We start from the raw sequence: 132,133 nt of genomic DNA, 5'->3' as shown, positions 1-132,133 counted from the left end.
CCTTTCAAAAGCTCTAAAATCTTCCTGCAATATTTGCGCTCCAAAAAAGTTGCAAGATATGGAAAATAGACTTGTAAATGTGGACAAGGCTGCTAAACAGAGAAAGCAAAGAATTAAAGATAAATAGACTACTCTTAGCTTAAAATAATGCCTTTCGTGCCCTGGACTTTAATTTCAAGTTATGAAGCATGACCGTGACTATTAGGGATTGGTTAAAGAAAAATTAACATGAATTCTCCTGAAATTCTTCCAAAAACCTGGAGGATGGAATACTTCCAAGCTCTATGAGATCAGCATTATCGTGATATCAAAGGCAGACAAAGACACTGCAAGAAAACTATAGACCAACTGTCCTGATGAATATTGATACAAAAATTTTCAACAAAATACTAATAAACTGGACTCACCAGAACACTGAACAGATTTTACATCATGACCAAATGGATTTATTCCTGGAATAGATGGATTGTTTAACAGGAAAATCCACCAATGTAATACATCACATTAATAGAATGAAAGACAAAAGCCACATGATTATCTCAGCTGATGGAGAAAAAAAACACTTGACAAAATTCAACACCCTTTCATGATAGGAACACTCAAAACAAACTAGGAATGGAAGGAAACTATCTTTACTATAATAAAAAACATTTATGAAAAGCCCACAGCTGACAGCATAATCAATGGTGAAAGACTGAAAGCTTTTCCTCTGAGGCCAAGAACAAGACAAGGATACCTGCTCTCACTAATTCTATTTAACATGGCACCGGAAGTCCTAGCCAAGTCCCGTGGACAAGAAAAAGAGATAAAGTCATTTAAGCTGGGAAAAAAGAAGCAAAATTACCTCTGTTCAGAGATGACATAATCTTGTATGTAGAAAACACTAAAGACTCCACACACATACACAAAACTAGACTAATCAATGACTTTGGCTAAGTTTCAAAATACAAAGTCAATACACAGAAGTCAGCTGCATTTTTAGACACTAACAATAAGCTGGAAAGGAAATGAAGAAATTAATTCAGTTGCATAGCATCAGAAAAGATAAAATACTTAGGAATGAACCCAATTAAGAAAGTGAAAGGCTTGTACACTGAAAACTGCAAAAATTTGCTGAAAGAAATTAAGGAAGATATAAATAAATGAAGAAGCATCCCATGTTCATTGATTGGGAGACTTAATATTGTTAAGATATGCGTACTAGCACTGCCATATGGCCCAACAATTCCACTCCCGGGTATATATCCAAAAAAAAAAAAAGAAAAACACTCATTCAAAAAGATAGATGCACACCAATGTTTATAGCAGCATTAGTTACAAATGCCAAGATATGGAAGCAACCTAAGTGTGTATCAATAGATAAATGAATAAAGAAGATGTGATATATGTACATACATATATGTATATAATATAGAGATAGATAACATACACCCAATGGAACACTACTCAGCCATAAAAAAGAATGACATTTTGCCATTTGCAGCAACATGAATGGACTTGGAAGGTATTATGCTAAATGAAATAAATCAGACAGAGAAAGACAAATACTGTATGATATCACTTGTATGTGGAATCTAAAAAGTAAAACAAACTAGTGAATATAACAAAAAAAGAAACAGACTCACAGATATAGAGAACAACTAGTGGTTACCAATGGGGAGAGGGAAGGGGGGAAGGACAAGATAGAGATAGGGGATTAAGAGGTACAAACTACTGTGTATAAAATAAATAAGCTACAGAGATACATTGTACAGCACAGGGAACATGGTCAATGTTTTATAACAATTATAAATGGAGTATAACCTTTAAAAATTGTGAATCACTATGTTGTATACCTGAAACTTATATAATATTTACATTAACTATCCTCAATTTAAAAAAAGAAATGTGCTAGGAGTGAGGGTACAGCTCAGTGGTAGAGCGTATGCTTAGCATGCACGAGGTCCTGGGTTCAATCCCCAGTATCTCCATTAAGAACAAATAAAAACCTCACTACCCCCACACCTCTCCCACACAAAAAACCTTAAAAAAAGAGGAAAGAAAGAGATGTGCATACTAGCCAAAGTGATCTGCAGATTCATTGCAACTCCTATTAAAATCCCAATGGCTTTTTTTTTTCAGAAATAGAGAAAAATTCTCTAGGGAACCTCAACTAGACAAAACAATTTTGAAAAGAAGAAGAAAGTTGGAGGACTCAACTTCCTGATTTCAAAACATACTGCAAAGTGCAGTAATCAAAACAGTGTAGTGCTGGCATAAAAACAGACAAATAGACCAATGAAATCGAATAGAGAGCCCAGAAATAAACCTCCATGTACATGGCCATGTGATCTTCAATGGCAGCGCCAAGACTCCTTAGTGTGTAATTGACAATCTCTTCAACAAAGGATGTTGGGAAAACTAGATATCTACATGCCAAATAATAAAGCTGGACACTTATCTTACACTATAGACAAAAATTAAGTCAAAATGGCTTACAGACCTAAATGTAAGACCTGTAAGTATAAAACTCTTGGAAGAAAACATATAGGAAGAGCTTCATGACGATGGATTTGGTAATGATTTCTTTGATACAATACCGGAAACACAGGCAACACAAGCAAAAATGGACAAATGGAATAGCACAAGCTTAAAAAATTTTGTGCATAAAAGAACACAATCAACAGAGTGAAAAGGCAAGCTACAAAATGGGAGAAAATATTTGCAAATCATATATCTGATAAGGGGCTAGTATCCAGAATATATAAAGAACTTCCTTCCCTTGAAACATGATTGTTTTCTAATGCCAGAGACTAATTGTAACAGAGAAGAACAAACTTGACTCCATATTGGATCTATTCCTTTAGTTCTAATCCTTGTGCTGAGTCATGCTGTCTCTGCACCTTTGTAAAATAATAAAGTCTGAAAGATACATAATAGACTTTTTTCAAGGCTCTACCTCCCAGGCTTGACCTTTAAAGCCATAACACTTTTCATTTATATAGAGATTAAAAGGTGCAAAACAGAAAATAACATTTGTCTGTTGGAGGTTTACAGGAACGTCATAACCAGACCTTCACTGACAGTTGCAAGAACAAAGAATTGTCATGTTGCCTCTGGGGTCTGGCCAGCACAAAGAAGTCTGCAACAAACAGCCACACCGCCTCCGCTTTTTGTATAAAAGAAGTCTAACGTCCAATTCGGGTAAGATGGTTCTTGAGACACTAGTCTGCCATCTTCTCAGTCTGCTGGCTTTCCAAATAAAGTTATTATTTCTTTCCCCAACACCTCGTCTCTTATTTGTTGGCTTGTTGCACAGTGAGCAGGACAGCCTTGGACTTGGTAACATCTTACATGGATATACACTGAAGGAATAAATGAATGTGTGATGTATTTATCGTGCTTATCCCACGCTTCATCTTAGTGCTGGGGAGAAGATCACACTGCAAAAATGAAAGACTTCTACACCCAGCTGAGCCAACTGATTAATACAAGACTGAATACAAACCCTTCCGAACAGTAAATGCACTTTCTCTAGCTTATTCCACACCGGATTATACCAATATTCAGAACATTTTCAACATGATGATAAAAAGAGATACTGCACAGAGATTTTTGTGTGTGTGTTTAACGTTCAGAAATTTCCCCTGCAAACAAAATTAGGTCAGTTGTCTTTATGCACAGGAAATACTTTCCACAAATATCTCTCTAGAAACATTCAATTATTTGCATGATGTGTCAGCTAGTGGTGGGTGGTCCTATCCAGCATTTGCCTGAAGTTCAGTCACTAAAATGCATATCGATACTGTTAAAACTGGCTTTTATAGCCTAAGACTTGCATCTATTTTTACAGTAGACCAGTTCTCCTACTGTTTTTGTATTATTAAATATAGAGGATGTAGGTGGAAGATAAGGCAGCTGCTAGAAATCAAATTCTCAAAGTCCTTTTACAAAGTGGACATGATTACTCCAATACAGTCATTCAGTCTGTGTTCATAAAACATCTGCTATGTTACACTCCATATTGGGAGGGTTATGTAAGTAAAATTTAAATATGAAATACATATACAGAATGCAAACTTAGCAACAAAAAAAAATGTAAAGTACAATCTAGGTCTTCAGAAAAGTCATAAAAGAGTGGGGAAAATTTCCAGGTAATGTGTGGGTGGCTGCAGTGTTGTGAATAATGGTGAAGATAAGATAATTTATCTAAAGCAAAAAAACCCCAAAACAACAAAAAGTCTTATACTAAGAGGCCAAGAGACTTGGGTTTTGAATGCCAAGAAAAGTAGAAAATTGCATAAAATAATTCTGTGTCCTTAGTCAATAAACATTTAGTAAATATTTAGTAATTTTAGTAAATACATAAAAAACATGCTTCCAAATTATCTGTACTAACCCCAGATTAGATGCTACCTCTGGGTGAGAAGAAAGAGGGAAAGGGCTTTAGTTGTAATTGTAAATTTTATTTGTTCATTTTTAAGCTTGATATGGAGAAAAGTGTTAATATATGTTACATGCATGAGCCACATCATTTTGAATCCCTTTGTTTTGTTTTCATTGTAAGTCTCAAATATGCTCTTGGCCATAATTTTATGTTCAATAGCATTTTGCTTACATGCATTTCATAATCAGCAATTTTTATTTTATACAAATATCAACTTCAACTAATGTGATTTTATCCCATTTTTTGTGTATATATATATATATATATATATATATATTTATTGAAGTATAGTTAGTTTACAATGTTGTGTTAATTTCTGGTGTACAGCACAATGCTTCAGTCATACATGCACATACATACATTCGTTTTCATATTTTTTTCACCATAAATTACTACAAGATATGCAATATAGTTACAGTTTCCTGTGCTGTACAGTATGAAATTGTTGTTTATCTATTTTATATATAGTAGTTAGTATCTGGAAATCTCAAACTCCCAATTTATCCCTTCCCACCCCCTCCCCCCTGGTAACCATAAGGCTGTTTTCTATGTCTGTGAGTTATTTCTGTTTCGTAAATAACAAAAAATTTGTTTGTCTTTAAAAAAAATTTTTTTTTTTTTTTTAGATTCCACATATGAGTGATATCATATGGTATTTTTCTTTCTCTTTCTGGCTTACTTCACTTAGAATGATGATATCCAGGGCCATCCATGTTGCTGCAAATGGTATTATTTTATTATTTTTTATGGCTGAGTAGTATTCTGTTGTATAAATATACCACAGCTTCTTTATCCAGTCATCTGTCATTGGACATTTAGGTTGTTTCCATGTTTTGACTATTGTAAATATTTCTGCTATGAACATTGGAGTGCATTTATTTATTTATTTATTTTGAATTAAGTTTCCTTCTAGATATATGCCCAGGAGTGGGATTACTGGATCATATGGTAAGTCTATTTTTAGTTTTTTTGAGGAATCTCCATACTGGCTGCACCAAACTACATTCTTACCAACAGTGTAGGAGGGTTCCCTTTTCTCTATACTCTCTCTAGCATTTATCGTTTGTGGACTTTTGAATGATCGTTATTTTGACTGGTGTGAGGTGATAACTAATTGTAGTTTTAATTTGCATTTCTCTGATAATTAGTGATATTGAACATTTTTTCATGTGCCTATTGGCCATTTGTATGTCTTCGCTGGAGAATTGCTTGTTTAAGTCTTCTACTCATTTTTTGATGAAGTTTTTTTTTTTTTTCTTATTAAGTTGTATGATCTGTTTATATATTCTGGAGATTAAGCCCTTGTCAGTCTGATCTCTTGCAAATGTTTTCTCCCATTCCATAGGTTGTCTGTTTTGCTTATGGTTTCCTTTGTTATGCAAAGGCTTATAAGTTTAATTAGGTCCAATTTGTTAATTTTTGCTTTTATTTTCATTGCTTGGGTAGATTGCCCTAGGAGAACATTGCTAAGATTTATGTCAAATGATATTTTACCTATGCTTTCTTCTAAGAGGTTTATAGTGTCTTGTCTTATGTTTAAGTCTTTAAGCCATTTTGAGTTTATTTTTGTGTGTGGTGTTAGGAGGCATTCTAACTTCACTGCTTTACATGCAGCTGTACAGTTATCCCAGCATCACTTGCTGAAGAGACTGTCTTCACTCCAATGTATGTTCTTGCCTCCTTTGTCAAAGAGTAATTGACCAAAAGTTTGTGGGTTTATTTCTGGGCTCTCTATTCTTTTCGATTCGTCCATATGTCTGTTTTTGTACCAATACCATGCAGTTTTGATGACTGTAGCTCTGTAGTATTGTCTGAAGTCTGGGAGGGTTATCCCTCCAGCTTCATTCTTTTTCTTCAGTATTGCTTAGACAATTCGGGGTCTTTTCTGATTCCATATAAATTTTAGGATTATTTCCTTTTAATTTTCATTCTATAATTAAGTTTTTAATGATCTATTCTGATACAGAATTGAGATTTTCAGATTATGTCTGTCCATTTACCACCTTACTTAAAGTTTTGTGTAATTTTGCCTTTTTGTTTCAGGTAGAAGAGCTTCTTTCAGCATTTCTTTCTCTCTTTTCTTTCTTTCTCCCTTCCTTCCTTTCTTTCTCAATCTCTCTTTCTTTTTCTTTCTTTCTTTTGTTGATTTATTTCATCTTTTTTTTTAAACTTTTTTTTTTTGGCTAATTTTTTTTTTTTTTTTGATGGAGGTACTGGGGATTGAACCCAGTACATGCTAAGCACGTGCTCTACCACTGAGCTATACCCTCCTCCTAACATTTCTTGTAAGGCAGGTCTAGTGGTGATGAACTCCCTCAGCTTTTGTTTGTCTGAGGAAGCACTTCTTCATATCTGAATGATAACTTTGCTGGATAGGGCATTCTTGTATAATAGGTTTAATCTCTCATTATTTTGAGTATGTCATTTTACTCTCTCCTGGCCCATAGAGTTTCTGCTGAGAAATCTGCTGATAGCCTAATGGGGGTTCTTTTGTAGGCTGCCTTCCTTTTTTCCCTGGCTGCCTTCAAAATTCTTGCTTTGTCATTAACTTTTGACAGCTTTAATATAATGTGTCTTGGAGTTGATCTTTTTGTCGAGGGTTGTTCTCCTAGCTTCATGAACTTGTATATCCAGTTCCTTCCCCAGGTTTGTGAAGTTCTCAGCTATGATTTGTTTAAATACTCTCTCATCTCCCTCTAGGATACCATTGCACTAATGTCACTCTTACTAAAAGAGTCATATCTCGTAGAATTTCTTCTTTTCTATTTTTTTTTTTTTTAGTTTCAGTTCTCTCTTCTTCTACCTGTATCATTTTGAGATTTCCTTCTTGAAGCTCACTAATTCTTTCTTCTGTGTGATCTGCTTTATTTTTCATGCTTTTTAATGCCTTCTTTATCTCATTTATTAAGTTCTTCAGTTTCAGAATTTGTTTAGTTTTTTTTTTTTTTTTTTAGAGTTTCAGTCCCTATAGTAAAGTATTCCTTCTGTTCATTCTTAGTTTTATTCCTGCGCTCATTGAACTGCCTTCCTGAGTTTTCTTGGAGCTTGCCGAGTTTCTTTATGACAGCTATTTTGAAATTATATTGTTTAGATTACAGTATTCCATGACTTTAAGTTTGGTTTCTGGAGAATTGTCATTTTCTTTTTATGGTACCGTGTTCCTGTGCTTTTTCTAGGTGTTTGATGTATTGTCCCGATCCAGCACATTAGAAGTAGCAAAGACTTCTTTAAGTAAATCATCTTTTCTCTTTTTTTCCACTTGATTCTACTAATTCAACAGGTTGGTAATAAAGTATTTCTTTCGTTTTTCGGTAGGTGGTGCAATAGCACAGGTTTTGGTTTTTATTACCTGGGGTGCCTCTGCTTATAGCTGAGATTCAGCACGCACTTTCCACCCTCTACCACCTCTGCCGAATGTGTCACCCAGTGCCCTCACTCTCACTGCTTGTTCCGCTGGGATCTCGGGGTCTCTGGTGAGTTTCTCCTTCTGGCATTGCTGCTGTCATTGGCATCGTCCCCTAGGGCACCAGGATGGCAGGCACCTCTGTCATGCAGGGGACCTCCTGGGCTAAGCAATGTGGGGAAAAGGAGAGGCCTGAGTCATGGGTGCCTCTGCTGTGTTTCCATTTTCATTTTTTCAAGATACTTTCAATTTCCCCTTTGATTTCTCCTTTCACTCATTGGTTGGTTGGGGAGTATTGTTTAATTCCAAATGTTTGTAATTTTTCCAGCTTTCCCGATGTTGTTGATTCCTGTTTTAACACTATTGTGTTTGGAAATGCTACTTGGTACGATTTCAATCTTCTTAAATTTACTAAGACTTCTTTTGTGACCTGTCATATGGTCTATCCTGAATAATGTTCCATGTGCATTTGAGAAGCATGTATATTCTGCTGCTGTTGGATGGAATGCGCTATAACTGTCTGTTAGTCCATTTGGTCTAATGCACACATCAAGTTCAACGTTTTCTTGTTGATTTTCTGCCTGGATGATCTATCTTTTGCTGAAAATGGGGTATTGAAGTCCCCCATGATTACAGTATTGTTGTCTATTTCTCCCTTCAGAGATGGTGTTTCTCTCTACTGCCGTCTCCATTGCATTCATTGAATTCTTCAACTTCAGAATTTCCTGTGTGATTCTTTTTTATGGCTTCCATCTCTTTGTTAGATTTCTCATTTTGTTCATGTGTTGTTTTTCTGATTTCACTGAATTGTCTTTCTGTGTTTTCTTGTAGCTCATTGCATGTCTTCAAAACAGCTATTCTGAAATTTTTTGTCTGGTCAACAACAAATCTATGTGTCTTTGAACTTTGATTTTGGATGACTATTATGACCTTTTGCTGATGTCATGTGCCTTTGATTATTTATGTTCCTTGGAGTCTTGCATCAGTGTTTTCACACTCAAAGTAGCAGTCACCTCCCCCAATCTTCACAAGCTGCCTTCAGGTGAGAGAGACTTTAGGCAGGTCCTGCTTATATTCTGAGGCTTTCTCCAATCTTGTGTAGACACACTGGCTTCACATTTCTTGCTCCCTCTCCTGGCCAAATTCTGAAGCTTGCATATCTTCTCTCGACCTCACAACACGCCAGCCTGAAGGTTGGTAACCTCCTTTTTCTCCCCTAGAAGGTAGTGCTGTAGCTCAAGACTGTAGTTTCTCCCTTGTGCTCAGACCCTGGCTTGTCTTCTGTGCATCCTGTTTATCCAAGCTTGCTCTCACCCCCCCCCGCCAGGAGTGCACGCCAGGAACCAGGTACAGAGTTTGGGGGAAGTGTGAGTTTGGCACATGGGGCATTGGGGGCACCCACAGACAGTTGGGGGATCCTCAAATGAAGTTTTCCCAGAGGTCTTGCATAGGTCTCCTGCTTGAGTGTAGAACAGAGGCAACAGGCAGCCCTTTAATGCCCTCCGATACTCTTATCCGCCTCTTTCCCAGTCCCTTCCTTCCCCCCGAGTCATGGGATTCTTGCTGTAATACTCTGAGTGTGGAGGGAGAACAAGAGATTCCTTTAGAAACACCCCAGGCAGCTGGAGCATCCAGGCACTCCCTCACGGCTGTCCCTTTTCCCCTTGGAAGTGACCCCTAGCCTTTTTCTTCTCTAAGCTGTGTGGCCTTGGGAAGGAGTGATGCTCACAGACTTCATTTTTTGTTGTTGGTTTGAGCTCCTGTGGAATTCTAGAACTTCCCCTTTAGAAGCCTGAACTCCTGTTAAGGCTCTCTTGATCAGAGGTGTCTGCCCAAACCGTCATTTTTCAGAGGCTGGAGCCAGTTCACAGGCTCCTGCGGGTTCCACAGCTGTACTGGGGTATGTCTGCCTGTCACCCAATGCAGGGGTGAGTGAGACCCTTCCTGAGTGCCTTGGGGTACGGTGCTGGGTACCACAGCTCGCGCAGAGGCTCTTCTATTCATGCCTAGATGCCAAACTTTAGAAGTTAAAGACGGGGGAGTATGACGGATGCCGTATGCCACCATAGCATCACCCTGTAAGTGTTATAATTTGAATTAATGTTCTTAATTTTATATTTGTTGGTCAATCGAAAGTCTATTCAATGAATTTCTACCTTTGCCAGAAGAAGAACTTAGCCACATTTATGTTTCTTACATTTGTATCTCTTTTGAGGGTAAGAACAATCACAATTGTGGTTCAGCCTCAGGTGTAGACTTCTTCACATGGAGTGTAAGATTGGTTATGTGCTACTTAGTTTAAACTTCAATATTGGATACAGCCCTGAGCTCTAGTGGAGAATCTATAGTTGAAGTACTTTCTTCATTTCTTTCTGAGATTCTTGTTTTCAACTATCCATTCGTTGCCTGGGTTTCTTTGTTAATTCGTTTACTTTCAGAAAGAGTCTTTGTGGGTTGTATTCAGTAAGTTCCTCGTGTTAAGTTTCGATTTTATATTTGCATGAGAACAGGATGGGTGTAAGAGCTTGGCTCACCCCGTTTCCTCACACAGTGTAGACATTCTCTTATATTCAGCCATTCGTGTGGCTGTGGCAAAGTTTAAGGTGAGCATCGTAAGCAGCAGACATTTTCTTTATGCTGAAAAATAAGAAACATCGTCAGGATGTGCTTTACTTCTTTTTTTTCTTTTCTTTTCTGTAACCGTCACATTAGTTGTCCTCTTATTTGAGTAAAGTTTTTTCCTATTAATGCTTAACTTTTTTGTAGTGTGTTCTAGTCTTCAAAACACTCCTTTTATGCACGTTAGCTCTCCTTACTCCATCTTTCCTAACAATCGCCTTTTCAAATGCTTTAACTTTGGCAGAGTCAATTTTACTACATGATACTTCTACAGTTTTCCTCTCTTGAAGAGTATCCGAGGGCATTCCTTTCTTTCTGATAAGGGTGTCAGGGGTGTTTTTCACCCTCCTTTCCTGTGCTGAGTGATGCCAGCCCATTTTTCCTCAATTCTGTCCTACCCTTCTAATTACACGTGTTCTAAGTGTTCTCTTTACAGTCTAAGTTGTCCACGACTTCTTAAAGTACGAAGAATATTTATATGAAATTATCTTATTTCTTCTGAAATGTTTATTCAAATGCAAATTCTGCATCTGCTTTGGGGTCTGTTTTACCCTAACTATGGTGAAGATGGCAGTAAAACAGTGTGTGGGGAGCATCTATGTACAGGCCCCCGGCAAGTTATTTCTGGAAATTCATTCTGTGTGGGGGTAGCTTTCCAAGCCAGTCATTTGCTCAAAGATAGTTTTGAAAGGGACGGGCGCATATAGTAACATGGATGAGCCAGGAATTTTCACTTTTACACCTGGCATAATATGAAACTGTCAAAGAATTTCAGGGAACAGGTAAACTATATACACACACATTAGGAGCAATGGAAGTGGGGTTTGGGTGGGAGTACAAGAGGAGGACTTGTGTAACTAAACACAATCCCAGTTTTCCAACAATTGATAAGAAGAAGTATCATTTGCTGATCTCTAATCTCTCATGCAGAACCTTTCAATGTCAGCTGAACGCTTTAGTAGCAGCCGATTTTCAGAAAATACTTTTCTGCTGGTATTCAGTCTCCACCTTCAGATCCCCTAGTGAAATTTTAAACATATATTGTATCATTAATGAGAAAAGTGTTTTAAGCAGTAGTAATCACATTATTCTAATGTGGAAATTTTAGCAGTCTAACTCAGTATCATTTGCATTCAATCCTCTTCTAACAACACCCCACATTTTCTCTCTATTTTTTGACGCATGTAGGATGGCTGTATTGGCTTTACTACTCTTTAACAAATTATCTCCAGATGTAGCAGCTTAAAACAAGAATCATCTATTATATTGTGGTGTCTGTGGCTCAGGAATCGGGGTGCAACTCTGCTGGATACTCTGACCTGAGGTTTCTCAGTCAAGGTGCTGTCCAGGACTGCAGTCATTTTGAGGCTCAAATGGGGGAAAATCTGTTTCCAGCCTCACTCACACGGCTGTGAGTTGGCCTCAGGTTCTAGATGGTTACTCCAGATGGATTGACACGGGGACCTCTCCATAGAGTTCCAAGAAATAAAGAGTTAGAGAGTTTACACAAGACAGAATTCACAGTTTTTTGTAACCTAATCTCAAAAGTCACCTATATTCGTTTTACAAAAACTGAAGTGCAGTTGATTTACAGCATTAGTTTCATATGTACAGCAAAGCAATTCAGTTATACATACACATACAAATATAGTTATATATTTTCAGATTCTTTTCCATTATATGTTATTACAAGAAATCAATTACAGTTCCCTGTGCTATACAGAAGGTCCTTGTTGTTTCTTTATTTGTATGTAGAGTCATGTGTATGTGTTGATTCCAAACTCCTGACTCACCCCTCTCCCGCTCTAGCGCCTGGGGCGACCTCAGGGTGTATATTCATGTTGCTGTATTATCGTCATTAGAAGTCAGTTACTAGGTCCAGTCCAGACTCCAGCAGAGGTGACTACACACAGACATAAAAGCATAAGGGTGGAGGGTCACTGGGGGTCCTTAGAGGGGGGTCCCTGACTTGCAATGATGCACATCTTCCCTCCACGCAAAGCACATTCACCCTCTCAAGGTTCCCAAGCATCTAAACCCGCTAAATCATCGGTTCTAAGTGCAGAATCTTATCGAATAAATGAGTTTCGTATGTGGCTGTTTCCTTGGATTTCGTTGTCTGAATACAGGTGCTGCAGGTACGTGGATCTGAGAAACTAAAGGGACAAGTTATTTCTTCCCCACACGCCCAGTGCGCAACGGTGGGCTGTGGATAAGCCTTACAGACGTTCTTGTTCAAAAAGGGACAAAGCAGTAGGCGCAGAGAGGTGACTGGTCCATGACAGCTTTAATATTTGCTTATTTTCTTGCCTTGGACAACATGTATAATCTTTTCAAGCTTGTTTCTAGATCAGTACAATCTGGAGATAGTGGTGCTTTGTGAAGACTGAGGCAATCTGTGTAATGGGTTTGTTAGTGGGTAGCGAGACCCCTAAATTAGGAGACCCAACAAAGTGTGCGTCCTTGCCTGCCGGCTGGAAAGAATTCACAGCCGAGGCAGAGGGACAGAGTGAAAACTGTTCTTATTTTTCAAAGGTGGGAAAGAAAGGAAAGTGCTCGACAGGGAGAAGGACAGAAAGCTCTCAAGTGGGGAAAGGAAGTGCTCGAATGAGGAGCCACGATGGTCGGGCCACGTGGACTTTTATGAGAGGCTTCCACCATCATGCCCTCCTTCCAGGTGTGATGGAGCCAATCGGTCCTTGTTTGAGTTTTGCAGTCCTCGCGTGGGCTTTTCCCATTGCTGTCATGGCGAATCGTCTGCTGTCATGGCGTTGGCGGGTGTGTCCCTTAGCATCTAACGCATTACAGTGAGCGTGTAACGAGGCTGGAGACCTGCTGGAAGTCACATCCTCCGCCACCTTGGCCTCTGTTGGTTCTAACTCATTCTTGTTTTTCCTCACTGCAGCTGCCTCCCGAGACTGAGATAAGCATAACTGGTTCCTATTTGAGGGAGCGGCAGGCGTGTGATCCTGGGGCAACAGCTTTGGTGCCGAAAAGGAAAGCTGCTTTTAACCAGAGTGCTTACAGTTTGGTGGACTCAGAGTCCCCTCCAAAAATCCATCTCCAAAGATTCTGTTCAGCCATGAAAGCTTTGAAGGAACGTGAAGGAATGATCCCAGTTAATCAGTGAGACAGGCGGTCAGAGGCGTTGCCGTCCCCCAGTGCCTGCAGGCTTGTCCTCAACTCCAGGAGGCTGCTCTTTTCTGACTCCTGGAGGCCTGGGAGACGCTGGCTGCTCTAAGAACAAGAGGCGGGGGGTGGGGGTGGGGGTGGGGGCGCTACAGGGCCCTGTTCCCTTTCAGATTTAAGAGGGCTTCTGGCTGGTGGAAGCCTCACTTCAAGGTAGACCCCGTACATGTTGCCTACACTCTCCGTGTTATAGTCACTATAAAAATAAACTATGAATAATGTGTACAATGAATATGTGTCAGTGAACTCAGGTTTGGCTTCTCCCCACTCAAAAGTCTATGATTTGAGAGGCAAGTGTCCGAAGAAAGAAAAGGTGCTTTAATCAGAAGAGGCTGCAACCTGGGGAGATGGAGAGCTCAGTGTCTCCTAAAGACAATCTCTAAAGATTCGGCTCAGCCCTGAAGGTTATAAAGGGAAATGGGGAAGTGAGCTCAGTTAATCACTGAGACGGGGAGTCACAGTCATCCCCACACCCTCTGCCTGCAGCTTGTCAGCTTTTTGTGAACTTTTCTTTGGATGCTATCTTGTTCACATGGTTTGTTTGCAAGATGACTGAAGGGGGAGCTAGGGAATAGAGCTGGTTGTTAACGTCTTATTCTCCATTTATACACTCTTATGATCAAAGGAACAAACCCAACAAGTTAGGCAACTGGGAAGACAAAAGAAGCCTCCCGCAGACAGCGCTTTCCTGCAAAGAGCTCTTTCCTGCCCACGCTGCTGACAGATACAGCATCTTTAGTCGTTCCAAAAGTCATTGAAAAATGTTAGTATTTGTTTTAAGTAATTTCTGAAGTAGGAAGAAAAATATTTATTGTGTACGTCAGACTTTTGACCTGAAAAGGATTCTTATTTTCAGTTTTGCACAGGAAACACTGCACTTTATCACTGATCTGCTCAGGCAGTGTCTGCACTTCGGTCTGTTTGATATGGAAGCAGGCAGCTCAGTGGATTTATTATCCTGGCCACTGAAACTCCTACCTTCTCCTCTGACCTGCTCCCTGGAGACACTGTCTCATTGTCAAAAAAGAAGCTGAGGAATATTAAAAACTTTAAGAGTTTATTTGAGGAAAAATTGATTTGAATTGGGCAGCATGCAATCTAGCAGACAGAAAGGGGCTCTGAGGGGCTGTGCAAAATGGAAAACTTTTAGGCAGAAAAGGAGTAGCATCAACGAAGTTGCACTGGGCAAAGTTACTTTCCTTTAAGGGATGGCGGGGGTCTATTGGGCCGATGATCCAACTAGTGCTTTCCAGGCAATTGAATTCCTGGTTGACTGGTTTAAAATTCCATTTCTGGGGACGCCAAAGCTATAATTAAATGAAGTCTCATTTTGGTGAAGTTGTCACAGATGACTTGGCACAAGCGACCCCACGTGGAGCCTGCTGTCCTGTGTTTCACACCGTGAGCACCGCTCCGTGAGCCCCTGTTCCCTCCCCTGCTGCTGAAGTGCATCGCCCTGTACTCGCGGACCGGAGTCACCAGGGGGGAGGGACCCAGAGCAGAGAAGCATCTCTTTCCAAAACGGATGTCACCTCCTGTGCCCCCTTCAGTCACTTTCTAAGCCACTCAGTGCTCCTTTCCCCTTCCCCAATGCCAGGCTCAGAAGGTGTGGAGTTTTAGGAAGACTGTTCCCTGGGGCTCTGAGGACGTCTGAGAAGAGATTCTTGAATCTGTCCCAGGTGAGTGTTCTCCCTCCCTTCCTGTAACTGAGTTTGCACAGTTAGGGCAGGGGGTGGGGGCATCGGAGAACAACAGCTGCTTGCTTCTGGGTGTAGGTCCCCCTTTTATGCTGTGTGACACCCCAGCCTTCCCGAAGCAAACTGCCCGTGATCACCCTCACCACCTCCTGCTCAGGGAGGAGACGCTCCTAAGGACTTCAGGCACCTGCCCCCTTTGCTGACCCAGCAGTGAGTATTCTGACTGAACAGACGCCAGGGTCGAAAGCTGTCAGCTGTCCCATCACGGCAGCACAGGCCTCACCTGGGAGGTTGTTAGAAATACAGAACCCCAGGTCCTCCCGCAGACCCAGTGAATTCAAATCTGCGTTTTACAAGATCCCCAAGTGGTTCCCAGGCAGGCATGTTAAAGCGTTTAAACCACTGCTGTAAATAACACAGCCAGAATCAGTTATTTTGAAGTTTTAATTCCAAAGTCCCCCTGGAGATGTGGTGTGTGTGGGTGTGGGAGCCCGCCAGCACCGTGGGAGGTGAACGCTGGGGCTGCTCTTCAAGGGTTTGCATTCGATGTTTGTCCGCACATTTGAGGGCATTTGCACGTAGAGAAATGGAACAGTGATTGCCAGGGTGAAACGTTAGCTCCTCAAGAAGACCCAAGTTGTTTTTGGTTTTGTTTTTAATCTGAGTTACTTTACCAATAGTTCCTACTAGGGGGCACTGTAAGCTTTTTTCTATTTTTCTTTTTTCTGTCCTTAAAATTTAGGTATGGGGAAGTCAGAATGTTAAAGTCATCAGTAAATGTTTCATTCTACATTATTTTATTGGGTACATCACTACCTGCATTATCCAGGTACTGCATTTTTGAATTTATGGATGAGTAAACGGCAAGACCGACCATTTGTTTCCTATCTCCAAAACTCAGGCTCCTATGGCACCCTCTCACATCACTTGTTGCTCTTAGAATACTGTAATAACAAGTCATATAGAGAAAGAACTAAAATAAAATTTTCCCCAAAGCTGGCCACAGTCCTGGGAAAGGCAGCTCTGATCCTGTTTAAGTAGTTTGTCTAAGTTCGAGTGGATGAAAGCAATATTTATTGGGTTGCTTTGCTAAGAGTCTCTTAACAGCTTGCAACACAAAACGTGATCCATATTGCAAGCTTAAACCAAATATTCTGTTAGGCCTTCTGCTAGAAACCTGAAGGGTGACGGAATATCAGAGTGCCTCTGAACAAGACGGATGTATGTATGTGATGAACTGCACAGCCCTACGTTCCTTACCTCCTTTGTCTTAGTGCGTTTACTTTGGAAAACTTGCAATTGTAAATTCTCTCTCTCAGCCAGTTTGGTCTGTCAGTCTCAGCCCCTTGCCAGTTTTACAACCTAGAAATGTCTTTCCCAAAGGCCTGGGAGCCATGTCTTTGGAATATAATCATCAAGAAAGACCGTTTCCTTTTCCCCTCAGTCTCAGTGGGAAAGTAGGAGTCTGATCTCCATAAGTACCCATCATTACTGATTCACTTTGTTAAACCACGTCATCTTTTAAGATATATATGTATACATGGGTATATATCTGTTACGTAACTTATATGTATATATGGCTGTTGTACATTGTCTTTGTTTTACCCTGTAAAGTTGTGATTGCTTTATCAGCTGCTATAATCCAGATGGTGAGAATATTATTGTGACCTTTCACTAGGTACCTTCAAGAATAGGTTGTCATGAAGGTTGCTCATAAACATAATCTGTGCATGCTTCTCCTGACCTTCTCCTTTACATTTTCTCTCGTCAGGCACAGCTATGTGGCTCCTCTGTTTGCTGCTGTTTGTTTTGTTTCCCCCACAGGTGATTCTGATGTACAAAGCTGGGAATCACCTCCTTGTTTTTTGTTGTTTTTTTTTTTGAAATCACTACTTCGTAATCTGGGCCCGTGTTGTAAAATAAACATCTTTAAAATTATATTTACTCTTCAGCAAGGAGTGATGGATGCATGAAAAGTCTCTTCCAAATGTTGTTGTGGTCAGATCCAACCAAAAATACAGCTTTCAATCTCCATCAGTTTATTTTTTATGAGTTAGAGCTTTTGTTTTTTTCGTGTTGTCTCCAGTGGTTTCTAAGGTGCCTCTTTCAAACTTGTGTTTGAGGGATTCTGACAACAAATCATCTTTGATGAGGATCCTTACCTCATGTCACACATACAGAGCATCACTAGGGGGCGCTGTGAGTTTAGTGCTCTGTATGTTTAACATCTGTAACTTTCAGTTCTAGGTTAAGGATGAGTGTAGGTTCCTATATCACTGAGTGAAAAGCAATTAACAGACTGACTAAAAGTCATCTGCTTTTGTAAATTAATAGACTTCATTTTAGGTTTGTGGGGAAACTGAGCAAAAAATACAGAGAGTTTCCATATACCTTACTTCCTCCTACACAGCTCTTACTTTTACCTTGCGTTAGTGTTCCATAGGTTACAGCTGATGAACAAATTCTGGCACATTATTATTAACTGAAGCCCTCAGTCTACATTAGGGCTTGCTCTTTGTGTTCTATATGCTGTGAATTTTGAAAAATGTATATGACATATATACATCATTCCAGTATCAGACAGAATAGTTTCACTGCCTTAAAAATCGCCTGGGCTCCACGTTTTCATCCTTTCCAATCACCCCCATCCCAGCCCCTCAACAGATCTTTTCATTGTCTCCATAGCTTTGCCTATTCCTGAATGTTAGATAGTTGGAATTTCATAGTGCATGTAAATTTTCAGATTGCTTCCTTCACTTAGCAACATGCATTAAAGGTTTTTCCTTTTCTTCTTGAGTTGACAGCTTTTTGCTTCAAGTCCCTGAATACTACACCGTTGCTTGGAGGCTCCACAGCTCTGTTTATACGTTTATCTATTGATAGGCATCTGGGTTATTTCTAAAGTTGGGCAGTCATGAGTTTAGCTGGTATAAATACACTTGTGCAGGCTTTGCGTAAAGTTCAGTTTTCAACTCATTTGTATAAATGCAAAGTAAGATTGTTGGATCATTTGATGAGTATATTAACTTCTTCAGACACAGCCAAAGTGTCTTCTAAAGAGTCACTTGCTTTTTATTCTTGCCAGGAGCTGGAACTTTTAAATCATTCCAGGGATTAAAATAGTCCACGAAAAAAAATCATTGAGTAAAGACCATGTGATGGAGACCAGTAATGACACATTTAAAATCATTTAAAAATCAAAATGGAGTAACTATGGTTCAGGCCACCAAAACAGAGCTGGGTGGCCATGGTGGATGTGAATTCAGACACCTTGCATAAGAACTCGAATTTTCTGAAAAGCAACAAACTCAAGGACACCACCAATCATTTTCAAAACAATATCTGCAAGCAGCTGCCCGCTGCAATTCACAGTCTCAAAGCCACCGCCAACAAACCATTACTATGTAACCATCTTGATCCCCAATCAATCCTTGTATAAAGACACAGCACACCCTTACTCCCTGCCAGAGCTAATCGCCAGTCATAGTTCTCAACAACTTCTGTAAGCTTTTAGTTTTCTTTGCTTTTATAAATTTGCCCAATTCTGTAGACCCTGGGAACACAATTCAAGCGCTTCCTAATCTGGGTCTCCTGAGAGCTGCAACCCTAATAAAGCACAGAGCAACACATTTTTTTTGACTGGTTTCTCCCCAAGATGCCAGGGCCTCCAACACCTTCTACATGGGAGTTTGCAGAAGTTCAGGGGGCCAGTGGGAGATTCCTTAGGACCACCCCTGATCTGGGATTAAGGTACAGTAAAGAGTGTGTTGGACTGGGGGAAAAATGCACAACCTAAAAGTTGAGAATTATGTTTGATTCGCTGGATTTTCTGAGGATTTCAAGCTGAGGACACAGCCTCTCAGACAGCTGTGAGGGACAGCTCCTGAGAGGTAGAGGATCCAGGATATACAGGAGTTTTTGCAACCAGGCAATCAGAACATCAAAAGATTGTTCTTAATTAAAGAAAACCAGGGTGGGGAGAAGCAAGATGGCAGAGTAGAAGGACTCTTGTAGCTCACCGTCTCCCACAAATACACCAAAACTCACATCTATGGACCCACTCAGCCAACCAGAGAACCTGCCATACTCCGACAGAACATCACCCTGTTTGAAAGACAAAGACGCCAAAAATCTGGTAGGAAAAAAAGGAAAAAAGAAAGAAGAAAAAGCAAAACAGTGTGGGACCGATCCCACGGGGAGGGAGCCGCAAAGGAGGACTGGCGCTCGCTCGCTGGGTCTCCCCTCCCCAACGGAGAGGCCAGGGGGACGGAGGGGGAGCCTCCTAGGCTCAAACCTGCCCCGAGCAGCCCTTGACCGACAGAACTGAGTTAAACGGGCACAAAGGGTCCCCGCTCCACGCAGCCCGAGACGGGAGCCGGTGGCTGGGGTCGGGACAGGCGGCCCGAGCCGGGCGGAGGGCCGGGGGCAGCTGCACTGAGGTGGCCCCGGGGGACCGCAGGGGGCTGCGCGCCGTGGCTGGGAAGGGATACGGAGCAGAACAACCTCGGCCCCCCATAAATTCTGAAAACAGCAGAGCAACACGGCTGGCGTGCCCTGGGGGAGGGGTGCCGTAGCCTCCGTCTCTTCAGCCCTGCGCCGCCATCACTGGCGCTTCTCGCGAGAAGAGAGGCGGGGCTTGGCCACAGCCGCCGTCCCCTCCTGTGCGAGCGCCCGGGCGGGGGCGGGGGCGGGGGCGGGGCGGGGGCGGGGCAGGGCCCTGAACGCGCCCCCGGGGGATCCCTGCGGCCTCCTAGGCAGGACTGAGACTTGTTTACAGCCGGAGGCAGATAGGATCTTTCTGCCTGGGCACCTCAGAGAACTCACGCCGCCAAGACAAACAAGGAGCTGAGATTTGGCACGGAGCAGGGGCGGGGCCGTTCCGCGGTCTTCCCCGAGCCCGCCTCCGGAGCGCCCATGTGAGGCGAGGCATGCAGCTGAGCAGAGCGACCGGCACGGGGAAAGGGCGGGTGGCAACATGCTTTCCTGGCAGGAACGCAGCCCATGACCACGGCGCTGGGAGGGGGCGCGATCCGCACACCTTCCTCCCCTGAGCGCAGCATCTGACTGTGGCATTAGAGGGGGAGTGACCCGCCCGCCCACCGGATAAGAGCTCAGCACCTGACCCAGTGCTGGGAGGGGGCGCGATCTGCTAGCCGACAGGCACTGGGAGCAGCACAGAAGAGAGTGCCAACAGAGGGCCTCTGGAAACAGCAAGCTGAGTTCGTGAAACAGGGCGAAGATGCAAAGACCTCTTAATAGAACTATTAAGAGCACAGCGTCTCCAGGAGAACTAGATAACTGATACTCCTTAAGCCACAGTGCCAGAGAGATATGAGCAATATGAAGAAGCAGAGGAACCACTCCCAATTAAAATATCAAGAGAAATCCCCTGAAAGCAAGATCAAGGAAATAGAGATTGATGGCCTACTAGATCAAGATTACAAAAAAGGAGTGATCAAACTACTGAAGGAACTATAAGAAATAGTGTTTTGAGACATAAAATATGTCAAAAATGAAATAGAAGCTATAAAGAAGAACCAATTAGAAATAGTAAACTCATTTGCTGAACTGGGAGCTGACCTGAAGTCTGTACAAAGCAGCCTAGATAATGCAGAGGAACGAATAAGTGACCTAGAAGACAGGACAACAGAAAGCACCCAGTCAGAACAGCTGAGAGAAAAACAAATAAAAAAACAATGAAAACAATATAAGGGACCTATGGGATAATATAAAGTGTGCCAATCTATCCATAATAGGGGTTCCAGAAGGAGAAGAAAGAACAAAGGGATTGAAAAGGTATTTGAAGAAATCATGACTGATAACTTCCCAAACCTAAAGGAATCAGATATCCAAGTACAGGAGGCTCAGAGAGTCCCAAACAGGAAGAACCCAAACAGACCCACACCAAGACATGTAATAACAAGTTGGCCAGAATCAAGGATAAAGAAATGATCCTAAAGGCTGCAAGAGAAAAACAAAGAGTGAGTTACAAGGGAACCCCCATAAGGCTCTCAGTTGATTTATCTACACAAGCACTGCAGGCCAGAAGGGAGTGGCAAGATATATTCAAAGTCTGAATGAAAAAAAGATGCAGCCTAGGATACTCTATCCAGAAAGGCTATCCTTTAGAATAGAATGAGAGATAAAGAACTTCACAGACAAGCAAAAACTCAGAGTTTAGCAACACTAAACCCATGCTAAAAGAACTATTGACAGGTCTACTCTAAATAGAAAAGAAGCAGGATGCTACAAAAATGAGAAACTCATAACTGCAAAGGAGAGAACAACCATGAATTACAAAAAGAATAAACACAAAATTGTAAAAGAAGACATCTAAATCATTAAGAGTGGAAGAGTGAAACAAGGAAAGCCACTGTGGAAAACAGTATGGAGATTCCTCAAAAGACTAGGAATAGACTTACCATATGACCCAGGAATCCCACTCCTGGGCATAAATCCAGAAGGAACCCTACTTCAAAATGACACCTGCACCCCAATGTTGCACTATTTACAATAGCCAAGACATGGAAACAGGTTAAATGTCCATCAAGAGATGACTGAGTAAAGATGGGGTATATTTATATGATGGAATACTATTCAGCCATAAAAACTGACATCATAATGCCATTAGCAGCAACATGGATGTTCCTGGAGAATGTCATTCTAAGTGAAGTAAGCCAGGAAGAGAAAGAAAAATACTATATGACATTGCTCATATGAGGAATCTAAAAACAAAACAAAACAAAACAAAAAACATAAATACAAAACAGAAACAGACTAATAGACATAGAATACAAACTTGTGGCTGCCAAGGGGGCAGGGGGTGGGAAGGGACAGACTGGGATTTTAAACTGCAGAATAGATAAAAAAGATTATACTGTATAGCACAGGGAAATATAAACAACATCTTGTGGTACCTCATAGTGGAAAAAAAAGTCACAGTGAATATATATATGTTTATATATAACTGAAAAATTGTGCTCTGCACAAGAATTTGACACAACATTGTAAATTGACTATTACTCAATAAAAAATGTAAAAAAAAAAAAAAGAAAACCAGTTATCTCAAATTAATGAATTTAGTGCTTTTCTATGGATGGGAAGATGCAAAAGTCTGCACTCCTTGAAATTCTTGCTTTGATGTGCACCTTAGCTCTCTAGGGCCAGTGTGCATTCTTCCCATCTTAAGTGTCCTTTGCAGAGGGCACCATGGGGGAGGCAGCAGTGGCTGAGGCTTGATGCTTGCAACACCCTTTGTTTACTGACGCAGCAGGCAGTATTTTTCATTCACAAGATTCATTGGCAACTGGCCTGGGTCCCCCTGGTTTCCAAGAACACAAATGCCTCAAATTTCTTGGAGAGGCTTGTTTTTAAACTGGGTCTGGATATCCTCAAGCTCGCTGTGGCAGAATAAGCTGTCTTCCAGCTGTCATGCAGGTTAGGTGTGCCACTGTTTTTATAACACATTGCTGTTATTACCTGCAATTTCAGAAACATGGACCTGGGGGAGGGTATAGCGCAAGTGGTAGGGCACGTGCTTCGCATGCATGAGGTCATTAGTTCCATCCCCAGGACCTCCTCTAAGAATAAATGAAGAAGTATACCTAATTACCTCCCGCACACTCAAAAAAAAAAAAAAAAAAAAAAAAGCCATCAGAACAAGATTTAAAAAAAAAAAAATGCTAGAGACCAGAGTGAGATAAAGAGGGCTTTTTTGGGACTTTGTTAGGGCTAGAATCTGGAGATTAAGTCAGGAAGCACTTGAATTCAGACTTGCCAGACTACAAAAGGGAGGAAGTTTATAAAAGCAAAAACAGTGAGTTACAAAACTTGTTGATGAAGAATTATAATTGGAGCTGGGAAGAAGGGAAAATGATTGTAAAAAAAGGATTGCATTTGAAATACTTGCATAAGGACAAGGAGGGACCTTGAGATGATTAACACTGCAGCTGGAGGCCTTTGCTATGTCTGCGTTGTCCTCTTTTTCCTTGGGCCTGGTATAAAATAAAGGAAGTTCAAGTTCTTGAATTCTGAAGCTGATATAGGAAAAAATAGGGAACAAGAGGATGGCTGTGTCCCACATCTGGGGTGAGTCACTGGGATGTGCCCTATCAAGTGAGGGTCCTTGGCTTCACACCGGAAATAATTCAAGAGTGAGCGATACTGAGTAGAAATAGATTTATTCAGAGAGATGCACACTGCATGGACATACTGAGTGTAGGCCATCTCAGGAGGCCAGAGAGGCCATGAGGTTGGGGTGCGAGGCGGGGGGTAAAGTAAAAGTAGATACACACTCCATAGACAGGGTGCAGGCTCTCTCAAAAGGTGAGGGAGTGAGAGGCCAGAGGCAGAGTGTGGCTAGTTTCATGAGCTCTGTAGCTTCGTATGCTAACAAGTGGGAGGATTACTCCAACTGCTTTGGGGAAGGGGCTGAGTTTCCCAGGAATTGGTCCACTGCCTGCTTTTTGATCTTTTATGGGCAGCCTTGGAACTGTCATGGCGACCATGGAAGTGCCATTTAGCACGCTAACATCACAGACGTACAGTGGGGTCAAGGTTGACTGGGAGTCAAATCTCCCACCATCTTGGGTCTCAAGGTCTACTGGGAGTTGAATTCTCCACCATTTTGGTGTTAATTCTTGGGTCATTCCTTTAATGGCTGTGCCTTGCCCCTTCCTTCCCGTCTCTAAACCAGACCCTCAGCAGCCTCACAACTGCATCTTTGTAGGCTGCAGTGAGATTAATCTATTATAATTTCAATTTGCCATCATTCTGATCTATGTTCCAGTTTTTGTGATACTATATAATCATAACCTTTTAAAACATCAGTCTCTTGATTCAACCCAGAAACAGACACCCGCTTTGGCTGGCCATTCAGGAAAATCCATCCAGACCTCCCCCCAAGATGTCCCAGGTGTCTGCTCTACCCTCTTCATCAGAATTTGCAGGATTTATTTCTCAGCACCTACCACAAGGGTAAACACTCTGCAAATATTTAGTGATTGGATACGAAATGATTAGGAATACAAAAAACATGTAAAAATGTGGCTGCCACTCGAAGTACATATGTTATATAGCTGCTGCTAGAAGTAAGCCCCCAGTTTCATTGACAGCACAGGATACATTTTCTTCTCACTCATGCAGCTGTGGACGATAGGAGTTCTTGGTCAGGATGCAGCTTTCTTCCACGTGGAAACTCAGAGACCCATATCTCTCTTATCTTGGGGCTGTGCTGTCCCTAAGGTCTCCTTGTCATTGGCACCTAAATGAGAAAGGGGAGAGAAAGCTTTTGTGAACATACGTCCATTTCTGGAAGATCAGTGCCCAGTGACACTGTGACACACCTCACCTTGATCCACACTCAGTTAGATTTATTTCTGTGCCCACATGTAGCTGAAAGGGTGGGTAGAAATGTATATTTATAATATATAAGAAAATCCTTAAAACTTAACAGCAAAAACACAAAGAACATAATTAGAAAATGGACAAAAGGCATAAAGACAGATTTCACTGATGACAATACACAGATTAACAGATAAGCACGTGAAAAGACGCTCAACATCTTTAGCCACTGGGACAGCGCTAATTAAAACCACAACGAGATATCACTACATGACTCTCAGTATAGCTAAAATAAAATAGAAGGACATCAAATGCTGGTGAAGATGTGGGGAGCCTGATTCACTCCTATATTGCTGATGGGAATTCTTGAATGTTACAGCCACTCTGGAAAGCAGTTTGGCAGGTTTTTTGGTTTGTTTTTTGTTTTTTTATGTAAGTGTGCAATTACTATACAACCCAGCAAGCAGAATTCTTGTTACCAAGGCCAAGCTCATACTGCTTGCCACATGATAGGCCAATAAATTGAGAGATGGAGCCTTGGGGCAAGGAATAACAACTGTATTCAGAAAGCCAGCAGACTAAGAAGATGGTGGACTCTTGTCCCAAAGAGCCATCTTGCCTGAGTTAGAGTTCAGGCTTCTTTTACACTAAAGAGGAAGGGGGTGTGACTGGCTGTTGCAGACTTCTTGGTGCTGGCCTGACAGTGTGATGGTGACATGATAATCCTCTGTTCTTGCAGCCGTCCATGTAGGTCTGGCCATGATGTTTCTATAAACCTCCAGCAGGACAAATGTTATTTTCCGTTCTGCAACTCTTTATTTCTATGTGAATGCAAAGTGTTATGGCTTTACAGGTCAAGCCTGGGAGGCACAGCCTCGAGCAAGGGCTATCATGCATATTTCAGGATATAGGTAACATCCTTTGATGAGACAAAGGCACAGGGCCAGCTTGGCTAAGCACGAGCAAGAAAGCACAGAGATTGCAGCTAAAGGACTAGATCCAATGTGGAGTCAGTTTTGTTCTTCTTTGTTACATTCTGAGTATTTATCCCAGAGAAATGAAAACACATTTCACACAAATGCCTATACACAAATGTTTCTAGCTATTTTATGCATGACAGTCCAAGAGTGGGAAAAACCCCAGATGTCCTTCAATAGAGGAACAGTTAAGCAAACTAGGGGCTAACCACACCATGGACTACTACTCAACAATTAAAAAAAACCAAAAAGCAAAAAAACCCAGTGAAATCTAAATACTCACAACAATTTGGTTGAATGGCCAGAGAATTATGCCAAGTAAAAAAAAAAAAAGCTCATCACAATTTTGTATTCTCTCATCTCTCAGAGGTACTTTCTGCTGTTTGTTATTAGAATGATCAGCATTCCAAGAGTAAGCACAACAAGAAAAAATGGACTTGAGAAATTTAAACTTTAGAATTTAGAAAAGGAAATGAGCACATGGGAAATGTTTTACAAACAAAGTATGTTTTCATTATTTTATAGCTCGTTTCTTCCACCTGTAGTTCATTTTACAAGCCACTGCCATCTAGGTCTCCCCAAAGCACCATTCTCATCACTGATGCCTCATTGCAGAACTACCTTCCATGGGTCCCCCGTGGCTATAGCCATGGCCATTTACTGTCTCTGATCTACCTTTTCAACACCAAACACCACTGTTACAATTTTTTTAAAGTAGGGCTTGGTCCTGCACCCAGAGCGCCAGCACTGCGTGGCAGGGGCAGCTGCCCCCGCCTCCTTCACCCCGCCCCCTGCACAGACTCCATGCTTATCAATTTGTAAACTTCTCTTATTGATGCTTTCTATACCAGTGGTTCTCAATATGGGCTCCGTTTTGGACTCATTTGGGTGGGGGAGAACCTCTTAGAAAAGATGAGTGCTCAAATACCATCTCCAGAGATCCTCATATAGTTGAGCTCTTGTGGTGCATTAGAATCATTTTTTAAAAACTCCCCTAGTGTTTCGAATTTGTAAGCACAGTATAGAATCCTGATTCTACCTTATTCCCTAGAGCTGAGATAACAAGTTCAACTTTGTCTAAATCAGCCTTTCCTCTAAGGTTCAGTGCAAGTGTCCTCAACCCCCATGGGGTCTTTTCCCAAGAAAAATACTCCCTGACTCCCATCTTGGGCCACAAGCTGTACAGTTGGTAAGTTAGTTACAGACCAACTTGATGTCACACTATTCTTATTGATTCTTGTAAATCCTCTTCTACTTTATTTATTCTCATTTTAGTCTAATTTCCATCCCCCAACAGGCACCTATTCTTGTGTGCACTTTTTTTAAATAAAAGATATTTTCACACAAATAAATTTAGTACACATTGTTATCTTAGCATAGTGAACAGTCACGTATCGCAAGGTGATACTTGGTTACCACGCAGTGATCACCACCGCCCCAAACATGAAAGTGGAGCCAGCAGCACTCAGAGCCCCCTGTGCTCCTGCCGGTCACTGGTCCCTTCTCGCTGTCAAAAGCATCTTCTTTCTTAAGCTCACACAGTACTTTTTGCTTGTTTCTGAGCTTTATGTAAATTGAACAGTTCAAGATGTATTCTATGGTGTCGGTCTTCTTACATCAAACATTATGTTCTTGAGATTTACTCTGCTACACACCAGAAACTGACACAACATTGTAAATCAAATAGACTTCACATACATACATACATACATGCATGCATGCATGCATTTCCCTGGGCCCTATCAACAGAGACTCAGATTCCATAAATCTGGAGAGGATCAAGGAATGTGTATTTATCAGCAAGCATCCTAAGTGACTTTGGACCATGACCGTGGACCACACTTGCAGAAAATGCTGCTACCTAGTAACACAGAAGGGCCACAGACTTAATATTTTACCTGCCAATGGAAACATTCTATCAGATAGTTTGAAAAATTCCAAAGGCAAAAGATGTATTTGAAAGTCAAAGTGGAATAATAATCATTTTATAATTATATGTTTTTTCTTTTTTTCTTGTGTATTTTTTTTTATTGAAGTATGGTCAGTTTACAATGTTAAGTGTCAATTTCTGGTGTACAGCACAATGCTTCAGTCATACGTGAAGATACATATATGTGTTTTCACCTTCTTTTTCATCATAAGTTACTACAAGATACTGAATATAGTTCCCTGTGCTATAAAGTATGAACTTGTTGTTTACCTGTTCTATATATGTTAGTATCTGCAAATATCTAACTCCCAATCTATCTCCAGCCACCTCTCACCTCCCTTCCCAGTAACCACAAGTTTGTCCTCTGTGTCTGAGAGTCTGTTTCTGTTTTGCAATTAAGTTTGCCTTTTTTCCTCCATATTCCAAATATGACTGATATCATGTGGTCTTTTTCTCTCTCTTTCTGGCTTATTTCACTTAGAATGACAATCTCCAGGTCCATCCATGTTGCTGCAAATGGCAATATTTCATTATCTTTTATGGCTGATTAGCATTCCATTGTATAAATATACCACAGTGTCTTTATCCAGTCATGTGTATAATGACACAGTTCTAAACGCCTGTAACAGACGTAGAAGAGCACCAATAAATGGCAGTGAAGGGGGTGGGGAAGGAGACCCTGTGTCATGACACTGTGGAATCTGGAGACACCTCCTTAGAAGTTTGGAAGTTCACTGTAATGGCGTCCATATAAAGTGGGCGAAATGCCAAGCCACGGTATACGTTAAAAGCAAAATAAGATCAAGTGTCTGCATAGTTGCTAAAGATTCCATGTAGTATCATGATGTCATGTCTGATTATGTGAACAGGCGCTCAGGGGTAGTTGCTAATTTTCTGTTAATGTCTTTTAGAGTTAGTGTTCTTCCTCCTGAAATAAATGTACATGAATAAGAATAAAATGGTAGAACTGATTTTTATTTAAGAAGTAGCATGAAATAATACTATTGTCTATGAGTCACTGCGATGTTTTTAAATATAAACTATTTGAAGTAGGAAAAAATGTTTGTTACAATATAGATTCCGTACAGTGACAACAAAAGGAATTTCATGTTTACAAATCGCCCCTCACTGTTCCTCATCCTCAGGAAGTTATTCCATTCCCATGTGATTAGGGAGGGATTTTCTGTTAACTTTCTGTTATCGAGGCTCACAGCTTAGCCAACAAATTCAAAGTGGACTGTTTTCATTTTCATTGCTGCCTTTGCAACCGGGGAGTGTTCGTGTTGAAGCAGAAACATGAGTGCTGGGGAAGCATCTTTGGAAACGTTACTGACAGACTCTACCTTCAGAAAAGGCTGGGAGAAGGGGAGGCTTGGTAATGTAAAACTGGTAAACTTTGACAAAACAAAACGGGAGTCGGGGAGACAGGTGCTCTTCTCCCATGGATGCATGATGGAAACTGCATTTCAGGGGTGTTAGTACTTCACAGTTCGTCTCTGTGGAGGGTGAGAAGTTTGGAGGGACCGAGGTGGGTGGGAGTTGGGTGGGTGGGGGGAGAGGTGTGTAATTGTTCCATCAGTTATTTTATTACTGTGTGTGTTACTTAAAGATTTTGGAGGTAGGAGAAATCCACGAAAAGTTACAAGAGTTTAAGAGAAAAATGTTCTCTGGATTTCCATTGGCAGCTTTCACCCGGCAAGGCACATTATGATGTTAAATAACAGATTGTTTATATCCCAGAATGATGGCAAATTCAGACACTACTAATTGTGTAATATGTATATGATTAAAACTTGCCCCTAAAAACTGGGATTTTGGGTGTATAGAGCTTTTGAAATTTAATTTACAAATAGATGTCGGTGTTTGGGGGTGGGAGCTGGAGCCTAAACCTACCCACCAGTGAATCCTTTAGCATTTTTAGTTTATAGCAAATTTGATGAGAAAGGGATGTCTATAGTTTGAATTATTTTTTAACTCAGTACAATGCATTTGAAAGTCATCCATATGGCATTGTGCATCAGTAGTGTGGACTTAGATAAGGGGAAAAGTTATTCATGTAAGGGCTACTGCAGGAGTCTGAAAAGGGCTCTCTTTTTTCATGCTTTGAATGTTGATTTTCTTAGGAGGTGCGTCTGCTTTTATACATGTAAGTAAAATAGGCGATAAAAATAAATACCTCAGAAAGGCTCTGAGAAAGGCTCTCACTCTATAAATAGGGCAAGAAGGGGGACGACATCTGAGAAGCAAGAAAGCGTGAGCCCCGGGGAGCAGGTGGCACTGCCGTGCGTGACACCCGTGTTCACATTCTGTTAACCGACAGATCTGCTTAGGGGAGCCACGCGCATCGCTGCATCGTACTGGGTTTTTTTAGTGCTTGTTTACATTTTCAGGCAGGCTAGAGGCTGGCTGGATGTGGAGGGAGGGAGAGCGTGACTAAAATATATCAAGCCAAAGCAAAATAAGAAACGAGCAACTGGGACCATAGGGTCACGTTTTCCCTTTTTCTTAGTACCTAGTGGTAGTTTACCCTTTTACTAGCTGGAGGATACTTGGCTTGTTTGCCAGGTTTTGGTGATAGTGAATGAAGTTGATGTAAATGCTCAGGTAGAGGCTTTTGTGCAAAAGGAAGTTTTCATTTCTCTAGCATGCGTGCCTGGGGATGGGATGGCTAGGCCTATGGTAAGTCTGTGTTTACCATACCTCACTGCCAAGCTGTTTCCAAAGTGGCTGTACTGTTGCATTTGCAACAACAATGCGTGAGAATTCAGTCTGTATCATTCCTGCGCCGTCACTTAGTCTTGTTAGTTTGCTTTGTTGTGTTTGCCACTCTAATGCGCTCACAGGGCAGCACATTGTATTTCAATTCGTGTCTCCCTGATGGCTGGTGATGGTGGTTTCTTGATTCTAGGAAGGCAGCAGGGCAGACGCAGGAGCTGGCGAGGGCCTCCAGGGCCAGCAGTGTCCTGGGTGAAAGGAGGCCTGGGTTCCCAGGAGCCTGGTGACCCGGGAGCCACCTGGGGCACTGGAGCTGGCAGACACTGGGGTGAGGGGGAGCCTGCAGGGAGTCCCACAGGGCTGCAGGGGTCAGCCTGGGGCTGGGGCTGGGGCAGGTGGGTCTGGGGTCGGTAGTGAACTCATGCTACTCTCCATTCCCCGGGGAAAGGGTCTTTCTTTGCGCTGGGCTGCCCAGGCTTGGGAGAAGGGTGTTGGGGGCCTGGGTTCCCAGGAGGCCACCAGGAGCCGGGTGTCCCAGGAGCCACCCGGAGCTGCTGGACTTGCCAGGTGCAGGGGGGAGACAGAGGCCGGGCCCCTAGGAGCCTACAACAAGAGCTGCTTGGAAGTGGCCAGAGGCAGGTTTCTGTGCCAGGACTCGCTGGAGGGGGCGGGGGCCGGTGTGAGGCCCGGGGGTGGGTGGGCCTGGATCCTTGGCTCTTGGGAGGGTATTTTCATGGGTAGATAATTTTCAAATTGATATTTCTACGGGGAGATGAGTAGATGTCACTTCTAGAAACACTTTTTTACCCCTTTTCCAACCTATATTCCTTCCATTTTTTTTCCCCCTTGCCTTATTGTCCATGAAAGAACCTCTTGTAAAATGTTAAGTTGGATCTGTGAGCACAGACATCCTTGCCTGGATCCTGATCTTTGGAGGAAAATACACCCTCTTTCACCCTTAAGTACCATGCTAGCTGTACTTTTCATGAAGATGAAGTTTATAAGGTTAAGGAAAGTCCTTCAATTGCTAATTTACCGGGGTTTGTTATCTTGGATGACTATTACATTTTTCACTTTTTTGTATTTTGTTGAGATGGTCATGTCCTTTCTCTTCTCTTATTCTTTTAATATGATGAATTATATTAACTCATTTTCTAAACCTCCCCCCAGTACTTCTAAACAAATCTGTTATTTATGGAGGTGAATCTGGATTGTTTGTATCCTCCTCCCTCTCGCCTCTCCTCCCCCTCCTCCTCCTCCATCCCCCTCCTTCTCTTTCTCCCTCTTCCTCTAACTCTTCTTCCTCTTCCTCTTCTCCTTCTTCTTTCTTCTTTCTTTCTTCTTTCTTCTTCCTGTTCTTCTGGGATTGAACCCAGGACCTTGTACATGCGAACATGCACTCTACCACTCTACCACTGAGCTATCCCCTCCCCCTGTATGTTTCTTTTTCATCCTCATTTCTACTCTTTTTGTTTCTTGCTCTCTCATTAGCTCTTTTTCCAATAACTGAAAAATTCTCTAAGGGAAAAAATTCAGTTTCTCTTATCTCTGGCTCCCTTTGGGCCACGACAATCATTTATGAACCCTGATCCTTCATGAAAGGGGTTGGCGACAGGGGAGCTGAGGTACAGCTAACTGTGCGGGGTGATTCTGTGACAAATTTAAGTTTTTCTTCCTGATGCCTCCATAAAGTTGAGACTGTGACATTTGTATTCATAGGTAACAAGCTCCAAAGAAAATGCTCAGGAATTTTTTTCTCCCGTAACCCCTGCCAAAGTTTTTTGTTACGTGACCGCACTTACATCCTTACTTGCAAGCGTGCTTGTACCTTCTGTTCTTTGGGCAGGTAAGTTACTTGTCCTCCAAACTTTGCAATGCTCTTTTGCACACGTATATTGCCAGTAAATATTTATCGAGTTCCACTATGTGCCAGGCACTGTATAAAGTGCTTGAAGAATTTCAATGAACAAAACATGCAAAAAAAAAAAAACCAAAAAATAAACCCCTGCTCCCAGGGAACTTCTATTCTAGCAGAGAGACACAGACACTATGATAAATCAAATGGAAGTGGAAGAGATTGAGGTACCCGTGTAGTGGCCAGGGTGAGCCTCCTTGAGAAGATGACCTTTTAGCACACTTTTGAAGGAGATGAAGGAGCCATGTGGCTTTCTGGGGGAAGGCATTCAGGTGGAGGGAACAAGTAGAAAAAAAAGAGAAACCCCCTTGGGGTGTATGAGGAACAGTAAAGAGGCCTCTGTAGCTAAAGCAAGGGGAGAATGTGGAAGAGTAACAGGCTACGGGTCAGGGAAGCCGTAGCCTTAAGAGTCAGTTGTGGACTTTGGCTTTTATTTGGAGTGCGGTGGGGACGATCAGCAAGAGGAAGTCATGAGAGAGGAAATCCATGATGGGACTTTCATTGTAGAAGAATCATTTTGACTGCTGTATTGAGAATAGATTTTTGGAAAAATAGGGCAGAATCAGGAATTAAGATAATCTTGTAGAAATTCAGGCCAGAGATGAGGGTGGTTTGGGCCTGAGGGGAACGGTGGAAGTGGGAAAGGTTGGTAAGATTCTGGATATTTTGAAATTTGAGTCAACAGTAATTTCTATCAGATTGGATAAGGGAGGGAAAGGTAAGCTTATGAACCAAAAATGTGTTTTCTTCCCATAGCGTACACTCTGAAATCTTGCTGTTTTCAGAGCATCTAACGAGGGCCAAAATATTTTTATACCTATTCAACAGAAATACATAGAAAACAGAAAACTACAGGAAACCCTACATTGTATTTTTGGCACTGGAATCAATCTTTGAACTGTGTGATGTCTTGTCCACCAGGAGGCTTTATACCCCCTTAGAAACGTACCATATATAGAAATGTACAGACTACAATTTAGGGAAGGGAAGGAGTTTGCCTTTCTTTTGTCAAGAGGCAGAAGGGGTAATATCAAGGAGGAGGTGGGAAAGGGGAGTCTGTATGATGCCCGGAGAGAGTACTACAGAAGTTAAATGCTATAGAAACTGAGTTCCTTAAAGCCATCGTTGTCTGCGTTCCCCCAGGAAACTCATATGCACAGGTACGTGGCTTGAAGTCCAGTGGACCCGGGTAAGACTGTTACTGATGACTTAGGAAAGCAACCATCGAACGTGCATACTTCAGGACTGAACTCAGGGGTAAAAGATCACCGTATAAAGATAAAGATTTACTCACATACTAGTTTCTGGAGCACATTCTCTTCCAAGGCAAATCCTCAATATAATAAAATGATTTAGGAAAAGTGCACTAGCTTGCACTTGGCAAGTGATCATGGGCTCTCAATGTTGTATTCTCCCGGAAACCAGAAAAGGGACACTGATCTCAGAAGGCCTGCTGTATTGGCAAGGAGTGAAATGCAGCCACGTTTCTCCCTACTGTGTTGCAGTCGGTGTTTTATAAACGGTTGACGCTGGCAGCGTTCCAAGAGGCGTTAGAAACGTTTGTCAGTAGCAGTCCCGCACGCCGCCAAGAGCGGGACAGCGCCCGGAGGATGCATTACAGAGCCAGGCACTTGGGGCTCTACTTCAGGATGCAGAATGAGATGATGGATGATGAAGGAAATTATGTAAAGAAATATGTATAAAAGAAAACTATTTATTGGGAGAAATCCATGCATTTCTAACAATCTGTCTACCTGTAGAAAGTAGCCCCTGTTCAGATTTTATGAAAAACAAATTGGTATTAGCAAAGGCCATAAAATTCCAAGAGTCCAGTTGGTATTTGGGCGTGTTTTTCTTTAAGCACCTCACTTTGGAATTTGGTTGTATATATACACATGCACATACACACATGTATATACATCTGTACACACGTGTAAAAAAATAAGACTGAACTCAGGATGGTAAGTGGGAAAATAGATAAAAGGGATGAGAAAGTGTATTTATTGTCATTCACTGTGTCTGTCCAAGTTTTAGGAAGAAACACAGAGTGCGTTCCGTGTGTTATCTGCCCAGAATGATGGATTGGATTTGGGCGTAAGTGCTTTTATTTTTCTGAAGACTCAAGGAATTGGACATTCAGCCAGATGTTCTGTGCCTCGTTAGAAGCTGGTCTTGCTCAGTTTGAAACCAAGGAGGAGCTGGTAAGAAATATTTTAGGATCACGGTCTTTGGTGAATCCTTAGCCCCCCCGCGAAGGACCGGCTGCGTCAGGTTGCAGCTGGAAGAGGAGGAAGGAGCCCGGTCTGGGCAGACGTGGTGGCGGGGGCTGCATGATGGCGCCTAACATTTGTTGGGGGTGTATTCTCTGCCTGAAACTCTGTGAGACAAGTTGGATACATTCTTACTTGTCATCCTCACAGTTAACCTGTGAGACCAGACATTCTTCCCATTGTACCAAGAAACATGGTAATTGTGTAATTTATCACCCAAATTGGGACATTTGGGGGAGTGACAATATTAATATTAATATTATGTTGGAACCACAGACGTAAACTGGGACTTCCTGAGTCAAGTTGGGATGGATGGTCACTTTAAAGTAATTGAGGCTCAGAGATATTTGGGTGACGTAAGCTGAGAATTGAAGACTGGGCTGTCTCCGAAGGCGAAGCTTCTCAGTTATTACGAGGCTCCCACCCAAAGGGAGAAGGAGGCCAGAGGGAAGAGAGACTCAAGAGAAGTGTGAAAGAGACATGTTTTTACTTTCTGTGTCTTATAACAGAATTTCCTGAGAAGATACAAAGGCGCTCCTGACCACTGGATCGGCCTTAGCAGAGAATCACCACGTCACGTTTGGAAGTGTACAGACAGCAGTGCATATAACGCCCCGTACGTTTTTAGATTTCTTTTCCTTCCATGGAGTTGACGTGTGGTTTTGCATGTGAATTGTGTCCTGTGAAAATAAATTTAACATCATGGGAAGCTATTTCACTATGGGGTAAGAAATATAAATCCCTCACCTACTCTTCCATTTATTAGCTTTGCCTTTGAAAAAACTTGCCTTATTGTGACTTCAGCTGAAATCTTTCATGTGAAGATGACATTTGACATGATTCTGCCACTTTCGCCGGCTGACTTAAACTGCGCTGAGATTTTTATTAAGAATGTGGAGGGAGACGCTGGTGCACGACGGAGGTCCTGCAATCCCAGGAAGCCACTGAACACTCGCCACCCACAGGCTCTGGAGTCCACTCTCCCAGCTGCTGCGTCTCCCCGTTAGAGGAGGTGGTCAGGGAGCCAGTGGGAAACCCTCCTAAGGTTTTCTCACCGGAGGGAACTTGGTAACCGCTCCTTGGATTGTGAACATCTCAGTGGGAGTAATGTGCATGTAACCGTTGCATTGGAGCAGATAAAATGGAGGGGCTCCTTTGCTTCCTTCAATCAAAGCTCAACCCTCTAACGAATTGACTAGTAAGTAAACACTGTTGTTTCCACACGTGCATGAAGCAGGTGAGGAGACCCTGAGAATGAGCTTCACTGAAGGCCCCCGAAGGCCACAGCTCACTTGGCTACAACAGCAAGCACTCGTTAAACACCTGCCCGGTACCAGCTGGGTGTGTTATCGGTGATGCTAATCTCGCGATATTCAAGAGACTATAAAAGGAACGGAATACAGAAATGGTGTATATTTAAGAAGTAATGTGAATGACAGATTTTCACTTTTCTCTCGTTCACATTAAAAATACCTGGAGTAGGTATTTTTACCTAGGATAATAGAACATAGAAGGGGAATAAATGTAGGTGACCCACCTGTGATTTTTTGTTATCATTGTTGTTAATATTTTTGTGTTTGGTTTTAGGTTTGCCATCACAGGGATTGGGGAATATGCCTATCTGAGTGACAACGGAATTAGCAGCGCCAGGACCTACACAGAAAGGAACTGGATTTGTAGCAAGACAATATTAAGTAGTTAGGTAAGTGGGGACACTGGGCAGATTTGTCGGGGATAGAGAGGATGGTCTGGAAGATGGTATCATCCCTCCTCCTGCGTAAAGGGACTTTGCTTCTTGTAAAGAATTCTCAGTATTTATGCTTTAAATTAGTGTGCTAAATAAATGTTGTATCTATGAACAAATACCCATCTTTATTTTACCCTTTATTGGATTTAAAGTCCTGCTTTTATTCCAATTAAATGACAAATAATTAATTATGTGAAGTCTTTAGGCATTCAATACCCAATCTTAGTACTGTTCATATATGATTGAGCTTTAGAAATAAAATGTTTTAAATTTTTATATCCTAGCTACACTGTACTGATGAGTCCCAAAAAGGATGAAATAGCAATTTAGAATATATACTTTCTCTTTAAAGAAGATTACCACATGATATCATTTATATGTGGAATCTAAAAAAAAAAAAAAAAAAAAAAAAAGAAAAAAAAACTTATTTACAAAGCAGAAACAGACTCACAGACATAGAAAACAAACTTATGGCTACCAGGGGCCAAGGAGGTGAGAAGGGATAAATTGAGAGTTTGAGATTTGCAAATATTAACTACTATATATAAAATAAAATAAGAAATAGATATACAAGTTTCTTCTGTATAGCACCAGAAACTATATTCAATATCATGTCGTAACTTTTAACGACAAAGACTATGAGAACAAATATATGTATGCGTACGTATGACTGAAACATTATGCTGTGCACCAGAAACTGACACATTGTAAACTGACTGTATTTCAAAAAAAAAGATAAAGTCGGGGGGAATACATCGTTTTTCTTTATGTACTTACATTTCTCCCATTTCACTGGTGTATTTGTCAATTTCCTCTTATAATTCTGCACAATTTTGTATATATTTATATATATTTTATATTTATGTTATATATATTAGAGACTATGTATTTGATACTTTTTGCCTTACACTGCATTTTATCTCACGGAGAATATGTCTAGTTCACTTCTGTGTCCTCAGAGATGAGCACAGTGTCTCAAATATATATGCCTTCATGACTACAAGATTCTATCTCATTTCTTAGTTTCTGCTGTCTTTCTCATAGAGGAAGCTAAATTTCCACAGAAATCTGGAAAGTAAAAAAAAGTTCATATTGATAAACTGAGTGTGACTAGCTCACAGATGATATCTGAGTCAGACTCCAACCCTTACTGACCTAATATTCTCTTATAAACTGGTTTCCAATCCATAAATCTAAAGCTTGGATTCCACTTCTTACCAGCTGTGACCTTGATAATTTACAAAGCCCCTCAAAGCGGAGTTTCTTCATGTGAAAGATTAATATAGTGGCTAATTTTAAGATTCAAATGAGCTAAGAGATCAAAGTCTCTTCCCACTGTATCTGCCTCATAGTAAATATTTAAATAGTTGTTGTTCTTCCATTATTGCTCAACGGAAATAAAAGTAAAAATGGCCCCAATACTTATGCCACCCCTGTGGGAATGTCTAAGTGATGTTAAGTTGTTATTTTCCTTTGCCCCCAGCAGGAAGTCTGTCCATTGTATAAATCAGTTTCTAATGTTTCAGTGGAAATCATTACTGGTTGAATTAATCATTGAAAATTCATGTGGGAAACATTTCTTCATAGGAACAAGCCTCCAAAATACATGGCTTGCAACAGAAAGAGAAATCTGCATAATTTGGGACTTACTCATTCTTCCACTTTAAATTTGTTCTGACTCTTTCTTTACATTGTAATCAAAATGTTTGTTCTAATGCAAAATATGAATGGGTCACTCCTTTGAAAAATCTTTTAATGACTTCTCCTTTACTTTCAGTATACAACCCAAACTCCTCATGGTAATCAAGGTCATAAAATATAATTATGTCAATGTTTTCTATCTTCTCCTCTTAGTCATTTTCTTTAAAATCTCTACCCCTGCCTCCAAATTGCCATTAAAAAGTGAAGAAAAGTGATCATATGCCGAGCAATTTTTCTGCTAGCGCACAGAACCCCAACTTGTGGGACTGTTCCAGAGGGTGCAACTTGTCAAACCAGGGCTTGTACAGAAAGTCCATGGTGTTCACAACCATTGGGAATAATCTTGCTGTTCCAGCAACGTGTAGAAGCAATCAGGGCACAGCTATTCGGGAGTAACTGGAATTATATCTAGCCACGTTGGCTGCTGCAGGGTCAAAGAGCTGAAGTCCCGCAGAGAGTGAAGACTGAGGTGCAGATCATCTTTGGTTGTGCCCAGTGAGCAGCGATCTGCAGCCATAAGGAAGTCCTTTGCTTGGCTCATCTCGAGTCTTAATTTAAACATCACCTTCCTTGGAGGTACTTTCCGATCTTTACATCAGGTTGTGTTTCCCCATTCCTGTGTTCTCATGGCGTTTATTTCCCCCATCTAAACCTCATTACATTCTGTTGCTCTTTCTTAATCAGTTTTCTCATTTCGCAATTATTTAATGATGCTTCTCTAATGATTGAATTTAATTTTTCTTCATATACTCTTTGGGAATTTCAAAAATTTCTTAAGTGAGTATAATTTTATAATCAGGATGAAATAACACATTTAAAAATTGTGACTTTATGCATGGTTTCCCCTTATCTGATCTTTGCTTTCATGAAAACAGGTTCCTGTTTTCATGAAAGCAATACATAAATGTACACACGCTTGCTGACTGAGAATTACTCACAGTCTACCACCAGGCAGCCTTTCTTGGGATATGTGGTTCAGACCACCTCTCATGGAACAGGATGCTCATCACACCGTAAGCTGTGGTCATGATGAGGCAGGAAGCCCCATGAAAAGACCAGCAGGACCCCCAGGCAGGGCCACTACTCTCCTGCCAGCACCATCTGGTTCCTTGACCGGGAAGCTCTATCTCACTTTTTGCCTCTGGAACGGCTTACTTACCCCTAAAATTCTATTGGTTCCCTGAGCTCACTTCTGATTGGTTGTTTCCTTCACTCCCGATTGGTTATTACTCTCACTTCTGATTGGTCCATTTGTTGTACTTCATTTGCATGGAGCTCACTCCTGATTGGGTATTTCTCTCACTCCTGATTGGTCTATTTCTACAAAGCTTATTCCTAGTTGGTCAACTTGTTATACTTTATTTGCATATGATAAAGGCCTGTGTAAACCTACAGATGGGGTCCAGAGCTTGGAGTGTTAACTCCTGTGGGCCTGCTGGCATAATAAAGCCGAGTTCTCGAACTCTCTGAGTGTTGCTTGGTCTCTCGCTCAGATCCAGATTGCTGTCACAACGGAGCTGTAACACCGAGCTGTAACACATTTTTCTGCAACAATGAGAGCTGGGACAAACTGGGCGCCCACTTGAGGAGAGTGGCCGGAGGCACACAGTGGGTGCAGAAGTAGGATTTACCTGTGGGGAGAAACTACAGTGCTTTTCCTTCACCATGTTGTCTGTGCTTTGTGTACTCCCTAGCGGATGGTGGGGATGCTATTATTTTGTATTAAATAAAATAAATACATTTTTGAGTGACATATTTTTCTGTTGTGTATTTTTTTAAACACCATATTTACCCTTAATAGTTTGTGGCCAGTTTACTTAAAAACATGTAGTCCTGCTATGTTATGGAGTGTACTTAATACTCTTCTGAGTTTCTTGGCTCTGAGTCAAGGAGAGTTTAGCAATGAAACACTCTTCTGAAAGTCATCTGGAAACACTTGAGATAAAGGGCACCCGTGTTAAACACAGCAATGATGCAAGTTATATTTAAACTCATTTGAGGTCATTGTTCATTAGGCTAATGTTCTGATTATGAAATAAATAAACTAGAAATATATCTCAATGTTTGTTCATTGGAAAGGATGTCCCATGTGTGTACAGCTGTTATTTTGCAATATGTGAAACAGATTTAGGGCTGGTGTTTAAATCTTTTCAGTGGGAATGCCCATGGAGGCTGTTTCATTTTGAAAATTGGATGCTCTTAATATTCCAGTCAGAATATTAGAATATTAGAATTGGACTTCTGGTGTTTCTCAGAATATAATGTAATAACCAGAGAGTGTATTGAGACCTCAAGAGCAGAGATGACCCAAGAACAGAAGGAAAGCAAGAAACAGAAAGACCCAGAGTAATAAAAATGGAAAAGAAGAGAAGCAAGGTCAAAAGTGAGTTTAGATTAGATTTACTGCAAGGGGAGTTCGATGGAAAATGTTGGTGGGACCATGACTTCCTGTAGGACAAGCTGGTGTAGACACATCTGTCCCTGATCTTTGTCTGGAAATAACTCAGGGAACTACCTGTGGAGAATGTTTTAAGATTTGGGACCCCAGGACTGGAGAACTAAAACTGTCAGAGAATTCTGTGTTCCCTTCCCATGACACCCAACAGAAGAAAGTTACTATGATTTGGCATTTCCTGATTCCCCAATCTAATGATAAAAGGCAACCCAGGTAGTCTCTTTCCTCTCCCTGATGGATAGCTTCCCACTGACAACTCCAGGGGAGTCCAGCAGCACCAGCAAAGGGGACCTAGTGGACCCAGTGACATGAGCAGCTAAGGAAAGCTCTCATTCTTCCAGATCTGAGACCCCCCTGTCCCACCCAGAGACACCATATGGCCAGGAACACCAGTAAAGGTGAATTCATCACCATCTATGAAGCTTCCTTCATCTCTGTGGGGTGGAATCTCACTTCCTCCAATGAGATAGGCCAGGCTGAGCAGCTTGGGAAAGTCCTTCTGCCCCATAAAGCAGCACCAGCAGAGACCAAGGGAACCTTTGTGGCACCAGATCAACCAAGGAGATCAAAATAACACTGGAAAGTCTCTGAAAATTAGAATGTCATTGGAACCACTGATCACAACAGTACGTCAGAACATGCATGCTAAGTCTAAACAGGATGGCTGCCTGTTTAGACAGGCAGTCTAAAATAAAATAAAAATAAATAGTTCCCAAGTTTCCAAACATAATAGCCAAAGTTCTAGGATACAACAGAAAGTCACCTAAAGGAACCAGGGGAAAACTTGATTAAAAACTCTCAGAAAATTAGGAATAGGGGAAGCACTTCAACTCAATAAACATCATCTACCAAAAAAAAAAAAAAAAAATTACAGCTAACATCATATTTAATGATGAAAGACTAAATGATTTCTCCTTAATATCAGGAACAAAGTAATTATGTCCTCTCTCTCCATCAGTATTCAACATCAGAGTGAAAGTTCTAGGTGATACAATAAGATAAAAATAAAAATAAAAATAAAATAAAAATAATAAGACATACAGATTAGAAAGAAAACTGGCTCAATTTGCAGATCACAAGATTATCTATGTAGAAAACACCTCAAAATATAAAAAATAGCAAACCCTTAGAATTAAGTGGGTCCAGCAAGTTGCACGATACAAGTTTAACACACAAATATAAATCATTTATTATATACTAACAATTAACATGTGGAAACAAAAACACAGTAGCATCTATAATCATTCCAAAGAAAGTGAAATACTTATGTATAAAATTAAAACGTATTCTAGATAGGAATGCTGAAATTTTGAAGTGCTGATACAGAATGAGAGAAAAACTACATATAAATGGAGGCAAAGATTGTATTCATGGATTTGAAGACTTAACATACTAAAAATATCAGTTCTTCCCAAAGTGATCTATAGGTTCAGTGCAATTTCCATCAAAATCCAGCAGGATTTTCGTAGACATATAGACTATAGACAAACTTATTCCAAAATTCAAATGGAAGGCCCTAGGCCCTAGAATAACTAAAATAATCTTGAAAAAGGTGAATAAAGTGGAAGGAATTATTCTATATGATGTTAAGACTTACTCTATTGCTAAGGTCATTAAAGTAATATTGGCAGAGTGCTGGGCACATGGATTAACATAACAGAATAGCGAACCCATAAATAGACCCACACAAATATGGCCAACTGAATTTTCACAAGGGTACAAAAGCAATTCAGTAAATAAATGATGCTGGAGTACTTGGACATCCACTGGCAAAAATGAACTTCAACCTAATCTTACATCTGAAGCAAATATTAGCCCCAAAGGGACTCTAGGCTTAAATCTAAAACATAAAACTAGAAAATTTTGAGAAAAAAAAACAACAACGCAGGAGAAAAAATTTTGGATATAGAGCTAGGCAATAAATTCTTAGACCTGACACCAAAAGCATGATTTATAAAAGGAAAAAAAATTAAAAAACTAGATCTCATCAAAATGAAAAACTTTTATTTTGTATAATACTTTGTAAGAGAATAAAAATAGAAGCCTGGGAGTGGGAGGAAAATCTGCACATCAGATGTCTGACAAAGGACTCACACCTAGAATACAGGGCTCTCAAAACTCAACAATAAAAAAGGTCCAGTTGCAACAGAGATAACTTCAAAAAACATAGACAGGAAGCTACAGAGATTTTCCATATACTCCCTAACCAGACACATACATAGCCTCCTCCATTATCAGTAACACTAATCAGAATGGGACATCTTTCACCAGGGACGAACCTACATTGACACGTCATCATCACCCAAAGTCTATAGTTAACTTTACTGTTCATTTTTGGTGTTTTGTATTCCATGGGTTTGGACAAAAGTATATTGACGTATGTGCATAATTACAATTTCACTGCCCTAAAATACTCTCTTCTGGGCCAATTTATCTCCCTCCATTCCCCCCACCCCCATAACCAGTTTTTTTTTTTTTTTTAATTGTCTCCATAGTTTTGCCTTTTTCAGGATATCATATAGTTGGAATTGTACAGCTTTTCAGATTGATTTCTTTCATTTAGTAACGAGTATTTAAGACCCATTAACTCAATGTCTTTTTATGAATTGACAGCTTTTTTAAAAAAACTGAAGTATAGTCATTTACAAAAATGTGTCAATTTCTGGTGTACAGCACAATATCCCAGTCATGTATATACATACATATATTTATTTTCATATTCGTTTTCATTAAAGGCTTTTACAAGGTACTGAATAGAGTCCCCCATGCTATACAGAAGAAATTTGTTAAATCTATTTTTATATATAGTGACTAACATTTGCAAATCTCACACTCCCAAATTTATCCCTTCCCACCCCTTTTCCCCCCATAACCATAAGACTGCTTGCTATATCTGCAAGTCTGTTTTGTAGATGAGTTCATTAGTATCTTCTTTTTCCTTTTTAAAAATTCCACATATGAGTGATATCATATGGTATTTTTCTTTCTCTTTCTGGCTTACTTCACTTAGCGTGATGGTCTCTAGGTCCATCCATGTTGCTGCAAATGACATTATTTTATTCTTTTTTATGGCTGAGTAGTATTCCATTGTATAGAAATACCACCACGTTTTTATCCGGCCATCTGTCAATGGACTTTTAGGTTGCTTCCATGTCTTGGCTATTGTAAATAGTGCTGCTATGAACATTGGTGTGCATGTATCTTTTTGAATTTTGTGTTTCTCCAGATATACACCCAAGAATGGGATTGCTGGATCATATGGTAACTCTATTTCTAGTTTTTTAAGGAATTTCCATACTATTTTCCATAGTGGCTGCACCAGTTTACATTCCCATCAACAGTATAGGAAGGTTCCCTTTTCTCCACACCCCCTCCAGCATTTGTTATTTATGGACATCTTAATGATGGCCATTCTGATTGATGTGAGGTGACACCTCATTGTACTTTTGATTCACATTTCTCCAATAGTGATATTGAGCATCTTTACATATGCCTGTTGGCCATCTGTGTGTGTCTTCTTTGGGGAAATATCTATTTAGATCTTCTGCTCATTTTTTGATTGGGCTGTTTGTTCAAAATGGATCAAGCCAAAATCAAGGTATTGGAAGAGCCATGTGTCTTTTTTAGGCTCCAGTGCAGAATCTTTTTCCTCACCTTTTAGGACGTCTAGCAGACCTTTGAATTCCTTGGCTGTAGCGTCCTGCTCCATCTGCAGAGCCAGCAGCGTAGCATCTTAAATCTCTCTCTGATGGTGACATTGCTTCCTTCCCCTAATAAGAAGCCATGGGATTCAATTGGTCCAACCCACATAATTCAGGATAATCTCCCCATCTCAAGATCCTTAATTAACCACATCTTCAAAGACTCATGTTTAAAAAATATAAGGTACATATCAACAGGTTTGGGGGGTTAGGACTTGGTTTCTTTAGGGGGTCTGGTGTTCTACCTACTGTGTGTATGTGAAGTCAAATAACCACCAGGCTGAAGAGTCATTATTTGTGTTGGACTTACTTGGCTCCAAAGGCTCTTTCTTTCCTGTCTCTCTCCTTGACTGCGTTCCTCTTTCACTGACTACATCTACCATCCATCCTGTTGTCAAAGGCAGAAAGGCCCGAGGGAAGCGGGGGCAGAAGTCACCTGGTAACTCACAGATGTGAGCTGATACATCCAATCACATATCAGTGATTGTAGTACTTTTATTTTAATCGCTTGAGACAGACACTTCTTTAGAGCAGTAATGGGTAACTTGATGGGTAACTTGCAAGGTTTCTTTTTCTTTTATCATTGTTTTATTTTGAAATAATCATAGAGTCACAGGAAGTGTAAAAAGAAGTTCAAAGAGGTTCTATGTACTCTTCACTCAGTTTCTGTCAATGGTAATGTCTTAATAACTACAACAAAAGCAGGAAGTTGGTACAATCCACCAATCTTATGCAGATTTTGCCAGTTTTATATGCACTTGTGTGTGTCTAAAATTCTATGCAATTTTATCATGTGCAAATTTGTGTACCAGCTCCATAATCAAGATACAGACCTGCTGCATCACCACAAGCATCCCCCTTGCTTCCTTCTTACAGTTACATCCATCTCCTTCTCTCTCCACACCCTCTGACCCAGTTTCTAGCCCCTGGCAACGACTAATGTGTTCATCTCTGTAATTTTGTCATTTTGAGAATATTGTATAAGTGGAATCATAACGGTGGTGGTCTTTTGAGTTTAGCTTTTCTCACTCAGTATAATATCAGATGCTTCTATTTCAAGGTATATATGTTAGTGATTATGATTCTGTATTTGTCAGGGAATAAAATGGAGTAATGGGTAACTTGAAGGGGCTTTTTCTTCTATCTTCACATCCAGTCAATTACTCATTTCTGTCTCCTAAATGTAGGTGCAATTAAAAAAACTTTGGTAGGGGAAAGAATAAAATTCTTTCCATAGTGAAATTAAAATGATTCTGTGTACTTTCCCCCTTCATACCACAACTCCCTAAGAACCATATAAAAACATGTCCTATGTCTCACATATGGTGTCAGCTATCAGATGGGATTTTATAAGAAAATAGACAAGAGGCTATGGCTTAGGAGTTATGAACTCACATAGATGGATAAGGAGACCTTGTGTTAACTGGACGGTTATTTTCTCATCCTTCTTTCATAATTTGTACTCAAGCCATTTTAAATTTAAGAAGTTTTCCCAAATCTACTATGTATTATGTTCTCTTTGGGCATAAATTAATGCAGTTCCTTTCAACTAGAACACTTCTCCATGCACCTCAAATGCCTCACATTTAGCTAACACCTACTCAGTTCTTCAGTTTGCAAATTTAGTTAACATCTCCTTGGAAAAATTTCCCTGGGATCAGGGTTCTCCTTAAGTGCTCTCATAATAACTTTTTCTGTTGCCTTTTGCAACTTGTCCCAATGAATCGTCTTAAATACTCACTCAGCTTTCCAGTTCCCCCTTTAAGTTCCTGAAAGGAAAAGATTGTATCTTTTCATTACTGTATGCTTAGAATTCACCTGGCATGGTGAGCTAAACGTGTGAAGCTTCAAAAACATGCTCTAAATGGTAATCGAGTAATCATATAATTCTGACTCCAGCCACAAAATGTTCAGTTTCGTTTTGTTAGAAAGAGGAGCAGTTACAGGAAACAGGCTGATTTGGCTCAGCGGTTACGGGAAATCATGTGGTTTAATAAGGAACTTCACCTGGTGTAAGGGAAAACAGAGAAAAAAAAAACAAAAAACCAACAACACACAGTGTGAGAGTTGTATAAGTTTTATCTGGGGCAAAATGGAGACTGTAGCCTGGGAGACAGCATCTCAGAAAGCTCTGAGAAACTGTTCCAAAGAGGTGGAGAAAACCCAGTATTATATACGATTTCAGTGAAGGGGAGGGTCGTGCAGTCAAGCACACACACAGGCAGAGGCTGCTACTGGTCATGAGGAGCGGATGTCGCCGTTAATGGTTTTAGTGCTTTTCTAGATATGAGGAGATGCAAGCATTTGGGCTCATAAAAATCTTCTGAAAATATCTGACTGTATGAAGCCCTGTTCTGCCAGTTTTTCCAAAGCATGGACTGATCATTCCTGATCTCCGCCCTGAGCTCCTTTCAGGGAGGGTTGGAGGTCAGTGGCTGCCGCTCATGATTTAATACCAGCAGAGGTGGATGGCAAGTGCCAATGTGATCATGTCCTTGTAGAGGCAGGTGGCAAGGCTAGTTTTCAGTTAGCAGTTTTTAGTAGAAACTGAGAAATTTTATATTAATAGACGGTGTGACTAATGCAGAAGTGCCACATGAGTCAACACTTGACCGTTATTTACTGACCTTCATTTCAAACTAATTTCCAAATCAAATCATTTAATCATGAACTCTGCCCCTAATTGTGAACTTAGACAAAGTTACTTGAACTCTCACTCAAGGAACTCTTCTTAAAATCAAAGTAATAATATTTGGACCCATTAAATGAGAACATATCTTTCAATCTTTGCCCAAAGTTTCGGGATCACAGGAAGTGATAATAAACTGCAGCTTTAGGTCATCATGCCATGAGAATAGCGGTAAAAGTAACGTTATTAGTTCTGTCACCTATATGGGAATTCCGAGAAAATGTGAAATTTATCAAGGTTTATTTCTTTTCCTCTTTGATAACAAAATAAAGAAATGATGGAAAAAGGATAAACCTGAAAGTTCCTCTGTACTTCTGTCTATAATACAAGTTGAGAGACACCAAACTATTACTGAGAATTTAGAGGAGCCAGATTTAAAAAAACATCTTTGAAGGAATTGGAACACTTCCAAGGAAAGATTCAGAGACGTGAGTAAACATTTTGTGAGAGATTCTTCTCCTAGAGGCCCCTTGGTGATGGGTGACATGCTCTGGGCTAGCAGGCAGTCTCCTAGGAGAGATAAAAAATCTTTGTCAATGTCCTTGAAGAGCCAAAATTCCAAAGAGAAGAGAAAGCCAGAGAAGTGAGATGAATCTTTTCCCCTCAAGCCATTTGCAGATTCTTCAACTTCACAGGGAGAGACTAGGAAGACAAATGTGAAAAGCAGAGTGGATTTTTGACAGTCATCTGATGTTGAGGAGAAAAAAACTCAATCTCCAACAAGGAGAAGGAGCTTTAGTAATAATCTGAGCTCGCAGATGGAATTTCTAGAAGGCTTAACCATAGGTACCAAAACAAACAAGAAATGGTGGAATGGTAGAGAAAGGGTTGAGAGAATCTTGCAGAAACTGCAATGTAGATTTAAATCCACTCAGTCCTTGGTGGATTAAGGCAATAGCTACCCAATCTAATGCTGACCAGAGGATAATGTGATCATGTGAATACTCCTGGAGGAAGCTTTCATATTATATATAGATCTAGATCTAGATCTAGATACAGATGTATTTACACCGACAAAATTCAAGCAAAAATTCTCTTATTGTGTCAAGAGGTAAAACAAACAAATGTATAAACAAATAAGAAGCGGACACATAGATGACTCAGAAATTGGAATGATCAAACCCAAACTTTAAAATACCTATGATTATGATTAACACATTCCAGACAATAGTCGATGAAAATGACATGTTTTACCAGAGAAGTGGATTCTCTAAATACAAATCCAGTGGAAATTTTATAACCCCAAACTGCAGCAAGAATTAAATAAGTTAGCATGAAGACATTTATGTAGAGCGTAAAAGAATTTATCAGCCCCAATCCTGGAAACATTAAAAGGAATTCCTCAAGCAGGAGAAAAATGATTTCAGATAGAAACATGGAAATGTGGCCAAGAGCCAAAGAGCCATGGAAAGGGGAATATAAATTAATATTGATTACACAAAACAATAATAAAAATACCTTGAGAAGTGTAAAAAGTAAAACTAGAATTGAGTGCATGACAACAATAAAAAGTTGGGAAAGAAGTCATTTGAGTTAAAGCATTGAGTTCAAGCAGTTCTTGGAAGTGGTAAAGTCCTAAAATATATGAGACAGCATAAAATGAAGGATACTCTTTTATCTTAGAGGAAACACAAAAACAATGGGTACAATAATGGTTGACTAGTTGTCAGAGAAAACAGCTAACCAATGATGAGTGAATACACATTCTTTTCTAGGGAATTTGAAATACTTAGAAAAATTTGTTACATGCAGGCTATTGTTAGGGCCCATGGTAGACTGTCCCTGAATGTGCCTCAATGGCATACGGACTATTTTGAACGAAAGTCACTTTAGAAATGGCGGACGCAGGATGGACATTTTGACCCTCCCACCTGTCTCCCTGAACGCAGAGTATAAGTCTCTCATAGGAAGAACACTGTTTGCTTCTGGGGGTGGAAGGATGCTCTTATCACCAGAGACAGGGAATTTGGGGCTGAGAAACCTGCATAAACAAACCCTGTTACTTGTTTGATTGACTACTCCAAGCCCAAACTCAGTTTAGATTCTTCACTAATTAAGCACCCAAAGCGTAAATTTCTTTGCCCTGTCAATTTCTCACAAATTTATTGTTTGTTTTCCTAAACAGGATAAAAGCTGCCTGTTTTGAACACTTATTAGGTCTCATTTCTATGAGACCTCCATGCTCATGAATGAAAAATTGCCTCTTCTGTCTTGAAATAGAAACACACATAAAACAAGGCTACCTGTTGATTGGTTGATGTAAATGCTTTGCCTAGAGGATCATAGGAACTTCAGCTTTTATTTCTCCAGGAGCAATGGGGTCAACAGTCACTGATTCAGTTTATGGAAACTTTATGGAACCTAACAACCACAAACAATGACAATCAACCAGAAATCAAAACGTGCACGATTTAATTAATATTATACTCGTAGAGAATTTTTTAACCTTAAATGCATGTATTGGTAAAGGAGAAAGAAAATAATGAATGAGCAAATTGTCTGTCTCAAAAAGTGAGATTAAAAAAACAGCATATTGGACCTCCCAAAGGTAGAAAGAGGAAAGGTTAAAGGTCAGAAATGCAGACAATAGAAAAGGGAATGCAGTGGAGAGAACCAGCCAAACTAAAGACTGGTTCTTTGAAAACATTAAGGAAATGGAAAACACTGATAAATCTACTAAAGTGAAACATAAGCAAACCCTATCAGTCAGAAGCTCCCTTCCCAGATACATACCCAACAAGAAGATGTATGAATGTCCACCCAAAGGCCTTGTACTGAATGTTCATAGCTGCTTTTTCATAATGGCCAGAAAAACAGAGGCGTGGATTTTAATTTGGATTAGAGTTGTTGTTGTTTCCACTTGCATAATATTCTCTTCCTCTGACAGACTCTTTATCCCTTTTAATAAGTCCTTATTTTCTTTGTTCAAATGAACAAGCATCAATCTGTCTTACAACAAAAGTACAAATTTATTGAAGTATAGTCAGTTTACAATGTTGTGTCAGTTTCTGGTGTACAGCACAGTGCTTCCGTCATACACGAACATACATATATTTGTTTTCTTATTCTTTTCACCATAAGCTACTACAAGATATTGAATATAGTTCCCTGTGCTATACAGTAGAAACTTACGTGTTTTATATATAGTAGTTAGTATCTGCAAATCTCGAACTGCCAACTTATCCTTTCCCACCTTCCATAACCATAAGATTGTTTACTATGTCTGTGAGTCTGTTTCTGATTTGTAATTAAGTTTATTTGGCTTTTTTTTTTTTTAGACTCCACATATGAGTGATAATCTTATGGTATTTTTCTCTCTCTTTCTGGCTTACTTCACTTAGAATGACATTCTCCAGGGCCATCTGTGTTGCTGCAAGTGGCATTGTTTATTCTTTTTTATGACTGAGTAGTATTCCATTGTATACATATACCACTGCTTCTTTATCCAGTCATCTGTTGATGGACATTTAAGTTGTTTCAATGTCTTGGCCATTGTAAATAGTGCTGCTATGAACATTGGGGTGCAGGTATCTTTTTGAATTAAAGTTCCCTCTGGATATATGCCCAGGAGTGGGATTGCTGGATCATATGGTAAGTCCATTTTAGGTTTTTTGAGGAATCTCCATACTGTTTTCCACAATGGCTGCACCAGTTTACATTCCCACCAAAAGTGTAGGAGTTTCCCTTTCCTCTATCCTCTCTCCAGCATTTATCATTTGTGGACTTTTGAATGATGGCTATTCTGACCGGTGTGAGGTGATACCTCACTGTAGTTTTGATTTGCATTTCTTTGATAATTAGTGATGTTGATCATTTTTTCATGTGCCTATTGGCCATTTGTGTGTCTTCATTGGAAAATTAATTGCTTCTTTGGTTCTTCTGCCCATTTTTTGAATGGGTTGTTTGTTTTTTCTTATTAAGTTATAGGAGCTGTTTATATATTCTGGAAATTAAGCCCTTGTTATTCTCATCTTTTGCAAATATTTTCTCCCATTCCATAGGTTGTTTTGTTTTGCTTACGGTTTCCTTTGTTATGCAAAAGCTTATACATTTAATTAGGTCCCATTTGTTTGTTTTTGCTTTTATTTCTATTGCCTGGGTAGACTGCCCTAGGAGAACACTGCTGAGATTTATGTCTGATAATGCTTTGCCTATGTTTTCTTCTAAGAGGTTTATAGTTTCTTGTCTTATCTTTAAGTCTTTAAACCATTTTGAGTTTATTTTTGTGTATGGTGTGAGGGGGTGTTCTAACTTCACTGCTTTACATGCAGCTGTACAGTTATCCCAACACTGAAGAAGAGACTGTCTTTACTCCATTATATATTCTTGCATCTTTTGTCAAAGATTAATTGACCAAAAGTTTGTGTGTTTGTTTCTGGGCTCTCTATTCTTATCTATTGATCCATAGATCTGTTTTTGTACCTTCACTACCTGTTAAAGAGATCACGGAAAAACTCAGTGTATTCTGTTATGACGTGTTTCACTGATCTATCTTTACACCACTCATATTTTGCCTAGCTTAACCATTTCATTTCCTTAATGCTAATTTCAAATGGTTTCTACTTTACATGCTTCTTGAAGCTCAAACGGTTGACTGCAATTTTAGCTTACTCTTAAAATGGAAGACAAAATGCATAGTGCTGATAACATAGAGAAAGACTTTGTTCCAACTGAATTGATTAAAAATTCAGGTAAGAGGCTGGGCTGCATGGAGTGAGTGTGGTAATCAGGGTGGGAAGGTAGTGATACTGATGGACTCTAGTTTTTACACCGAAAATGGTTAACTGGTACAGAGCTTCCAAGGATGAGAGACGAGGTGCTGGAGGTCACATACTGCTTTATAATTTGTGTGACCATTAGCAGATATTGAAGTCCTTGCACTAACAGGTACAAAGAGGGGATTATTAAGAGAAAGATGTGAGAGGACAGAGTTGAGCTAAATTTATGACTGAGAATGAAATGATTAATTTCACTGAGAAGAGTACCAACTGTGGAGTGTTACACAGACGTAACGTATTATTATTATTCAATAAGGTAGAAAACCTATCATGGGAGATCATAGGAGAGAAAACATTAAAAAGTAAGTAAAAGATATTTACAAATCAAAAAGCTGAGCAAGAGGGCAGGGATAGCTCAAGTGGAAGAGCATGTACTTAGCATCCATGAGGTCCTGGGTTCAATCCAGGTAATTTTTATTAGTTGGGGAAAATTGAGGTACCATAATTTAGGATAGAAAAGGTATTTTTGTCCTTGATAAAAGTAGTAATCAACTTAGAGAGAAGGCAATTGAGATGAGAAAAAGATGATTTCTAATTCTTGTTAAATTATTTCATTTATTTCTTCATTCATTTGGTACTTTGAGTATTTTTATAACAGCTGCTTTAAAATATTTGCCAGATAATTGCAGCCTCTGCATTACTTCAGCATGGGTTCTGTTGACTGCCTTTCCCCATGCAAGTGAAAACTTTCATGGCTGTTCATATGCTGAATAATTTTGGATTATATTCTGGACATTTTGAATAAGTTTTTTTTATGAGACTCTTGGACTGTGTCTATATTTTTAGAGCACGTAAGTAGCATTGGTTTTAGCAGGAAATCACTCTACCTATGTTTAGGCCTTCTGTGGTCTCTGGTCCCAACGTCAGTTCAGTTTTCAGAGCCTTTGGAGTGTTACTCAGATATTTCTTGTAAGTGCTTCACCCAGTGGCCGATCTGGGATTGTGGCAATGTTCTATTATAAATAATTTAGGTCTTAATGTCTTCAGTGCTTTAATTTGAGTCAAGGGTACACATGCACAGCTTGTGTGTGTATGTGGAGGGTAGAGGTGAGGCCAGGAGTTAACAAATAAGGTTCAGAGGTCTCTACAGAGTTCCTCCATCTTTGTCATCGGTTCCCAGAAGCTTTTTTCTTTCCATCCTTCAGCCAGAAATTTGTGACTGTAGCTACCCTGCTAGAACATGCACTTCTACAATTGTGGCTGCATCTGTAAGCCCACATAGCAGGAGGAAAGAGAAAGGAGGCGGAAGAAAGCAAAGCACTTGGCTCCACCTTCTTGGAACCACAGTTCCACCAAGTGAAGAGGGTGGCTCACCTCCCTCCGGGATTCGGGCACGAGGTGTCGTGATTGTCACTGCTGCTGCTGTCTTGAGATTGCCCCAGGTTTGAGGCACACAAGAATGGAGAACAAAGCGAGAAAAAAATGAGGTAATTTCATACTGTCTGGGTTAGGAGCTCACTTCCCTACTCAAGGCGGAGCCGGACTGCTTCTCCGGAGGCTCTCTCGGTCTGTGCCCTGATGGGCGCTCCATCCCTGGCTTCTGGGTGTGTTACACTCAGGGCACGGCCACTGGGGAGACGGAGGAGGGCTTGTTCAACACGGACTTGGTGGCTCAAATTCTGGTGTTTTTCATAGAATTACTGCTGCTATATAGTTTTTAGAGTCCTCAAGTAGCTGCTCTGTGCTTTCTGTCAAGGCTTTATAGTTACATTCAGTAGGAGAGACAGTCTGTGTTGTGCTAACTCCACTTACATGGAACCAGAATCACCCATTTGTCCGGTGTTTATCGAATCCTTTCTATTTCATAGACACTGATCTAGATGCTGGAGGTACAACGAAATGGCAAGCAAATCGACCAAGTTCTGTCCTTGATAGCACTTACAATAAAATGACAAAAAGTTTTTATTAATCAACTTTCCTTTTTTATTTTGTTTTTAAAAATTTTATTGTTTGTTTTTCTGGGGGGCAGGGGGAGTATTTAGGTTTATTTATTTATTTATTTAATGGAGGTACTGGGGATTGAACCCAGGACCTCATGCATGCTAGGCACACGTGCTACCACTGAGCTATATATCTTCCCCCTTTCTTTTCTGTATTAACCCAGCCTATTTTGCCTTTGGTCCATGCTTTTTCAGATAACCCCACCTCCCATTTGAGATCTCTTGACTGGCCTATCCTCTTGCCCTCAGAAATGTTCATAGATGCCTAGAATTTATGGTTTAGGCTTAACCTGAGACCTCTGTCCTGTCCTGTCCTGTCCTGTGGGTATATGAATTTAGCACCAGGGCATAAAAGAGAAAACTGTCTTCTAAAGGACTTTAGATATCTGGTCTACCATAAAAGGGGCTTAAAAGTCATTGCTCCCATCTATAGAACAAGAAAAAACTGAAAAAAAAAACAACAACATCTCTTCTTATATCGACCAGACAACTGAGGTGATATGGAAAATCACTGCCCCAGAACTGAAGAGGTACACTACTGGATACAGGCACCACACCTGACTGGAGCAGGAACCCAGGGAAAGGAAACTCCACAGGATATAGTACCCAGTTTCTTTGACCAGTATATCTTCTGTGGCTTTGTGTTCTGACACCAATTGGGTATCCTGTAATTCAATTCAGTTCTGACTGTAACTAATTGTAGTTTGCATCAGATCCCACAAATTAAAGAAAGCAGTAATTAGATAAAACTATTTTATCTAACAACAGTAGAATATACATTTGTCTCAAGGTCCCATTAAGCATCTACCAAGTTAGACCACATTCTGAGCCTTAAAACATAGCTTAAAAATTAAAAGAAGAAAAATCATACAATATATGCTCTCGGGCCATAATGGAATTAAAATAGAAAACTGACATCCATAAAGAAAATTTTAAAAATCTAAAAACACAATGCCAGTTATATTAGCATGAAACAAAAAATTGAATAAATATAACCATATATATATATATATAATATTTGTATAAAGAAAACTATAAAACTTTGATGAAAGAAATTAGTAAAAATATAAATGGAGGTATATTCCATGTACTTGGAAAGAAAGACTCAATAATGTCACAATGTCAGTTCTCCCCAACTTAATCTAGTCATTCAATTCAAAGTCCCACCAAGGTATTTTATTGGTATCTACAAACTTATTCTAAAGTTTACACAGAAAGATGAAAAGTCCAGAATAGCCAATACAGTTTTGAAGAACAAAGTTGGAGGGCTGACACTACCTAACTTCAAGAGTTACTATAAAGCTACAGCAATTAAGACTGTGTGGTATTGGTGAAAAAGTAGACAAACAGGCCAATGGAAGAGAAAAGAGACCCCAGAAACAGACTCACCTCTCATCAACTGATTTTGACAGAGGAGCAAAGGCAATGGAGAAATGACAGTTTTTACAACACATGGTGGTGAAACAACTGGACAGCCATATGCAAAAAAAAAAAAAAAAAAAGGATCTAGACCCAGGCGTTACACCTTTCACAAAAGTTAAAATGGGTCAAAGACCTAAATGTGAACTGGAAAGCTGTAAAACTTCTAGAAGATAACACAGAAATTTTAGGTGACCTTGGGTTCAGTAAGGAGTTTTTAAATACAATGCTAAAAGCATGATCCATGAAAGAAAAAAAAAAATAAAGTTAGGGTCATCAAAATAAAAAACTTCTGCTCTATAAAAAATACCATTAAGTGAATGAGAAGACTGGAGAAAATCTTTGCAAAACATATATCTGATAAAGGATTGATACTCAAAATATATAAGGAATTCTTAAACTCAACAGTAAGAAAACAAAAATCCCAGTTAAAAAGTGGGCAAAAGCTCTAAACTGACACCTTACTAAAAAAAAGATACACAGAGTGCAAATAATCATATTCTGCTTGGTAGAACAACATCAGGGGGCTGAAAATCAAAACAACAATGTGACCACCACGTGCCCATTAGGATGGCTGAAATCCTAAACGCCAGTCCTGGTGATGCTGTGGAGCAACAGGCATTCTCATTCACTGCTGCCGCACTGCAAAATAGCACAGCCACTTTGGAAGACAGTTTGTCAGCGTTTTGCAGAACCGAACATACTCCTACCCTATGACCAAGAAATTGCACTCTTTGGTATTTACCCAAATGAACTGAAAACCTACATCCACACAAAAATCTGAACAAGAGTGTATATAGCCACTTTATTCATAATTGCAAAACTTGGAAACAATCAAGGAGTCCTTTGGGGGAGGATATAGCTCAAGCGTGAGAGTGCATGCCTAGCATGCACAAGGTCTTGGGTTCAATCCCCAGCACCTCCTCTAAAAATGAATAAGTAAATAAACAAACCTAATTACCACCACCCCACCCAAAAAGGAGAGAAAAATTGAAAAAAAAAAAAGAAGTCCTTCAATAGGTGAATTCATCAACTATTACATCCATACTCTGGAGTATTATTAAGTGATAAAAAGAAATGAGCTATCAAGACACAAAAAGAGATGAAGGAACCGTAAATGCTATTGATACGGGAAAGGCGGCTATCTAAAGGCACGTGCTATAACTCTACTTCTATGATATTCTGGAAAAGGCAAGGGAGATGGTAAAAAGATTAGCGGTTGCCAGGGTTTTGGGGTTGGGTGAGAGCAAGAAAAATGAATGGGTGGGGCACAGTGGATTTGGGGAGCGGTGGAAACCTTCTGTATGACACTAACGGTGGGTACATTTCCTTATTCATTTGTCAAAACCCATAATGTACAACCCAAAGAGTGAACTCTAATGCAAACTATAAACTTATAATTAATAATAATGTACTGATAATTCTCTCATCAATCGTGACAAATGTACCAAGCTAGTTCAAGACACAGCAAGGCTAATTCATAGTTTGTGTGTTTAATTTTAACTTCTATGAACAATACAACTTTAAAGACTGAATTGTAAATTCGTAAAGTGACAGGTCACTAGATCTCTCTGGTGAAAAGAGGAGAAATTAAACGGAAGTAACATTTTGATGAGGAATGCATCTAGTAGTCTGATGTCTGTATTTAATGTAAAAAATAATTTTTGATGATTTTTCCAGTTTATTGTCCTTCCAAAAGGCATCCTGGTGAACCTATCCTGAAACTACATGTGGTTCTTATCCTATGTCTGACATTCATGGTGTGTGTACTGGTTACTTTTTTCGGTAAGTGAATTGCAATCTTTGTTCACCTAGAGAATTCCATTTACTAAAAGAAGACATGATAATTTTCTTGTCTTTTATAGCTCCTAATAGTTTTTTTTTTATTTCACCAAGTGAATTAAATTCCAATAACCTTATAAGAGGGTTTTAAGTTTTAACTGGGTAAGATAGAAGTCACATTGCCACAAATTTAATGGAATGACCAGAATCTACAGAAAGCAGAACCCAATTGACAGTCAGATTATGCTTTAATTTACGTTGTTACCAGGCCTTTTATCATGTGGTTTTACTATATATATTTTTTCTCAGAAACTACGTTTTCAATTAAAATCACTTCAGTGTCATTGGGCCTAGGATTCTGGTAGAAGATATATTGAAATAGTCCAGTAACAGCCTATGTGTACAGTTTGTAAAATTGTGTTTATGGTTGACTTTTGGGCAAGGATTCAGTGTGTATTTTTTAAACAACATATTAGTTAGGGTATAGGCTAATGACATTGAAAAGAAGAGAGGGCCAAAAAACATTGAGGTCCCAGGTCAGTCTTCTTGATAAGTTTTGGTGTGATCAGAATAATACAGAAACCTATAACTCTGAGCAATTTAAAATAAAATTTACGATTTAATTCAAAGACAGGTAATAACTTATTGAAGTATATGCTCATGTCCTCTTATATTTTTATGTCCTTTGTCATCCTCACCACTTGTTCATCTTTTATTAAATTGCTCTCAGGTCACCAAGTTGCCAGTCAAATTACAAGTGAGAGTGTAACGTTTAAGGGCACAGATCTGAGTGCAGATTCTGGATTCCGATGTCTCGAAATTGAATTTCAGCTCTTTTACTTGTGATGCTCTGTAACCTTGGACAGCTCTAATAACTACTCTGTGCTTCAGTTTACTGGTTGGTGTTGTAATGATAAAACTTGTATATGATTGAACTTGGACAATGGACTTAAGACAGAAGTAATAATTAACCCTTCATGGTCATCCTCATGGTCACCTACCAAGATTTCTTAGATATTTGCTCAAGATCACCTCTGGACAGAAATGTGGAGCAGAGTGATTACTCACCACTTTCTCTAACAAAACTTGAATTTTGTAAAACAAATACAAAGAAGAAAGATTTGCTTGAACTTTGGTCAATAGGTTTGTTGTCCAGTATGTGTAGCAGTCTCTATTCTGTCATAGCTGGAGACAAAGATTTGCTTTTATTTCCACAACACACATGCTGCATGAATCAGAGCAGATGCGATAGCACTTTTAGTATTTCACAAAACTGGTGGAAAATGCATTAGAAAGCATTTGTGTTACCAAACTCACCTTGGGTCTGCTCACTTGAAGAACAGCAAAGCCAAGCTACTGACACCTGGTTGTGGTGAAGGAAGTGCAGTGTTTACTGCAGGACACCAATCAGGGAGCAATGAGCAGCTAATGCTCAAAAGATTCAAACTCCCCAGCAGCTTTCAGGGAAGGGTTTTTAAAGACAGAGTGAGGGAAAGGGTTGTGGAGTGCGTGATCAGCACGTGCACAGCTCTCTGATTGGCTGGAAGTGAGGTCACAGGGTGATGTTTCAGGAATTTCAATCATTAACCTTCTAGTTCTCCATGGTCTGGGATTTAAGTGCTTGGTTTCATCATACGGGAGTCTGATTTCTGAAAAAACAATTTAGGAATGTGAATCATTGATTGCTACCTGTGTGCTTCAGGGGAAAATAAACACACAGTGACTGCTGTCTGAGTGATCATTGTTTAAATTGTTGCCAGTTCTCCTGCCTGATTGCTATTCTTTGTCTGTGTGTGTTCTGACTTCTCTGATAATTAACTGGTGAGTAAGACTTCTTGAAATTCAGGGAAGATTCAGGAAATAGAAGTTTTTCTTTAAGCAAGAGGTGGGGAACATGAAAGGGCCTGTTCTCTAGAAAGCCCATCTGGGGATTGCTCTGCTTGGAAAACTATGTAGGAAAATATAAACTTCAGTTGTTTTTCATTTCAGTAACTAGAGCTATCTTCCACCAAAACCCATCAGAATGTCTTGTACCTGCATGCCCAGAATACTGGATTGGTTTCCAAAGAAAGTGTTTCTACTTTTCTGATGACACCAAGAACTGGACATTCAGCCAGAGATTTTGTAACTCACAAGGTGCTGACCTTGTTCAGGTTGAAACTCTCCAGGAACTGGTAAGAAAATACTTCTGGCTAGAATAAAAATTTTTGACCCCATTAAGACACTATGATATTCTTTGTGTTTTTATACTTACGTAGATACTTAATTTTCAGCATAAGAAGAGAGGAATCCAGCAGGTCCTTCATTCTGATGTGTGCCGTCTATAATTCCCCTAACATTCACAGCAGGAAGATAGTCAGAGAGCAAGCCAGTGCCTTCTTTGACTTATTGAAGCAGGAAAAATGGATGTGGGGCGTGAGGGGGGCCTTTCCCAGGCTTCATTTGAGCCCCTGGGATGTGCCCCACCAAGTATGGGTCCTTGGCTTTGCGCAAGAAAGTATTCAAGAGCGAGCCACAGTTGAGTAAAGGTAAATTTCTTCAGAGAGATACACTGAAAGGCAAGAGAAAGGCCATGAAGTGTGAGGGTTGGGTGCTCAGATTAAAAGTAGGTACATTCCCCATAGACAGAGTATGAGCCGTCTCCGAATTGGGGGGGGTGGTGCGGGGGCAGTGTTGACAGTTTTTATGGGCTCAGGGGCTTCATATGCTAGTAAGTGGAAGGACCAGTCTGACTAGTCTGGGGAAGGGGCTGGGATTCCCAGGAAGTTGGCCATTTCCCACTCTGACCTTTTGTGGCCAGCCTTGGGACTGCCCTGGTGCCTGTGGGCACGTTATTCACCATGTTAATATATTACAGTGAGCATATAATGAAGCTCAAGACCTGCTAGAAGTTAAATCTCACACCATCTTGAGCCTCAAGGCCTCCTAGGAGTTGAATCTTTTACCATTTTGATGTTAATTGCTGTAGCATTCCTTGAATGGCTGTACCCTGCCCCCTTCCTGTCTCATTATGAGCAAGAGTTGTGCAAATAGGGGTTTCAAAATTAGAGGTGGAAACAATTTTAAATTTCTGTGAAGTTAATAACACTGCTTCAAAATAAGTCAAGGAGAAGTGATGTTGGGGAAGACAGCAGAGTGGGAAGCCCCTGGAATTTGTGCCTCCACCTAAATAACTATTGAATTGACAGAAACTCTCCAAAATAACTAATTTGAAACTGTGGAGTCTAGTTGAACACTTGCTGAAGAGGTTGGTAAATTTCAGTTTATCTAGTGAAGTTCAGCCTTCCTGCTCAGTAGTGGCCACCATTCTTCACACCCCATTATAGCAGGGAGCCAGGGGACTGCTGTCCTTGGTCCTGGTGCAGCTTGCTGGAGCCGGGGTTGGCAATGAGGACCTCCAGATACTGGGGTTATGTACTGTCATTTCTGAGATCTGCTTTTCATTGCTAAGGGGCAGGCACAAAGGAGTTGGTTAAAACTCCACCAACTGAAGTGGTTTCCAAGGGTCATAAAGAAATAGCGTTTGGTTTTTCCCCTTTGAGGACCAAACATTTAAGAAAATATTTGGCAGATAACTTGTGGATCATAGAGAGATAACAGAACAGAGATTTTAGTGACCACATGCAAAAGGGAATACGTTTTCTGCAAAAAACAGTTCTGAAACATCACAAAGAGATGGCTCCAAGCTTCAATGATCAAAAATTCAAGAATCCCTGAAGAACAGAAGAATAAGATTCAGTTATCACAAAATACCCATAATTTCTAACTGTCAACAATAAATTACAAAACATATAAAGGAATAGACTATTCATAGGAAAAAAAATACCTGACAGAAATCATCCCTAAGGGAACTTAGACGTTGGAAATTTTAGTCAAATATGTTAAATCTGCTGTTTAAAATATGTTCAGTGAGCTGAAGGAAACCACAGGCAAGAAATGAAAAGAAATCAGGAAAATGATATAAATAAAATGAGAATATCAATAAAAAGGTAGAAAGGAACCAAACAAATTCTGGAGCTGAAAAGGACAAAAAAAATGAAAACCTTACTAACAGGTTCAACAGTAGAGTTAATCTCATGTTACCCTAAGCTCTTGTATTTTATGTAGTATGAAAATAGTGTTTCCAAAAAATGATCTGCTCATCAAAACGGTGCATCTCAGTTGTGTTAAGTATATAATGACTTGCTGTGTTAGCAGGATAAACCCAAGGTTTGTTTTTAAAACAAACATGTTTTTAAAACATCAAGAAGGTTGAAACCATGCCAAGTTCCTGTTGCAGTCACAATGGAATGAGGCTAGAAATCAATAACAGAAGGAAAACAGAAAAATTCACAGCCATGTGGAAACTAAAGAACTCACTCATAATATCCAATGATGAAAAAAGAAATCACAGGGGAATTAGAAAATACATTGACACAAAGTAAATGAGAACACAAAACACCCAAACTGAAGGTGTACAACGGATGCAGTACTGACAGAAATAGATAGCTTAAATGTATTCTCTGTGTATTATTATGCAATATAAGATTAACAAGAAGAAAATTAAAAGAACAGTTAAAAATCCAGCGTAAATGCAGCATTTCTTCTGGGAGAGGCTGGGTAATGCCAGGTTAATGAATATCATCTCTGTGTTTTCTGGAAGGATTTCCTCTTAAGGTATAAAGGCCCTTACGACCACTGGATTGGGCTGAGCAGAGAAGAAGGACAGCTGTGGAAATGGATAAATGGCACTGAATGGAACAGTTCGTAAGTTCTGAAAACTACGGCAGCAATGTTTGTGTTTGAATTTACTTTGCCTGAAAATGAGAGTGTTCTTCAGTTGTTTGCTCTAAAGATTCTTATTTTAAGACTAGTCATAAAGGAAGTGCCAGTTGGTGTGTTGCAAGGGCTTTGCAAGCTCTTTGAAGCAACCCAAAGCCTATCGCAGGTGGCGTGGTACAAGGACTACAGATCTGATGCCAATCTTGCCTACGCCATTTACCAACTTTTTCAGTTTGAGCAAACCATGCAACAGCTTACTTACCTCTGTCACAAAATCGATTGTACTTGCCCTGTTGATCTTATGGTTGACATGAGGATCAGAGTTTTGAGGTGTATGACTGTGATGTGCTGAACTTTGAAATGTTGCGTAAATGCAAGATAAGTTGCTAAATTAAACTACCATTGCATCAGTCTTTGGCCCTTTACGGGGGATGATGAGAGATGGTAATAATACCTGATATTTATAAAATTATAGCTATAAGGTATAGGACAGGCAAAGTTTGGCGTTGTCAAATTTAATCTCAATTGTATATTTATAAGATCTTCCTATTACTGAAAACAGTTTGGATAATGCTGGGAGACTTGGATTCAGATATTTTCACTAAATGCTTTCTTGTCTGAGGAGATGAGGGGATTTTGAAAAGCTGCTTTATGATGATAAAATAGTCAACACTGAAAACATTTAGTGACAAGGGCCCTGGACTGGACATTAGTAGGTCTGAAAGCTAGTTCTTACTCATTAACTCTTTGACCTTGGACAGATAGTAAGTTATAGGAATTAGAATGTGTATTTATCCACTGTGGTATCTGCAGTGCCTAATTTTGGATGCTTGATAAATATTAGAATTAACCTTTCTTTCTTTACAATTCTGATGTATTTACTCTGTCTAAAAGTGTTTTAAGGATCAAATACATTGTTAACTATCCAGTTATTGAAAACTGATGATCACTATAGAAACGAAAAATATTATATTTATTAAGACCTAGCATGTCTCAACAATTAGCAAATCCCATCAGAGTACTGAAATTTCAACTAGCAAAGTGGAGAAAGTTACAGTCTAAATGCTGACCCAAATGTCTGTGTCAGGCCATGAAACTCAGCTTAACTGCATCATATTTTTAGTACTAGAACAACCAGGGAAGTATGAAGACTGTCGTGAAATCTGGGGCTTAGAAAAAGCTGCTGAGGTCTCCAGCTATTTAAGGAAGTGGAATATTGCTGAAAATGCTGAGAAAAGACTATGGGTCTGACCTTTCCCACGAGCCAACTGGAGCTTTGGATGTAGTAAAGAACACTGCGCTTCAAAATTTGTAAATACCGTCAGGCATATGCAGAATAGATAAACAAGGTCATACTGTAGAGCACAGGGAAATGTATACAAGATCTGGTGGTAGCTCACAGCGAAAAAAAAATGTGACAATGAATATGTGTATGTTCGTGTATAACTGAAAAATTGTGCTCTGCACTGGAAATTGACACAACATTGTAAAATGACTATAACTCAATAAAAAAATGTTAAAAAAAAAGAAAAAGAACACTACGCTTATAGATGGAAGATAGATTTGCTTCATTGACTCTCTAGTTGATTTATTGTAGCTGCAGCTAATCAAAGCCCATTGACTAGTTAGTGATCAACACATAAGCCAGGAGAAAATCTGGCCCTAAGAATGAAAAGAAGGTACTTGCAACATAGCAGCATTTCTTCACTTTTCTCTTTCTCAGAGTGAGGAAGGTGGAAATAGCTTAGGCCCTGGTTTTTCATGGATTTAGGTATAAATCCTAGTTTTATTTGTTACGGGACCTTGGGAAGTTCAAAGGTTTTTGTTGTTTTTGTTTATAGAAAGAGATAATAATAATAAATATCTTACTGGGTAATTTTTAATATTGAAGAGATGGTATGTGTGATGTGTCTTCTATTTAGAAGCTGAGTTAATGTTGTTTATTTTTCCATCTTTATTCTCTCTGCTTTTGAAGGATTGTCCAGTGACCAACTGATTGATTCTGCTTCTTCCATTGCAGTTTTCCTATTAAAGGAGGAGGCGAATGTGCCTATTTGAATGACAAAGGGGCCAGCAGCGCCAGGCACTACTCGGAGAGGAAGTGGATTTGTTCAAAGCCAGACATGTACATCCAGATGAGGAGACAAAGCCCTAAATGACCTTCAGATGTATATTTGTAGGTGCTTAATAAATTAGTCTCTATACTGATAAACAAACTGAAGATGATGCTTTTGGTAATGGGGTGAAGCCAAGACACTGCTTAGGGTCACCTTTTAAATCTTTCTCTAATGTAATTACTTTGCTTGAAATTCAGTGCTTTCATTTTCTTCAGTTTTCCAGTAGTAGAATCCTGTCTGTTTAAAGTCTGTTCTTGTGGTTACTGTTTTCACTGACTAACTTGGTTCTCACCTATTGGCACACAAGGTTAAAAAGATGGGTGTGTGGTAAGGTCTACTGAGCTCCCTTCTCCTTGAGCCATCTGTGTGGACTTCCTGAAGTCTGTTGCTATGCAAGGCCTCAGCTGAGGCTTCCTTCTCCTTCCGTTGCTTCTCCATCCAGAGAAAGTGCTGTGATTCACTGCAGTGAATTTGGCTTATGTTCTCCAGTATGTGCTGAACTGGGGAGATCCATAAGTGTGGGAGAGGGTTACTTTTTGTGTCAACCAGGCTGGGCCAAATATATCTGAGTCAAATATATTTGGTCAAATACTCTTCCAGATAATTTTGTAAGGATGTTTTTTGGATGAGATTTAAATTCAGTGGACTTTGAGTAAAGCAGATTGCCTTCCCTAATGTGGGTGGGCCTCATCCAATCAGTTGAAGGCTTTAATAAAACAAAGACTGACTTCTTCCAAATAAGAAGGAATCCTGGCAGCAGACAGCCTTCAAACTTGAACTAAAATGTTAACTCTTCCTTGAGTCTTCAGCCTGACAACCTTTGGACTTTGACTCTTCCCTGAGTTTTCAGTCTGCTGGCCTTCCTTGCAGATTTTGGATTTAACAGCCTCCATAATCACATGAGCCAATTCTTCAAAGTAAATCTCTCTCTCTTTCTCTCAATGTGTTTCTATTTAGCTCTTTTCCTTTGGAGAACCCTGACTGACATAGAGAATTAACTTCCTCCAGAGCAAACTTTGACTAAAGAGGACAGGATACAGGGAGAAAATACGATGCATTCCCTAGCTCCTCTGCCTCCTTGGCTGGACAATTTGGAAGCACAGGTGTTTGACAGAGGCTCTCTGAAGGCATCTGGCATAACCTGGCATGAACGATCTGCCCAGCTTTTTCTAAAGACATAATTTTAGACATCTTTTAAAATTTATCTACTTATTTGTAAAATTTATTCATTTTCATTAAAGATTTAAAATTACAAAAACCATGATCTTCAATAAGAATGCTGCTACATAAAAAGTGATATGGCCATATAGTGAAATAATACACAGTAATAAACTAAAGCTATAATACTGTCATGAAAGGAGCGATGAGACATTGAGAAACTTGCTGGATCATACAGTAGTTCTATTTTAAATTCTTTGAGGAACTTCCATACTGTTTTCCATAGAAGCTGTACCAGTTTACATTTTTACCAACAGTGGACAAGGGTTCCTTTCTCTACACATTCTTGCCAACACCTGTCTCTTATCTTTTTGATGGCAGCCAGTCTAACAGGTATGAGATTTTAATTTTTTTCTCTGATGATTGTAGAGCATCTTTTCATGTACCTGTTGGCCATCTGTGTACCTTCTTTAATAAAAAGCCTATTAAATTTCTCTGCTCATGTTTTAATAATTGTTTGTTTCTTTGAATCAGAGCGGTGGGATTTTTTTTTAACAGGAAATATGTGATTATTAAGAAAATCCAACTCATTAAACATATTTTAAACTCATGAAACAGGTTTGTTTTGATACATACTCAGATATTGGTATTTTCACAACACTTTCATTTTTCTGTTTTTGTTTTGTTTTGTTTTGCATCAACATCTGGTCATAAGAAAAGGGCTCACTTTTAAAATATTTTTTCAGTAGGATCACTTATATCAAACATGATCAAAGCTGTTTAATTTTTCTCTAAGCCCAGTGTCATAGAGCTCCTCTACACATTCACTTTATAGAAATATGGTTTTTCCTCAAGATCTGATATTTCATACTAGTAAGTCAACATTGTATTATTTTAACAAATCTCTATGTTTAGCTCTATTTGTTTGTAGAAAACTAATAGGAGAAGCACAATCATTTTGGGCTTCAGATCTTAGCCTCCTGCCAAAGAAATTTTGGAATCTGTGCTATGAGGTCAGTTATATAGCTTATGGGCACAGATTTAGTTTCCACTTTCTACTTGAATATTTTCTACTCAACTAAAGTGAACAGCGAGTGGCTGCCTCCAGTTCTCCCCAGTATGTCTCAGGTTAGAGGAAACACCTATTTTTACCAGTGATGTGATGGAGTGTCAGTGCTTAAAGGAGCCAAAGAAATATCTACACTAGTTAGTCTTTCACAGTTTTTCGTCAAATGGTAGAGATTTGCCATTTGGGACTGGATGGGAACCTCAACGCCTAAATGAAGCATCAGCATCACTGCTGGCCCGGAGCGGAGCCTGCTCCGTGGCCAAGACTCAGGCCATTCTGAAATTGCCTCACCAGGAAGCCATCGCATCCCAGGAAACGACCAAATGTATAAGAGAGACCAATGACAGAGAAGATAGTCTGCAGTCTCCAACAACACAGAGATTTGTGCCTAAGGAAACAGAGCTAACAGAATGATTTGTAAAAATGCATAAATAAATTAAAGAAAAATGACCTTGATTCCGCTCCTCCCCCAAGATAACTTTTAAAGGGATTATACTTACTATTCCTACGGAGATAAAGGAGTAGGTATAAAACAGGCAAAAATCAATATAAAAAAGAAAAAGAACCTGATTATAATCTTGAAAACAAAACAAAACAAATTATTGTTGAAACATACTCAATAGAAAGGCTAAACAGGAGAATGGACCTAGCTGAAAACAAAAAGCAAAGTGGTGAGGTAGCAGATTGTACTGAAATTGTCACAGAACAGAATGGAAAGACAGAGCGTTGAAAAATATGGAAAAATTAAGAGACATGGGTGATTGATGGAGAAACTCAAATATTCACCTGCTAGGAGTGTTGAGGGGCCCTGGGTGTACGTAATACCATCACCAGGCTTGGACCACGGTTCTCTGGCCAGTGTTGAGGACACCATATTGCAAGTGTTGCAGAAAATTGTGTTACAGCTCGGTGTTACAGCTCAGTTGTGGCAGCAACATGGATCTGTGCGAGAGACCAAGCAGCACTTGGAGAGTTGGAGAACTCAGGTTTATTACACCAGTGGGCCCACAGGAGTTAACACTCCAAGCTCTCGACCCGGTCTGTAAGTTTACACAGGCTTTTATAGGCTGCCAGTTTACACTTTGCAACATCATATGCAAATAAAATAGAACAGAAGTTGACCAACTAGGAACAAGCTTTGTAGAAATAGGCCAATCAGGAGAGAGAGAAATAACCAATCAGAGTGAAGGAAATAACCAATCAGGAGTGAGGGAAATTACCAATCAGGAGTGAGCTCGGGGAACCAATAGAATTTTAGGGGTATGTGAGCAGTTTCAGGCAAAAAGCGAGAGAGCCTCTGCGCCAGGGAATCAGATGGTGCTGGCAGGAGAGCAGTGCCCCTCCCTGGGGGTCCCGCTGGTCTTTTTATGGGGCTTCCCGCCTCACAAGCACAGGGGATATATGTGTTCTGATTCTGAGGAGACTGGGAACAGAAGAAAAAGAGGTAAAAGTGCATACTGTGGTTGATCTTGGTTACTGCTGTGAAAACTACTATTATGTGCAAACTGAAACATGGTGAAATAAGAACTTCTGTTCACAGTGGGGATCTCAGTGTACAAACTGGATAGAATACTGTGTAGAACAGAATGCAAAAGATCAGTTTCATCCTATGGAATGCGGGTGGCCAAAAAAAGATATAGCTCCCAGTTTTACCAGTTTCAGAACAGGTACAGTTTTATTTTTTATGGCAAAGAAAAGAAATGAGAAACTAACAAAAATCTTCAGCAAGCCTTGACGAACTTAAAAGGCTGCTTTCACTACTCAGAAAGCCCTCCTCCACCTCCTCCACACCCTGAACCGCCTCTCCAGTTTACCTCTTCAGGTTAACTCCTACTTCACTCAAAGGCACCTCAGGCTTTACGTCCTCAGTTAAACTTGTGCTGATCCTCCAGGTCAGCCCTTTGCGTGGAGGGACCTTTCTGTTTTGTGCCCCAGGAGCCAAAAATACTTAACAAGCATGCCCTTGCTCAGTGACTGACTTAAAATATCCTTCTCACCGTGGCTTATTATTTGCTTTTGTTGTTGTTGTCACAGAAAGGAATAACAGAAAAATATAATTGCAAAGAAAACCCCTTTTGCCATGTGTTAAATAAAGACTCTGGACATCATGTAGTCAAGTCCTCCCCATCTAGAACCCTAGATAATGACCACAGCAGCGTGTTTTTTCTTTACAGCTCGTTCTGCTTTTCAGCCATGTTTTATTTGTCTTTGAAAACCATTGGTATGTTTCTTGGGAAGGCTTCATCTCTGATGGACAAAGTTGAGCTCTAGTGACTTCTGGTGGCAAAATCCAAATGATAAGGAGAAGACTGTCAGCAGGGTGTGCCTTGAGAAAAATTGGGAAGAATAAATGTTTTTGTTGTCTGTCAACACTGTTTGTTCTGCGTTCTGCTTCCCAGTTTCTAGAGCCCACTTTGCAAATCTTAACGCTCCAGTCCTGCTTTTGTCGTTCTCCACCCTCCCACTTCTCTCCACAATGTTGTGTTGCATCAGATTTTTCTTCATCTTCAACCATTCCATCCAAACTTTCTTGTCCCTTTACCTAAGCACTTGGCAAGAATGAAACAGTCTATGGTTTCAAGCTAGCTGATTTAACTCCCAAAGAAATTAAAACAATAAGTTAAAGAGCAGCGTCAGGAACTAAAATCAAGGATTCCTTTGGGTTAAACAGCTCCCATCACAGCTGCACTGTGAGAATGACAATGATCAGCTACTTTGGTGCTCCTTTCACAGCAACACCTTCAAAAGAGATGTCGATAATCCCCTCTTCTCTTATTCTCCGCTCATTTTCTCTTGAACCCACGTGGATGTCTGCTTTAGTTTGCTTGTTTAAGTTTTTGGTTTTTTTCCCTATCACTTCACCAAAACCGCTCCTGTCAGGGTCACCAGTGACCTCCTTTCAGTGGAAACCTAGAGTCAGTGTCTCCCTCCCCCACCCTCGAACCCTCCCTCTGGCCGGATGCCTCTCTGGCTGGGATGCAGCCAGCCTCGCCCCCGCTTCCGGGCGATGCCCTGGAAGAGGCGCAGCAGGTCCTGAGTTCTGGGTAGGCAAATGGTGCAGGGTGTGGGGGAAAGCCCTGTTGTGCCTTGGAAGGGCATGGTGACCTTAGGCGCTGGACTGAACTATGGAGAAGTTGCTACTTCTTCCCAGGAAGCGTGAGTGGGAGGACAGAGAGCAGGTGCAGACACCTACAGGGCAGGGCTATTGGGTACCACAAACACAGGTTGTCCTCACTTGCCCTTGCAGTCCCACCCCCTGCCCGCAGCTGTCACCGCAGAGAAGACGCGAACCAGTGCCCCACTTCCTCCAGCTGAGACCATAAATAGAAGTTTCTTCTGCTGACAGATCTGGGAAATTTCCTTTCATCTTGGAACAAAAGGCAAACGTGGTTAAGACATCGCCCTCTGCAGGAAATTCATCTACTACTCTTCCAGGTAGCACACGGCTTGTTGATGCTCCTGTGTGCACAGTGTCATTACAGCCTCCAAGCCGCAGGGCTGATCTGCTGCAGGTTGTAAATAATCTCATTATTTAGCTCTAAGCCAAATAGTCTGATTGGAATGTTGGATGTGGAGAGGGTCATTTTAAAGGGAACGATTTTGGATGAAAAAAGAGCCCTACGACCTGTAACGGGAGAACGCCCTAGGGCATGATCAGTTTTAAGAAAGCTCACATGATGTCTGCATCTGGGTGGGTTGGGTTGGCTCTGTCTCAGCCCAGAAGGGGCAGATAAGGTACTTTTATGAAAAGTCTCCCTATCCCCAAAGGGGTGCTTTATCTTATGTGTGCAAAGGACATCACATGACTAGAGGGGGGGGGGTCTTGTCTCAGCCCCTCTGAGTTCATAGGGGTTGATCTTGGAGTTACATTCACTTCCATTGAGGCGGGAAGCCCCATAAAAAAGACCGGCAGGACCCCCAAGCAGGGCCACTACTCTCCTGCCAGCACCGTCTGGTTCCCTGTCCCAAAGGCTCTATCTCACCTTTTGCCTCTGAAATGTCTTAATTACCCCTAAAATTCTATCGGTTCCTTGAGCTCACTTCTGATTGGTTATTTCCTTCACTCCTGATTGGCCCAGTTCCGTAACTTCTGATTGGTTTTTTTGTAGTAATTCATTTGCATGGAGCTCACTCCTGATTGGTTATTTCTCTCCCTCCTGATTGGTCTATTTCTACAAAGCTTGTTCCTGGTTGGTGAACTTTTGTTATATTTTATTTGCATATGATGTTGCAAAGTGTAAACTAACAGCCTATAAAAGCCTGTGTAAACGTGCAGATGGGGTCCAGAGCTTGGAGTGTTAACTTCTCTGTTCCTGTGGGCCTTATAAACCTGAGTTCTCCAAATCTAGGAGTGCGGCTTAGTCTCTCGCCTGGATCCAGGTTGCTGTCAGGACTGAGCTGCAACACTGAGCTGTAACGCTGACCTGGAACACATTTTTCCACAACACCATTGCATCTGGCAAGAGGGCTTCAAACCATGAGCCCCATGGAGCTCACTCGAGTTGGGCACACCTGCATCAGCAGCCCCTCAGGAGGCCAGAGGGAGGGGCTGATCACCAGAGCTCAGCCTGTGAAGGTGGGGAGGCTCCTCGGACTTTGTTCAGAAGGGAAGTTGCTTTGCCAGGGGCACCAGCATAGCGGTGGTGGGGGTCCGGGTGGGGGCGCTCTTCCACTTTAGTGGTTTGTGCTTGCAGTGTGGGAGCCAGGCTGCCTGGTAAGAATTCTTGACTCTGATTATTACTCCTGTGACCCTGAGCAGGCTACTCAAATTCTCTGCACTCCAATTTTGTCTTTCGTAAAATGGGCGTAAAAAAAAAGAAAAGGTGTGGCTGTCCACCTGCAGCCCGCTCTGTTTCACTCTGACGCTTGTCTGAAGGGCCTGCATGTGGGCTTTTGTTTTTAATTGTTCTTTTGTTTTTGTGGAATGTTACAAAGAATGGGCATTTAAAGGCTCCGTATTAATAAGTGGTCCTGGTGAGGGTCTACCTCAGTGGTAGAGCGTGTGATTAGCTTGTGTGAGGTCCTGGGTTCAATCCCCAGTATCTCTGTTATAAAAATAAATAAACTTAATTACCTGCCCCCCCCAAATTAAATTAATAAGTGTTCCTATTAACTTAGAATGATTTTTTATTTTAACCACGCATCCCACTCTGTTAGTTACACCCAACTCATGTCAACCCTGTGTGAGCAAAGGCAGGAAGGAAGCTTAGCTTTTAATACAGCCCTGCTCTAATCTTGGCTGCACAGGAGAAAAAAAACAAACAGTATCAAGGCCACACCCCAGCCCAGTTAAATCAGGCCCTCCAGGTGTGGGACAAAACTATAGGCACCAGTGCATTTTCTAGCCCCGCCTCAGCTGATTCCAGCATGTGGCCAAGGCTGACACATGAAAAAAAAAAAAAAAGAGAGAGAGAGAGAAAACAAACAAAAAAACAATAAAAAGGAAGTGTCTGCAACTTGGTAGGGTCAGAGTTTGTGACTTCAAGGACGAAGGACCACCTCAGAGCCCCACAGAAAGGGACTGTACGGGGCACTTCAAACTCCTCACACTCCCATCCAAAAAATAGATTCGTGGGGACAGGCTTCTGGTGGCCTTGCCTGGACACTGGTCAGACCTTTCCAGCGTGTTGATCAAGATTTCCAGAACTCTTTGTAGTTGAGAAACAGACAGCTTTGTGAGACTGCTGACCCCAAGTCCAGTAGAATGAGGCTGTGTGAACTGATAGGGACTATTTTACTGTGGTCGTTTGGAATTCTGTCAACATTGTTTTAATGCTTGATTTTCCGTATCTATCAGGGAACATTTTTTTTTTTAAAGCTGTCTGTAACTCAACAATCGAATAGGTCCTTTGGTAAACTGAAGTGAAACATTTAAAAATGGTATCTGATTTTTGCTGTCTGCCTTTCCTCATCCCCAATTCTGAAATGTACTGTCTTCAGTTTTCATGGAAATACAGTCATTGCAAAGTTTCAAAGAAAAGAAGAGAAAACTCGGAAGACAATGGCGAGGGTTAGTGGGTGGGTCACTTCGGCACTTTGTCCCTGTCATTTGCAGCACGTGTGAGACTGACCAGCACACCCTGCTTCTGAGGGGTTATCAGACTCAGGAGCCTCTCTACCCAACAAAGTCCCTTCCTGACCAAAAGAATGGGATGACGTAGGTACCAGCAAAGAGTCCTGCCAAACATCACAGAACCCAGGCACCATGAAAGAGAAAGAAAATAAAGGGTTTTTCAGCCTTTTCCAAAGCAGCAAGAAAAAAGCAGGAGGAAATCGCAGGTGCCCTTTTAATGCTTTAGTAAGTAAGCCTTGCCCTGACTTTTATGAGGTTCAAAATCAATTCCAGATCATGTAATTTGAACCCTTACCGTAGGCTCCACCTACGAAGACATGACATCCCTTGCTTCAGTGTGAGAGTCCCAGAGTGCCCCATGGGACTCGCCCAAAACCCAAGGGAAACCGGCTGTTTGTGGAGTGAATTCTGTGAGTGTTGATGAAACAGATTAGATCTCTGTAGAGCGGGTACTGTGAGAACAGGCTCCCTGCAGCTGAGAACCACTTCCTTAGAGAACTTGGCTTTGAGAAGAACAAAGCAAAAAGCACCCTCTTCATCCTCTGAAATACTCCTCACATGGAAAGAGCCACGTGAATGCTCTGCAGCCCCTAGAAGCTGTAAGCTGTTGATGCAGATGGCACTCAGAAGCAGACTCTGCTGAAAAGTTACCCAACCCAGATGCCTGCCTTGGCTCTGGGCTACCCAATCATAAAGCAGTGCCCTGTACCAAGCTGACAGGTACAACTTGCATCTCTGATTGCCCAGAAATGACTGATGCAATTGTAGTATCACTGAAATCTGGAATAAACTCTTAATCCAGGCTTGAAGAGATAGGTAAAAATGGGCTGGGTGCAAAGCTTAAAAATGAGGCTGCAAATATTTCTCTGGAGTCACAAGACATTCCTTTTGTTGCCGGAGCCTGCTGGCAAAACAAACAGGTCTGAAGACGTGGTCGCCACAACTAGGAAAAAAGAACAGACACACACACAAAGAATGGGATCGAGAGGGACGGGTCTTGCAGCCTGCCGAGGCAGAGACCTGACACCGCCGCTGTGGTTTATTCAGCAATTCTTTTTATAATGCTTAAGGAGAAAAAACATTGCATACCAAGGAGGATTACATAGTGTGCCTCAAGATCTTTTACAATGCTGTTTTGGACATATTTATTGTAGTCATAAAGTTAAGATGTCAAGCTTTCCTTATCTTGTTTTCCTTGGGCAAGGAGCAAAGTCCAGATCCTCTTCCAGGACAAACACCTGTTAATCTATAATCTTTAAGGTGGGGTGGCGGGACAGGGAATCTTTGCAGAGCAACTTTCCCAGGGCTATGTCTTGCAAACAGGATTGTTAACTCCTGAGTGCTGGACCCTCAGTCTTTGAGGCAGCTCCCCGCATTTTGTAACTACTGATGTCAGATATGTGTCCCAAATGATCTTGAGTCTGCCCTTGGCAATGACACTGGAGAGTCCTTATAAAACTCCATGGGAAAAAGCCTGAGAAGCTAAAAACGCAGATGGAGAAGCCCGCGTGAAGATACACCATACAGACCATGACAAGATGGCGGTTAGCTGTGGAAGAAAATTGAAGTGTTTGGGCCCAAACCAAGAAAATGATCAAATGAAATGTTTGTTTCCAATGAACACAGTAGATACTACGACAAATGGAGTGAGGAGAACGGTAATCAGTGTAGGGGATGTTGGCTGAAATGACGACACGGTCATGAGGTTGACAGACTATCAAACTATCAGGCATGTAAAACTACTTCAATTGTAACAAGGAAAAATACTCCCGCCACTTCATTAGTTTTGGATCAAAAATAGAGTCAACTCGGTGTAGACAGGTAACAGGGTAAGATGTACAGTGCCGTGATGATCTTTTGACTCCTTTAGATGGAACTGATAAAAATTGAACTGCTTCTTAGACAAAGAATCATCCATTTTATAGATAAGACTATAAACCCACGTCAAAACATGCAAATGAAATTACCAGAGAGCATAGGTCCGGAATTGGAAAGGCTACTCGCCGACACCAAAACCTCGCCTGGAAGTGGTGCGTCGGGCGCAGAGCACAGGGAGCATGACTGGTGGTACAGGGGCCAGTCCTCTCACATCGACCCCCATCGCTTCTCTGCTTCTTGGCTAAGATCAAGTGAAATCACCTTGCAGGGCTATTAGAGATATTTGTACGAAAATCCATTTGTGGCAACGTTGGAAGATATAAACACTATTTCAGAGTTAAAACTTAGATTAGAGGTTTCAAATCCCCAAGAAGTATCAAATTCTTTTTTTCTTGCAGGAGCAGGAAACAGAAGTACCTCTGCAGCTGCCCGAGGTTAGGCTCCACCTAATCCTACTGAAAATGAGCAGCAAAATAGAGAAGTAGAAAGGAAGGTGTCGTTTCCCCCAGAGCAAACTCTTTCTCTCTTACACTAAGCAACTGACTCTTCTCCCAAGCCTCAGACTGAAAAACAAGGGGAAAAAAACCCTAACAATGACATCAGTTACAAACGTGTGGACATTTATGCTCCTCCAATAACTCTGAAGACAGTTCTTTTTGACAGTCAGTTAGTAGCACTAAATCGGATGACTGAAAAGTTTCAGTTCCGCGAAAACGTGCTTGAGTTCTGCTTTAATTTTCACCCTAAAAGTTTTAGTCACAATCTTCTCATAAAGAACGCGCTATCCCTCATGAGTCACCATCCCTCATGAGTGAAGGTCCTGCCAACAAACACAGAGGAAGGGAAGACTGGTTTTGTACATAAGCTAGTGGACATCCTACAACCCAAAGAAAAGAACATTGCTTGCAATCAACTGAAATCTCAGTGACTGTGTCCAACTGCCTCCTCATTATTCACTCTTAAGAGACAAACTTCTTTAGCATCACAAAATCTGACCCAGAGCAGATCCAGATGTGTTTTGATTGCAGTTCATTCTGGAGAAATCCACTCTGTCAAATCAGAAAATGTTACTTTCCTTTAAATACAATATCTGTGAATGAATGATTAAGACACATGCCTCCTGGAGTACAGGAGATGTGTTAAATGTTGCACCTCTTCACAAGCCAACTTCAAACCACTGCTGGAGAACACTGCCAAAGTGTATTCCCAAATATACATACACATGAGATGACATGTGTGTGACCATATGTACATACATACATACATATATACTATGTGCATATATATACACATATAGCCTTAATATTTAATATATAAGCATTTGTGCTTGTGATTTTAGTGTGTTTTAATGCCAAAAGAATTACCAGTATTTATAATTCTGTGCTTTAGCCCTTTATTTGCCATAAAAAGTAAATATCCTTTAGAACTATAAGAAAAGGTATAAATGACTTTCTTTGTTCAAAAAATGACAAAGAACCACTTTCTGCTGACTTGACTTGCTGGTTTTGTTGATTGACTTCCATACTCTACAATGGTGACCTTGACAAAAAGAATAAATTAGGCGCATGTTTGCATGGCGTATTAATAACTAAGTGAACATACATCTGATATTTGCTACCTCAGAGCTACTTTTTAACTAGAAATACGTTATGTTAAATATTTATGAGTAATGCTATGCTGAAAGAAGGATCTGGAACACATTTTCAATGATGAATTGTTGGTATATAAGACTCTTGTATTTTTTATGAATTTACAATGTCATTGTCATCTTAATAGAAAGCTCATATTATTTTAATGTTTTGTTAACATCTGACACTTGGTTTTTATATGTTTATTTTGTGTGTGTGTGTATGTGTGTGTGTGTGTGTTCTCTTTTTTCTGTTTTGGTGGTACAGGGTGGGGGAAGTAATTAGCTTTATTTATTTATTTACTGATGGATTGAACCCAGGACCTCCTTCCTGCTAGGCATGCACTCTACCACTAGAGCTAAACTCTCCCCTCCTTGTTTTTTTGTTTTTGTTTTTTTAATCTTTAGAACTTAAGTTTCACAAGGAGAATTTCAAGGAAACACCTTCTGTACATAATTATAATGTTGTTTCACAGATACTTCGCATTCCATGTGCCCGATGCCTTAAAGAACGTTCTATGAAAATGTTGCTATATTGTGACAGTTATTCTCAGGCTGGTATGTGGAATGGTGTAAGGGTTAGTATATGCCCATTTGAAACAATGTAAAGACTATTGGGAGTTTCAGAAATTATGGTTTTAATTCTAGTACAAATCATTGTGTAGGTTTCGGTGAACATCAGTGAAGAGTTCTGGCAAAAATCGCAAACCTAGTCATCGTGAGGATAAAGAAAGGAAGAAAACAAAACGTTATATATTAATTTGCAATGTTAGCATCTGACCCTACATAATAATTTTATTTTATCATTTTATTAGAATTAAAAGCATGATTTCTGGAACATTTATATACACATTTTTGAAACTAGAACTGTTCAGAGAAACGAAGGCTACCTTGCCAGCAGATACCTATGTTGGGGTCTATTCCTAGGCCCCTAAGGATGGAAACGGCGACTTACACCCACTGCCTGTAGCTGGTGCGGTAGTTCTTTGTCTTCACTAGCACTACTGGGAATTTCACTGCTCAGGTTCATCGTCTCTTTGGAAAATGTGTTGGTTATTTACTGGCTTAGTAAAAGTAAATTAAAAAAAAAAAGATGAATTTATCACTTCTCGGTTCTCATCTTATCCAACCATCTGAAGCATTTGACCAGCTGCATTACTATCTCTTGAAATTCTTTCTTTGAAACACCAGTATGTTTTCCTGTATTCTTTTATCATTGGCTCTCATTTCCTCGTATCTCCTTTGTGTGACTTTTTTAAATTACAAAAATTACCTTTTAAATTTTTTCTTTGATTTTAATTTCTCAAAACTTTTTATTTTGAAATAATTCACATACAATTTAAGAAAAAACACAGAGAGAGTCCATAAACCCTTCATTCAGTCTCCCCTGACGGTACGACATTTTGCATAATTGTAACATCGTACCATAGCCAGGAAACTGACGTTGTAACAATCCACTGACTTTATTCAGATCTCACCAGTTTTACATGAATGTGTGTGTGTATGTGTGTGTGTGTGTGTGAGAGAGAGAGAGAGAGAGAGAGAGAGAGAGAGAGAGAGACTTTAGTTCTATGCAATTTTATAACGTGTAGATTTGTGTGACCAACACCCCTATCAAGACACAGAGCCGTTCCATCAGGAGGATTCCGTGCGCTGCTCTTTTAACCAGAGCCTTTTACATGCCTGTGTTTTTCGCTTAAGTCATTGATCCATTTTGAATTGACTTTTGCTTAAGTGAGAATTTTTTTGGCTGGCTTGTTTGGGTTTTCTTTGTTTGTTTGTTTTGGCTTAGGGCTATTCAAATGTTTCACCACCATTTGTTGAGAAAGAAGTCTATTACTCTTCCATTGAATTGCTTTTGCCGCTTTGTGACAATTCGCTTGGTCGTATTTGAGTGGGTCTATTCGTGGGTTTTCAATTCTGCTCTATTGACCAGTCCCCCCTCCACCAGTATCCCATTGTCTTGAACAGGGAGCTGGATAGTAAGCCTTTCCACCTGGTAGAGTGATTCCTCTCTGTTTATTCTTCTTTTTCAAAATTGTTTTAGCTGTTCTAGTTCATGTGCCTTTCGCATAAATTTTAGAATAAGTTTGTCTGTGTCTATAAAATAGAAAACAAATAGAAAATACAACCTGTTTGCGAAACGACTTGAACTTGGCTACTTCTTAAAAAAGATAAACATTGAGTCAAGTGAGAGAAATCAGTGGCAAAAGACTACATAGTATATGATTTTATTTACATGGAATGTCCAGAATAAGCAAATCTATAGAGACAGTAAGTAGATAAGTGGTTGCCTAAGGTTTGGTGCCGAGAGGGCGGGAGGTACGAGGGGGAGAGAGTGACTGCTTAATGAGGGCAAGTTTTCATGTAATTGATGTATTAATTCTTTGTAATAGTCCTGGAAATATTTTGATATTTATTGTTTTATTTTAAAATCTAATTTTTTTTTATCTATAGAGTTAAATATACTGAGTTTAAATGAGTCATTTTTCCATTATACATCTTTCAGTATGTTTTTAGCTATACGCTAAAGGACAGTATCGATATTCATAGACTATTCCGTTTTGATTTGTACCCACATACAGATATCATTCGTTCAGAATTTATTTTGATGTATAGTAAAAAATAAAATATTTTTTCACAAAATTTTCACCCATTTGACTAACGACATCGAGTAATGTATTTATCTTCCATTGATTTATTTTGCCATCTTAAAATAGATTTACTTCTTTCGCATGGAATTATATATTTATAGATCATCTATGTTGCTTCATTTCTCTCATGTCAGATGCACGTTAGAAAACTTGTTTAAATTTTGAAACATGCTAATACCTGATGAAAGTATTCAACTGTTATCCATTTCAGACTGATCTTTGAAATGCTTGATGTTTACCCTTTTTATCTCAACTATTCTGAACGCATCTTGTCCAATATATTTTCAAATTTGGATTTCACTGAAAGAAATATTTTCAGAGTAATATATTTCTTCTCTTTCTTCTCACCAGATTGCCATGTGCACAGAAAAGTGTGTTTGTTCATAAAAATGCATATTTTTTTCTATTTCCTCATTCTTGAGTGGAGCTATATCCTGCTATGTAAAAGAGAGCGCTCAGTTTTTGGACGTTTCATTAAAGAGTTGGTAACTTTCAGCGTACTTCTCTCCAGCGTAAGACTGGAGAGCACTTTGGTCATGTGGTGACACTTAAATTTCGTACTCGACGGCATTACAGAGCGTGGCTGCTTTTCTCCGTGGGTGAATCTAAGTGGCCTCTTGAGACCAGTAGAAGGTGCAAAGCACATGCTTTTGGTTCAGAGAAGGAAGGAGGAAGGACAGACAAGTCCAAGCCTCGTGTGACTACTGCTGGAAGGACTCTGAATGCTGGCGCTTCAAACCAAACTTCATGCAGAGTGGCTTTTTGCTAAAATCTGCATTCCAGCTCTCTCGCGGAGGCATGAAATATTTTCTTCCCTCAGTTGTGGGAGTTCAATGACTTGTTTGCTCCATCTGTAGAATTGTGGTGCAGCCAGTGTGCAAAAGTCAAAGGAATCCTCATTTCAAGCAGGGGCTCCTCCCTGGCCTCCTGCACTGTCCTGAGGTCATTTCTCACCTGGGCTGTTTCTCTTTCAGTTCTCCATGCCAGTTTGACAGACTGTCATTAGCCGCACTCAAAAGCTACTTTGTAGTCACTTCCCAGATCTCTGTCTGTCGCGGCGCAGGTGGTAGCGCTTCTGCCGGCCATTAAGGAACTTGATTAATCCCATCCCATTGGTTGCTTACCTGTAGAAACTGATTCCATATTGTGACACATATTCAACTTAAAATTTAATTTATGGTACCATATGTGTTGCAGGGCATTTAAGGAGCGATTGGAAGAGTAGACACATCATTCTTCACCAGAAGCCTCTGCCATTTATAGACACGTGCTGCTGTTTACTTTAAAGGTATCTACTTGACCTCAGTAATGGATCAAAACTTGAGCACACTTATGGCACTGCTCATCTATATTGAGATTCTCTTTAAACACTGACATCTTATTCAGTCTTGCTTCACTTGGATCTTAACATCTGCACCTCTTACAGATCCAATTATTGAAAAGAGCTATTGTTTCCAACTGCTGTAAAATGCATTGCACTATCTATGGTTTATTGTCTGAAAACAAATGAGCTGGACTTACTTTTGTTTAACATCTAGAGGAAAACTATTGTCTTTATTCTAGACCAACACTGTCGAATCAGCTTTGTGCAGTGGTGGAATTAGTCTATATCAGTGCACCCAAAACAGTGACCATTAGTCTCATGTGGATGTTGAGTACTTGGAATGTGGCTAGATTTTAAAATTTTATTTAACTTATAATGATTTAAATTTAAATACTCAAATATGATTAATGGCTACAATATTGGACAGGAGCTCTGAAGGTATGGTTTGGATTTAGACATTAAGGCACATGAGAAGAATTTTTTTTACCATCAGTTTTTCACCACCACTGTCAAGAGTGGAGTGGCAAAATCAACACATGTTCCAAAACAAACTCTCGGTTACTTCAGACAGTTATAGATCATAGGCATTAATCAGATATTTGTTTACTTGTTATGTTTACACAAATGAGTATCTGAACGAGGTGTTACCTAAGGGTTGATTTCAAAAGATCTGATGCTTCTGGTCAGTCAGAAGATACTGTGTTGGAGAAGCATTCATCAGGCAGTGAAAGAATAGAACCTTGACAAAAATTCTAATTAGGGAAAAACTATACTACGTAGTGTAATTCATGGTTACAAGAATGGGCTTCGGTGATGAACAAATGCGTGTGAGCTTTGACTTGGCCATGGTTAGCCATACAATATTGGCAAGTTACATAGACTCTCTGAGAGTCATTCATTTCACTACTAAGGTAGGAATAATAATAGTTTCATAACTTTTAGGATATATAGTACAATGCCTCAGAAAACACAAACACTATACATGTTAGCCTTTCATATAATTAATCCCTCCTTGCATGTCTAAAGCATATAATTATACAAATTCAGAAATACATGAATATTTTTTAAAAAGTAAAAAGATTACTTTGATGATGGATAAGTAAATAGGTCTTCAATCTTCCCAAGTCCTCAATAAAGGGAAAATAACGTGATTTCACTTACAGATGCCTGTGAATGTAGGTTCATACCACTAGGGGGCGGTATAATACATTAGTTTAAACAGAACTTTGGTGCAGGAACAGATTTGGGTACAAATCTCTGCTACGTTATTCTGATTCTGTGACTTTAAACAAATTATGTAACCTAAGTCAACTATAGTGGAAATAATGAAGTCACTCTTGACTTTATCACATTAAAACATCTACAACTTTAACATATTATACAAAAAGCCCCCATTCTCCAAACTTTCATTCACAGAATGGCTGTAGTTACGAGGTTGTGTAAGAAAGCAATAAATGTTAACAGCGATAGAAGAAAAATTATTCACTGATAACTGTCACAAAATCGGCAGCCACTAACCCTCTTCCCACCGGCATTCGCCTCTATCTTGTCATGACATCTATTTTGTCGTTACATGTAGCTATTCAGATCATCACTTTTAATTACTGCAACAGTAATTAAAATAATTCTTTTGATGGACAATTCAGGTGTTTTTTGTTCGTTGAGGCTTTAAAGGAAAACAGCTACAATGAATATTCTTTATATGTGTCCTGGTAAACATAATCACAATTCCATCACTAATTTTTCTAGGAAAAAGTCTTAGATTTTTTTGTTCTTTGGGAATATGTTTCTATTACTTTACTAGATAACACTTAAGGTGTTTTCCAAAATGGTTGCACATCTCCACCCACAATAGGTCATTGTTGCTGTTGCTTCACAATCTCTGTGATATTTGGTTGTGTTAGATGGGCTACATTTTGCCAATCTGAAAGCTATATAATGCTATGTCAAGCTTCCTAAATTTTACATTTTTTTCCTGATTATAAGCAAGAATCACCATCTTTTTTCATGTGTACTAGTTATTTAAATATCCATTGTTGTGAAAGTCTTTTCAAGTGTTTTGCCCAGTTTTTGCTTGTGAGTGTTCTTTATCCTATGTTTTCTTGGTGTTTTATTTTAATATATTTGGATGCTAGTCCATTGTCCACTGTATATTGCAGGTATCTTTTCTGATTTTTGTATCTATATTCACCAGGGATATTGGTCTGTAATTTTCTTTTCTTCTATTGTCTTTTTTTGGCTTTGGTATCAGGGTAATTCTGGCCTCATAAAATAAATTTGGGTGGGTTCCTTCCTCTTAAATTTTTGGGAAATTCTTCAGAAGAATTGTCATTGATTCTTTTTTAAATATTCAGGAAAGTGAAATTGGTAAATACTGATTTTATTCGTAAAAGTGGGATGGAACTTGGGATATTGTGATTTGGGTGCTTAAAGAAACAGGACCTGGTGTATGACCCAGCTTGTCAAGTTGTAGATATTTAGAGGAATAAAACTAACAAGATAGTTACCTTCACTTAACTTTTCTTAAGAGCTATCAATTTCATTTTTTGTCAAATTATATCCATTAGAAAAAGAGTCAGTAATAGAGTAATTTTGTATGCTAGAAAGAGTGCTGGAGGCTGTGTTTTAGTTTCTTCTTTATTACAATTGTCTGGGTGAGCAGTTAACATCAGAAGATATTTTTTCTTTTTCAAAACTGAACTGTTCGTTTCGACCAATGCCTCCCAGTTACAATGTGTGTCAAGACGATCTGGAGAGCTTTTGTTTAAAATATACATTCCCATGTACCACCCCAAATCTATTGGATTATAATTTTGGGGGTTGGGAACCAGGAATCTGAACTTTTTAAAGGCTGTGATGACAAATTTGGAACAAGGCTTCTATCTATGGTTGATTTCAGCTCCAAAGTTATGAATTTGGTTCATTTAATTATCTCCTTACACTCGCAAAGTCTATGATGCACAGCCATGTACTTCAGTAGGTGCAGAAACACTTTTTACAACACTGTTTAATAAAAAAAAATAAACAAAAAAACCCTCCCAAAATGTATATTGCCATATGTCACTTTTTAAAATATCCCAGGGTCAACAGCTCAGATTTTTCTGTTAACAGATTATTGCCAGAGGAATTATGAGGCACAATTCTAAAAATGGTTTAGCTCTATTAGCTCACAGTGTATTTTCAGTTGTATTATGTTTTCAACAGCAAACACATACACAGACACACACACACACACACAAAACCAAATGGATAGTTGAGTGACCCAATCCTGTATTGCTTGTGGCTGAGCTCTGCTTTCCTCTGAGGATCAGGGATGAATAACATTCGGTTACATGTGAACAGGAGATGCTGTCTTTCCTTTGCACAGAAATAGAAAGGACTGGTCCTCTGACTAGGGCTTCCTTTCTCTGAGTCCCAGAAATCAATACTTTCATTTGGAATCGGTATTGTTTCAAATGACCACATCATTATCTTTAATAAGACCATTCAGGAAATGTGATCATGACCAGGGACCACAACCTAGATTATTTGCACTTGCTCCCTCGGGGAAAAAAAAAAAGTAAATCAATAGTTCAGATTCTCATTTCTCACGAGACTTACAGATCCATACAATTTTTTTCTTCAAATTATGAGACATTGCTTGAATGTGTCAAAAACAGGAATCTGAATGAGCATTTTAAGTAATAAAAGGTGCATATGTTTCTGTCTTATCTTATAAATTCTCTCACTGTAGACCAATAATTAAAAGCAGTCATTCTTTCTATGTGTGTGTTGTCAGTTTGTATTCATTATAGAAAAATAGGTAGAACATATTTTTAATAATTTTATGAGAGGGAAAGCATTTAAATTATTCCAGCTGAATAGTTTGTAAGGACTAAAACAATTTTAACATATAAGCAGAAACAAACTCTCCCATTATCCGATTAAAATTTTTAAAAAGTTGAAATAAAATGAATAAATGAATGAAACATAATGTCCATGTTGAAAAAATAGTACGATGAAGTTTCCAGTTCTCAAATTACAAAATGTCATAGAGAGGAGCAACTGAAGGCGTAACTTCTCTGGATGTTCTGGTCACTAACACACATTCAGTGATTCTTTTAATACATTCCCATTGGCTCACTCACATTAATTGATCTAGACTCTTATTACTTCTTCTACATAAACTACCAGTAAAGAATTTTGATTTCTGCTTCAGGCAAAAAAAGTTTCTCTAAAGACTTGGGTTATATATTCTCATACTCTGTATCAGTCACATTTTTTAGTCTGAAGAGCAACAGATTATTTTCTCCAGTATTTGTTTTCTCCTCTTCTGTGTGTTGGTTTTTCTCATCGCAGATACAGATGTTATCTCTCACAATACTATGACTTCAGAAGGCATAGCAGCACTATATGCAATAGCTAAGACATGGAAGCAACCTGAATGTCCATCGACAGGTGCCTGGATAAAGCAGTTGTGGTGTATTTATACAATGGAATGCTACAGAAGACTGTACATGAATGTTTATAATAACTGCCCAAAGCTGGAAGCAGCTAAGATGCCCTCAGTAGGAGAATGGATAAGCAAACTGTGGTACATTCATGTGCTGGGAACAGCAACAACAAGGAATGGGCTCTCCAGCCACAAAAATATATAGATAAATCTTTGTATTTAATATTGAAAGGAGTCAGTTTGAAAAGGCCCTATTCTATATAATTTCATTTATATGATGTCTGGATAAGGCAAAGCTGTAGAGAAGGTAAATATTATCAGAGTTTGGGAGAGGGATAGGGTTGGAAAGTGAAACACAGGGGCTTCTTTTAGGGCAATGAACCTATGATGTGCCATTGATTTATGCACTCACAATGAAAAGGTAAGACAAGACTTACATATGTATATAAGAAAATACCTGTATTTGCACAGGAAAGAAATCTCAACATTAACCCTTCATTGTGCATGATGGATTTTGGATGCAAATACAAATACAATTTGACTGCTCCTACAAAATGAGCAAGTTAAGAATGCTTGTTTCACTTTTCACAATCACTGTGGCTATATGTGTGTGTGTATGTATATATATATAAAGTCTTTGGGTCTGACATGTGATTATATGAGTATGGTTAACCCGTAAGTGTGCACCATATTGTTTGGGCTTCCGCTTGTGCCTTTAGAAGATGTAAATGAAAGTTGTGAGTACATTGTGGAGTATGCAGAAGAGAATTTAGACAATCTAATGGATTATGCTGAGAGACTGTATGTCCATGGATGGCATGGCGGGGGCAAAAGAAGATCAAAAGCTCCAAGATTTCCACCAGGAATTTAGAGTGTTTATACGTCAGTATTAAATGGTGATCATAGGATGAACAACTCAGCGGAAGGCTGGCAAAATTCAAGAGCTGATGGTAGTGCATTATTCTTCAATTTGGAGATTCACTGAAGTGTTAAAAGATCAACAGCAAAGCAATGGACAAGTTATCACCCAAGCTCTTAGTGGTCACATTCAAATACGGCCACCACAGTTATGAAGATAATGACAAAATCAAATTTATATATACAAAATTATTAACAGATAGAGCAAATAGACAACCAACAATTGAGAAAAATTGCTCATGGATTTAGGAGTAACCTTGCCAAACTTCATTCGAGAAGGAGAAAGGATAAATGTGAAATCCAAATTTTGTCATGAATTATAATAATAAAAACACAAATAAAATTTTAACAAAGTTAATATATTATTTGCTGAATCATGTCCCAAATGTCTCAATGGATGCTTTGGATAGATCAGATGTTTTGTAAGGAGTAAAATACTCTCCCACATTGATACGGGACAGCATCTCTGAAACTACTAAATATATATATTGGAATTGAACAATTTAGTAAATGAATGGTGATGGTGGTAGCCATGTTTCCCACTATTGGAGTGGGAGATTATAACAATGCAAATGAGGAGATTAGCCTGGCCCCTGGTGTAATGAATTAGAGGTGGAGACATCAGTTTAAACTCATGGAGCCAACTCAAAGAGTTCCCAATGGTCAAAGCTGGAACAATGTGAACAAAAAAGTAGTATTCGATTATAACTCAAAATGTAAAATAAATGTGCATGATTTTTACTGAAAGAAATGATTGAATAAGTAAGTAAATGAGATACTAAACAAGTATCCTTGCAGAACAATTACAAATAATTTATGTAGATGCTCCGTTCTGAAAGATGTGGGGTGTAAGTGTGGACTGCACACACTGACTTCTTTCCAAAGGGTACAGCATGGAAATGAGGAACAAAGAGTAACTCTGCAGTAGATAAAACTGCCAAACACTGTTGCAGTCAAGTGCAGTCATGCTGATAGTACGGACCCTTAGTAAAGTGTGCTAAGAATGGTAATTTATCTCTGTGGTCTTCCTCCAAAAACCTATAACCCAAATATAATGATGAGAAAAAAACATCAGACTATCTCTGTTTGGAGACATTTTACACAATATCTGAGCAACATTCCTTAGAACTGTTAAAAATAATCAAAAATAAGGAAGGAGTGAGAAACTGTCACTCCCAAGGAGACGTGAGGACTGAATGCATTGTGACATCCTGAATGGGACCCTTGATTAGAAAAAGGTGTTAGGTAAATACTAAGAAAAAGGTATTAGGGAAAAATTGAATAAATATAGACTTTAATTAATAATAGCATATCAACATTAATTCATTAAGTTTCAAAAAATGTACCATATTAATGTAGTATGTTAATAATAGGGGAAGTTGGGTGTTGGGTATATGGCAACTCTGTCTGTATTACCTTCACAATTTTTCTATAAATCTAAAATATCCTGAAAGAAAACACTCATTCAAACAATGAAGTTCCCCCAACTTAAACCATATCCTTTGTGGTTTTTTAGCTCTAAGCTTTGTTTCGGTGCCACAGTCTGTAGACACTGACTGCTTTTGATCAGGTGATGTCTGTCTCTCCATCTCATTCAAACATGGATTATTCTATTTATAGAAAGCTTGGACAGAGTCAAAACACAGAGAGAGCAATGGTGAAGAAGCCAAGGAAACACCCCTACCACTGCCAACGCAAGTGGGCATGCACAGGTAGGAATCGATACAGCGAGAATTTTCTGTGGGTCTCGTAATCTTAGGCTTTTAATGGGAAGTTTTAAGAACTTGAACTAGAATTTACTGCTCAGAAAATTCATCAACTTATTCTGAAATAATAGGCTTACGCAGATGTCTCCCCATCGGCTGGGCAGTTTTCTCTCTGCAACGCTTACATCCAGCCCAATTCCTGGCATGTGATTATACGTTTATAAACATTGTTCAGTTGAGTATATAATTAATCAGATTTGACTTGATCTGGGTTAAAAATTATGAAAGTGTTATAACGATTCCTTAATCGAAGCAAAGTTTATAATCATAAAGATTGGCACCTGAGTTTTGTTTCACGAGTTGACATAGATATAAACTTTTATTTCAAACAACATTTAGGAAAATGGATGGCTGCAGTACTCAATCTTGCTTATGTTTCTACATGAGGCACTCATTTTTACTGTCATTCAATTATTTTGGTATTTTGGTACTTATATTTTTCCTTCCTGGGCCTCAGTCACACTGAATATTATCTGTTTAATTCAGTCAAGATGTACATAAAGATAAATGACAGGTTTTAGTGGACATGTTTTAATTAATGTGATTATTATATGAATTATAGTTTTGGAACAGAAGTGTTAAGAGGAGTATTTAATAAATAGCAAATAAAGCATATTGACTCCTAATTTAGAATCAACACATCCAGTTTTTTACAGATAATTAAACATGTGTTCATGGTAAGGCAATTTGTTTAGTTTTTTGTGGCAATATGAATTTTTTTAATTTATCTTTTTATTGAAGTGTAGTTGACTTACCATGTCAGTTCCAGTTAGTTTCTCAACTATATAGAAAATATAATTACATATATTTTCAAATTCTTCTCTGCTATATCTTGTTATAAGAAACTGAATATAGTTCCCCGTGCTATACACTAGGCCCTTGTTGTTTATCTATTTTATATACAGTAGGTGTGTCTGTTCATCCTAAACTCCTAAATTGTCCCTCCCCTCCTTTCTCTGTGGCGAGGAAATTTAAACAGAGATTGTAGATTTTTTTCCCTCACCTTAAGATAATGCATACCCTCCAAATATGACATTTGTATGACACATTTTCAAGTTCATTTTAAATGTTTAAATATTTCAGAAACAAAAATTAATTCTTACAGATTACCCTGAATGTCCAAAATGGCATCAGACTGCTCTGAGACTGACTAGCATCGCCCTGATTTTGCTTGTTGTCGCAGTGTTAGGACTAACCACTTGGGGTGAGTAAATTGAAGCTGTATGTTCAACTGTCGAGACCAACATATTTCCTTTGGAGTTTTAAAAATTTCTCTAACTTTTTCAGAATCATTGTTCACATTTACCTGATATTCTCTTTCATCATTTTAAAAAATTATGTTGGTATTAGACACAGTTGATGATTTTATTAATAATTTGTAGTTTTTCCCTATACAGAAGACATAAAAATCTTGTTCATTTATAAAGTCTGTTCTGCTCATAATTGTAATTAATCGCTAAACGGTGTGGGTTTAGTAGTCACAATTCCATGAACTGGAGTTTTATCTTTTGGAGAAAGCATTTAGTTTTGTGAAAGTTGATTTGGTCATTTAAATAAAACTTTTACACTTTACATGTGACTTGATATGTTGAAGTTTTGACAACATTAATCAGTTGCTTGAAATTTGCAGGGTAAGTAAAATTTAAGATTTATTCCTAAAAATGAGATCTACCTCAGTAAGAGCTGTAATTCTATCTGCTACTGTTTCTATTTGTTGTGACCTACACATGTTAGGAGTTGTGATAAACATTTTATGAACATTATCTTTTAGCCTTACAAGAAGTTTAAATTCATTAAATATTTCCCCTTTTTATGTATGAAGAAACTGTGGAACAGAGAGGCTGCATTACTAGTTGAAGATCACACAGAATTCTAACCTATTATACTAAACAGATGCAAATTTAAATATATTTTAAATTTATTTAGGCAATTTGTTTTTATTAATTCTACGTACTTTTTCCCTAAGTGGACATCCGAATCTCTAAGCTTATCACCATCCTTTGTCAAATTAAAAGGTGAAAATGTTATAAACAGACCTCCTGTCAACCAGTAGTCTGTGCATTCACTTGTTTTAATGGAGAATTAAAAGGCACAGGTTTATATTTGTAGAAATCTAATTAGTGTTACTACTTTTCTTCATTTCTTAGTAAGTCATCTAAGCACATATTCCTGCAGCGAGATGTTTGGTAGTGAGAATGGAACCAAAGAGTGCAATTGTATGAATTTCTCTCCCAGGAAACAGCAGGACAATACAAACTTCACAAGTGAGTGGTTTTATTTCACTATGTTGTAGGGGAGGACAACGCTGATTAACAGGAGAAAAGGGTTTATTTGTATGCATATGAGAGCTAACAAAAGAAGCAGCTGACTCTAAGTGGTTAAAGGTAAAGGCTTGGGCACCTACTTAGCAGGGGAAAGGGAGGGAGAAGAAATGACTTTGATGGAACAGACACACTTGTCTTTCTACACAAGTGGGTTTTTCAAGAGTACAAACGGGAAGTAAGAACTGGCGACAGCGTCTGTTTAAGCGGATGTGAGTAGTTTCTCCCTCTTCTTCATGGCCAAAAAGTTCCCCGAGAGAAGGAACTTCGGGTAGGTTTCCTCTCAGTCTTTCTCCTGGGAGTAAGCTGCCCTAAAAGGGGGGTTTATGGCAGCCTTCTCTCTCAGAAGTGTCTGCTTCTAGTCAGATAAGGGAAGGCTTCCTCCTGTATCTGCTGCATCTCAAGTGTCTTCAGCTTAAAATGACCCTTATATCAAAATGGAATATGTTGGCCTGGCGAACTCAGATCCCTTTCAGTGGTTTGAAGTCATTTTCTTATTTCAGTTCTTTGCCTCCAAGTCTGGCTCCTGCTAATTTGTTCAGGCTCACCGTTTGGATTATACGTGCTCGCCTTACTGCTGCTAAAACTCTTCTCAGTACCGCTGTCTCCAACAGCCACCTTGCTGCTACTTCCAGTGTTGTAATTTCCTTGCTAGGTAACACACATATTGTTGTCCAACCCGAGTTTGTGTGTCCGAAAGCACAGTGAGGCCAAAGATACTGAAACATTAGAGTTTTGAGCAGAGAAGGTTTTATTGCAAGGGCCCCTGAACTCCTGGATGGTTTTGAGGAAGAGTTTTCATAGGCACAATTTGCGGGGAGGTCTGCAGGGTGTGTGACCTTCCTCTGATTGGTTGGTGATGAGGTAACAGAGCGTCGCTCCAGGAATGTCAATCATCAGCCTTCTGGATCCTACCAGTCAGGGGTCCACATGCTTGTGCTCAGCCTGAAGTTACCATCCTCTGCCTGGCTGGGGACCTTAGTTCCTCTGGAAGAACTCAGAGGTATATTGCTATGTACATCCCTTGAGGAGGAACAAAGACCCCGATTTATTGCTGCACTATTGTTTCTTGACTGCTTCTCCTCTGTTTCTGCCTTCCCTCCTCCCGCCCCATTAGTAATTGTTTGACTCTGCCCTTTGGAACTCAGGGAAGGTCTAAGAGACTGAAGCCTACAAATGAGAAACGGGGGATATGGAAAGGCTTTTGTACCTGGGAGGGGCCCCCGGGTCCTGTTCGGTTTCAACTCCCCCTTTCCTCCTTTCCTTTGATGTTCTTCAATCTTAGGGGAACAGGTATTGGATGAGGAAGGGAATAAGGTTTTGGATAGAGTGGTTAGTCGTAAATTCTGCAGAGAAGCTCGGTGTCAGGGGATCTTGGTTTCAACATCACTCTCTCTTCCCATTTTTCAACATTTTAATGTATTTATTTGATTTATATACTTAGAGGCATAGACAAAATACCTGGCTTAATGATAAGACATGTTGAGACAGCAAAAAATTTAAGAAAAAGTCCCTGCCAGCCAGATGTGTGAGATATAGTCAAATACCACTTCCACATGAGGTTTAAACTGATAAAACTCTTTCCTGACAGAGGTCCAGAGTAGCTGCTTGCACTAAGCATGCAAATATTGAAAGGTAAGGTGAGCACAGGACGTGGTGTGGTTGAGAATGATATGATCACAGTCAAGGAGCAAAGGGCTCACTCCCTGACACGTATAGAAGCTAATATTATGACACTGGCTTCTGAGAAAAGAAAAAGATGTACTGCGAGGCCCACTAGCAAGGAGACAGGAGGCTTGAACCTGCATCCCTGGTCTGGGTTTCGGTCAAGCTTCTGTGAGTTACAGGAGGGAGGTTGGTGTGCTGTTTCTGGTAAGATATGGTTAAGGGGTAAAAAAAAATGCGCAAAAGATCAGCTCTGAATCACCCTGGACAATAGACCTTTCGCTTCTGAAAGCCCGCAAGCCTTAAGGTTCCAGTTGTCTGCCAGTCCTTTAACGCCACTGGGGGAGACACTTTGGTTCCTAGTGTTTCTTGAGATCAGAATTTTCTCCTCTGCATGTGCTTTGGCTGCAGGACTTGTGGTTTTGTTCTGTTTTCTCTGGAGAACAACTTAGTATCTTGTTAGAAACAAGATGGGGCCAGTTTGGGGCTGGTTCTGTGGTTACATTACTTGATGACAATAGAGTCATGTTCCTGGAATATCAATTTTATCTCATGGAAGTTAATTGAGATAGTATAGTAAGGATTAGAGTGTAGCATTTGTGTGAGAACCTAAGATGAAGTCAGCTTTTCAGGAAATTGTGCCTGGGCCCTTAAGGAACAAGTTCATTGTCCTTCACTGTTGGAGATGATTTGGTGGAAAATGGTGAGGTGCATTAGTCTGCAATAGTTTTATTGATATGATTGCCTTTTACTCTATTACCCAAGGACGTTATACCAGCGTTATATTCCTCTGTTTATCCATGCAGCTGACTCTTCTATACTCTGCTGATTGCTGTTTTTATAATTATTATTTGTTATAATATGTGATTAGGGTGCTTTAGATCATTCTTTAAAAATTATAATCTCAAAAGATTGAATTGTAAGGTATTTGGAGATCAGTATGTCTCACTATGAAGGGAATTAGTGACATAATTTTATCTGGATCTTTATTCAACCTCCATGCAGCCAATGGGATGTTTCTAACATGCAGATCAGCAGCCAGGCACTCCTGAGCTTAAAACTCTGCAGTGACTTTCTGTAGTCCTTAGAGTGAATTCTAAGTGCGTTAACGTAGTCTGCAAGTCCCTCTGAGTCTTCACTTCCTGTAAGAGCAATTATCCATCTCTTTTGAATATTTCTCTCCATTGCTAACTTCCTACCATCTCATCCTTTCAAAGACACATACACACATACGTAGTTCAGAGTATACATGCTAATATAATATGATAAAATACACATAGTTGATTTTAGTTGTATTTCTTATGTAGTAGGGGAAATTAAATGCAAAATCACATACGTTAGATCTTTGAATTTTTTATCCTGTAAACTGCCTCTTCATCATCCTTGCTCTTTTGTAAAGAAAAAAAAATGATGTGCTTATTTTTTTCTTATTTATGTGTTTATTGCAAAAGAAGAAAATGAACCTTCCTCACAAGTTACAACTATTTTCCAAGTCAAAAAAAAAATCTACCTAAAACTATAAACTTTCGCACAGTTTAAGTACCAGTGAATTATACTAAAATATATTTATTGTCTTGATGTTAAGTTTGGGTTAATAATTCGTTCAAGTTAAATACTGATGGCCATACCAGAGTCAAATACAATATGAAAATATAGCTAATGTGTATGCTTGTGATGGTACTTTTCCCTTGAGATTTAGTCTTTATAATGTCATGTCTCTTTTATTGGTCATCTCAGTTATTCCCTATTATGACCATTTCTCTCTCCCTCCCCAAGCATGCATGCTTCTGCGCTTCTCCGGACCACCGGAGGCCTTCCTCCCGTGGGGGTCCCAGCATGACAGCACTCATGAATTATTTGTTGACTTTCCATCATTTTATCTTTGGCGTGTCAGTAACAGTCACTCTCTCTACAAATAACTGTGATTTTCAATGGATGAATTGCCTTCCATGTTACTACACTGACAGAGCTTGGCTTTCTTCATTGTTGAGGTCTGCGACTTTCAGGCAAATAAGAAGAGTGAAGTGAATCATTCGTGCTTTATTTTAGAGGCCAAATTCTACCCTAGCGAAGGTCATAGCAAGGGAACCCTCTGAATAAGCAGAAGAGCTTGAAGTCATTTATTTCTGTCAATAGTTTATGACACTGAATTTCAGCAAAACTAAAGTTTGTCTGCAGCTTTGATCTGAGGTATATTGTTGGGTAATTTTCCTGGCCAATGCAGTTAAAATCTAATTGATTAATATATTATTTCAAAGCCCACTTTGATGTTGTGACTTCTAAAGAAAATGCTCTGGAGAGAGGGTTGTGAAAAATCAGGGTGCTCTGCTGATTCAAAACAGAAACGTAGTATGTGATGTTTCCCCCCAATAATGTGACTCCTTATGCCCTCTCTCCAGCACTCCCACAGGTTCTAGTGGTTATAACTCACATTTGTGTAGAGTATTCTACAGTTCATATTTTCATGTTTGTTTCATTTACTATAAGCATATCAGATAAGTTTTCACACAGATTTGTGGATATTAAAAATATTATGCAGTATTTAAAATATAGAGAAATTTAAATAGAATACAGTCAATACTTATGTACCTACTACTTAGCTTAAAATATAAAAATTATTAGTACAGTTGAGATGTGTGTGCACCCATTTCTGAATATAGGTTGATTTTACTAACTTTCTCAGGTTTTTCCATTTCTTAGAGGTAAGTCTGGTGGTCATAGAGGTACTGGGATCACGGTAAACATTTTGTTTTACAAAGTCACTGATAAAATGTGTTATGAAACATATTCTTCTGCATCCAAAGGGACTCAGAAAAGAACTTTTTTTTCAAAACAGTTTTCTCTCCTGCCTTTTAGGCATTTGGCATTTAGACTCTCTGTTTAAGTTTTCCTATGCCCTACTGCATATGACCTGGAGTGAGTTACTTAAACTTTACTTTAGTTTCCTACTGTATACTTCACTAGCCTTAGCTTTAATACCTTTACTTACAAAATGAGGAACGTGAAGTTAATAATTTTATGTATTTCATAACTTTCTTATATTTCATATATTCAAGTGTGCTAAGAATTCAGGAAATTATTTGGCCTGTAGTAATTAACCAATAATAACTATGACTATTTCTGGCATTTATCGCTTCTAAAGACTATTTATCAGTGGAAGAGGAGTTCATTTCTTAAAAGTGAGCCAAAAACCTTTATTTTTAAAGAACTAGCTTGCAAAGTTAGTGCCAAAATGGTTTTTGATACTCAAACCTTGTTCTCAATCCTATTCCTTCTATTTTTCTATTTCAGCAAACCCTAGCCTAAACTTATGCCTTAATGACTGGGTGCAGAAAGAAGAGAAATGCTATAACTTTTTCAGAACCTTTAAATCATGGATTGATAGCCAAAAAGCCTGTTCAATAACGAAGTCACATCTCTTGATAATCCAAGACAAGGCTGAACTGGTAAGAGCTGATTTGCTATGAAAAAAGCCCCTTTAAAGCTAAGAGAAATAAGTATATTTTATAATGAAAGAATTATAGGACAAATAATGACTGCCACTTACCAAATTCCTACCATATGCCAGGCACTGTGGTAGGCATGTTACAAAGGTTATATAACTTAGTGCTCACAATGACCTTATGAGCTAGGCAGTATTTCCCTAAGAGGAATCTGCAGAACTTGACAGGTTGCATAAACTTGCCTATTTCACTGGGATATTGATGCCACCCTTTCACATTGCCTCTGGCAGAGGAAGATAGGAGCTCTTTGAGGTGCTCACCGAAAGCGTTATCAATACCTTACACTATGCCTAGTGTCTGGGGTTCGTTAGTTTCATTACTTAGTTTCACCATAAGCATCCATCTTACTCAAGACTGCACGCTGGTGGACATCAGCCATCAGAGATAGTTGTTGCTCCTTTAGGCAGACTTATTAATTCCTAGTTTTTGCTTCATCTTCTCTTTGCAACCCTTTCATCAGTTGCAATTGATACCATTGTCCTCCTGAACTCCATTAAGTAGCACACATTTTCACATAATGTACGCATGTACGCAAGAGTGTTTTGAAAACCTTCCCTTATCAATTTCCTTCTCCACACACACACATATATAGGAAACCTTCGTCAGCCTTCTTAATACTTTACTAAATAGAAAGATAAATATCAAAAACTTTCAAGTCCTGATAAAAGTCAGAAGAAGCTATTTCAATAGGTGTAACAATTTCCTCTGGACCTCCTTTCACAGGATTTCGTGCAGAGCAATATACAAGATGGAATTTACTTTTGGATCGGATTGAACATTACATATCCACAAAAGGCGTGGACCTGGCTGGATGGTACCTCATTAAACCTACAGTTGTAAGTGTTGGCATTTGGGTACCGATCCTTACGGGGGCTGCCTGAACCTCCAGGTAGCCAGTTGGTTCCCACAGATTGAAGACTTTAATCTTTGTTAGTGTGCAAACGGGCAGGAAATTTGCCTTAGTGAAGCAAAAGCTCTTAAGCTAATGTATTTTCATATTTGGACTTTCTTTTAATTTACAGATAATGCTATAAATGGAAATAATGCTATAAATGGAAAATCATGGTCAATGTAGAAGTCTCTAAATTTAAATTCTTACAAAGTGTTTCTTAAAGATTTACAGAATAATCTTTATTTTGATTAGTATTATTTTTGGTACTAGTATCATTATTTTGAATAATGACTTCAATTATTGGGAAATATTAAGAAAATCACCATACAAATGAATGAGTGAATATGAATGAATGAATATTCTTACCCAGAGACTGTTTACAGTCTCTCCTGTTAAAATTTATGTTCTGTACCCACGCATGTCATAATCTTTGTGTACCACACACACTAAATTTATTTAAAATTTTTACCTTTGATTATGTCTAGTAGAAATCTATTCCCGTATTTTTAAAGTGATGTTCCGTCAACCCACATTCAGACTTGCTTAGAATGATTAATTTGCTAATCTGGTTCTTTGAGTATTTTCTGATTTTTAAGATTTCTTGTGGCTTATTTGTTGAAGACAGGAAAAAAAAAAAACAGAATTTAGGGGCAATTTCCTTCTGTGTTAAGGGTGAGGGGGTTGGGTACATCCTTATTTACACATGAGCACAGAAATACTCTAGTTGGGGTGTCCATGTGAGTTTAAAAATTTTGAAGGGAGTTGATCTTCTCCCCTACTCCTCTCTCTAACTCCTCCCCCTCCTCCTCATCCAGTCTGGGGTTGCTGTTGCGTCTTTAGCAGGTGGAGTCTAGATGTGCCAAAGAGTGTTCTTCTTTCTCAGGACCTTTTGTAAGAACGAGGAATATCATCAGAGACAAACAGTGAGAAGAGGTTTTTAGAAGATCTTCGTCTGTTCAGGCTGCTATAACAAAATCCCACAGACTAAGTAGCTTATACACAACAGGGACGTATTTCTGACAGTTCTGGAGGGTGGGGTTCCCAGAGCAAGGCGGGAGAATGACTGTGTTTTGGTGAGGGCTCCTGGTCTGTAGCCGGAGCCTTCTCGCCATGTCCCCATATGGTGGAAGGGGCCAGGGAGCTCTCTAGAGACCCTTTTATAAGGAACTAATCCCATTCACGAAGGTTCCACCTTCATAATTTAAGCACCTCTCAAAGGCCCTAATTCCTCACACTGTCACTTCAAGGAGTTAGGATTTTAACCTAGGAAGTGTGGGGGCGGGGCACACCCGCAGACAGCTGCAGTCCCTAAGACCTTTCCTTTTCATACGATCACATGGATTTCCTACATTTCACCAGTGTTTCTTACATTTTTATTTTCATTTTATTTACATGTAGGATTTCTATTTACAAATGACTGTTTTTTGGTTAAGAAACTATTTGGAGGAATTCCTTCATGAAAGAAATTGTTTTGAATGTACGTTCCCTGTCTGACTATTACAGTGTCTTAGATTCCAGCTTGGAGAGTACATTCTCCTGAGAGAAAAAACACAGGCACCACACAGTTGTGCTTTTGTGTGCTTTTGGCTCAAGGGAAGACAGATATCTGGGAAAGAGTCCAGCTTCCATGGGCGTCGCTAACGTTGTTTTTCCTCGATAGATTTGAAGTCCAGGGAGAGGTTGAAGGTAACGCCTGTGCTGTGATAACCAAGAAGGGTGTTTTTGCTGGAAAGTGTCTCCTTCAGAGTTACTGGATTTGTCAAAATGTGATCTCTTCATCCACAGATGATGACTTCTGAATTGATCACAGGTATCCTGCCTATAAATAAAAGTGCAAGTTTAAAAAATTTATATATTTTTGTAGAAACACTTTGTTTTTACAACAAATATTACAGTGATAATGATTGATGGTAAGAGTGTAGATTTGTGTCACAATCCACCAGGGCTGTCAGCCTTAACTGATTCTTTGTTTCTACCTAGAACTGTATTTCCCTAGTCATCCTCCATGCATGATAGTGGCTATTTCAGACAAAGTATCCTTTAGTCTCCTCAATAATTCTCTCTCTATACCTCTCATTCACATTAGGGGAAGAGCATTTAATTTTTTTTTAAAAGAAGCCATCAGATGATATATTCTTGAACTTTCTACCACTGAGTCTACACCTGTATCTGTATCTTATTTATTAGTTTGTCCTCTCCTCCTATTTCCAAAAAAAGAGCTATCTTTCTTTCTGTCTAAATCAAATATCCAAGTCCTCCGAGTTTCTAGTCATGATTGCATCCATTTTAGTTTTTTCAAGGAGACCCATTTCTCACCATTTCCTCTGTCTTCTTATGCTTCCTTTTCTATCAATAATTAAACGTGAGAGCAACAAGAAAAATTTTCACTAACCACATGTGGCTTTTAGTTCCTGCCCAATTTTTCTCACCCCTTTGGAGTCAAATTTCCTAAAACTTTTTAGGCTTGCTTTTTCCTCTTTCTGCCTCCCACTCCAAGTTCTTCTGAAATCTGTTTCTGCTTTTCCTAGGCTTCCTTTTAACTCTCAATAACGTTGCTCTTTGTCGAGCGATCCTTTCTTCTTGAGATGTTCTCTGACCTTAGCGTCGACGACACGGTGCTCTCTTGAATTTCTCTCTACCTCTCCATCCATCCCTCCTCAGTCTTTGCTGCAGGTCTCTTTCCTTTTCTGATCTCTTAAATATTAATGTTCCTCAGAGTTTTAGTGGGTCCTCTATCATATGCAATCATTGGCTGTAAGTTACTCTGTAACTTCAATTGCTATCCGTTTATTGTTGACTCCCAAACCCATATTTCTAGGGTTTCATGACATCTTCCATCTTTTCACCCTCAATATTCAAACATCTACTTAAGTCCTGTCAGTTTTATCATGTAATTACTTCTGGAGTCCATTTACACATCTTCCTGCACACCCAGTCATCTTGGGTTACTGCATGCATTTTTTTTTTTTTTTTTTTGTCTGTGAAAGTCCATTCTCCATACTATGATTCTCTAAACTTCACACTCGGCCACATCACTCACTACTTAATTCCCTTCCGTAGTATTTCATTGCTTAAACCTTTTACTGTCTCCGACCAAATGCTTTGTGTCTCAGCTCCTCTTCATTCCTCCCCGACTTCCACCCTTGTAGTGACGCAAACACACGAAACTTTGTTCATTTCCCCACATGCGTCACGATGGCTCGTCTCTGATCTAATCATACATTTGTCTCAGCTTAACAAACATTGTTCTTTTTCTTACTCACTTATTTAACTCTTGCTTTTTTTTTTTCAGGTGGCCAAATTAAATGTCATCTGGAGGAAAATACTTCCTTGACTGTTCTCCACTCCAGACTAAATTATAAGGATTTAATATATATTTTCATAGCTCCCTGTGCTGATCTAATTGTAACATTTAGTTTCTTTTTTTTCTCCTGAACCATTGCTTAATTGCTTGTGTCTCTAAATGCACTGTAAGCTCTGTAAGGTCAATAATCCTTGTCACTGTGTGAACTAGGTGACTGATACAGAATGGATGATAAATAAGTACTTTTTATGTTGTTGAGTATGTATTTGTAACACATTCTGACTTTCCCAGCAAGACTTTTACTACTAGTCTTCCGTAGTCTAGATAATCATAACCTTCATACAGAGAAATAAAATCAGTCTGTTTTTCTTTTTTCAAAATAAGTGTCAGTGTATATGGGCCAATAAATGAAATTTTCTAGGGTGTGTGTTGCTTGTTTGTGTTTTTAACCAAGAACCTACATTGAGACTTGGAGCAGAGAGTCTCTCCAGTGATGTTTGTTGATTGACTATAAGTTCACCAATGGAACTACTTTAAGGTCTTAGATACACTAACAGTAAAACTTCAAGATCATACAAGAATTTTAAAAAATACTTGCTTCAAATTCATATGTATGAACAGAAGCAATTACAATTTATAAGGAATGAAATATAAAACTTTTGACTCAAAAAATTAAGTACAAAGAACACAAAATCATGTTTACCTAGTATAATGAATGCAAAAATACATACTATTTTATTAGTAGGAACATTTGAGAAATGTGGAAAAATCATAGAAGTTACATTTGAGAAATGTGGAAAAAATTGTAGAAATTATTGAAGGGAAGCAGAGAAAAAATGATGAAGGATTAAGAGATCTGAGGAAAACTGTTATGATTTTAATTAGTCATGTCTAAAAATCCTCATTAAAAACAAAGCTTGTCTTATTATTTCCATATATACATCCATATATGTATGTTTTTGAGGGACTAGATTGCCTGAATCACAACATCTAAAGTCATTTTTAGATCACGCATTCCTCCGAATTAATGTTTTAAATTATATAGTGATCCTACCTGGGAGGGGAGTATATGAAATAATATGTAAATTAGAAGAGTCTCAGTGGAAAAACCTTTAGGAATAAACTGGACAATTATAATTTATGGCATTTTAAAAGCTTTTATCTTTAAGCTTTTAGACTTCTTTTGGAATGTACGTGTGTTTATGCTTTTTGTGTATGTTCACAGTTGGGGAAAATTATTGCTTCACCAGGGAAGGCTTTTAATGAGGCCACTTTCTACTTCCCACTTGGACCCCCATTAGAACTGACTGTGACATCTGCGTCCAGTCCCCCAGAAGGGAAAAACAGCTTAGGTTTGCTCCTGAAATCCTTTTTAATAGTCATTCCCGCTCCCCTTGCTCCCTGGCCCTTCTTTGCATTAACCGTTTTCCACCTCATTTGATGCATTAGCTCTACCAACCAAAAAAGATCTAACGCTGGGGAGCCTAGAAGTGTGAAAATAAAGAAGAGGACCAGTTGCATCTTCACACCGGCCACTCCCTCTTGTTCCCCTTCGGCGTTAGGTCCACACGGGAAGGCGGGCCTTACTGAGTCTGCCCTGCACAGACAGGATTGCTTTCCGATTCGCCAGGCGGTCAGTTCAGCAGAGTGACGTGTCTGAACACCCCTGGCTAAGGAGGAGGAACTCTCCACTCTACTTTTCTTCTTCATTCTTCTGGGGGCTTCCTTTCTGTCCGTATCATTACTTTTCCACTGATTTTTTTTTTTTAATCCTTAGAAATCTTTTGACTATTTCTCAGAAGACAAAGACAAATACATTTGGATTATTTTAATAGATGAAATGCACATCAAATGGTACGGCAACTCAAGGGTGGGAAGTTTGAGATAAATGTTGATTTAGAACTAGCCAAAAGCAGAACTCCAAGAAGATAAAAAGAATCAATAAATTCTTAATAGGAAATCATGCATAGGTATTAAATTATTACTCTAGGAACATATGTCCACAGATACCATATATCAATTGAGTTTGCATTCCCGTTTCCAAGCGAGCCTCCCTTAAGTCAAATGAAGTATTGTATTCACTCTCACACAGTGAGGAGATTATATTCCTGAATATATATTTTTCCTCATTTACATTAAGTTGTTTTGAACACCTGGCTTTCCTACTAAGAATTTAAAATTTAGCATGTTAATTTTATACTTTATTCAAACTTACTAGTGTATATCTATATATGCATACATATACAGGTTTATTTATATTTAAGTGCATATATATTATACTTAAAAATATAGCAAAAATTATAATCAAGTATAAAAAAGGCTTAACTCTTAGAAGTTGTCTTTCCATAGTTTTAGAAATTAAATTTCCAACTTCAGGCATAATTATCCATTATCGCCCCCTAATGGTGATATGAGAATATTTCTGATTTTATCTAAAAAACACCACGATTCTCAATTTGTTTTTAAAGTAGTAACTCTATTTTAATGCTAATTCAAAAAATATTAAGAAGACATTTAAAAAAGTCTATGTCATTAAGTAATGAAAGAATTAGATACCATAAAAGCCATGAGTCATACAAAGAGATTCTTGACATTGCTGCTCTATTATTAAAGGCTAATACAATGATCATGTAATTTTTAGAACTATAACTGGAAACATTAGTATATTTTTCTACTTAATTCTGGACATTATTCAGTACTAGAAGGTTTGAAAATCCAATACTTCAGAATATTGCGACATATGCTGGAGAATAAGCATCACTGTCATTTAATGCTTCTTAAATACACATGAGCTGATTATTTGTCTGAAGAACGCTAAGCATGCGCTCTACTGGTTGAGCTGTACCTTTCCCCCATTTCGTCACCATGCACTTTTTCTCCCTTTGTCATGTAAGCTTACAGCTTAGATCTCTGCAGCTCTGTCTGCATCTACGTCCTATATCCAGCCCACACTTGCTCCGGAGTCCCTGAACAGTACATCCTACAACCTCCTAAACATTCCCCCCGAGTTACCTATTGACTCCTAAAACTCAGTAATTCCAAAATATCCTTTTCTGTCTATATCAGCTAATAGCACCACTGTTCCTCTGATTGACTTGGAGAGAAACATGGGATTCATTTTTCACATCTATTCTTCATCGCTATTGTCCTATATTTTCTGAGACACTTTCTTCCCTGTGCTGGCACTGAACTTTTTTACACATCATGTGCATTTGCTTTTATATGTCTTACACTGTTTGGTAATTAAATGTTAGAAGGTTCGTCTATCTAGTTTCCTGATTTTCTAACCTGTAGATTAAATGCTAAATTCCTTGCCACCATTTATTACAGTCTAATTTTCAATAAAAATAGCTTTATATACTCCTGATACAGGGACAACAGTGGAGTAATAATACAAGTTGTTACAATTAAGACCTTAAGAACAAAGTCCTGAGTTTTCTAAGGAACCATGTAATGGTTGATTTTAACTAGGAAAGAAATTTTCTCTTTTAGTCTTTTACTGTCTTGGCACTTATTTGCCTGTAGACAGTTATCTCCCTTATTCATGTTGAGATTAAAATAATCAAATAAACATTTATAAAGAACAGGGAGGGAAAAAGTGAAAATGAGGGTAAAGAGAGAGGTTAAAAGATGGAAAATGGTATCGTCTACAAGAAAACATAAAAGAATGAAATTCTACTAAGTTATTTTCCTAAATTCTTACTAGCCCTACTCTCCAATACGTATTCGTTTAATAGAACTATTTAAATTTCTAATAGCGAGTATACACTAAGCACCCATAGGATGCAGATCACAGACTTCACAATTATGTTAAGAAAAATTATGTTTTACAAAGAGATATTGCTAACCTCGAGTAAACATGAAGATAATATCCTCTGAAAAGTATATATTCTGACACAGAACCTAAATTGTTGTTTTTCTCAAATAGAAAGAAGTTTGAGCAGCAAAGTTCAAACCACTCCCTCCCCGATTTGTCCCCCAAATTTGCACTATTCCTGGTGTCCTTCAGGTGGTAGGTCCTTGCATCCATAAATAGAACTCTGCTAGTTCAGGCTGTTTACCCATCACCTGACGCCCATCCTATGATGGTCTGAACGTGAACTCATTTTATTATTGTTTCATTTTTTCTTTTTTTTTTGCTAAGGTTGGTGTGTGAAAGAGATTGATTTAACGAGTAAATCAACACACTTACGCACTATTCTTGTTATACTATGTTACACTACATTCATGAGTGAATCTCATAATTCAAATAATGCAAATATTGCAAAACTGAAAGAAAAGACAACAACTAGCATTGATAATAAAATTAATGAGACTGTAAAAATGCCAGCGTTCTTACTTAGAAAAACAAGTAGTTTTAAATGACATCAGTCTGAAGTCATATGATTATATATCTTGAAATGTCTAACTTTTTCATTCATATTTTAATGTATTACGTATCAGAAATTTTATTCTATAATAGATTTGGAAACCTTTAAATATGTTGTGGCATATATTTCTTGAATGCCAAGAATCTAATAGGTTTATGAAAATGGACTTACAGATTTGAAATGAAACATTAGTGAATAGTTCTAAGTATGAATTTCATGTACCTGTATATTAATATATTTCAAAAGGAATAAAAACTTCATTTTATGCGAAACATCTTAGATCTACGATGTCTTAGCTTCTTGGTATACATGTGTCTGGTCTGCTGCAAATCCATTTTCTAACCAAATGAGTACTGGCACTGCTAATCCCAATTTGGTGTAGATAAGCACATTCTCCAATTCCAATTATTTTCAACCTGAAACAAAACACAGAAGGAAAAAAGGAAGAAGGGGGGGGCACAGAATGAATGGATACTGATGGGAATGGCTAGAGAAAAAATTTCCTCTGCTGTGAGATTTTACTCTAACCCAACACCACATTGTTCGAACATAAAGCAAACTGAATTCGTATGCTTTGTTGCCCTAAAAAGGTAGATTTATAAACTCAAAACAACAATACCCTATATGATGGAGAAGGGCAGATTATTGTAAGATAATCTAATTATTCAACATCTTTGAACGCCGATTTTTTTCATCTGTAAAATAGAGGTAAATATATGCACCCCTCACAGCTGCTGTGGAGGTTAGATGATAGATGATATAATCATGTTGAAGCATCATCTTTGGAAGATGACAGATATTAAATCATTTGTATTACAACTTGCAGTATGACTTTTTCTCTGAGCTCATTTTATTCTCCACCACAAAGGAAGTTTCCAGGAGAACGGTGGATGTGGATTATAACTCAGATCTCTCCATGGTGGGAAAGGCTCTGAGCCCCAGCTTCAGGTGTGTAAATTATATACCCAGGACTTACCAACCACTGTATATGGTCCCATCTATCCACTGCCAAGTCTGCCCTGGTTTTTGCCTCAGTCCAATCCAATACTGAGAATGGTCAGAATATCGCTTCAGGAAATTCTTTAATATAGAATATTTACAGAATGAATAGCAAAGCCCTCATTCTCTTTGATTTTTTTTTTCGGTCTACTTCAATATATTTTTTATTAAAGTACAGACTTTCAGACTTGGAAAGGATCTTAAAGGTGACTTTATCTGGTTCATGGTAAGGTCAGGGGTTGTGTTACTTCGGTAACAACTTCTGTAGTAAATTGCATTGGTTAGCTTCCTCTCTTTTCTGTTTTCTAAAAAAGTTTTTGTAAAGCAGAAGTTTTTTTTTTTTTTTTTTTTTTTTTTTTTTCTGTGAAAGCTCGATTAAACTTGCCAGTAAATCTTTCTAGGTTTGGTGCCTTTTAGGATGGGAGAATCTCTCTTCTGCCCATTCCTGGTAGAGAACGTTTTCTATAAATGATAAATATACCCTTATGCTCCTTAGTCTTAGCCTTTCTGTCTCTTACCATCTCTGACATTCTACGTCTCGATTATTTCTGTTTTGGGCAATTTGTATTGTACACATTTAAGGTTTTCTATTTACTCTTTTCTGTGCCCCAGAGCTCCCAGATCGTCTTGGCTATAATGACTCATTTATTAATTCTTCCCCGTATCTCTGACAAACAGTCTGCTATGACTCTCTGTTTATTATTTCTTTCACGTAGTCTCACAAAAGGCAACTTTCATTTAGCATGAACTTAGTAGATTAACAACTGTTAATCATGACTGGGGGCTTTGTTAGAACTTCTCAATTCTGAACTGTGATTTTGGACTTTCCCTGGGGTTGGGAGCCGTAACTTCTCTTGAAAATGTAGAGCTGGGTGATTATGTGGCTGAACTTCTTTGAAGAACAGTTGGGGTCTTTCTGGTGGGCAGCAGTATTTAAATAGCTTTATGTAGGGCTTAGGGAAAAGGCCTAGTGTATGCCTTGTTTTTAAATACACCTATCCCCAGTTGAAAAGTCAAGTAGGGGAAGTCATCTCCTGAACGTTGCCTAATAACTCGTACCATGATTTGATCTGACCTGACCTGTGACATGAATGTGATCTGACCTGATGTGAGCTCTTTCTACGGTTTAAGCTGACATGGAAAGTAGGGCCTCCTCTGCTTAGTGAGAGGGTCTTCTCTGGACCATTTCTACTCTCCCATCAGCTATAACCTCTGTAAACATAACCACAGTTCCAAAGCATTGCCTCACCAGCTCTTCGGTGGTGTTGAACACAGCGGGGTTTGCAGCGTGAGCGGCACAGAAGTTCTGACTTGCTGCCCAGGTGGTTGTATTTTCAGAAAAATAGAAGCACTTTCCTAGGTAGCCAATCCAGCCATCCAAGCATGACACGTGTTCCATGGAAGATTTGTGCTTTTCAACTAAAAACGATCGAATAATAGATTAATTCCCTGGGGGGTGGCAATCCCTTAACTTAAAACAATTATCCCCATGAATACAATTCACCAGGTTAGCCCTTCAACCCAAAGGGTTTGGACCCTCATTTTCATGGTGTTGACTATCATGTATGTACTGATATTATTAAGTTGATATAGACAGTATAATCACAGATATAATGTATTCATGTATCTCCTAATGCATAGTTCATAGAATAAGCTTGATTAATATGTCTACACCATACAAATTCATTTATATGTATATGTACATTTATGTATATGTGTCTATATAATATGTAGGCACATTAATTTCTATAAATTACTTTATACATGTACATATTTTATACACATTTATAAAACATTGATGTATAAATCATACAATATTTATACATGCGCATCTATACACATATATACTTATATATATTTTCAAACATCTTATTAAAATAATTTGAGCTATCTGTAGAAGGTATGTCCATAGTTTACTATCATGAAGGAGAGGTGTACAAGGCTGTTTTTAGAACCTAAAGGTAATCTAGTGTAAAAAAGTTGGTTATTAAGACAGGAACACTTTTTTCTTGTCTAATTCTCTATGACTCATCCCTACCCTTGTGAATTATGAGGACAGCTTGGAAATTTGACCTCATCATTGCAAGTCACACAATCAGAGAGAAATCAAATGTTTTGCACCTTGAACTCAATTTTCAAAGTAGTCAGTCCACTGCTAGATGCCGTTCCACACCCTGCGTGCCGCCAGTCCACAGCGAGATAGAACCTCATAGTACGTTGTTAACTAACTATGTCACCCAATATACTGTCTGGTTCTTTTGTTTTTTTGTTTTTTTTTTCCATAATAGGACCTTATGGATGAAAAAAGCAGTGTGGTGATTTACATTTTACCACAAGTTCCTTACCTAGTAAGGACTATAAGCAACACTGGCTTAAAAGGAATTTCATATACATTAAGTTATTTTTTTTCTTCATAGTATTTAGAATGCTATAATCTTCACGTTATAGAAGAAGAATCATATGCTCATGTCATGTACAAAGATGTCTGAAATTATCCTTAATCTTGAGCTGAAGTATGAAACATACATGTATGACCAAATATTTTAGAGGAGGGTTAACATGAACATATTTGGGAAATGGACAACTCAACTCACCTGCTAAAACTATGGCCAGTGTAATTATCAGGATCACCAGGAAAATGATGATAGCGATGATTTTAGAGACACAAGGTTTCTTTTTATTCCCTTTTGGGGGTTCGTGTGACTCTATGGTAAGGTTGGAAGAGATAACATCTCCTATAGAAAAATTAAATCAGCTCTTCATTACTAATAAGTGAGCTTAGAGTGTTATAAGATTCAAGATCAATATATAGAAACCAATCATATTTCTATATACTCGCATTTATCAATAGGAAATTAAAATATAACATATCATTTATAGTAGCATAAAATATTAAATACTTGTGGATAAATCTGAAAAAAAGATATATAAAACTTGTACACTAAAAACTACAAAACATTGCTGAAACTGAAGACATAAATAAATGGAGAGATACTGTTCCCAGGAGTCAGAAGACAAAACACTGTTATGATGTCTGTTCTACCCAGATTCATCACAATCCCAAACAAAATTCTCAGCAGACTTTTTTTGGTAGAAATTGGCAAGCTATTTCTAAAATTCATACTAAAATGCAAAGGAATTAGAATAGCCAGTTTCAAAAAAGAACTAAGTTTGTGGACAAACATTACTGGGTTTAAAGATTTATTATAAAGCCACAGTTGTCACTGTAGCATGGTATTGGTATAAAAAATAGACAAATAGTCTGGAAATAGACCCAACATATGTGGAGACCAGAGAGGAGCCAAAAAGAATAATCATTTTGATAAACAGTACTGGAAGAATTGGAATCCATGTACAAAAAAAGATTTTGATCCACACCACATTCCATATATAAAAATTAATTCATAAAGGATCATAGAAATAAATGTAATACCTGAAACTATAACATTTTTAGAAGAAAACATAGGAAAAATTCTTTGTTATTTTGGATTAGAGAAAGATTTCTTCAATCCAGCCCCAAAAACATGGTCTATTAAAAGTAATAAATTGGACTTGTAAAAATTAATAACTTAGGCTCTTCAAAAGACAGTTTTAACAAAATGAAAAGACAAGCCAGAGCCTGGAGAAATATTTGCAAGTCTGATGTCTGATAAAAGTCTTGTGTCCAGAATACATAAAGAACGCTCAATACTTCATAAGAAAACAAACAACACGACAAAAAATGTGAACAACAGGGTGTAACAGGCACTTCATGAAATAAGGTATATAGAAGGCAAATTTGACATAAAAAGAGGCTCGTCATCAATAATTATAAAGCAAATGCAAATTAAAACCAGATTTAGAAGCTACTACCTACCTATTAGAATTAGTAAAATTAGAACGTCTGACCATACTAAGTGTTGGTGAGAATATGGAAGACCTGGGAGTCTCATCCATTGTTAGTGGAAACATAAAGGGCACAACCATTACGGGAGGCAGTGCAGACATTTCTTAAAAAGTTAAATATACACCTACTATATGATTTGCCCATTCTATTCATAGGTATTTCCCCCAAAGAAATGGAAGAGTGTGTCCATACCAAGGCTGGTGCACATTTTTATAGAGGCTTATTTTGTAATAATCCCAAACTAGAAACAATTCAAATATTCATTAACAGCTGAATAAATAAATAGACTATGGTATATCTATATGAGGGACTAGCAGTCAGCAATAAAAATGAAATGACCTATTGATACTTAAAACAACAGGAAAGAATTTTAAAATAATTATGCTAAATAAAAGAGGCCAAAGAGAAATGATTATATAGTGCATGATTCCATCGATATAAAATTCCAGAAAATGCAAGTCTGTCTATAGTGACTGGAAGCTGACCTGTGGTTGAATCAAGGAGGGCATGCTAAAAGTGGCAATAGAAAAATGCTATAATGAGGTATTAGAAAACACTTGGTATTGATGGATATGTTCATCATCTTGAATGTCTTTGTGGTTTCATGGGTGTACATCATGCATGCCAAAATTTATCAAGTTGCATACTTTAAATATGTGTATTTTATTTTTTTTAAAAATTGGGGGGAGGAATAATTAGATTTATTTATTTATTACTGTTTTAAAAATGGAAGTACTGGGGATTGAACCCAGGACCTCATGCTTGCTAAGCATGCACTCTATCACTGAGCTATACCCTCCCCCCTAAATGTATGTCAATTTTATCTAAATAAAGCTATTAAAATAGTCCAAAAATCAGGCAGCTTTTATTCACACAGTATGGATTTATTTATACTGTTTTTAAGCTCCCTCGGATACATAGCTGGAAGTCATTTGACACGGATAAGAAAAAAGATGAAGAATGTGAGGCACTGACTCTCAAAACCGAGAGCAAGGACTCACCAAATGTAAGTCTGTTTACTACACACAGAGCACCCAGCGCCCTCAGACCCGTGCTTCTTACCTGAAGACTGGGAATCTCCTGCATTCATCAGCCTTCTCTGATTATCCATGTCTCCTTCTAAGTAAAAAAAAACACAAACTGGAGTGAAGACACGGGATTCTAGGTCCCTGCCCACTACCTGGATTTACTTCGGCAAAGGAAGGAAGACAGCCCGCAGCGCAAGTACCACGTCAGGGGCGACCTGCAGTGAGAACGGCGCGCTAGTCCGCAGACCATGAAGGCTCTGACCCGTCAGAGGTCTGACCGCTCACATAGCGCCTTCCTTTTTGGTGCATTGCTTCCAAAACTCATTCTCTCTCACTGCACTTTGTGGAGCTTCTGCAGGTGGTGGTGGGTGACTGACATGATTCTTCTGACGGTTGCATTTGGTAGAAAGGAAGTGAGGTTCAGTGGTTTGTGAAGCCAACAGATTGAGTCTTCAGATCATCACCGCGACCTACCAAAACTCTTAGTTAATTTGACCACTGCAGATCCAACAGAAAAGATCTGGGGGTTAAAGAGCAACTTAGACTTCAGGGAAAGAACATGATTTTGCTTTAGTAGTAGCAGTAGTAGCAGTAATAACAGTAACAATAACAATAGCAGAAAGAATCATATCTAATATTTATTGTGTTTCCTTGACAGTAAGCCTAGTTCTAAGCGCTTAACTTTTATGATTTAATTTAAATTCACCATAACGTGATCAAATAGGGGCTTATTTTTATCACTGATTTATAGAGGAGGCAACGACTTCAAGTAGCAGAGAGGTTACAAAGCTTTCTTGGAGTAACACAGCTATACGTGGCAGAGGTCAGCTCTGGGCATTCAACCGCTCTGCTCTCCCCTCTGGCCTCCCACTAGTCAGGAGGGCTGCCACAAGCCTTCTCAAAGGCAGAACTTTTACTCCAGATATAGGAAGCAGACCTCAAGTTCAGCAACAAATATAACAAAAGTATTGTGCTATTAGCATTGTGCTAAGATGATTGTAACTGCCTAAGGTTACCCGGCATAAGTGAGGATGAACACGTGGCAGCCTGTATTCCAAAGGCATCTCCTTGAGAGGCAGACAAAAAGCAACGGGTTAACATTTTTTAAAGGTGGACTATAAGGTATAGAGTTTTCTCTAATTTTGTATGTTGAGCTTTTGACTGTATGAATATTGTTTTGCAGCTTCCAAACAATTATTTCAGGAGCCAAACAATCTGTGTGTGTGTGTGTGTGTGTGTGTGTGTGTGTGTACATCTACACACATTAGAGACAGAGAGAGATTAGGGGAAACTATGGCTAGATTATTCTATTCAAGACTACCTGTAGCATAAACCATCCCCAAAGCTTATATGCTATCTTAAAGCCATCACTTTTGCTTGTGCACCATTTAGCTATGGCCACCTTAATGCTCTCTCTACTACAAACTGTACCCCAAACCCTGGCTCCACTTACCAGTCTGTGCTGTATCAGCCAAGCACTGTCTGATAGCAGCTGGCAACTCCGTGGCTCTGCGTCAGGCTGCCAGCCTCCTGCTTGTCTCCAGTTACCTCTGTGTCCTCGGGTCCAGACTGATCAGGGAACTGCTACTCTAGAACCTCTTCTCCGGGAGACGTCAGAGTCACCAGAGAGTCAGCCTGACCACTCAGTTCACTGCCATTTCCCCATTGGCTGGAGCTCCCTGCTGGCTGAGTCAAGGGAAGTACCCTGGACTTCCAGAAACCAGAAAGCTGCACCGCAGAAGCTGCAAGAAGAACTAAGCTGGGGCCAGTAATTCACAGATCGCAGTTTGCTAGAGCACTTCTTGATTTCTCCTGCTCGAATCTGCTCAGTCTGCCAGTGGTCTGTTTTTGTTTTTGTTTTTTAAATCAATCTCTTAAAACTTTTTCCCTTTGGTTTTTAAATTAAGAAGTTTACCTAAGAGAGCCGCTTTCAGCCTCTTTGCATCCCTTACTGGGCAATAGTTGCGGACAATTATGTATGTGAAGTAAGGTTCATCTTTTTTCAAAATGATGTCCATATCAACTTTTCATCTTTGTTCCATGCATTATCCATTTCCTTTTCCCTTCACCACTTCATGCTGGTCCTGTCATGTTTTTCAAAAAGAAGTGTTGCAGAGTACAGTCACCCACCTTTGCGAGGGATAAAGATATGTAAGAACACAAAGATTTGACTTGCAAGTAGTCAGAGCCATGGTTTTAGAGATGAGAGGCCCTGTTTCAACTGCCATATTTTACAGGTAGGGAAAATTGATCAAGCATAAATGAGTTAATTATTCAAGGCTTACTCAGTTGACTAATACAGGACTCTGATTCCCTGCTTACCAGTTTACTAGTTTTTCTCAACATCTAAGTCCAACTTAGTCGGTAAATTTGATTGAGATTTGACAGCCTGTTCCCAATTCTCATAAAACATTCAAACCAGAAAACAGGGACTCATATCCAACTTGTGGAATCCTTTTACCCACAAATAAGATTGGTCACAATTAATGCATCAGTCTCTCTAATTTGTTTTCTTCTCTCCCTCCTCAATTTTTCTAAATATTTGAGTCCCTTATTACCCCTCAGCCAGACATGCGTGATGGCCTCTTAACCAATCGCTTTTCCTCCAGTCCAATCTCTTCCCTTTCTTTCAATCCGAACTTCCTGTTACTCTCACATCTGGTGTTTTTCTAGAACACATCTCTATTCATAAGCCTCGTTGCTTGAATTTTTTCTTCTGTTATCTCCAAGATAAAAATTAAACTCCATAGAATGACTTTAGAAATTCAAATGTCAACGTACAGTATCCAGTTCCTCTCTCTCTCTTCTTTTCATACTGAACTTTGCCTTATTTTTCAAATACTCTTGTTCTCTGTCTCCTCTGCCTGAGGACAGGTCCGTGACCTCCACCTGATGTGGCCTCTTCTTCTCGTCTCCCCAGCTCAACAAACTTACAACCCAACAAACAAAAACCCACAACCTTCTCTTTTAAGCCTTTTGGGAGGGTTAGTTTCTTTCCCCATCAATCTCAGACTACAATTTTGGGTCCACAAACTGTATTATAGAACTTACCGTATTAAATTACATCTCTTTGTTCACGTTTGTCTCCTCTAAGGGACTACGAGATCCAAGATGGAAGGAAATCAATCCATTCACCTCTGTATCACCACATAGTAACTGACCTGAATCAAAGTGCTACAGCCAGTGTCTGATGAATGAATGAAAGAATGTCCCAGATCCTTTTTGCGCAGTCTTTGGTTCAGCATAGTTGAAGTAGTCTAGTCTTTCTAAAAACAAATCTCTTTTAATTAAAAAAATGAATGTTTGTTCTTCTCTACCCTGTTGGTCTCTGGTTTTGTTTCCTGGCCACTTTCCCTGGCCCAAGCTAAGTTATTGACAATATTTCCACTGGAGCCAAAAAAGTATGACTCTCCATAAAACAACCTAGATCAGACTAACACTATGTTTCTTTTCTCCACCTGCCCTTAGTTTCTCACATGGGTACCTGGATCTTTCGTTAATCTATTGCTTGCTGGCATCTACAAAATTTTATCTCCTTGGAAAAGCCAAAAAATTATCTTTTGTTAAATAAAGAATGACCACAAACACTTATTGGCCGATCACAATCTTTTTTTTAATTGAAAAATATTTTTATTGAAGTACAGTCAGTTTACAATGTTGTGCCAATTTCTGGTGTACAGCACAATGCTTCAGTCACATAGGAACATAACATATATTCATTTTCATATTCCTTTTCACCATAAGTTACTACAAGATAGTGAATAGTTTCCTGTGCTACACAGTATAAACTTGTTGTTTATCTATTTTATATATAGTAGTTAGTATCTGCAAATCTTGATTAATTCACTGACTCATCCCACAAAATCCATCTGGTCATATGCATTTTGATATTACCCTTTGTTTTGTTACTTTGAAACTGTTTGCCAAATGGTCTCTAGACTCACTCATTCAACTTGAGTATTATTCCAACAGAAAATTTAGGAGCAAACTAAGAGAGTTTTTTCTTCCAAGTCCATTCCTTGCCGTGGGGGCTCATATACTCAAAGAAATTCTTTCTGCAGTTTTTTCCAATGCTTTTAAAACTACTTCCAGGTCAGTGATACCTTTATAGGTGTTCAACACTTACCAGAGAAGTTTCAGAGCGTGGACCCTACAAAAGCAAGATAAGTAACCATGTCAGCTCTTGTTTCATTGTCAGGGCTCCGTGTCCTCTGGAGGACCTATCCTGGAGCAACAATGAAAAATGATTCGTATTTACAGCCATATGAGCAAATGAGAGGAGTTGAGGCCATAACTAGTAGCCAAGGACCTCAGAGCCTGAAAAAAAAAAAAAAAACTAACCATGGATTGACGTCTATGAAAAACAAACACGTAATTACCTCATGAAAAAAGCTCAGGGAGTGGGTGAGAAGTGGGGGGTCCATAGGAGCGACAGTATAAACCTTAAATTTCTTCCATCCCACTGGGGACATCATTCTCTTCCTTTTAATTTATTCACATTCGAATCTGCTTTTAAAATACTGACCCCTTCTCAGAGTGTTGATAGAATTTATTTGGAACGCCTCAGACATTTATTATTAGTTATGATTTTATATGACTAGTCCCCTTTCTTTTACTAAGTCAATATTGTTTGAAATAATCAACATGCAAAATCTTCCATTGTAAAGAATTTTGGTACATTTGGACAGGGCAGACCAGTGTTCCTCAAGTTCTTGTCCATTGCTGACAGCATCTACCTTCCTCTTAATGTTAACTGCAGAGAGTACCAGTTACTGCAAATGAGGAACATGTCACAAAATGTTGGTCGGGGTAGTTTTGCCACTTCAACTGCATCACTTTTCATATTTTCAGGATAGACAATGGTTTCTGCTCCCTATGCCCCATCATTGCTATTTGAGATTTCTTCTTTTTCATGGGGGACGACAGAGCCAGTGCAAATTATTTTAATACATCTAATTCCTGAGATTAATTTCTTAATTCTCCATGGAAATTCAATCCCTTAGTATTGAATAGAGAAACTCTAGTCAAGACCAGAACATTTCTTGAGACCAAACAACTTAATCCTGAAGGAGGTACTATGATTCCTTTTTTTTAAAAGGAATACATTACCAAATAAATTCTTGAATTTCAAAGGATTCATGAACCATATACAAAAATCTGTGTATGTGTGTGTGTGTGTGTGTGATTTTTTAATTTTTCTGGGTCATCCCGTTCACCAGACCCTCAGAGGGCTTCATTCACAAAAGAGAGCTCTCTCAGTTGTTGGTAGCCTTAGGACCTGGATTTATCTCATCAGCTGTTCCTTTATGCCTTTCTTTTAAAATTTCTCTGTTTACCCTGTTTCATATCACACCAAAGCCCTCTTCTTCACTTTTTTTTTTTTTTTTTTTGGTTCCCCTTGTGACACATCCTGTCAAACATTTACACTGGGACACAGATAACTGTAGGATAACTTCCAGGCATCTGGTCTGGATGACCAGGGAAATAGTGTGGCAGATATTTATTTGTCATTATTTCGGATGTGCAGTGACGGAGTCCCTTTCCTTTGCTTAGACAGCTCTTCACCACAGGAGTCCAGATGGCAGGAAGCCCTTCTCTCAGTCTAGAAGCCTCTCCCATCCTCCCAGCTGCCCTTGGAACTGAGAAGGCTGACGGGCAGGTGGGCTAAGCCCAGTAGGAGGCACTCAACTCCAGTCCTGAGTAGGGAGCTCTATGCACAGACGCAGCGGGAGTGAGGTCAGGCTGTGATAACGTTAGCAATGTTTAGATCCCAGTGTATTGGTGGAACTGAAAATATTTTCCACCGATACCAGCAGTTTCTGTTTCCTGCAGAAGAGAAATACAGAAGGAACACATTTAGGTGAATAATATTAGTTCCTTTTTCTGTCCTACTGTCTAGTAGGCATTTGTAAACAAGCTTCTAGATTTTAAGGAAGTAATATTTAAGCTAAAGATTGGAAATTGTCAGTATGTATACATCAAAAGATGCTTTGGATATGGAAGAAACTATATACAAATAGTGAGTGGAATAAGAATATATGTGAAGTAAAGATAAAATTTTTACATGGTAGTGTTATATTATTCATGCTATTTTATAATTTTTTCATTCAAAAAGTATTTTAGTTTTTAAAGAAAATTCTTTTTGAAAAATTTTTTTAATTCTTTCCCTAATATGTTGCAAAGACTTATTCTTTGTACCCTTTCTTCTTATTTTTACTGCTTTAGTAGGCGATGTGACTTCTTTTCCCATGTGAAACCTGGGTCCCAGACTAAAGCTACCCTCCACTCAATACCATTCAATTCAACCTGTTTTGTACCAGTTCAGTTTCTACCTATAAATGAACTGAGCAAATTGCTAAGACGAGCACACATTTATCCTTACACTTGTATTTGTAGGTGTGGATTTTTTCAAAGCAACTGCACAGAGTGAAAGTTTAATCCTCACTCATGTAATTCAATAAACTATTTTGCAGTGTAATAAATATATTTTCATTTTGATAGAATGACTTGTAATTTTGTTTCTATAACAAAATATATTTATTTCTTTACTTATTTAGCTAGAATTAAGTATTTTGTGCTTAAGAATTTTTCTGAACAACTTTTGCATGTAAGAATTGACATATATGTAAATGCCTCATATGCAATTTTGTTAAGGTGTTATCTACTGCGCTGCATTTTAAATCTCATATGTAGAAATAAAGTAATTTATCTTTTTAGTTTAGCCCCACATTTATCGTCATGAATACTAATTACTTTCCTTTCCTTTACTCAGCATTCACTCAGATACTTAATGCGTAGGGCTATTTACTAATTCATTAAATGGCACTAGATTGCTTGACATATTTGAAAGCAGACAAAGCTTAGTTTAATTTTGATTTTGACCGTGTTTATTTTATCATTATGAAATGTAGTGGGAGGTTTGGTTAGTGCAGATGCTGAGCATTCCTTACTTCACAACATGGACTTTTGGAGAATCAAGTATCCAGTCTTCTGTTTCTATAATTGAAGATGGACAGACGGAACATATGAATCCTGCATCACTGAAAGACAGGGAGGGTGCTGTCTGTACAAGGAAGTCTGTGCCAGCTGGCCTCATCCCACCAGGCAATTTACACTGATGGCGAGGAAGGTCTGGATATGCGGATTCTGCACGAGAAAGTAACCAGCTCTTTTGTCCTTCTTGCTGTTTTCATCACCTGGAGCTTCTTCATATCCTGACTCTAAGCTAATGCTATGATAGGTGAAGGTCTTTTTCTTTTCCAGAAGCTGTTTCCACCAATATCTTAGGGCTGCCAAATTCAGGCACTAATATGCATTTTGGAGACACAGGATACGATTAACTTTCCACCAAATTGGGTCCTTCATTTAGGGTTGCAGTTTTCCTTTGCTACCTGGCTTCTATTTTTCCTGGAGCGAGCAGGTGCTTCTGCCACCTATTCGTGGAGCACAATTTCTTACCTTCTCTGGAACAATTGCTCTTCTAACCCAGACCTGGACAAAGACCACAACCTCTTCCTTGTGGATTAATTAAAATAACAATAACAACAACAACAACAACAAAAATAATAATGTCTTTTTTAATTAACGGAAAATGAATGCCTCGCTAAGGTGTAGGTTTATATCGAGGGGATGTGCTAAATAATGTTAGAAATTGAAAATGGTCCAGATGATGATGCACCTCGAGTAAGAGTAGAAGATTCTTGCATCTGTGCTTTCTTTTCATCTTCCTCTTCTCAAAAACAGGAAGTAAATTTGAGGTCAAAAGTGTGGTATGTAACCCAAAGCCTTAAAAATTTTGTCCAAGTTTTTGAAAAATACATTTAGCACGTTTCTTTCTCATTAGGAACTTTCCTCCAAATCCCACATCCTGCTTTCAGCTGCTTCCTGTCACTGTGAATGAGAAAGAGGAATTGTTACTCTTTGCTACACAGTAATTTTTCATGCACAGTATTCGAAGCCATTTCTCTCACTTCTCTCTGTACCACGTACCTATTTCTCTTTCTTGTTTTTTCACAGGCATTTTTCACAGCTATTCTGGAAATAGCTTCCAGAATTTTAATTTTCCTCTGGCAAAAATTCTCTCCCGAACCTAATCTGGACCCCCTGGGACTGTCATGTCTTGGGTCCCCTTCCTGCCACATTGACTAAGGGATATGCACATAAACTGAACTGACCAATTAGAGTTTTTCATCTCCTCAACACAAAAATTATTTCATAAATAGGCATCCTAAACTAAGTCTTTCTTAAGTATCTTACCTGATGTTTAACATATGAACACTGGCATAGGTCCTAGACATGCCTTAAAAACATGAAATAAAATGAACCAAAACCCACATTTATATCTACCAAAATTTATTTTAAAAGTGTTTTAGTTGATTTGCAAAAATATATACTCTTGGAGAAATATTCATTATCAGGATCAACGAATTCGAGGCTGTAAAGTTAAGCAAACTTGCTATTATTTATATATTTATTTTTATTTTTATATTTAGCTAACTTGTGATTATTAAATATTGAATAAACTTTGAGCTTTCAGGTAGCTAGTACTGAGAGAAAAGCGTGATTATTATTTTTAAATTTTTTTATTGAGTTATAGTCATTTTACAATGTGTGTCGCATTCCAGCGTAGAGCACAATTTTTCAGTTATACGTGAACATACATATATTCATTGTCACATTTTTTTCACTGTGAGCTACCACCAGATCTTGTATATATTTCCCTGTGCTATACAGTATAATCCTGTTTATCTATTCTACATATGCCTGTCAGTATCTACCAATTTTGAACTCCTAGTCTGTCCCTTCCCAACCTGCTCCCCAAAGCGTGATTATTTACATAGTCCTCACTATTGAAAACACCAAATATATCCATTCCTTAGGGGCTGTGAAATTTATTTTTCTAATATTCAAAAGTGTGCTTCTTACATGGAATATTCTGTATTGAGATATGTTAGACCACAGACAAACTTTTATTTAATTGTCACACAATCATCAAAATGCAGGTGTTTCCTCTAAAACTAAAAGAATTGTTAGTGACTCATGTTGTTAAAGTTTGTGGGTTAAGATGTGTGTGTGATGCACATGGTACAATGCTGGTCCAAGGCAGACTGCACACCAAGGACGGTCAGGGTATTTGGTTCACAGTTATGGGATTTTTATCACCCCGTAGGCTTAAGTAGACAACAGCAATATTGATTTTGAATGTCCGTCCAATTTCATCATTGTCCCCCAAACTCTTATCTTCACTTAACAAACGTTGCCATCTGGCCCTTGGGTTACAATATAACTCCATAGATAAGGATGGACTCAAACCAGATTATCTGAGTTTAAATTTCAGCTCTGCTGCTTACTAGATGTGAGATCTTGTAAAATTTACTCAAATTCTTCAGAATGTTTTCATCTTTAAAATGAGAATAAAAATGGAACCCCCCCCCTTGGTAGTTTTTTGATGAGGTTCAAATATTTAATACTTTTAAAACTCTTAGAACTATGCTAAACAAACAGTAAGTGCCATTTAAGTGGTAATTTTAAAGTATTTGAGTTTGGGACCTGAGAGAGTGAGTTGTTTAAAGCAAATATAGGATAATTTTGTGCTATTATCTTCTATTTGTTCAACTTATAGTCATAATACTGTTCACTTCAACTTTTCCAAGCATCCTGGTGAAATGAACTTCTAATTAGTAACTCTGAGGCCAATTCTTTTTCATAAAAGTATTCAGTTCCAGTAGCCATGCTGATCCTATAGTGCCCTGATCTTTTTCCTTCAGGCAGTGGGCATAGCTCTGATTCAGTCCTGGTTCTCTTTCCACTTTTCTTGTTGTAACATCCTAATTCTCAAAAATTTTGTGTCACTTTTGTATTTCACTTTTGTATTTAGAGTCAGGTAGTATGATTCATCTCTGGCTAATGGAAACTGAGAAATGTCATGTCAGACTAGCTTATTTAACTATCTGATTGGGCTGTACAAGGAATTAGGAGTATTGTGGAGATGAAGAAATGATGATCTAACTAGTGACAAATGAGTTCCATGTCTTCTTGAGAGTTCCGTACCTTCTTAGCACTTCCGTAATTTGAGAACCCAGAATCACCTCTCTCCAAACTTCAGTAAATCTTTAGTTTGAATTTTGAAACTATTGTAAACTGGCATCAAACTTACTAAGGGATTGATGTGTGTGGATGTCTAAATGATTATGTACAACTGATAATCACCAAATGCTTCTGATGTGTACCAAATTCAAAAAAAAGAATTTACAAAAAACTGTATGGAAACAAAATGGATAACCTAGAGGAGATGGACAAGTTTCTGGAAACATGCAGTCCACCAAGACTGAATCAAGAAGAAACTGACCAATTGAATAAACTGATCACTAGAAAATGAAATTGAATTAGCAATTAAAAAAACCTCCCTACAAATAAAAGTCCAGGACTGGATGGCTTCATGGGAATTCTACCAAACATACAAAGAAGAATTCATATCAGTCCTCAAACTTTTCCAGAAGACTGAAAAGGAGGGAATACTCCCAAACTCATTCTATGAAGCCACCATCACCCTGATACCAAAACCAGGCAAAGACACTACCAAAAAAGAAATTACAGGCCAATATCACTGATGAACATAGATGCAAAAATCCTTACCAAAATATTAGCAAGTAGAATCCAACAGCACATAAAAAAGATTATACATCATGATCAAGTAGGGTTCATCCCAGGGACACAAGGTGGTTCAACATATGCAAATCAATCAATTTAATACACCACATCAACAAGAGAAAGGACAAAAACCACATGATGATCTCAATCGATGCAGAAAGAGCATTTGATAAAATTCAACACCCATTTATGATAAAAACTCTCACCAAAGTGGGTATAGAGGGAACATATCTCAACATAATAAAAGCTATATATGACAAACCTACAGCCAGCATAGTACTCAATGGTGAAAAACTCAAAAGCTTCTCACTAAAATCTGGGACAAGACAAGGATGCCCACTATCACCACTCCTATTCAACATAGTCTTGGAAGCCCTAGCCACAGTAGTCAGGCAAGAGAGAGAAATAAAAGGGATCTAAATTGGAAAAGAAGAGGTAAAAGTGTCACTATATGCCAATGACATGTTACTATATGTAGAAAACCCTGAAAGGTTCACACAAAAACTACTAGAAATAATCGAAGAATTCAGCAAGGTAGCGGGTTACGAGATTAATGTACAAAAATCAGTTGCATTTCTTTACACTAACGATGAATCAACAGGAAAAGAAAGTAAAGAAACAATCCCCTTTAAAATAGCACCCAAAGTAATAAAATACCTAGGAATAAATCTAACCAAGGAGGTGAAAGAATTATACACAGAAAACTATAAAGCATTGATGAAGGAAATTAAAAAAGACTTTAAAAAAATGGAAAGATATCCCATGCTCTTGGATTAGAAGAATCAATATTATTAAAATGGTCACACTGCCCAAGGCAATCTACAGATTTAATGCAATCCCTATCAAATTACCCAGGACATATTTCACAGAACTAGAACAAATCATAAAATTTATATGGAACCATCAATGACCTAGAATTGTCAAAGCATTACTGAAGAAAAAGAAAGAGGCTGGAGGAATAACTCTCTCAGACTTCAGACAATACTAGAGCTACAGTAATCAAAACAGCATGGTATTGGTACAAAAACAGGCATATCGACCAATGGAATAGAATAGAGAGCCCAGAAATGAACCCACAAACTTTTGGTCAACTAAACTTCGACAAAGGAGGCAAGAATATACAATGGAATAAAGACAGTCTCTTCAGCAAATGGTATTGGGAAAACTGGACAGCAGCATGTAAATCAATGAAGCTAGAACACTCCCTTACACCATACACAAAAATAAACTCAAAATGGATCAAAGACTTAAACGTAAGACAAGATACAATAAACCTTCTAGAAGAAAATACAGGCAAAACATTATCTGGCATACATCTCAAAAATGTTCTCCTAGGGCAGTCTACCCAAGCAATAGAAATAAAAGCAAGAATAAACAAATGGGACCTAATGAAACTTACAAGCTTCTGCACAGCAAAGGAAACCAAAAGTAAAACAAAAAGACAACCTACAGAATGCGAGAAAATTTTTGCAAACAATGAAACCGACAAAGGCTTGATCTCTAGAATATATAAGCAGCTCATATGACTTCATAAGAAAAAACCAAACAGCCCAATCCAAAAATGGGCAGAAGACCTAAACAAGCAATTCTCCAAGGAAAAATACTAATGATCAATAGGCACATGAAAAAATGCTCAATATCACTAATTATTAGAGAAATGCAAGTCAAAATTACAATGAGGTATCACCTCACACCAGTCAGAATGGCCATCATTCAGAAGTCCACAAATGACAAATGCTGGAGACGCTGTGTTGAAAAGGGAACCCTCCTACACTGCTGGTGGGAATGTAGTTTGGTGCAGCCACTGCGGAAAACAGTATGGAGATTCCTCAAAAGACTAGGAACAGACTTACCGTATGACCCATATATGCCTGCTCCTGGGCATGTATCCAGAAGGAACCCTACTTCAGGATGACACCTGCACCCCAATGTTCATAGCAGCACTATTTACAATAGCCAAGACATGGAGACAGCCTAAATGTCCATCAACAGATGACTGGATAAAGAAGATGTGGTATATTTATACTATGGAATACTATTCAGCCATTAAAAACGACAACATAATGCCATTTGCAGCAACATGGATGTTCCTGGAGAATGTCATTCTAAGTGAAGTAAGCCAGAAAGAGAAAGAAAAATACCATATGAGATCGCTCATATGTAGACTCTAAAAACAAACAAACAAACAAAGCATAAATACAAAACAGGAACAGACTCATAGACATAGAATACAAACTTGTGGTTGCCAAGGGGGCGGGAGGTGGAAAGAGATAGACTGGAATTTCAAAATGTAGAATAGATAAACAAGATTATACTGTATAGCACAGGGAAATATATGCAAGATCTTAAGGTAGCTCAAAAGAAAAAAAGTGACAATGAATATATATATGTTCATGTATAACTGAAAAATTGTGCTCTACACTGGAATGTGGCACAACATTGTAAAATGACTATAACTCAATAACAAAAGTTTAAAAAAATTTTTTAATTTAGAAAAACAGAAAAAAAAGAAAAAGAATTTACTAGTAATCCAGCTGAATGAAAATTTCTTCAGAGCCACAAATTTTGTTATTTTTATATTTTTTCCACTTGATATTTCATATATGTTCACTCAATAGTTTTCTAACAAAAAAATCACATTGCTACTGAGCAGTTATAGCTCATGGGGTTCTGTAAAAGCCAGATCCCTTCCATACTTTTATTTTATTCCTCTACCCTTTCAACAACAAACATTCAGTAAATACAGTACTTGAGATTAGATTAATAAAATTTGATTTAGCAGATCCTATTCTAATGGTAATCTTAAGACCTTTTTTTAATCTGACAGACTCAGGAGTCAGTCTATAAAGTCAAATCTATTTTTTTTCAAATCTCTTTTCATTTATATTAGAAAACATGAAACTGATAATTAATAAACTCATTTTTTGTTTTAATTTCAGCTCTGTTTATGGTACAAAAGATTAGTAACAAACAATATGTCCAAAAATAAACAAATGGTGATGTAAAGTGTTGATCGTCACTCAGATTAATGTAATATGCCTCCACGATGGCAGACACTAACATTGTAAATACAATATAGCACGTACAGCGACATGGAATAGGTCTATGATACATCGTGCAGTAAAGGACAGGAGAACACAGACTCGTGTTGAAACACTTGTTCCTCCGCTCCACTGTCTGGGCTTCACTGTGAATCCTCAGATACTCCAGTTTTCACAGTTTCCTGATACAGGTTTTGTTTCACCAAGACCTGTGGACAGCGGGGTTGCGGGGACCTGTAAACCTCCTCTCTGTCCCCCTCCCACCTCCGGTCTCGAAAACGTCCAGATATTTCCCTCCTGTTATTTTTGGGAATTCCCAGAGACCACAATGCGTCAGCAAGCTCTGAAAACAACTTGGCTCACGCTTTCACCCTCTAGTCTCCACATCGGTTTGCTTCTCCCGATGTCAGGGTTTTCTTAAATTAAATCTCTCTTACTCCCTAAGCTTCTTGTATGGTATCTACTAATTGCATTTATTTTTCTTTTTCCTTCCTCATCAGTAAGCTATAGTGGGTAAGTCAGTTACTGATTGTTTTAATTTTCTTTTCTTTGTTTTAAATTGAGGTGTACTGACATACACCATTATATTAGTTTTAAGTGTACCAACATAATGATTTGTCATTCGTATATTCTGTGAAATAATCACCACAGTAAGTGTAGTTAACATCTGTCATCACACGGTTACAAAATATTTTGTCTTGTGATGAGAAATTTTAAGATCTCCTCTCTTAGCAACTTTCAAATATACAATATAGTGTTTTTAACTGTAGTTGCTATGCTGTACATTACATCCACCAGATTTATTTATTTTATAACTGGAAGCTTGTACCTCTGATTTCTTTTACTCATTTTGCCCACCTTCCACCACCTGTTCCCTGGCTTCTGGTTGGTAACCATCAATGTGATCTCTGTATCCAGGAGTTTGTTTATTTTTAATTTTCCACATATAAGTGAGATCATATTTGACTTTATTTGTCTGATTTATTTTATGTAGCATAATGCTCTCAAGGTCCATGCATGTTGTGGCAAATAACAAAATTTCATTCTTTTTTATGGCTGAATTATATTCTACTATATATATATAGTATATATATACTATATATATATATCACATTTTCTTTATCTATTCATCCATCAATGGACACTTAGGTTGCTTCCATATCTTGACTATTGTAAATAATACTGCAGTGCATATGGGGGTGCATATATCTTTTGAGGTTAGTGTTTTCATTTTATTTGGATAAATACTCAGGAGTGGAATTGCTGTATCATATCGTAGCTCTATTTTTAACTTTTTGAGGAACTTCTCTCCTGTTTTCCATAATGGCTGCAATAATTTACATTCCCATCACTAATGCACAAGGGGTGATTTTTCTCCACATCCTTTCCTACACTTGTTACTTCTTATCTTTTTGATAATAGCCTTTCTAACAGGTGTGAGGTGTTAGTGATACTCATTCTTCCAATCCATGAGCCTCGATTATCTTTCCATTTATTTGTGTTTTTAAATTTCTTTCATCAATGTCTTGTAATTTTCAGTGTACAGGTCTTTCAGCTCCTTGGTTAAATTTATTCCTAGGTATTTTATTCTTTATGATGCAACTGTAAATGCAATTGTTTTCTTAACTTCTCTTTCTAATAGGTTATTATTAGTGTATAGAAATGCAACAGATTTCTGTATATTGATTTTGTATCCTGCCACTTTACTAAATTCATGTATCAGTCTTAACAGTTTTTTGGTGGAGTCTTCAGGGTTTTCTGTATATATCATATCATCTAACAATAAAGAGAATTTTACCTCTTCTTTTTCCAAATCGGATGCCTTTTATTTCTTTTTCTCATCTAATTTATCAGTTATTAATATTTGTGTCTGCTCTCAACATCTTAGAAAATTACAGAGAAATGGAAAAAGTTTTCAAATGATGCCTAAGAATGTCTTTGTTTAATGGCTCCATCTGCTGGAGAGAATCTGAACTGCTTGTTGTTAACAGACACAACTTATGCAGGGACAAGCCAGGCAAGTCCCTAGAAATATCTGGAATTTTCCCAGGAGTGAAATTTCTTGAAACCATGGTTAGCTGCCCCATTGAGGGGCTGGAGAGAAGGTTGTTCCTGCTTCCCAACATTGCAGACGTCTTCTGAGATCTTGAAAACTAGAATGGGGACATATGGGAAGATTCCAATCAAACCAGGGTTATGGAATTCTAAATTCTAATGAGTCCTTTCTGCCATTAGAAGTAGCCCTCTGCCCCTGTGTGAGGAGGTTAACTTTGTTTTGCCTGAAGAATCTGTCATGACCTCCCTTACGTACAAGAGTTCTAGGGTGAGCAAACAGAAATCTAACTTGAGTCACCAAAACTTTGTCTCATCAGTCAATTCCTAGACAGGAGCCAGTTTACAGAGCCACAATGTCTTTAATTAAAGGTGGAGTAAGGACCCTGCTAACAGTGATCAACATTTTATAGTTAATCTTTCCCCCACCTTTCCCCAAAGAAATCTATGACCATTTACCTGAGTGACTATGCATTGGGAAAAGAAAAAGAATCAGACTTTGGGGAGGTTCCTGGGCTCTGGCTGTGGACTGACATTAATTTCAGGAGACTCACAGCATCACCGTATTACACTAGTCAGAGTGGGTCAGAGAAGGAGGTCAGCTGATCAATGACATTTCAGCTTTCTTAGTCTTTGTTTTCCTTGTTTTGAAATATACCCTGACAATCTTGTTTTATTTGTAGTGTTTTTCCACTTACTTTCAAAATAATTGTATATTTGAGTGTAAATCTCTTAGCAATCGCTTTCTAGAAAATGAGTACTGAGAAGTAAAAGGGAGTTTTTGTTAAAAAAAAATAGAAAGTGCATGAGAAAAATAAAAGAATCCTGCTTAGTGGAAGTCACCAAAATACATTGTTTTATATAATGACTCTCTTGTACGAAATTGGGTTATGTTAGCGAGGCTTCCCACATACTCTCCAAAACGTGGTGGATTTGTGGGGTCAGACTGAGGTGGGGACTTGGCAGAGGTGAATTTCTCTTTAGGATGAATAAGAAGAATAAAAAATGTGAGGAGCAGGATGGGGACCTGAGCGGGGGGGGGGGGGGGGGGACCAGAAAAGAGGAAACTGCATGGATGGAGACGAGAGAGTTGGGATCATCAAGGACAGAGTCCAAAAGAGATTTTTTGGGGAAAATTACTCAGAGGTGATTTTTAATTTGTAGAGTGTGATGTGCATTTCTTTCTCTCTCTGTTACTCTTACGGTATCAATTTTTGCTAATACTCGTGAAAGACGTCAACTAGGTAAGGGAAGTCTAGGCTCATTCCCTAGCAGGAGTTAATTCTGTTTTGGTCCTGTAGCCTTCCCATTTTTCTACACCAATTATGCAAACACAGAGAGACAACCAAGATGGAAACTCTCAGAAAATTAAGATATCATTCTTCTCACAGGATAGATGGCACAGGGCAGGGGTCATATGGATAGAAGCTCTCAGACCATCTGGGTAAGTATGGTTTAGGGCTCCAGAATAAGATTCCAAAGACTAATCTCTCAGAATCTTTCCCAAAGACTAATTCTACTTAGCTCCACATAAGATGCTTCTGATCTTGAACGCTTGTAATAGAGTCTCTTGGTTTCCAAGCTTGGGGAGCTTACCATAAAAAAAACGGAGATGGCACAGGACTGGCTTTCTCTTCTGAAAAAGTGATGAGTTTACTTTCTTTCTTCCCTGTATCCTTCTTCCTCACATGATGTATGAGGTTCCAGACCCCCAGTACAGCTCAGGTTGACATTAAGTAGGAGAAACCGTACGGAAGCAATGTGAAGAGAGCCTTAGGGCGAGGTGAGGGTAGAAGGGGTCTGGTGAAGTCAGGTGCGTGGGGAAATATGAACCCTGCTCAGACGGCCAGGTCCTCCTGTTCCTGTTCTGCTTCTGGCTGGAGCTTGCATCTTCTGTCTCATGCAGCCACCTGAGAAAGCTCTATATTTAGGGCAGAAATATAGAGAATGCTTGGGAAGTAACTTGATAAAGAAGAGAGGAAAGAGAATTTCAGGTCTAGGGTACACCTTCTGCTAAGGCTATGTGGTGAAATAATGATATGAGTTCCAAAAATGAATTTGTTGCAGTCCCGAGAGTTTGGGTAAGTTTGGTGTAGGAAGGGCCTGAGTAAGTAAGGGAGGGTTAGACTCATAGGGATTTCTAAGCCACGTTATGGAGTTTGGTATAATTATAAAGAAAACATTGAGGTATTTTTAAATAGGAAGGTTGGATTGTCATTCTATATTTTTAATATATCACTCAGGATTCATGAGGGCGGATGATCGAAATGGATTAAGAGTGGAACAAAAAGATCTTGTTATTATGGTTATTTAATGTTTTAGCACTTTTGTATTAAGATCATGAAAGTGGTGATGGAGAGAAGAGGACAGATTTGAGAGAAGTTTTGTAAAAAATAAATAAACCTTGGCAGTGTGAGATAGAGAGAGATAGGATAACAGCTGGTTTATAGATTGTGTGGCTGTCTTGTATTGTGTGGCTGTCTTGTGTGGCTGTCTTGTATTGTGTGACTGCCTTGTATTGTGTGACTGCCTTGTATTGTGTGGCTGTCTTATATTGTGTGACTGCCTTGTATTGTGTGACTGCCTTGTATTGTGTGGCTGTCTTGTATTGTGTGGCTGTCTTGTATTGTGTGGCTGTCTTATATTGTGTGACTGCCTTGTATTGTGTGACTGCCTTGTATTGTGTGACTGTCTTGTATTGCGTGACTGTCTTGTATTGTGTGACTGTCTTGTATTGTGTGACTGTCTTGTATTGTGTGACTGTCTTGCATGGCATATCTCTTACTGAGACATGGCGTACTGGAAGACGGTTCCTTTTATGATGAAATGTAATGAATTATTTTTCTATGTTGAGTTTGAAGTACCTTTGAGATTTTAGATTTGATGTTAAGGAGGCAATAAGGCATACAGGTCTGGTGATCAGGGAACGATCTGGACTAGAGATAAAACTTTGCTATGCATTGCTTTGTATGTGGTAGTTGAAACTGTGAGACTGTAAGAGATAAGCTAAGGATAGTGTAGAAGGAAGATGTAGAAAAGATAAAGACTGAAGTTCCAAACACACTGGCAAAATGAGACAATGCTGGAATAACTGCATTGATAATTCAGATGTAAAAATCTATTCATCAAATCTATTCATTTTCTAAAATGTTTAATTTTTGTCTATCCCCCTTCCCACACTTCTGAGAAATAGTACTATCCCCACATGAATCGTAAATTGACACACACACTCACACACGTGCACACAGCCGTCCAGGATGACACATTCGACCCTCTGAACTTTCCTATGATCTGAACCCAAACTTTCTGGGTTTCAATCAGGGACATAGAGACCCGTCTTCTGCAGAGTGGGTTAAGGCTGACAAATCCACTGACTGTTGTTCTCATAAGTGCATTCAACTATCTCAATATAAGACACCAGGGCGCATCTCATACTTCAGGTCTGTAGTTTATTTTCTTCTGTTGAAAACCTATAGAAAGAAACCTTTACATCAGCCATGAAAATATCCATCTGTCCAGAGACTAAAAGGGACCTCAGAAAATATTGTCCAAATTGTACTGAAAATATACCATTAACACAATTTCAGCAACACGCAGCAACGCGGTGGGCAAAGCGGTTCTTCTGGCCTTCAGTTTTATTTCTCAAAACCGCTCTCCAGAGAACTTAAGAGCTAGTTAGAGCTAAAATAGTACCTTTGATTTCTTATCATTTAAAAATTGATCATTGTAAGAAACTGAGCAGAAATTTATATTTTGTCAACTAAACTCATGCACTCATAAGAGATTTTACACTTGCTAATTTACCTTGTAAGTAGCATACATGGGGTCCTGGGTTCAATCCCCAGTACTTCCATTAAAAAAAAACAAAACAACGGAGACATTTCCTTAGTTATCAGAACAGAAATTGGTTCAAAATAGATCCTCTGAATTTTAGTGGCACCTTCTGTCAGATGACAATCTGTTGTTAAAAACACAGTATCCTTCCAATTTCTGATCCTGTGTCTGCAGTCTAACTTTTCTATCTGGAAACTTTAAGAATCTTTGATTTACCCCTTGAATTCTGAAACTTCACCGTGAGGGGTCTTGAGGGTCTAGTCTCACCCTTTCTGTCAGTCATTTAATGGAACATTTTAAACAAGCAGGGAATTCATATTCTTAGCTTTTGAGAAAAACTTCTCAAATTTCTTCCATCAGTTTCTTCCAGTTTTTATTCCACTGCCTTTTTCTGGCATTCCTGTTAGTGAGATCCTGCTACTTCCCGGGTCAATATTCTAACATCATGATATGTTTTCCTAGTTTTTAAGTCTTTTTCTTTTTAGATTCTACTAGGATGAGACTTCCTCAGGTTTTTCCTACACTTGTATAGAAGTTTCTCTTAAAGTATTTCTTATAACTTTCATTTCCAAGGGTTCTTTCTTGTTCCTTAGATGTTCTTTCTCAGTTTACTCTGTTTGAGATGCAGTTTTTTCTTTACTCCCCCCACGCTGAGATTATTAATTATAAGAACAATTTGAATTTTTCCTATCCTTTGCTATCAGTTTCGGTCTGAATTTCATCTGATAGGTGCTTGTTTTGGTCTCTACTTTTTTGGAGGCTTTCCTAAATATCTAGTGATCCTTGAGTGCTCGTTAATATGTGGGAACAACATGCTAAATAAACAGTGGGGAGTTCTGTTTCTGGAATCAGTGGACACCATTGCAGATATTCAGGGAGAGACTGCTTATTTTTTCTTATTCTTAATATTTGTAGGTCTTTTTTATGGTCAGTTTTTTCAAAAGGACAATTCTCCATTATGCTAAATAAAATAAATCCGAGAGAGAAAGACAAATACTGTACGATCTCATTTATCTGTGGAATTAAAAAAAAAAAACCCAAAACACAAAAAATGAACTTATGGATGAAGAGAATAGACTGGTGGTTGCCGGAGGCAGGGGGTAGCGCTGAAGGGGGTCAAAGGTACAAACTTCCAGTTATAAAATAAATAAATCATGGGACTTGTAACGTACAACATGGGGACTGTTGTTAATAATACCATATTGTATATGGGAAAGTTATTAAGAGATCTTAAAAGTTCTCATTACAAGAAAAAAAACTGTAACTGTGTGTAGTGATGGATGTTAACTAGACATACTGTGGTGGTTATTTCACAATATATACAAATTATGGTGTACACGTGAAGCTACTGTATATCTCAATTAAATAAATCAAAATAATAATTTTCCAGTTTCCTGCCTCATTGTCTTAAGCCTGGCTGTTAAGGATCTTGAAGCTGACTAGGATATATGTCCCAGAGTCTCTTCAAACATTATTCAGAATTTCAGTTAATTCTTCTGTTTTTAATGAAGTACTTCCTCCCTTAGCCTTTTGTAAAGACTCCCAACCTGAATTCAGATTCCTTTTGCTTAAGTCATGCCTGGCAGTAAACTTCCATCCCCTGCAGGGACAGAGGGTTGCAGTTTGGTTGTTCAAGGTGGAGAGGATTCCCAGACGCCACCCTGCTCCCTCTATGTATGTTCGTCTAGTCCTCCTGTTTTCCCCCGCTTTTCACTTCTACCATATTTATCTTCTATTGCTGAACATCAAATTACCATAAACGTAGTGATTTTAAAACAAGGTGCATTTATTATCTCACTTTCTGGATACCAGGAGTCTGGGCAGGGCTTAGGTGTGTCCCTTGCTTCAGTCTCTCACAAGGCTGCCATCCGGGTGTTGGTTGTGACTGTGGTCTCATCTGGGGCTCAGCTGGGAAGGGATCTGCTCCCAAGCTCGTGTGACGGTTGGCAGCAATGAGTTCCTTGCAGGCTGTCAAACTGAGGGCTACAGTTTCTTGCAGCAAAGGCTTTCTCAACATGGAATCTTATTTTCTGGGAGACAGTAAAAGAGAGAGTCTCCTCCAGCAGGACGAATATCACAGTCTTATGTACATATGTGCACTCGTGTCCACCCCATTATGTTTGCTGTATTCTGTGGGGTGGAAGCATGTCATGGGTTCCACCCACACCCAAGGAGAGGGAAGCACACAAGGGTATGAACACCAGAAAAGGACTGTGGGGGTCACCATAAGCCAACTTCAAGTGTGCACTGTCTCTCTAATTCCTTAGCTTCCAGGATTCTATGCCCTAAGTTACTGACATATTCTAAAATATATGGACATTTCTCTTATGTTTATTTTCTCCCCTCAAAACTTATACCATTAAACAATCTTTTAAATTAATGTTTTAACGGAGTTTCAAAGGAAGCAGAAAAAAATACACCTGTTCAATATTACAAGTTCACTTGAAAGTTCTCCACTAAATTTTTAAGAATATTAATTACACCTCAATAAAGCTGGAAAAAAACCCAAAACAGAACAAAAATACATATTAAGGATTACTATCTGGGGTGCAAAGCATTTCCTTGGTCTGGGCTAAGGGGCAGAAACTACATGTAATGTCTGTATAATGAAACACAGAAACAAAATTATGTTACCCATAAACTTTAAACTGCGTTAAAAAAAAAAAAGAAAACAAACTACGATTGTTCCCAGGTTAAATATACCTTCTAGACCCAGAAACGAAACAAGACTGCAATGATTTTGTGCAGACACTAGATGGCACTGTAGCCTGTGGATGCCCACACGTTTGGTGACCATGGTTTAATTTAGCGCAGGGAAGATTCTTGAAGCAAACTCATATGTAATTGTGTTACAGAGCAAGGACTCATGTGCTCACAGTGCAGAGAGCCAAACTCTGACAGCGTTTGCAGGAAAGCAAAGGTCTATTTGCAGGGCACCAGGCAAGGAAAACAGGGCAGCGTCAGCCCAAGAGACCTGAACTCCGATGCTTTCAGGCGAGGGGTTTTGAAGTCAGCGTTAGGGCAGCGGGTCGTAGGCGGCGTGATGGGCTCGTGGGCCATCTTCTGATTGGTTGGTGGTGAGGTAACTTACAGGGTGATGTTTCCGGAATCACAACCTTCTGGATCCATCCACTCTGGGGTCTACAAGCTTGTGGTCAGCATGCAGTCACCATTCTCCACCTGCGGGGAGTGGCATCAGATTATCTCTATCCCCTCAGGAGGACCTAGGAGTCCTCTGACTCTCGTGCCCTAATCATTAGCTGCTTGAGCCTGCTCTTGACCTCTGGGAAGACCAAGGACATTAAAGCCTTTTTCTACAAATAAGAAACTGGGGACACGGAGGGGCTGTTGTACGTGGGAAGACCCCACAGGGCCCTACTTGGTTTCAGTCTCCCCTTTTCTTTGATTCTCTTCAATCCTGAGGCAAACAGGGGCAGGATAAGAAAGGGAATAAAGTTTTGGAGTGAAAAGTTAATTGTAAACAAGACAGGGGAACTCAGTTTGAAGGGGACTGGATTTCATCACTAGAAAGTAGAATTGTAACTTAAATAATGAAATTATTTCCTTAATGATACTATATTTAGGCTTGTTTGAAATAAATATTTCCTTATTAAGAGTAAAATAACTATTCATAATTTCAAAATTATAGAGAAGCATAGAGAGGAAACATAATTATTATCTATACTCTTATTACTCAGGGGAAACCACTGTGCTTACCTTAATAGTTTTTAATCTCTTTTAGAATTTAGAAACATGAAATTTACATATTTAATATTTAAGACGCTTAGGAATAATACTTTGTGTAGTTTCCTCATATATGTAAACATTCTTCTTCATTATTATTTTTCAGTGACAACGTATTATTTCATCATGTAGTACAACTTATTTAACTTAATTCTTAGTTTTGAACCATTAAGTGGCTTCTGATTTATCACTACTAAAAATACCCTTTGGGTAAACATTTTTGTGGTTACGTCTTAAACATCCAAGATTATTTCTTTAATGCTCTCCCTCCACAAAAAAATGTTCACATCAAAGGAAAGATATGAATCTTTTCAAAGTTTTTGATATTTTCAAACTGTTTTCCAAAGGTTGAACTAAACCTACTTACATGAT

The 132,133-nt window shown here is 38.9% G+C and overlaps 3 protein-coding genes and 2 long non-coding RNA genes across 17 annotated transcripts; 3 read left to right on the top strand and 2 right to left on the bottom strand.

Annotated features, from left to right (window-relative positions):
• Window positions 1-34,372: 34,372 nt before the first annotated feature.
• Window positions 34,373-39,682, top strand: LOC116661270. Of its 3 annotated transcripts, none has more exons than XR_004317087.1 (4): window positions 34,373-34,414; window positions 34,993-36,185; window positions 38,362-38,944; window positions 39,425-39,682. It is a non-coding gene; the product is annotated as an uncharacterized LOC116661270 (long non-coding RNA). The 3 variants fall into 3 exon arrangements; XR_004317088.1 differs by lacking the exon at window positions 39,425-39,682 and having other exon boundaries at window positions 34,993-35,681; window positions 36,071-36,185; window positions 38,362-39,087; XR_004317086.1 differs by lacking the exon at window positions 39,425-39,682 and having other exon boundaries at window positions 38,362-39,087.
• LOC116661271 lies at window positions 35,030-58,137 on the bottom strand. The gene is made up of 3 exons (XR_004317089.1): window positions 58,013-58,137; window positions 44,041-44,156; window positions 35,030-35,163 (listed from the first exon to the last, which is right to left on the bottom strand). It is a non-coding gene; the product is annotated as an uncharacterized LOC116661271 (long non-coding RNA).
• CLEC2D (C-type lectin domain family 2 member D) lies at window positions 51,345-65,225 on the top strand. The gene is made up of 5 exons (XM_014565575.2): window positions 51,345-51,467; window positions 56,594-56,698; window positions 58,685-58,869; window positions 61,338-61,441; window positions 63,477-65,225. Exons 1-5 carry the CDS (start codon window positions 51,395-51,397, stop codon window positions 63,613-63,615), a joined length of 606 nt encoding a protein of 201 aa, XP_014421061.2. The 5' UTR covers window positions 51,345-51,394; the 3' UTR covers window positions 63,616-65,225.
• Window positions 65,226-67,106: 1,881 nt separating this feature from the next.
• On the top strand, window positions 67,107-98,690 carry LOC116661290 (killer cell lectin-like receptor subfamily B member 1B allele A). Of its 3 annotated transcripts, none has more exons than XM_032473056.1 (9): window positions 67,107-67,244; window positions 79,230-79,320; window positions 86,327-86,418; window positions 87,578-87,676; window positions 88,620-88,736; window positions 93,750-93,904; window positions 94,685-94,797; window positions 96,514-96,663; window positions 98,146-98,690. In XM_032473056.1, the coding sequence occupies exons 3-8, from the start codon at window positions 86,361-86,363 to the stop codon at window positions 96,650-96,652; spliced, it is 681 nt and encodes a 226-aa protein (XP_032328947.1). In that variant the 5' UTR covers window positions 67,107-67,244; window positions 79,230-79,320; window positions 86,327-86,360; the 3' UTR covers window positions 96,653-96,663; window positions 98,146-98,690. The 3 variants fall into 3 exon arrangements, with proteins under 3 accessions (XP_032328947.1, XP_032328946.1, XP_032328948.1); XM_032473057.1 differs by lacking the exon at window positions 67,107-67,244 and adding an exon at window positions 70,096-70,376; XM_032473055.1 differs by lacking the exon at window positions 79,230-79,320 and having other exon boundaries at window positions 67,115-67,244.
• LOC106730588 (C-type lectin domain family 2 member A-like) lies at window positions 96,552-110,026 on the bottom strand. 9 transcript variants are annotated; one of them, XR_004317139.1, is made up of 8 exons: window positions 109,894-110,002; window positions 109,457-109,507; window positions 108,475-108,910; window positions 106,121-106,261; window positions 104,776-104,945; window positions 103,504-103,607; window positions 102,750-102,943; window positions 96,552-96,672 (listed from the first exon to the last, which is right to left on the bottom strand). XR_004317139.1 is itself a non-coding variant. In XM_032473058.1 (6 exons), the coding sequence occupies exons 1-6, from the start codon at window positions 109,539-109,541 to the stop codon at window positions 102,820-102,822; spliced, it is 681 nt and encodes a 226-aa protein (XP_032328949.1). In that variant the 5' UTR covers window positions 109,542-110,026; the 3' UTR covers window positions 98,961-102,819. The 9 variants fall into 9 exon arrangements, 2 of the variants coding, with proteins under 2 accessions (XP_032328949.1, XP_032328951.1); XR_004317136.1 differs by having other exon boundaries at window positions 108,475-108,531; XR_004317135.1 differs by having other exon boundaries at window positions 108,475-108,531; window positions 109,457-110,026.
• Between the last annotated feature and the right edge of the window lie 22,107 nt (window positions 110,027-132,133).

This window comes from Camelus ferus, chromosome 34 (assembly GCF_009834535.1).
Source record: "Camelus ferus isolate YT-003-E chromosome 34, BCGSAC_Cfer_1.0, whole genome shotgun sequence".
Taxonomy (NCBI): domain Eukaryota; kingdom Metazoa; phylum Chordata; class Mammalia; order Artiodactyla; family Camelidae; genus Camelus; species Camelus ferus.
This window is presented reverse-complemented; position numbering and strand designations above follow the sequence as displayed.

Coding starts and splice junctions, on each gene's coding strand:
- LOC116661290 (XM_032473056.1), top strand. CDS start 86,361: ATGGTGAAGAAGCCAAGGAAACACCCCTACCACTGCCAACGCAAGTGG. Junction 86,419..87,577: donor ACGCAAGTGGGCATGCACAG/GTAGGAATCGAT, acceptor TAATTCTTACAG/ATTACCCTGAATGTCCAAAA. Junction 88,737..93,749: donor GGACAATACAAACTTCACAA/GTGAGTGGTTTT, acceptor TTTCTATTTCAG/CAAACCCTAGCCTAAACTTA.
- LOC106730588 (XM_032473058.1), bottom strand. CDS start 109,541: ATGTTAACCCGTTGCTTTTTGTCTGCCTCTCAAGGAGATGCCTTTGGA. Junction 106,262..108,474: donor AGGAGATTCCCAGTCTTCAG/GTAAGAAGCACG, acceptor ATTTTTCTATAG/GAGATGTTATCTCTTCCAAC. Junction 102,944..103,503: donor GGGACCATATACAGTGGTTG/GTAAGTCCTGGG, acceptor GTTTTGTTTCAG/GTTGAAAATAATTGGAATTG.
- CLEC2D (XM_014565575.2), top strand. CDS start 51,395: ATGGAAGACAAAATGCATAGTGCTGATAACATAGAGAAAGACTTTGTT. Junction 56,699..58,684: donor TGTACTGGTTACTTTTTTCG/GTAAGTGAATTG, acceptor TTTTCATTTCAG/TAACTAGAGCTATCTTCCAC. Junction 61,442..63,476: donor GGCACTGAATGGAACAGTTC/GTAAGTTCTGAA, acceptor CTTCCATTGCAG/TTTTCCTATTAAAGGAGGAG.